Genomic DNA, 126,171 nt, shown 5'->3' with positions numbered 1-126,171 from the left:
CCACACATGTGGCTCTCGGTACCTTTTGGGGAGGCGAGGTAGAGCCGGAAAATATTTTTTATTTTTAACCAAAATTTGGTACCAACCTCTTTAAAACCGGGTTTATCTCACAGGAAACTCAGAAATGGTCAAGCCGGACCTTCCCTTGCAGTAAGTATCTCTGCACCAAGCGGTGCCCATACTGAATTTGTACAATCACAAACCAGTATGCACAGTTCTGAGTGCTGTGCAGCTCCTAAAGGAGAATTATCAACCTCAGAATTAGCAAAGCCTAAGCAAGAATTATGTCGTTAGTAACACCACGATTTGTGGCTAAAATAGGAGCTGGAAGTCGTTCCTCCTCATCCCTGTTTTTTCCACAGCCTAAGGACACCTTGCAGTAACAGCAAGGGTGAAAAGCCAGAGGTCAGCTAAGGGGCTAAGCCTGTCTATCAAAATAAAAACCAATCTTTATTAATATAGAAATATCTACTTTTCTAGCCCTCTTGGTAAACCTAATTTTTAACTCAGACTGAAAGCCACATGCTGGAAATGTCCTTGGAAAGGAGATAACAGCAGCCACCTGTGTGCTCTAGGGGCGCGGGGATGCACATCCGCTGGTCCGCCTCGAGAATGTTGATTTACCTGCTTGAAAGACAAAATCTCGGACAGTGAGAAAGTAGGAAAGCAGAACTTCTTTTGGGGAACTCTAGGTACTTTATTTAAATGCAAATTGTAAAGCTGAGGCTAGTCTCCGGCCTCCTGTCGGGGAGCTGGCTCAGAGAGTAGCTTTTTTGGAGCCTGAGTCCTCAAGCTGACTTTTAAGCAAAAGAGGAATTTTAGTCCTCAAGGTGATACCTTAGAAGATTTAGAATCTGTGTTCATCTAACAAATTAATTTATCTGGCAGCCACTGCGCTCTATCTTCATCTCGTGAAAAAACACAAACTGAGTCCCTACCCCAAATTAGAACTGGATCTGGACCCTTCCATTTGTTAGTCAGGGGGTCCTTCTATTTTACCAATGTATTAAGTGACCAATTGCTCTTTAATAGCTTTTTCTACTAGCTGTAAGGCCAGCAATCTTTCTGAGGTTAGGGATCTAGGGGAAGTGGGGGATGTGCTCTGAATTAACTTGCTAGGTAATTTAGAATATAGGAATCTCTAACATTGGACTGAATATTAGGACCAGTCTAAGATTGAGTTAGAATGGCTGGTCACACTGAAGAAAGGAGAAAAATCATTATGACTCTATTAAATGACTAATTTTACTAAGTCTGAATATACAGTCTCTGTTGTACTATTGCCATAAAGTTAAAAGGCTAGAAGCTAGTCTAAACTGGAAAAATGACAAGTAAGGATGGATCTAAAACATGAACTTAATTTAGTTTTTTAGTCAATTCAATCAGGACATGAGTCAACTTACCTACCAGCTCGTCACACGAATTAATATGTTTCTGAAGCGTTCTGTGGAGAAAACCTGTTTTTCCCTTTTTTAATAAGGTAGCTGATTTAGGATCCATCTATAAGCCAATAAGTAGATCCCTTTAAGATACTATAAAGCATTTATTAAACTCTTTGACATTAAAATATTAGATTTTGAAAATAAAGGTAAGACTTTAATAGTGTGCATGGGAATGCACTAAATAGCATGCACGGGGATACAATTTCTCTCTTTTTTGTCTTTTAAGAAGTAAGTTTTAAAATTTTACAATACCTAAACTTTTGAATTAGTAACTAGTTGACAAAACATTTTAAATACATGGCTGTAAAGGGGCAGTGACTAATTGCACTTTCAATCAATTTTCTTAAGGAGCAGTTGTAACTAGAAGGCTTGCAAAGTTATTAAGAGTCACATGTGCATAATTTATTTATTTATTAACTAGAAATATGCATAAGCAATTGTAAATTTGAGAATTAATAGTATCTGAGGGATGAACAATTTAAGCAATTGTGAGCTCAGAGATATGGCATTGACTATTAATATACAAATTAAGGTTTGATTGTTCAGCATTTTAAAACACCATCTACAGCACACAACTAGATCATCTGTGCTGGAACAGGGGAAACTGTGTCTTAAGACTCCGCCCCACAGAAGCTAGTTGGGCCCACGTGGGCCAACGATCGGCTGGGAGGATGAGAAAAATGACTTTACAATAATGTTTTCTTTTTGGCCAAAGAATTGTTTTGGGCACAACCAATTTTTAATTACCAATTAATAACAATTATAAAAGCTTTATTTTTTGTAGAAACTTTTGTAGTAAACTAAAACCCTAAGTAATAAAAGGATATTGTCTCTGAATCTTTTGGGTGAGAGCAAGGATTTAAGGTAAACTTTAAGAAGCATTAGTTAATAAAATACTTTTTACTTAGGAAACAATATACACTGAAAGATTAAAACTCTTGGCTTCTTGTATAGAAGCAGAAACAATAAAATTTTTTCTTACATAATGTAAAGTTACATTAGCCATACCTAGAGGCAAAATTTTCTAGTGATTACAGTTCACTAGAAGCAAAACTCTTTGAATTTAAGCCTTATTTTAAACATCTGAATAGATCTGCAACACTGTTAAAAAGAATTTCTCTTGAACACAGGGAAAAATCTTTCTCAGGCACTGTTTGCAAAACAGAAGAAAGGCCACAAGCCGCTCTGGGGCTGCCCAGAGCCCTGCATTGACTCAAACGTGAAATACTTTTTAATCTGAGCATCCTGGCCCTCCTGTAATAAGGACCGATTTTAGAGAAACAATATAACTGTCTACGCCTCTAAATTTTGATACTCTTTCTTAAGATGACTTACAGTTAAAACGTTCTTCACAACTTTAGTGTTGTGAAAAAATTGCCTGTACTACAGTTTTCTGTCAGGCAGCAACTATAACCAAACTGTTTGTCTAATCTATTCACAAAGACAAACATAACTAGATAACTCTGTCACAGTTTTGTATGAAGTGAGCTGTATGAGCGCTCTCATAAGATGATTACTCTTGTAATTATCTTAATTACAGTATACAGGTGAATTAAAGATCTTAAATTTGAAATCAAACTGTAAGCTGCAGTCAATGGAACAATAGCAGTTTTAACCATAATTTTTAAGTTTTTTGTGCAAGGTTAGGATAATACCTGTAACCTTGGGAAAGCAAAACCTAAGTTTAAAACAATTTATTATCTTTAAAATCAATATTAGAAGCATTACTATCATATTACGAAGTTTGGATGTCAATTAATACCTATGAATACCTATTAAAGCAAGCTTTAATGCTTTAATAAAGAGACATTGCTTTAAATCTTATTTTAAATTTTACTATTTAGGATACGAACCACATTAATTATTACCTAAACTAGAAATATCTTTAGAGACCCAGCCTCTTGGGCTGCCTTATGCCATGTGTCGGAAGGACTCTAAACTTGAGTTATCAAATTTAACACTAACCATCTGTAGCAATGTAACAATTATTAATCTTAACCAACAACTTATGAGCTGATTGTGAAAACACTCAGAGCACATTACCAATAAAAAAGAACCAAATGAAGCAGTTACATTTAGACCAATCAGAGAATAATAATTTTTGTAGCTACAATCATAAAATAAAAAACACTTTACCATTGTCAAACACATTAATCATGAACCATTTATTAGCTTTTTTACTCTGAAACTTAGAGGCTGTGCACTCGCCCTTATTTCCTAAAACGAACAGTTTTTCCAGCAGGGGCCCTCTCGCCACGTGTCTGATTCTTGGCTGAAACACGTGGCAGCTCTCGGCTTTGCAGATAAAGTTTTTTATACCATCTTTATTATCCAACACAAAACATAGAACATTCATTCATACAGACTGGACACGAACATACATGAATTAAACACGAGAACAGATTGGTGCACCGGACATTAGAAAAGACACAAAAGGTAACAGAGTACTCCTGCTATAAGGCCCAGAGAGAAATTTCTCTCATCTTTTGGGGACACTTTCCTCCCTTATGATGCATTTTTTATTAACTGGGGCAATCCGCCTATTCCTTTTAATAAACCCTTTCTTTTCTCACACCTCATGTAGCTTCGGAGAGCTACGGCCTACCGCCTGATCCATGACTTTAAACCCTTTTTTTTTCTACCTAAGCAGCTTCCTAAAAAGCTGCGGCTAACCTGCCTGTTTCCGTTTTTAGTTCCGATTAACACGCTGCTGACCCAAGCAGAACCAGCGTTGGGTTAGCACTGATTCAAGCTTAATTCGTATCCTACCGCATCCTCAGCAACACTTTACAAAACTGAAATTTTAAGCTAGCACTAGCATGTGTACCTGTCCGTTGCTCAGATGTCCGATACGAAGATCCTTTTCTGTGGAGCTCCAATGCAGCGTTCCTCTTAGCATCTCTCTGCCATTCTTCATGTCCCTGTTCAGGCGCCAAAATGTTGCGGCCGCCAGCAGCTCGCAACGTGAACGGTTCGACTGAGAAGGCCGCTCGAGCTGTAAGAGAGGAATCTAGACGGGGCGGAAGAAAAAACGGAGCTAAGACAATTTCATTCTGATCAAAGCTCAAATTTTATTGTTGCGACACTAGTTATGAAGGAAGGGGGAGGGGACCCGATTCCCACCGAATAATCTCTGGTCCAGTAGAAAGGTGCACGTGTGTGGCTCCTCAGGTTCCAGCAGTGGGCGTGGCAGAACGAATGAGCAGGAAGCTCCACCCCGAGCAAGCAGGTTTCAGGCTAGGGGAGGGGAGACTACAGCTATCCATATTTACTGTGTGATGTGTGATATGACAGCTAGTATTAATGATTAAGATCAGAATAGGAGGACCCGCATTGGCCAGATGGGATCATCTGGCAAACTGCTTCCATTAAAACCACTGCACCTTTTGAGTTTGTTATTCAACAAATTCTGCATTGGGGATTGGTGTGTGTGTGTGTGTGTGTGTGTGTGTGTGTGTGTGTGTGTGTGTGTACGTGTGTTTGTGTATGTGTGTGTGTGTGCATGCACTTGTATACATGCCACAGCACACATAAGGTGTGTGCAGGAGTCAGTTCTTTCTTTCTGCCATAGGGGCTCTGAGGCAAGAGCTCAGGTGGTCAGGGTTGGAGCTTAGTTGGCCTAATGTTTGTGTTTAGATTTTTCTCTGCGCTCTCTCTCTCTCTCTCTCTCTCTCTCTCTCTCTCTCTCTCTCTCTCTCTCTCCCCTTCCAATCCCTAAGGCCCTCTCTCTCTTCTTTCTCCTTTCCTCTCCCCTCAATCCTTTAACTATAAAATAGAAGAAGGTATGTTTACCTATTCATATTACCTCTCTCTCTCTCTCTCTCTCTTCCTCCCTTCTTTCCTCCCTTCCTCCCTCCCTCCCTACCTTTCTTCCTTCCTTCCTTTTCTCATTCCCTTCCTTTATCTGTTTAATATCTCCTTTATTTCCTCATAAAAGTAATTTGGGACTTCCTATGAATTTTAGATGGGTTATTAGTATATTACCTTGAGATCATTTAAATAGTGAAAGCTGTATAATTTTTTTATCTACAAACATGCACTTAAGTAAAATTGGAAAAAACATAGTAGGGCAATGGTGTCTTTTCAGACTATGTTGGTGTTCTCATGTTAAGTGGACTCATTGCCCCTTCTGGACTCGTAAATGGACACCAGAAGGTATAGATCAAATCTGCCCACCAAAATATTATTCGTATTTCTCTCTCTGTCTCTCTTTGTCTGCCTGTCTCTGTCTCCCTGTCTGTCTCTGTCTCTGTCTGTCTCTGTCTCTCTATCTCTGTCTCTGTGTCTCTGTGTAACTGTCTCTATCTCTCTGTCTCTCTCTATCTCTGTCTCTCTCCCTGTATGTGTGTGTTTAGCACATATGATGCACTGTGACAGGTGTTATGGCCGTAACTTTATTTGAAACTGTCCTGGAAGTCATTTGCACTTCACTTTAATTCATTGGCTTCGCTAAATTTTCCATTTCATATGAAATTAGATACTTCGTGTTTCAGTGTCATCTCCTAGCTGAATATTCTGAGATCTTACTGGTGACACAGAATTTTAGAAATCAGCTATATTCTCTTTTAGCCTCAATCTTTTATTAATTATAATGTGCATAAAATGTTAACTTTGCTTAAGATCTCCATGTTTTATTTAGAAGTCTATTTACCTTTTTTTTTGGTTTTTCAAGACAGGGTTTCTCTGTGTAGCCCTGGCTATCCTGGAACTCACTCTGTTGACCAGGCTAGACTCGAACTCAGAGATCCGCTTGCCTCTGCCTCCCAAGTGCTGGGATTAAAGGTGTGCGCCACCACTGCCTGGCCTAGTTACCATTTTTACTACTTCCATTTGGTCTTCTGAGAGTCGAGTATAGATCATCCAGTGACAACTGCATTCTCTCCCTTACACTCAAGGGGGCCAAACAAACATACAAAATTGTCCCACCTGCCTTCCTTCAGGTATAGATTTTTAAAGCAAAAATCAATGTTAGGTGGCAAGATGGGCATATCGGTTTATGTCTGTGATTCCAGCTCACAAGAGATACAGACACGAGGACAGCAAGTTAAAGGCTAGCTGGTGATATGTGGTCAGACTCTATCTTAACGAATAAGATGCTAAGGTGGTGGCATCTGTCCCTCACAGCTAAAAGCAGGAAGTGGCCTCGGATTTGCCGCTTTTATGTGTTAGCCTTAGGTGTGGACACTGCCTTTTAGGATTATTATATTTTTAATAATGAAATCTGTCATCCATACGGGAGAAAATATGGGGATATAGTTCAGCTGATACACTATTTGCTTAGCATGCACAAAGCTCTTGGTTCAGTGCCCTAGCCCTGCAGAACCTGGGCATGGTGGAACACTCCTGCAGGGCAGTGCCAGAAGGTATGAACTGAAGGATCAAATGTTCAAAATCACCTTCAGCTACATAAGAAGATGGAGGCGTGTGTAGGTTGCACAAGACCCTGTCTCTTTCTAATAAAACTCCAAGTAGTAACAACAGTAATGATAATAAACACCTCAGGACAAATGTCTAGTGAACCTTCACTAGGTAAAGAAATGGAACATTGCCAACACCCTAGTGTCCCACCTTTTAGTAGTATCCCCTCCCAGCTTCCATGGCAACACTGCCCTGACTCTTAGGGTTTGGTGTCACTTTTTTCTACTGCCTGTATTTTCATCCGCTGATATATGTGTTTTCATTTGCCAATGGTGACTGTCAACGGAAACGTGAAGTATAAAGTAAGGACTGTGTGATGTTTGCTAATAGAATCTCCCAGAAAGGGCTGGAGAGATGGCTCAGCGGTTAGGAGCACTGGCTGCTCTTCCAAAGGTCCTGAGTTCAATTCCCAGCAACTACATGGCGGCTCACAACCATCTGTAATGGAATCTGATGTCTTCTTCTGGTGTGTCTGAGGATAGCTACAGTGTACTCATATACATAAAATAAATAAATCTTTAAAAAGAAAAAAGAATCTCCCAGAAAAACATAAACTGGGGTAGGGTCCTCAGAGCATGGCTTTAGTTTCTCAGAGGTTTCCAGTGGTGAGTTACCTTCTAGAAAAAGTCATTTTTCCAGAGCAGAGAGAGCAAGACCTGGGAAAAACAGAGTCCACTGCACTCTGGGTGTTCCACATTGCCTATTGGATAGCTGGTGTGGATGGGCTATCATTTGTTACCGAGTTTCTAACCTTACACAGATGCCTCTAGATCCCTGGGGCAGTTTTCCTGTGCAATGAACCAAAATGACTGTTCTTTCCCTCACTTAAGAATTGAGGAGACAAATAGTTTCTAAAACTGTAAACCATTTAGGGTCAATCATAATGTGATCTACACAGGTGATTTTAGGCTGTCCCATGGGTGTTTTAAAGAAAGGAGAGTGGCAGGGCTGCGATTGTAGCTAAGAATGAAGAGTATGTGTCTAGCATACAAGACCTGGAGTTAATCATCTTGTAAACTGAGGATTCTTCATACCTACAATCCCAGAATTAGGGAGTGGAGAAAGGAGCACCAGAAGTGTAAATCTATCCTTGGCAAATTTAAGATTCATAAAACCATGTCTCAAAAGACAAAAAGCAAAAACAAGGAAGAAAAGGAGGATGAGGAAAGTAGAAAGAAAATGAGAACTATCTGGTTTTGATAGCACACATATGTAATGCTACTACTTGGGAAGCACAAGTAGGACTGTTATAAGTTCAAGACCAGCCTGATTTACCTAGAAAATGGGAAAGAGAGAGAAATGAAGGAAGTAGGAAGGACTTACCTTTAGTTTAATATTTGCTCAACATTTTCATAACCTTATCTAACCAAATTTTCATTTTGGCATGCTGTCAAGGAATGTAAACATTATTAATGAGGCATTGCAATTTGATTCCTCCATAGAATTTTAAATTTGATGGTCACTCTTTTCTATCTCAAATTGGAGTCAATATTATGTGAGTCAACCCACCTCCCAAAGTAGTATGACAGAGCAGGGTCAGAAAGAGATCATTGCTGGAATTTCAGGCTGAAAGATTGAATATTTTTTAAGAAATTAAATTAATGTTCCAGGACCAGTCTATTTTCTAATTTTCACAGTGTCATAATAAAAACAAAAACAATAAAAAGTAAATCCTCTGGCAGAAAAAAAAAAAAAAAAAGAATTGAGACCTCCAGAGGCAAGAAAGTGTTTCCTGAGACCCTGTTCAGGCAGAGGTATTCAAAGCTCAAAATCTGGTAGGCATCTGCTGGGTAGCTGGCCACACTGCCAGACCCTTGGGTCACTCTGCCAGTCTAAACTGGTTTTTCCCTTTGTCCCACACATCTGTTGTGCCATGTACTCCTTTGTTATCTGTCTGTTTAATTTCTGGACTGATTTGCTTTGATCAAAATGTCAGATCAGGAGTTTCCTGGAGGTGGTAAGTGGCTGCTTCCCATCTTATAGTTTAGGATCTTGTTTTGCTGTAAATGAGCGTGTAGAGTAAAAACTCTGCATGTCTTAAGATGTTCTTCTTACATTCTCATCCTGGACAAGAGTGTGGGCTGTATGTGGAATTCTAGGTTGAAGATTACTTTTTCTTTCTTTCTTTCTTCCTTCCTTTCTTCCTTTCTTCCTTCCTTCCTTCCTTCCTTCCTTCCTTCCTTCCTTCCTTCCTTCCTCCCTCCCTCCCTCCCTCCCTCCCTCCCTCCCTCTCTCTCTTTCTTTTTTTCTTTCTTTCTTTCTTTCTTTTTCTCCCTCCCTCCCTCCCTCCCTCCCTCCCTCCCTCCCTCCCTCCCTCCCTCCCTCCCTCCCTCCCTCCCTCTTTCTTTCTTTCTTTCTTTCTTTCTTTCTTTCTTTCTTTCTTTCTTTCTTTCTTTCTTTTTGTTGTTGTTTTTCAAGACAGGGTTTCTCTGACAGCCCTGGCTGTCCTGGAACTCACTCTGTAGACCAGGCTGGTCTTGAACTCAGAAATCCACCTGCTTCTGCCTCCTAAGTGCTGGGAGTAAAGGCGTGTACCACCACTGCCCCGAAAAGATTATCTTCTTAGAAGGCATTAGTCTACTGTCTTCTGTCTTTTATCATGGCTACTAGGAAATCCTAAACTCTTTGGATTCTAGAGGCATTACAGGTACCCACTTTTGTTCTCTCCAGAAGCTTGGGAAATCTGTTTTGTTAGATGTCTGTATTTTATTCATTAACTGGGCACGCAGTGGCCATTAGACACATTTTCTTTGGTTCTAGCAAATCTTCTCCAACTATTTTGTGATTTCTCCCTTTCTCTTACTTCTGTCTCACTTCAACGTTTATTACTTGATAGAGGCTAAATTCTCCATGTGAAATTAAATATGTTTTGATGTGTGCTGGTTAGTTTTTGTCAATTAGACACCAATTTGAGTCACTCTGGATGAGGGACCCTAAATTGGAGAGTTGCTTCCATCAGATCAGGGAGCGCAGACCACTGTGGGTAGTGCTATCTGTAGGCAAGTAGGCCTGGGTTGTGTAAGAAAGCAGGCTGACCGAGCTATGAAGAGCAATCTAATATACAGTGTTCTTCCATTGTTTCTGCTTCGAGTTCTTGCCTTGAGTTGCTGCCCTCAGTAATGGATCATGATATAAAAGAGGGGGAATCCTTTTCTTCTCTCAAATGCTTCTGGTCAGTGCTTTCAAAAGCAAATTAGGGCAGCAAGTATCTAAAAGATGTTAAAGTTCTTCACTAAAAATTCTCCTTGTGTGTGTTTTATAGTCTCTTTCTTCCTTCCTTCCTTCCTTCCTTCCTGCCTGCCTGCCTGCCTGCCTGCCTGCCTGCCTGCCTCCCTCCTTCCCTCCCTTTCTTCTTTCCTTCCTTCCTTCCTTTCCTTCTTAACAGGGTATCATGTAACCAATGCTAGCCTAAAACTCATTCGGTAGCTGAAGGTTATCTTGCCTTGATTGTCTTGCCTTTATATCCCCAGTGATAGATTACGATGAACAGCACCATACACGGTTTATGTGGTATTGAGCACTGAATTCAGGCCCAGGTACATGCTAGGCAAGCACTCTACCAGCTAAGTGACAGCCCCAGCCAAGAACCCACTAATTCTTCCTATGCTCACCAAGTTGTGTAGTCATTAGTACAGGTTTAGACTATTTTAATTACATGACTATCTATCTATCTATCTGTTGGGAGCCGCCCCCACATTCGCCGTCACAAGATGGCGCTGACATCCTGTGTTCTAAGTGGTAAACAAATAATCTGCGCATGAGCCAAGGGTATTTTATGACTACTTGTACTCTACCTTTCCCGTGAACGTCAGCTCGGCCATGGGCTGCAGCCAATCAGGGAGTGATGCGTCCTAGGCGAAATATAACTCTCCTAAAGAGGGAAGGGGTTTCGGTTTCATTATTGAAGGGGCTTTCGTTTTTGGGGCTGGGCGCTGGGCGCTTGCCCTCCTGGCTCCCAAAGATGTAAGCAATAAAGTTTTGCCGCAGAAGATTCTGGTCTGTTGCGTCTTTCCTGGCCGGGCGTGAGAACGCGTCTAATAACATCTATCTATCTATCTATCTATCTATCTATCTATCTATCTATCTATCTATCTATCTTTAGATGTTGATATAGTCCCTAACTCAAGCAGGCCTTCAACTGGGAATCCTCCTGCCTCATCCTCCATAGTGCTAGAGTTACAGGTATGTGTTACCTTGCTGATAGTTTTTAAGTCCCTCTACTCCTTTCTACCTTATTTTGGTTGTTATTGCCTTTCTTCAGCTGCCTAGAAGTTCTTCCTGAGTGTCCAAGATTGAGAGTAGAGGAAGAAAGAGCTGCTTCGAAACTGAGCTGCTGGACAGACTTTAAACAGCAATATGGGTTGACTTGAGGCATGCTCTCTTGGGAAATTCCCAAGGCTGAGCATTTGAGCTTCCCTCTTTGACGTGTCTGAAAATCAGCAGATCAGACACCTTCAATGTAATATAACCATTGGGTTAGCATTCTGAAGGCTGCCAAAGCGCTGCTTGCAAATAGAGCAAGAAGTCTGTGTTCTTACCTTTCAATATGTGTAGAGTCTCTATCACTCTCTTTATATATATTATATAAAATATGAATATATATAATGTGTTTGTATACATACATCCACATATATACACATATATATATTTTTACGATAGATCTATATTGCTTCTATATCTTGGAAGGCTGAAAAGAACTTATTTTTCTATACCACTTCCCGTAGAAAATGTACTTCTTGCTTTGTTCCCTTGGAACATCAGTACCACTAGTACAGCATTCTTCACACTGTATCATGGTCCTCACTTTTTGTTTCTTCAGATTTGGGCTCTTTAAAGTCAACCCAGAAGTTTAATGTTCTTGCACCTGCTAAGTCCCAGCCCAAAGTTTGCATTTCAGCAACCCTCATGTTTATTATTCATTCCTGTGGGTGATATATAAGCCTTCAAAGTCCCTTCATTTCTTGGACATAGCTTCTTCTGAGGTAAGAGGTAGTTCTAGCCAGGCAGTTGTGAATTTTGCAATGACTAGAAAAGGTTTTCAAGAACCTTACTGACGGTAGAGTGGACTTCAGTGCTTAAGGGAAAGTAGGACACAGTCCTGCTGGGCTGGAAGAGTATCTCAGAGGTATTGACTTTGCAGAGAACCAGCACAGTGGTCTGTAAGTCATAACTGCTCATCTACATGGATCCATAAAGGTATTGTCTATTTCATTACTACACGGGTACTATAAAACACAGTTATCATGGCCCAGTCATTGATTCTAATCTACCACATGTCATTGCTTGGATGTCTAGTAATGCATTCACTTTACTTATTTTTCACTTGCACAAGCTTGCATCTTCTAGCCCATATTGTGATCTCTACCTTGTATCACATTGCCACCTGGACCTAGTCTGATACTGATGACAACCAGGCTCACATAGACAGTTCTAAACTCAGCCCCCACGCTACAGCTCTAACATCTGTCCTTGGACCAACTGCTAACCAAATTAGTTACTTTCTCCTGTTTGTCCTATTTGTCAATCTTCTCATACATTTATATGTCTTTCCCCTGTAACTCACCTTTCCTGAAGCTGATCACCTCCTCACAAAGCCATCTTTGAGTGACTCTCTCTTTCTGTTTTGTTGTTGTTGTTTGTTTTTTGTTTTTGCTGGTTTAGTCTGCTTTTCCCATCCCCCTTAGTGTGTCTAGTTTCTTCAGACTCTTCTGGTCCATGTCTACCTACCATCTATCTCTAGCCTGGAAGTCAAGGTTTCTGTGACTCAGAGCAATGGCAAATTAATTAATAAATAGGTGAGCTGAGGATGGCTTCCCCTGACATGAGTCCTTTGCTAACTAGTCTTATACTTCTCTTATGCTTGCCTGTATTAATTAGACTAGTAATGAAGGTAATGCACTCAACTTTGGCCTCTATTATGACCACTATTTTTTCTTTAAAAAAAATTAGAAGGGAGGAGATGTTGGGGGTACAAAGGTCCTCTTCACAGATCAGTAGTGAAACCAGAAATATTAACATACAGGGGCATTTTCAGATTGGAAAAGACTAAAATATCTGTGTTTTCCTGTCCAGAAGGCTGGGAGTAGCTTTTGTTAATGACCCAGTGACCTCTTTGCTGTCTGTGGAGGCAGACCTCACCCAAATTCCCCAAAATGATTATCCCACATTCTTCCCTCCCTAACTCCCAGTTAATAGAATCTGTCCTTAGGTAAGATATCACATGTACTTTATAGCATACTGTGCCACCAGCCCCAAAGTCACAGGCATACTGACATGGGCAGAAACCTCGGAACAATAAGCGAAAATAAGCCCTTCCTCCTGAAGTGGTCTCAGGTACACTGGGACAGTAGCAGAGCGCTAACACAGAGGATGTGAGGAAGAGGGAGGTTCTGAAACGAGGGAGCTAACTAAATGCACTGTGGAAACCCAGGGTCAGAGTCAGCGATCCCTTTACATAACACTAGTGCAGAATGAAGCTACATCTTGGAGAGAACTGGAAAATAGTATCTGAAGCTACAGTGAAGGGGGGGGGGGTCTCAGAATTAGCAAGCATTTAGGAACAAAAGCATACAAATTATTGTATAAAATATCAAGGTCAGGAATTAAAATCAAGGCAATGCTTAGGAAGCCAAGAACACAAAGTCTAGTGTTCTAAGTAAAGGGGGAGTTGGGTTTTTTTTTCTTTTTTCTTTTTTTTTAATGGGACTATTTTGCATTATCTAAACATAAAAATAGGAACTGTGTACAAAGAGGTAAAGTTCTCTAAAGAAATGTATTTGGGAGCAGGGAAAGGACTTGGTTCACTGCCCTGGAGGCTGGCAGATCTAAAATCCACAAGATTGACCAGAGTAGCCTGACGGGGAGCAGGCTAAAGCTACCTCCCAAGATTAAATATCCTATCCAGTAAATTTTTGATTTTACTCCTACCCACCCCCCATTTGGTTTTGGGAGACAAGATCTCATCTAGCCCATGTTGGCTTTGAAGTCCCAGTGTGGCTGAGATGATCTGCTCATCCTCTGGACTCTACTTCCCAAGTGAACTCCTACAAGTGTTTACCACCACGATGCCCAGTTTTATGTGGTGTTGAGGAATGAGCCCGGGGCTTTGCAAATTCTGGGCAAGCACTCTACCAAGTAAGATATGTCACAGTCTCTAGGTTTTTCTTTGACCACCAACGAATGATTAAAGAAGAATCCCTGTGCTGATTTGAGTAGGGATGGTTCCTGTAGACTTTTAGGTGAATGTTTGGCCCACAGAGAGTGGTGCTGTTAAGAGGCATGGCCTTGTTGGAGGAAGTATGTCACTGTAGAAGCAGGTTTTGAGGTCTCATATCTCTAATTATGCCCATTATGGCACACAGTCTCTCTTCCTGTTGCCTGCAGATCAAGATGTAGAACTCTTGGTTCATTTAGTTCCAAGTCTACCAGCACATACCGCCATGCTTCCCACCATGATGATAATGGACTGAATCTCTAAATCTGTAAGATAGCCCCTTAAATGTTTTCCTTTGTAAGAGTTCCATAGTCGTATTGTTTTTTCTCAGCAACCCTAAGTAAGATAGAAGTTAGGACTGGGGTACTGCTGTGATAGGCCGGACCATACTTTTGTATGGATTTTGGGATTTAGAATTAGGAAAGCAGTGGGATGCTCTAATGGAGGCTTATTAAACCATACTAGTAGGAACATGGAAGACAGTAGTGCTGAGAGTAATTTGAACTGTGAGTGCCTAGCTCAAGAGGTTTCAGAGAAATTTAGTATATTTCCTAGAAAAACCATAAGCCAGCCCCAATTAAACATTTTCCTTTTTAAGAGTTGCTGTGGTGCCAGACTTGGTGGCACACGCCTTTAATCCCAGCACTCGGGAGGCAGAGGCAGGCAGATTTCTGAGTTCGAGTCAAGCCTTGTCTACAAAGTGAGTTCCAGGATAGCCAGGGCTACACAGAGAAACCCTGTCTTGAAAAACAAAACAAAACAAAACAAAACAAAACAAAAACAAAAACAAAAACAAAAACAAAAACAAAAACAAAAACAAAAACAAAAAAAGAGTTGCTGTGGTCATGGTATCTCTTCAAAGCAAACAAACCCTAAGACAGACCAATTACATCATCATCATCATTTCAACATTTAGACTTATTTGAGTGTGTGTACATATGAATGTAAGCATACACCAAGTGTATGCAGGAGCCCATAGAAACCAGAGGAAGCTGGAGATGGAGTTACAGAGACCATGGTCAGTTGCCTGATTTGTGTGTTGGGAACCAAATCTGGGTCTTCTCAAAGAGTTTCAGCCACTCTTAACCACTTGGCCATCTCTGCAGACTTCACTTACATTTTGAATGCAGTTATTTTTAAAAGCCAACTGGTTATAGTTGTTACCACATCTACAAAATACCATCGCAATAATATCTCAGATTCAATACTTGATCCAATAACTGAATATTATGGCTTCTCCATGATGACAATTAAAAATCAGCCATCGAAGATGCTAGCAGGACCCTCAAGAACGTCATACGTGGCAGAGGTTTTCCGAAGCCAGAAGCCTTGTAAGAGTTCAAGCCACACAGCAAATGCTTATGTATTAAAACTCAGTTGCTCCCCATTTTAAAGGCTCACTTTGATACAGGCTTAGTCTCTCCTAAAATCATTATCATTGATGTTGGGCACTGGGCTATGTATAGACTCTGTATCTCTCACTTCTGAGATAGCACTAGCCAAGAGAGCTTACAAATGCTTTCGAATCTTTTTGAATTTATCTGTAAAGATTGATCACAGAGAGAGGATATTTTCTGCAGGGAGTCTGAAAATAAATCCACCATCTAAGAAAACATCTAACCTGTTCTTAGCTATATGTAAAATCCCCGAACGGATATTAGAAAGCATTACTGACTTAGCAAAATTCTAGAAGATTTTATTTCAACCAACAAGGAACCTGGCTTCCAAAGTTTAGAACAACGATAACAAAAAAGCATTAAAAACAAACCAAGACGTATCCATAGATCTTGTCTTAGGTTTCTATTGCTGTGATAAACACCATGATAAAAAGCAGCTTGGGGAGGAAAGAGTTTGCTGCATCTTACAGCTGTAGTCTATCATGAAGAAGAGTCAGGGCAGGGACTCAAAGTCTTGTCTATAGACAATCTGGTGGAAACATATTCTCAATTAACATTCCTTTTCCCCATATAATTTTTGTGTCAAGTTTGTGTCAAGCTGGGAGAAAACTAAGCAGCACAATTGAGCCCTTGTCAACTTGACCCACAAACACATCACCCTTTAACCATAGGCTTTCCTTTCTTATTTGTCTTCAAGATCATCATTGATAGTAATAACAACACAACATAAAACACAGTCCAACTTTTAAAAATTCCCACACTGTTTTAAAAATTCCAATGGCTTAAAAATTGAAGGTCTCTTTACAAGTCCAAAGTCTCCTGTGTGTGAGTTACCAAAAAAAAATAAATAAATAAAAAGCAAGTTAAATATTTTCTTATTATGAAAGGGGAAAACCAGGGCACAATTACAACTGGGTTCAAGCAAACCCCAAACCCAACATAACAAAGAGCTGAGTGTCTGGTGTCTGGGCCTTACTCACAATTTTCTGAGCTCCGAAGGCCTGCATAGCTCCACTTCTTGGCTCTGCCATTCAGGGAACACAGAGTAAGTACATCTTGTATGCTCAGGCAGGCTCTACTGGGTAACTGCTGCTTTCCTTGGGGCTCACACCCCTGTCCTGGTATCTTCCATATGCTGGAGTCTTTAGAGGCTACACCCATACCAATGACTTCCTGGCTTCTCTTTCAAGACTCTGACTCTGCCACATGATGCCAAACCTCTGCTTTTCTCCAGGATCCTGCCAATCCCAGCATGTTCCCTGGAACTGAGGTTCTACCTTCCCTAGCCGATGTCCTTTTCCAGCATCTCTAAGTGCCCAGCCTCAGCTGATCTCCATAAGCCTCCTCCTTTACAGCTCTGCTGCCATGAAAACCAGGAACATGAGGAGCCTTGCCTACATTATTAACTTCTGCTAGCTTGAGATACAGGCTTGACTCCCTGTGAACTAAAATGTGGGGAGAGTGTAAGTTACTATGAAGGGGGCCTGTGCTCATTGGGTTTTGTCAGCATGATGCAATCTATCTGGGAAGAAGGAATCTCAGGAATTTGGCCTGTGAGACATTTTCTTAATTAATGATTGGTGTGGGGGGCCCGACCCACTGTGGGCAGATGGTCTTGGGTGTATAAGAACAAGTGATAAAGAGGCAGACCAGTAAGCAGTACTCCTTCGGGGCCTTGCTTCAGTTCCTGTCCTGATTTCCCTTAAAGGCTGACTATAAATTATAAGATGAAATTAACCCTTTTCTCCCCAGGTTGTTTTTTATTGTGATGCTTATCACAACAATAGACAGCAAAATAGGGCACCTACATCTAGTTAACCAGTTAAAAGACACAATGGAGTGTTTGATGGCAGATGGCCATCATTTTCATCCTATAATTAATGGGCCACTAAAAGAAAACTCCAGTGCCAGGTGTGAGATACCTCCATGGGAGTTATTGGTCAGGGAGGCTCCAAAGACCTCTCCCCCAAATGCAGGCTTTTGTAATTTTACTTGATTGTCCTCTGGAATTAGATGAGAAGATCCTATTGCCAGAAATACCAGACATCTTGAATACAAAATACAAGTAAATAAATGAGATAGAGATTTCCTTTCTGTTAGATGGCTTTCAAAGTGTCCAATGGTAATATGTAGCCTGCAGGCAGGGAGGGTCTCTGGGAGGCAGAAACTATTGTACCCAGTTCTGAACACTGCAGACTACAGTAACCACTTGTCTGGCAAATGTGCCCATTGGTGCTGTAGTGGCACAATTATTATGGTGATAATTAACTACCCCCTGATTTGACCCTGATTACGACCTATACCATGAGAGGGAATCCATGATTCTAGACTGTAAACCCCGTCAAGAACTCATGACTAAAGAGATCTTAGGATCTAGGGGGAAATAACTAAGGTTCCTTAGTTAGGTTGGTGTAACATCCAAGTTTCTTACAAATATTTGCATTTATACCTGTGAGCAAAAGCTTTTCTCAGCCTTAATCAGAGAAGCCTCTGATTGCAGTGAATGGAGGTAGAGACCCATGGCTGCCCGTTTATAGTGCTGATACAATCTCGTGGTATCAATGCTCAGGGAACATTGCAGAGAAGGCAGACTATCTGAGCCAGAAGCCAGTGAAGAGTTGTGAAGCACCATCTTCTAAGCATCCCATGGCGTGGCAATCGGGAGCTCATACCAGGTTTGCTCATTGGATCTGGACAAGTCAAGGCCAGCCAACAGTCAGTCATGGCTTGTGAAGGAGCTCCCAGGGTTCTGCAGGTTACTGATAAGCTATCAGCAGCTAATGGATTCTGGGATAGAGGGAGGCATAGTAGCTAGCTGTGTATCTGCTGTTGAGCCCAGCAGGCCCTAATGGACAGTTTCAAAGCCATGGTCATACAGACAGCCCTTGTTAAACTCTGGGATATAAAACAAGACAAAACGCCATGAATATGGATAAAAAGAGACTTGTCGCTGGGCATGGTGGTACATGCCTTTAATCCCAGCGCTCGGGAGGCAGAGGCAGGTGGATTTCTGAGTTCGAGGCCAGCCTGGTCTACAAAGTGAGTTCCAGGACAGCCAGGGCTATACAGAGAAACCTGTCTCGAAAAACCAAAAAAAAAAAAAAAAAAAAAAAAAAAAAGAAAGAAAGAAAGAAAGAAAAAGAGACTTGTCAAGATGAAGGGTGACTAACAGGAATGAACTGCAGGTAAGAGAGGGTGTATTGGGGGTGTGGACAATAACCAGAGCACACAATATGAATGTATAAAACTGTCAAGGGACAGAATTTATTAATTTAAAACTATGCAAGTCCTGGGCTTCATGATTTCAATAGAATCTTCCACTTCTGAAAAGAATTCCTTTTGTTTTAGCAGTTAATGATCCTGATTCTACAGATAGGGCTTGCGTAGAAAAAAGTAGGTACATAATGGGCCAAGGAAATGACTGAATAGACTTGGACACCCACAAAGTCATCAAAGAAACTTGGCTTTTGTGATATAGATGTTTTTGCTTGGGAGAGTGACTTGACTAACACAAGACAGATTTGATATGGTTCTAGGAGCTATTTTTTTTAAAGGTAACAGCAAATTCTTTTTTTTTTTTTAAGATTTATTTATTTATTATATGTAAGTACACTGTAGCTGTCTTCAGACATTCCAGAAGAGGGAGTCAGATCTCGTTATGGATGGTTGTGAACCACCATGTGGTTGCTGGGATTTGAACTCCAGACCTTTGGAAGAGCAGTTGGGTACTCTTACCAACTGAGCCATCTCACCAGCCCTCTAGGAGCTATTCTTAACATTTCTGAGTGTTCCTTTAGCAAAGCATATTCTTCTCATATTTATCTTCGCTGTGTTATAGTTGCACAAGTTTACCCAGATCAGTGCTTTCCATGGGGTGTAATGGGGCATTTTAAATAATCTCTATACCAGAGAGGCGTTCTCAGAGTTTGTTTGACAAGGCAGGCAGTGCTTATGGAACTAATATTCCACAATACTGTATTCTAAAACTCACTGGCTTTAATGTCATCACAACTTGAAGAGTTCAGTATGACTTTTGACTCCACTGTTATTTATTTACTTTTTTCCATTGACCTGAATCTTTATCTCATGACAGAGTAAACATAATGTGAAGCCCCAGTCTATATACATTAGACAACAGAAACTTATTATTGCAGTTTTCTGTTATGTTCAGACCAGCCTATGGGGGCAATTTCTACTCAAACCACCACAAGGACCTTTTAGTTGATTGTTTAAAATAGGCTTGGAATGGGAAATTAGAAGACTTGGGCTCCAGGTCTTATTCTGATGTTTAGCAAACAGGCAATACTGAGAAAGTAACCACATCATTTAAACAACCAGGGCTTTAATCTACTCATTTGACAGAGAAGAATAAAACAATTATGAGGGGCACATGTCATTTCTAAATACTTAAACTGAACCTATGAACTTACACATACTAAGCAATCATTTCCTAATTGAGCAAACATCCTTAAAGCTATCCTTAGTTTGACATCAGATAATTCGTGAAAACATTTCTTAAGGCGTGAGAAAGCAGCCATCATAGAGTCATCGAATTATTCCTGCCCTGATGAACTGTATCCCTTCAAACAGGGCTGAGCAACCTCCAGCTGCCAGGAATGAGTACTCTATCAGGTCAAGTTAGAGTGATGGAACTGTCTTGGACCTGAGAACAGGGTCCCTTTGGCTGGAACTAAAGGAAGCCAAGAATTGGACTACATAGATGTTGAAGCCATTAGAGGCCCCAGTGATAGGGGTGGAGACAGAGAAGGGAAGAAAACATCAAAGACTCAAGTTCTGCAGCTGTCAGTTGCTTGATCCAACCTTAGCATCATGAAGCAAGTCTGTGGCACATTCTCATCTGCATTCATAGTAGCCCAGTGGGTAAGGAGACTTAATAAAACTTGGTCCAGTCCAACTCCTTCCTACTTGGAAAGCTACTTAATACTGTAGTAGTGGCTATTTCTGTTTGTCAATTTGACTATATCTGGAATGAACTACAATCTAGAATTAGAAGGCTCACCTGTGATCTTGAGGCTGGGAGATACAAGTTTCTGACCTGGATCTTGTCTGACCCGTCCAGCAGGTCAAGTTATTCGAGGGTCTCAAGGGGACCTTCTCCTAAGAACCAAATGGGGGGTAGAGAGAGGCGAGAACCTTGTGCAATGAACGACACATGGAAGCAGTCTGAGTAACATCAAGGTCTCACTGTATTAGCAAGGCTCAAGGTTTAAATGCACAAGCAAAAGGGGAAGTACTTCTCAGCAGGAAGAATGGGGCAGCGGAAATGCACCTCAGCAGGAGGGATGGGGCAGCAGAAAAAGAGGAAGTACTTCTCAGCAGGAGGGATGGGGCAGCAGAAAAAGAGGAAGTACTTCTCAGCAGGAGGGATGGGGCAGCAGAAAAAGAGGAAGTACTTCTCAGCAGGAGGGATGGGGCAGCAGAAAAAGAGGAAGTACTTCTCAGCAGGAGGGATGGGGCAGCAGAAAAAGAGGAAGTACTTCTCAGCAGGAGGGATGGGGCAGCGGAAATTTTTCTTTTGGCGACTACACGGGGAAGCAAGCAGGAACTTGGAGGTATCAGGGTACATCTTGAGGTCAGGACATCCGGCGCTGATTTAGGGCTGGAACAATCTGTGGTTGTTCTCAGAGCGATGTGTCGGTGGCCTGCTTTTGACCCCCTTTTCTTCTGGGGGGGGGAGGCCCAATTCAGAGATCAGGACAATAGTGTTGTCTTAATAGCTCCCAACACTTGGCATGGAGATCTTGAGGCATAGTGGCTATGAATCCCAGGAGAGTAAGGCAGGGAGAGCTCTGAGTTCAAGATCATCTGGAATAAAGCAAGTCCCAGATCCAGGCTTGGTGGTACACACCTTTAATCTGGTCCACACCCCACACCTTCTGCTGGATTCCAATTTGTGGACATTGGAAGAAGGAAGACTCTTTTCTTTGACTGCTTGCCTTGTGGGACTGAGTAGCTGTTAGAGCCTTGGACTTCCATTCATAGCTGCTGCTGACCATTGTTGGGGAGTTGGACTACAGACAAATTCCCTTCCTATATAGAGACTACCCATAAGTTCTGTGATTCTAGAGAACCCTAACAAAATACCATATAATGCAAAAAACAGTGAAAACATAGTATCTTAGTCTATCAATGTGAAGAGACACTATGACCAAGGCAACTTTTATCAGAGAAAACATGTAAGTGTGGACTTAGGTATATTTTTGAAGGTTAGTCTATTATCATCTTGCCTGGGAGCACAGTACTGGAGAAGACAGTACTGGACAGTACTGGAGAAGTAGCTTTGGAGAGTTTTGCATCCTGATCCATAGGTAGGAATATATCTATCCATCCCTCTATCTATCTATCTATCTATCTATCTATCTATCTATCTATCTATCTATCTATCTACCTACCTATCTATCTATTTATTTCTCCATCTATCTACTGAGACTGAGAGAGAGGGGGGTGGGGGAAGAGGGGGAGGAGACAGTGGACTTTTGAAACTTCAAATCCCACCCTCAAGGGACACACTTTTTCCAACAAGACTACACCTCTTAATCCATCTGATTCCTAGAAATAGCGCCACTCTCTGGTGACTAAGCACTCAAATATATAAGCTTATGGGAGCCCTTCCTATCAAACCACCACACATACTATTTTGTCGTTTGCTTTAAAATAATTCTTAAACTGTAGACATTCTAAAATGTAAGATACACTCCTCTCATAATTAAAAAAATCTTTATAGTAGTTTCAGAATTTCTATTATAATCAAACACATTTTATTTTGTTTTAATTACTTAATGTATATTGTGTGTGTGTGTGTATGTTGGGGGCGGGGTGTGTGTGTGTGTATGAGTGCAGGGGGCCTTGGAGGACAGAGGAGGAAATCGGGTCCCCGGAGCTGGAACTGCTGAGCAGCCTGACAGAGGTGCTGAGATCTGAACTTTCTCTGCAGAAGCAAGCAAGAGCTCATGACTGCTGAGCTGTCTCTCCAGTCCTCCAGTCCTTTAATAAATGTACTAGCTTGCAACTGCAGCATGACATCTATATGGATGTACAAACTCCCTGTACAGGGCTTCTTGTCAGCCTTTGGAAGATTGAGATAGGAGGGCTTGGAAAACCACTCTGACTAACATGGTATATGATACTGCCAAACACACAAACAGAAACAAAACCCAGAAAGCAACCGAGCTGGGGTGGAGCTCAGCTGGTATGAAGCCATGGATTCAGTTCCCAGCAATTTGTAAATTGGGGGACACATGATGTAATCCTGGTGCTTAGGAGATAAGAAGTGACACAAGTTCTTTCCACAGACAAAAACAAAACAAATGAGTAGCTTTTTATAAGTGTGATTAATATTCTATTCTTGCTATCTACATATCCCGATTAGTATGCATTATTACTTCTAAAGCTGTAAAGAACTGCTGTCCACAATGTCCGAGAGAGAAATGGACTTTATTCTGTGGGCAACGCTGTTTGTTAACAAGGCTTTTCCCTCTTCAATTGACCAATCGCTACAGAGCTCTGCTTTTCTCCCGGATTTAAAAGTCAGTCACAGCTGGGGCAGGCAGGACAGTTCCTTTTTCCCTCCCCAGAGGGAAGAAAGAGCCTTATTTTCTGGCTAGACAGGTTTACACAGCTACGGGAACAATGGATTCCAGGCTAGCATTAGCCACAGAGGAGCCCATTAAGAAAGACAGTCTCAAGAAATACAAGATCCTTTGTGTGGTAAGCAAAACTGTTCATTTTAGTCTTACAAGCTTGGTGGCAGATTGAAGTGCCTGCCTTCCCACTTAGGCTTGCTTGTGTCGCTATTAAGTCAGAATGTGAAGTAATTGTGTCCAGCATTAGGTTTGTTTGTGTTGCAATTTAGGTTAGAATGCTAAGTTATTGTGTCCAGCATTTCTGACAGAAATCTGAGACCGTGCTGGACTGATTTTGTTTTCCACGTGTTTATAATTAGAGCGCAAGCAATTTTTGACTGGTACGAATACTGTACGAGCAAGAATTTAGCAACTGAAATCACTTGACACATACGTCTTAAGGATCTGTTGATCTTTATCAACATTTCATTCTGTTTATTTACCATGTGGAGATTACTTCTTTTGCTTCCTTCCTCACTTTGCTCTGTTCCCCCCCCCCATATGAATTAAGTGCTCCTTTAGAGACTAATCCACCCCCCTCCCCTGTTTCCTATCTGAATGTCCCTAACAATACATGAATGTTGTTGAGGGTTTTATCTTTTTCTTTCTTTTTTAAAACGTTCTCTCCCCCTGCTTCCTGGATAATCTTGAAACGCTCGTTTCCAAGACATACTTGCTTTTTGACGGACTTATCTTTATCTTCATTGAATGTTACTCAAGACCTCACTCTACATCCTTCTTACCCAGTGATCTTTTCTTTAGGCAATCTGTGTGTTCCCCTGAGATGTTAAATGATACCTTCCCCCAACCCAAGCCACCATCATCTCCGACTTCTTTTTGGATGTCTCCTGCCTGACTACTCACCCAGCACCTCCAGCCAAAACCAAATGCAGTATTTTTTTTCACATCTGGCTGGCTGCAGCTGCTCTCAGATTCCTCGGGCTAACATATGTCAGCTCTCCTTTCTGTTTCCCAAGAAAGGTCAAGCAGTTTGTAGCTATGACCCGTGAGGACAACAAATCCTCAGTAGCTCCTCAGAGTTTATCTTTCCAGGACTTACACAGCCCTCCTTGCGGCTTTCTTGCCCTTACCTTTGTCTTAGTTTGTCACTCAAGGAATCAAACCCCTTGGGAGCTAAATCTGGGTCCTAAATGTATTTTTAGATTGTTCTTTTCTTTTTCTTCCTGAGGCACCTGTGGGCAGGCACACAGGCTCAGGTTTCTTTCCCCAGGACACTTCCTACTCTTTCTCTAGAGACACTGGGTTTCAATGGGGCCTGGGGCTTGTGGATTAGCATAATTATGCTGGCCCTGGAGCCTTGAGGATGCTCCTGGGCCTTCTGCAGCTGTGCAAATGGACAGGCCCCACCCTGATGATCTGGGTCCTTGTGTTTATAATGTAAACACTGAACTGAAGGAGGGTAGCTCTCTGGCCCAAGGATATAGACATTTACTCTTTCTAGCACATTTTCTTCTTCCTTATTTTGGGGTAGGGATTGGGGGTGGTTCCGAGACAGGGTTTCTCTGTGTAGCCCTGGCTGTCCTGGAATTCTATAGACCAGGTTGACCTCGAACTCAGAAATCCACCTGCTTCTGCCTCCTAAGCGTGTGCTACCACTATCTGGCTTCTTCTCCCTTATAAGGAAGTTCACTTTTTTGTTTGTTTGTTTGTTTGTTTGCTTGTTTTTTGTTTTTTGAGACAGGGTTTCTCTGTCCTGGAACTCACTTTGTAGACCAGGCTGGCCTCAAACTCAGAAATCCGCCTGCCTCTGCCTCCCGAGTGCTGGGATTAAAGGTATGGGCCACCACGCCCGGCGGAAGTTCACTGTTTTAAAATCGTATCTGGAAAAGGACTCTAATTGTTCCATTTCTTTCTTTCTTTTAAGTTTCAGTGAAAACTTTAAAGGTTTCAGTGGGTATCATGGTACAAACCTGTAATTATAATACTTAGGAGGTAGAGGCAGTAGGGTCAGCTACATACTGAGTTTAAGGCTGGCTGGGCTGATCTCAAAAAGCAAACAACAGAACAAAACTGAAAAATAACACACTTACAGATCTCTACACATCCCTCCTATACTTTATTTAGACAAGCTGAAACCAAATGTTGGGCTCTACATGTTTCAGAATGATGTTCTGAATCTAGAACATTTTTCCTAGTTTGTATTCAGCATAAGGTAAGAAGCTTTAAATAAAGTACACATTAAATGAAAGGAAAGGAGGCCTGGAGAGATGGCTCAGGGGTTAAGAGCACTCACTGGCTGCTGAGTTCAATTCCCAGCAACCACGTGGTGGCTCACAACCATCTGTAAATGGGATCCGATGCCCTCTTCTGGTGTGTCTGAAGACAGCTACAGTGGACTCATTTAAATAAAATAAGTAATTCTTTAAAAAAAAAAAAAGGAAGGAAGGAAGGAAGGCAAGCATAAACACAGGGAATAAATACAAAACCATGAAAAATATAAATTTTAACATTACAAAATTTTAAAACATAAGGACAGACAGATACTGTCCTTAGAAAATTTAAACAGAAAAAAAAAACCCACAAAAGAAAAGGTGTAGGTCAGAATATATTAATCTGTAAATCTATAACGCACCAAATTTACTGTAAGGAGTTGACCAACGCTGGCTTTAGTGCTTTCTGATAAGTCTGGTAGGGATATCTGTGGTTCCTGGACTCTGCACCTAGGCTTAACAGCTAATGTTCTTTCTTTCCCAGTGTAGCCTTGACTGCTGTGGAACACACTTTGTAGACCAGGCTGGCCTTGAAATCAGAGATTGGCCTGCCTCTGCCTCCTCAATGCTGGGATCAAAGATGTGGGCCACCTACTATTCTTAAGTAGTTTACACTCACTGCCTTTGACTGAGCAAGTACACATTCGAAGATCTCTCCCTGTTGTTACTTAGATGCAGTTTGAGACTTCATGGGAAAAGAACTGCTTTAATAATGCATTAATGTGTTTTCTTGGACACTGTGTTAACTTTTATGGTAAATGTTAATGCATCTTTTTTTCAGCTGATTTTCAAAATGCAAACCTCTCAAAGTCAATAGTTTGTGCAATTGCTTATTACACAAGCAATTTCATTACAGTATTTATTTGTTCTTTTGCAAGGTTTGTTCTTTGCTTTTAAATTATAACCAAACTTATTTTATTTTCAAAAGTAATTTGAACTCATTACCATTGTTAGCATTATTTTAAATTTTTTAAATTACAGTTATTGGGGAGGGGGCACATATACAGAAGCTTGAAAACAGAACGCTTCGGGTGTGTGTGGGGGGGGTGTGCTTTCTATTTCTATTCTGTGGGACCCAGGGATCAAACTCAGGTCACTGGGCCTGGCAGCAAGCATCCTCACTCACTGAGCCATCTCACTGGACCCTGTATGGCACGTACAGCCCCACTCGCCCATTCTTATCACTTGAACTCACGACTTAGGTAAAAGAGAATCAAGCCACATCACCGTTTAATCTGATTGAAGCTCCAAGTCTCCTATGCTACATAACTTTGTGAGCAGGAGTGATTCCTGTGAACTCAACACTCTCTGGTCAAGAAGCTCCCAGATCATGTGACGTCAAAAGTGTTCATGAACTAAAGAACGAAGGAAAAACCCTTTCGGTTAACGACTTGCACACTGTGCGTTGACATGTGTTAATTATTTTCCTTGTCCTCTGGCTAACTAGCAATGAGGTACTTAAGGCTTTCACAGGTCTACAGGATGCCGGAGTCTATTCATACAAATAGGGACTTTCAAGGGAAAGTCTAGAAAGGAAGAAAAAAAGAAGGGAAAGGTATATATATATATATATATATATATATATATATATATATATGTAAGTCTGGAGTTAAACTCAATGTATTTGAAATATGGGAGTGTTTGAATCTGGACATCTATAGTACAAGATCTACAGAACATTTTCTCATGGGACTAGGAAGTATCTCAGTTATTAGAATAGCATGTGTGAAGTCCTGGATTTGATCTCAAGGCCTGGAGGAGGTAGGGTGGATGAGGGAGTTTAAGATCATCCTCGGTGACACAGTAAGTCTGAGGTTAGCCTAGGCTACATGGGAACTGGTTTCAAAAGCAGGTTTGAAGAAAAACAAATAATTATTTTCCAAATCTCCTTTTTATCGGACATTAAATGAAACCACGTGCTTTTGTTGCTGCTGCGTCTGATACCTCTGGTAATTAGCATGCTGCCTGGACTGTGAATTGGTTGCAGTCTAGAGGAAAGGTACGTATCGGTCATTTTGTTTGGTTTTAAAAACCACAGCGATGACTTCTCCTTTCTGTAATAGGTTCTTCTTGCTTTGTTGGTGATTGTATCGCTTGGATTGGGGCTGGGACTGGGACTCAGGAAACCTGAAGAACAAGGTACATCCCCAGGCATTTTTTGCAAAATACATGCCCCCCCAACCCCTCAAACAGTCTCTTCTTTCTTCTGACTTTAACTCCTTGGAACCTGTCTGTTCTCCCGCCCCCAAGCCCTCCCCTACCTCCCTCACAACTAATGTTACTCATTGTTGCTCGTGGACTTTCCTCTTTTACCCTGACACACAGAAAGGAAAACAAAGTCCAGAGGAGTGGGGGGCGGGGGGGGGGGGGGGGGACGGACACGGGACGGACTAATCACAGACATCCTGCCCCAGTTCCTATAGCAGCTAGACTCGTCTGATGGCTCTGTCCAGCCTCTTGACCCTCAAAGTCTTTGTTGCTATTGTTATCTCCTCTGTGCATTGATAGCATATTAACACTGTCACATCATTCATATCCCACTATAAAGTTAATCAATGCCAAATTCTTAAAAAGTAGATCACACTAAAAGCTTCATTTTTTTTTCTTATAAGAAACAAAGAAAAATAGGTGATATATAATCTTAATTATAAGATCATATTCCCTTTGTTTTATCTTACTGGTATGGATAGCAAATATACCATTTATAAGTAATAATGCAAGCATTTTATATAATTTAAAAATTTAAAATCTTATTTAGTATCATGTATATGTGCAGTGTGTGTGTGTGTCCAGCATACATGTGGAAATCAGAAGGCAAGAACCTGGGGAGTTGGTTTTCTCATTCATTATGAGACTTACTGGCACTCAACTCAGGTTGCCAGGCCCCCATGAGAAACACCTTGACTTTCTGAGCTGACTTACTTCTTCTATAGTTCTCAGTAGACTGTGTTGGTGTTTTAACTCGGCTGAAGTATGAACTCACTTGATGTCCCTCTCAATGCGACTGATACATTTTACTGAGAAAGGATTTAGCAACTCTGTAGCAGGGAGGCTCCCGGGGAGGTTAGCTGACAATTTCCCAGTCACATTTCCATCTGAGAACTGACCCACAGTTCTTCTATACAACATAGGAACACAGAGATTTAAAAAAAAAAAAAAAAAAGTTGACATTAGCTGGAAAATTCCTGTCATCTTGTGGTCACCAGACTGCTGTCTCTGAGGGGCGTGGCCGATCCTGGCTAGAGTGAACATTGGCAAGCTCTTTCAGTGTTATCATAATGTGGTTGATACATACGAATGGATATTAGTTCTTAGCTATTTTATTCTCCAATTTGCATACCTTGACTTTAAAAAGCGTAGACTAATCTCTGGACAAAATCCCCCATTGTCTCAGCATTTTGGTCATTGACTTCCTCATACCTACTGCCCCGGTTCCCAGAGCGCTGCTTCTTTATTCTAAGTCCCTTCTTCGCAGGTGCTCAGCTCTGGTAGTGGCATCTCATGCTCACTTTTCAATCAGGCCCCTTTGGCCTCATTCATTCTTTTCAATATTCTGTGGCATTTAGCACGGTCAGCCCATTTATTATTAATTCTTGTGCCCAGGTCTCTTCTGTTAAGCCTAAATTCTGAACAACTTTAACCATCCTCTGCTCCATGTAATCCTTACTCATTGGCAATGTGTGGGCTTTTAAACTGTTTATGCATTCTTTAAAACTTTCTGTCATGTGTGCATCTTTTTTCCTTCCTTCCTTTCTTTCTTTCTTCCTTCCTTTCTTTCTTTCTTTCTTTCTTTCTTTCTTTCTTTCTTTCTTTCTTTCTTTCTTTCTTTCTTTCTTTCTTCCTTCCTTCCTTCCTTCCTTCCTTCCTTCCTTTCTTTCTTTCTTTCTTGCATGTACTCACTGAAAACTGAGCATCAACTTGTGTTCTGTGTTTTCTAACTAGGATGTAGTGGTGAGGAAGACAGACAAAGGTCCTTTCAAGAATGTATGTTTCTAGGTTGAGGATGTAGTCCTGTTGGTAGAGTTGGTTTAGTGCTTGCCTAGTGCACATGGACAGACCCGGGGTTGGTACTCAGGACCCCATAAACTGGATATGGTGGAGGACACCTGTAGTCCCAGCACTGAGAAGGCAGGGGGGTAAGAAGTTGAAGGCCATCTTCAGCCATATAGTATTGGGGAGGAGCGAGGGGGTCCAAGGAAAAAATAATGAGGGAAACCAAAAAGAAGAAACTGTTATGTGAGGTATGGCAGGTATGTGAGATTGGATGTGGGTGCAAAGCGACTGACATTTGAGTTATGAGCTCATGGAAGCGAAGAAGTGAGGATTCTTTCCAAGGAAGAAACTTAAGGCCACTAGAAACAGCAGATGTACAGGTCTAAAGCAGGAGAATGGATGTCTGCTGTGTTCCACTGAGGAGACAACCGGAAGGTCATGATATCTAGACCTACCTGGGTCACAGTGAGGCAGTCACACGATGGGATCAGCCAGGAAGAAGTGAATCTCTCGGGGCTGGTATATCACAGCTCTTCGTCTTGGATTTGGACTGCAGAGTTTGAGCTGCAGAATGCAGTAATCTGGTTTGTTTCCACATGTAGCATGAGCTAAGGCGGCTGCGTTCCAAACATGGAAGTGTGAGAATAGAAACAGAGAGGACAGTTGGGCGTTTAGCACAATCGCATGCACAATCGCATGCACAATACTTGACTTGAAGCTGGTGGCAATAAGTATTTGGATCCTAGAACCATTTGTATGGGTAGAGCTCATACATAAAGTGAAAATGAGATGCCTCCTCAAGGATGGCCTCGTGGTTTTTTGTTTGTTTGTTTGGTTTGTTTGTTTCTTTGTTTGTTTGATTTTTTGCAAGAACATTTGAAAATACTAAGTTTTCTTTCCTACTTGAGCTGGGTATGCAGTAGAGGTGGGGTTGAACAATACTAGTTCAGATAAGAAGTTTCAGCTGCTCGATTTTAAACCCATCTGTTATAATAATACTTTGAAAATAATCAGAATGCTGTTTCATATATTTTGGGGGTCAAATAGAGTAGGCTGAATTTGAGAGGTCTACCACCACTAGAAACATTAATTTCTTTGATTTTTACAACTGTCTTCATCTGGTTTTCCTACTCTCCTTCCTTTCTTCCTTTTTTTTTTTTTTTTTTTTTGGTACATTTTGAACACTATCCTTGACTCCCAAAGTGTTTATATCTTGTTTGGCCTCCATATTTATTGGTTTCTGTGTATATGAGGCAAGAATACCTACAGAGTCAGTCTCTCCCCTTGCAACTGATCAGTTGTCCTACCATACTGAAACTCACTATTATTCTGTTAACACCATTTGTTTAAGGAATCTTTTATTAATGTAAAGTCTCTATGGCCTCGTCTTTTGTTTTTCCCACCACTATACTTCAATACCCATCGCAATGCTTGAAATAGAAGGAAGCTTGGGCTGTAGCTGGTGGACTGCTTGTCTGGCATGTAGAATGCTTAAGGCCTTGGGGTTTAATCCTTAGCACCCATGACCTGGGTGTGGTGGCACATGCCTCTTATCACAATATTCAGGGAGCTGAGTCAAGAGGACCAGGAATTCAAAGTTACCCTTGGTTGTTAAGAGTTTCGACACCAGTCCAGGCCACATGAGACCCTGTCTTAAACACCTGTCTTCAGACATAGCAGAAGAGGGCATCGGGTCCCATTACAGATGGTTGTGAGCCACCATGTGGTTGCTGGGAATTTAACTCAGGACCTCTGGAAGAACAGTCAGTGCTCTTAAACACTGAGCCATCTCTCCTGCCCGATAATTCATAAATTTAAAATTATGTAGTGATTTCCAAAGAATGGAATTCATGTTGGCAAAACAGAATTCACCCAAACATACTAGCATGCACTTGTTGCCTTTAACTGGAAATTAAAAAGGAGAAAGCAAGTATCATAAGGAAATTGTAGATAGTATTTATCTAGTTCTCATTCAATTCATAGCCAAGATAAATTATATTTAACTTGACACATACTTAGTTCAGGAAGCATCAAGGAAGAGGAACAGGCTTGTCAGGGAGGACCATGCTGAACCTGCCTTCTGGGCATAGCAGGACCCACAGCAGCTGTGGTTGCCTGCCTAAGAAAGACCTGAACAAGATCACACCTGGTAACATGCTAGCATAGGCTGTAAAGGGGATGGGGGTTGGGGAAGTGGGGAGTGACTCCCCTACCTTATTTGAGAAATTATTTACAACTGATGGTTGATGGGGGGTGGGGTGGGGAATGGAGAATCAGTTTTGACCCCTGGTAGAATGACCATGATCCAATGGATAGTGTCAAACACATGTGTATTTGGGCAACATAAATGGACTCACTGGACTATAAAAATATGAAAAGAGAACAGGAAGCTGGGCGTGGGAGGTAGACCTGGAAGTAGTCATGGAGAAGGCATGAGGTTAATATGATCAAAATCCATTCTGTACGTGTGTGAAATTCTCAAGTAAACAATAAAATATTATCTTAAACATAGCTATAACATTCTTCTTTTTAATCATGAATATGCTGGTGATTTAAAAACTAGTATCTGTAGTTTCTCTTTCCTGAAAGTCAGCCTCAGTATCCAGACTCCCTAGTAGGTATCTACTTGCTCAGACATAGAGAAGCACTGAGTTATATTGTTTGAAATCCTTTCTCCATGTTAGGAGTAATTCTTTTTTTGTTTTTTTGTTTTTTTTACAGTAGTTTCTATTTTTAAAAAAATTTTTTAATTAGGTATTTTCTTCATTTACATTTCTAATATGATCCCAAAAGTCCCCCATACACCCCCCCCCACACTCCCCTACCACCCACTACCACTTCTTGGCCCTGGCATTCCCCTGTACTGAGGCATATAAAGTTTGCAATACCAAGGGGCCTCTCTTTCCACTGATGGCTGACTAAGCCATCTTCTGATACATATGCAGCTAGAAACACGAGCTCCGGGGGTACTGGTTAGTTCATATTGTTGTTCCACTATAGGGTTGCAGATCCCTTCAGCTCCTTGGGTGCTTTCTCTGGCTCCATTAGGAGTAATTCTTAATTTATTCCTCCCTTTCTATTTGTCATAAAAATCTTCTCTAAAATGCACTTTACTTTGTTTAAATTGTATTCGTGTTATCTTTATGAACATTGCTGTTATTTTCCTTAGACTCTCAACTTTCTGTTTGTTGGTTTGAGTTAAAATCCTTGACTGGTTTGTGAGTTTCCATCCACTACCTCTGCCACTTATTTTCTGGAGTGGGTTTCTAAAATGCAAATCTTGTGTGTGTGTGTGTGTGTGTGTGTGTGTGTGTGTGTGTGTACTCTAATGACAATGACTTTTCCTTAGCACAGTTGGGCTTCAAGCATCTTAGCAGAGTAGAGAGCACCTGTCCTCACACCTTTTGAAAGCAACCTTTCCAAACTATACATTGTCCTTCTTTGCATTGCTAATTTGCAAAAGCCCCGCCCCTTTCCTGAGACTCAGTGGAGTCACTTTGCTCCTTTGTTCTCATCCGCTAGGGATGAAGCACTGGCCAACTTCTTAGTGTGTCTGTCCTTTGTCCTTCCTTTGACAGGCAGCTGCAGGAAAAAATGCTTTGACTCATCGCACAGAGGACTGGAGGGCTGCCGCTGTGACTCGGGATGCACAGGACGAGGAGACTGCTGCTGGGACTTTGAAGATACCTGTGTGAAATCAAGTAAGGGTTCTGATGGTCTTTCACTAGCATGTTAGTCTGTTCACTAGCATTTTAGTTATGCTGACATCATTCCGATATCACAGCCTTCTGCCGTGGGTTAGTTTCCAGGGCTACCATAACAAAATAACCACATTGTAGGTAGCTTTAAAAACAACAAACAAACAAGCTGAAGTCCTTTCTTTCCTAGAAAGCCAACATCTACGTGTTGGCAGCATTGGCTCAGGGAGAAGAGTTTCAGCCTCTTTTCTAGGGTCTGGTTTGTCACTGGCAAGCTTTGATGTTCTTTGACTGGCAGTATCGCAGCTCTGCCTACGCTGTCACACGATGTACATTTCTTACACATAGCCTTCCTCTAACTTTACTGTCGCATGATCTGTATCTCTTCACATAGCTTTTCTTGACCTTCCCTGTCACATGATCATGGAAATTAGGCTTTCATTATCTCTCAAGACCGCGCAGTTCTGCACATAGCATCTGTTCTGGATATCTACACAAGGTTAATTATTGTCATTTTCCCCTTCTCAGTAAACAGAGGGGCCTACACTGTGCTTGACTGCAAGCATTACCTGGTTTCCATGGGATTCTCCTATATCTTCTGTGACTTCTGTCCCTCCTTTATTGGCTGTCCTTAGACAAGGCTGGGCAAGGTGGCTCTTGATTATATCCATATTGTCAGTGCTCAGGAGACTTTGACATGTGGAGTTCCCACACTTGAAAAGGAATAGGACCAGGATCCAGAACATCTGTAAACTCAAGAGTACAAGTTCAACTTAAGAAGTCTCATTATGGGCTGGAGAGATGGCTCACTGGTTAAGAGCACCAACTACTCTTTCAGAGGTCCTGAGTTTAATTCCCAGCAACCACAGGGTGGATCACAACCATCTGTAGTGAGATCCAATGCCGTCTTCTGGTGAGTTTGAAGACAGTGGCAGTGTACTCACACACATAAAATAAGTAAATAAATCTTAAAAAAAAAGAAAGTCTTACTCTTTACAAACAGTACAAGTTCAACTTAAGAAGCCTCATTATGCTCGGCTACCCATGCAGGGAGAGTGGAATCACAGCTTTTGTTTTGTTTTGTTTTGTTTTGTTTTGTTTTGTTTTGTTTTGTTTTGTTTTGTATGATGTAGTTCCATTCATTAAATCTGATAAATCAAGAGTCTGAGTGTGTTGTAATAACGCAGGGGCAACGGGTGGTATTGTATCATCCACCTAAGTGCTTAGAACTGCATTGAATACCTTTTCAGCTCAAATATGGACGTGCAATTTATTCCGTTGTGGGGAGAACAGACTGGAGACAGCCCTCTGTTCCTGTGCGGATGACTGTCTACAGAGGAAGGACTGCTGTGCTGACTACAAGACTGTGTGCCAAGGTAAGCAGAGACCGTTGGCGCATTTGCCTCTAGGGCTTCACTGGAACTCAAGAGTCTCGTAGAGCTAGCTATCCTGAGCTACAAAGATTTTGAGAGAAAGAGAGAGACAGAGAGAGAGACAGAGAGACAGAGAGACAGACAGAGAGAGACAGACAGAGAGACAGACAGAGAGACAGAGAGAGACAGAGAGAGAGACATAGAGACAGACAGAGAGAGACACAGAGACAGACAGAGAGAGACACAGAGACAGACAGAGACAGAGAGACAGACAGAGAGACAGAGACAGAGAGACAGAAAGGGAGAAAATTTAGCTGTTACTCCATGTACAGGAAAGGATGGAATGTTTCTAGTGTGAGATGAAATGGGGTTTAGAAAGGAAGTCTATTTTATAAAAAGATAAAAGAGCTTTGTACCCCTGTCACCATATAGCCACAAGGGGGTTCCAGTCCAGTGATGATGCCATGTGCACTTGTCGTTTGAGATACTAGCTGGCAGTTCCCAACCCGAAAGCATGTGGGGAAGGTTTTAAAACAGGTATCGAATGATTTGTGTCCTGAGTGTTCGATAGACTGAGAACCCTTAGGGACTTACTGCAGATGCAGTGTCCCAACGCAAGCCTGTGACTCTGGCTACACCAGACGCCTCATAGGGATTTGATATCGTTGGAAGTTTGCGAATGCTTCAGCATACGTGATGACTTATGAAAATTACCCATTACGTGAGCACTGAACTTCCTGTCCCTGTAACTCCACGCTGCACTGAATGGATGTTTTAAACACACTAGAGAAATTAAATTGGATTCTAAGCTTTGGAATAAGAGACAGAAGTTAACATATAAATGTTGCTAGTGCTGGGTTCTCTTAATCTAGAAATGAAAGAAATGAGAACCGCCCTCCTTAGTCTCAAGAAGTTGAATGCTCGGTCTGTAGTTAGATTGCTGTTTGGGGAAGTTCTGGAGGCGTGGCCTTGCTGGAGGAAGAGTGTCCCTGTGGGTGGGGATTTCAGAACTAAAATAAAATCCCTTTATGACTTCTAGTTTGCTCTCTCTGCTCTGTGTGTGCCGCAGCTTTCTGCTCTGGCTGCCACGCCACCTGGGTCTAAGCCTCCCTCCCTGACACAACAAATTCATATCCTCTGGAACTTTAAGTTCAAATAAATTCTTTCTTCTATAAGGTATCTTTGTTGCAATGTTTTATAGCTCTGACACATTGCCAGAAAGAAGAGTGTGGCTAACAGAAAAGTTCCCATGGAGATCTTTTGTGCAAACAAGGGGTTTCAAGTGGTAGAGTGTCCTGGTCCCTTCTGGCCCATGGCTGAGCTCAGCTGTAGGCTGCTCATTGGTCAGCAGTAGCTACTATGACAGGGCAGATTTCAAGAGGCATCTTCTCTTCCCCACGAGAAAGATGCATATGTAACTCTTATGTTTAACATGGGGCATGCCTTAGGCCCTTAATTAAGTCCTTATTTATGACTTTCCTATGAGAGCAAAAACTAGATTGGCTCCCTCCTAGCATATGGTCACTTTATCTTTCATTTGTGTGACTTACATGTCTCAGAAACATTACTCACTATAGTCTAGGAGTAAAGAATGTCTTCTATATTGATTATATATATTTCAAATTTTTATATGAAAAATAATTAAAAATAATCAGAACCAGGCTTCCTGGGAAGTGGCCTGAGATGGTAACAGTTTCCAAATACTTAATAGTATTACTGAGCCATAGTGAGTCATAGATTTTTATTTTTTTCTGAGTATTTAGAAAGCCAAGTATGGTTTGTGGTTGGCTTAGCTTTCTAATTCCACTGACCATAATTTTTCTTGTCCTTGTATACTCCTTTCTTTTGCCCCAATTTTGAACTTCATTATTTTATCTGAAGGCTTGTGCTGGGGTCATGTAAATTTTTATCTGAGTTCATTGCTTGGCCCTCGTACCATGAAAAGCTGTTGCTATAAACAGGGCTGAAGTTTATACATCATTAGTCTGGTAGACTAACCAATCGCCTTTTTATTTCCAAATTAAATGTAATGCTTTCTCACTCTAAAGATACAATCTTTTAGACTGAAAGAAATAGTTTCAGAGAGTAGTTTGGAGGGAGTTTAAATGATTTAGAAGAACTTGCTTGTAGTTTTTATATTTTGACAAATTTAGAAAGCTTGACAAACTGATTTATTTCGATCAAGCAGAGGCAGAGAGAGTCAGTCATCTTGTGTTTTCCTCTTGTTTGCCCACCAGCACTGCATCATTGCTGGCCAGTCCCATCTTTTGCTGACAATGCATACTTTTTATAAACGTAGCGTGACTTGCAGATAAGTGCAGAGTGAGCAAGGCAAAGGTAGACTGACTCAGTAAGATAAGCAACTAGACTGTAACCCTGCTCCAAAGAGAAGAGTGTGTAAAGGATGGAGAAAGCATTGAAACAACACTGCTGACTTTGTAACCTCTGGCTGGGATGAAATTACTCATACTCCCACAGAAAACTCTGCTGTTTAATTGCTATTAGGAAGAATTCAACCCTGTGTATCTCTAGTTGTTGTCTACTAGTGAACTGTTATCTTGAGTTGTGAAAGGAGTAACCTAGATAAATCCTGTTTATCTAGGTACTTGAGTGATGCATAGTCTGGCCTCTTAGATGATTCACAGTGGGACATGGCCATGGAGCCTAGGACCATGAACTGCATTATCTACAAATCAATTCTTTTCTTTTCTTTTTAAAATAGTTTTGTGTGTAGAAGTACTTGCCAGCACAGATGTCTGTGTCTGTTCTCCATGGATCTAGACGAGGGTGACAGATCTGAGACTGGAATTAAAGATAGTTGTTAACCTCTATGTAGGTACTGGGAATTGAAGCCTGGTCCTCTGGAAGACCAACCAGTGAGTGCTCGTAACTGCTGAGCCATCTTTACAACATTGTATTCTTTCTATTATTTTAAAAACAAAAATATACATGTTATTTTCTTGCCATCTTCCTCCCCTCTGTCTCTGTCTCTCCTCCCTCTCAAAAGAGATTATTTCAAAGCTGGCATTAGCATTACAACATGGGAACATTTTCAGTATGTGACTAAAAATCAAATATTTAATAACATTATAACACTACCCATAAATAATTACTTCAAGTCCTGAAATATCCAATCTTTGTCTCATAATAGTTTTTAAAAGATTGAAGCAAATCCAAATAAAGACTTGCTATTGCCACTGGCTCATGTATTTCAAGTCTTGTAAAAAAATTATGTTCTCCCTTTTTGTGCCTCTGACATTTTATATTCTGGAGAAATGGGATCATTTGTTCTAGAGAGTTTTCTAGTCTAAAGTTTGCTGATGGAATCCTTTGTGACTTAAGTAACTTACCATTCCATACATTTCCAGAAATTTAGAAGTTAGATCCAGACCATTGTTGAAACTCTGCTATTGATAGATTGATTGATCTTCATCTTCATACACACCATGTCTGCTTGTATCTTCTGGGGGAGGTGTCATTAGGAGTTGCACAGGGTCACATGTGTCTTCTGTCTTCTTCTTCTTTTTTGAGACAGGGTTTCTCTGTGTACCCCTGGCTGTCCTGGAACTCACTCTGTAGACCAGGCTGTCCTCGAACTCAGAAATCCGCCTGCCTCTGCCTCCCGAGTGCTGGGAGTGAAGGCATGTACCACCACACCTGGCTTGTCATTTCTTCTTTTCAGTTAGCTGGAATGTTTTATTAAGGGAAACATTCATGCAGCAAGTTTTGTTAAGATTTTTCAGTGTTTTCCATTTGATACCAACCATTCCAGTTAGCCATTTCTTTTTTTCATGATTTTCTTCCTTTTTTCTTTAGGTTTTATTAAATCTAGTGTTACTACAGCCATTATGAAAATACCCTTGAGGTGAGGACATGAGAAAAATAAAGTCATTGATGAAGAAATAATCTTTCGCTTAAGGACTCTGCATTGTTTTTCTGGATGGAATGGCTTCCCTTCTTGGCACTTAGCAGTGTAAATCACTGATCTCAAAGTCTTTAGAGCCCACTGCCCTTGTCACTATGTGAGATAGAGCGTGCTGTGTCTTGGAAGGCGTTAGTCATCCATCTTCAGAGCGGCAGTGTTTTAGCAGCTGGAGAAGGCACACCCAGTTAAACCCCTGCTTCTCTCTGTATGTGGCACAGCTGTCTTAGACTGTATGATCTGCTTTGCAGGCGAAAGCCCATGGGTGACAGAAGCCTGTGCCTCATCCCAGGAGCCCCAGTGTCCACCAGGGTAAGCCTAAATGACATGTGACTTCATCTTCCTTTAATAGCAGGCACATGATGCTGTAAGGGGGGAAGCCAAGGAGAATTTCCACACTATCCTCTCAAAATATAATTGTTAACAGAAGTTCAGACTCCTTGTGGATTCACAGTCAACAGGCATTTATTTGCTTTGCTGATGACAAATTATTTCCTGTATTATCTGATTATATTTATTAATAGTGCCAGGAGTTGGCTCTCTCCCTTGCGAAGGGTCTCAAGCTGTGCTGGTCATTGGTTAGCCATTCCTTCCATCTCTGATCCATCTTTATCCTTGCACATCTCATGGACAGGACAAATTTTGGGTCAAGGGTTTCATGGGTAAGTTGGTGTCTCCCCTCCAGTAGAGACTGGAAGTCCTGCCTGGCTATAGGAGGTCACCACTTTAGACTCCATATTTCTAGTTGCTGGAGTCTCAGCTAGAGTCACCCCCATAGGCAGGAGGATCACTGCTTATCCAAGAGACCCCAACTGATTTCCATTCTCTCTCCCAACCCTCTCTGTCCCCATCCCTCTCATCACTTGCTCCTACTCTGTTCCCCTCCCCACTCCCTCTTCCACCCAGATGACTATTTCGTTTTCTGAGTGAGAGTCAAGCATCTTCCCTTGGGACTCCTTGCTACCTAGCTTCTTTGGATCTATGGATTGTAGCATGGTTATCCTATACTTTATAGCTAATATCCACTTGTAAGTGAGTACATACCATGTGTGTCTTTTTGGGTCTGGGTTACCTCACTCTCTCTGGACATATTTGTTGGCATATACCAACATTCCCAGGGCGTTCCCTACGGGCAGCATTGGAATTCAGACTAAATTTACTCCAGCTGGGACTCTTTTCAGTCAATTAACATCCTTATAGTTAACTTCCAGCTGAGTGGAGGGGAAGAAATTCAGGGAAAGAAAGGCTCACAGTGGCAGGACAGGACCTTTGCCGGGGCACAACCACTCACTGTGTCTCTCCTCCTATATGTGTGACTGATCTCATTATGTCTAAAAACATGTCTCTTGTCACCTCCCCATCAAGGTGATCTTCTTTTTCTCCTTTTGCTCACAACTCTCCAGTAACCCAGAACTGACTTGCATGTAATTAAAAGGGTATAAAAGCAGACTAAGAAGAAATAAACCTGCCTCGGCCTCAGAACTGGCTGGGGTCATGCTGCAGTGTTGTCTCACTGGGCCCAGCAGTTAGAGGATGGGGTAGGAATGGCAAATGCTGAAAAGAATATTTGGCTTTATAAAGAATCAACATCTTAAAAGAGCATCATTTCATTAAGAAAAATGTTTACAGAGCCAGGCGCGGTGGTATTCCAGGATAAGGAGTCCCAGGTACTTGGGAGGCTGAGGCAGGAGGATCATTTGAGGCAAGGAGGTGGAAGACAGTTGAAGCAACATAGAGAAATGTCTCTCTCTCTCTCTTTCTTTCTTTCTTTCTTTCTTTCTTTCTTTCTTTCTTTCTTCCTTCCCTCCTTTCTTTCTTTCTTTCTTTCTTTTTTTTTTTGGTTTTTTTTCGAGACAGGGTTTCTCTGTATAGCCTGGCTGTCCTGGAACTCACTTTGTAGACCAGGCTGGCCTCGAACTCAGAAATCCGCCTGCCTCTGCCTCCCAAGTGCTAGGATTAAAGGCGTGCGCCACCACGCCCGGCTTCTTTCTTTCTTTTGAAAAGTGTATCATATTAAATTATAGCTCTTGAGACAGTGATCTTGGAACTAAAAGTTCTGAGTTGATAGCTATTAGACCAGAAAGACCAGGTCCTAAAATAAGAGCCTAGAACTTTTAATGGAAAAATTAGGTAGATGTTTGAAAATCTTCACTGTCTCAGAGAAGGTATGGTATTTTTAATTATTCATATATTTAATTATATGCACATTTAATTTATACAAAAATGACACAGAGATATGGAGGAGACAGAGATAGGATCTGAGTTAAGTTTATAAAATGTTTATTAAGAATATAACCAGGTAGTGGTGGCTCACACCTTTACTCCTAGCACTTTAGAAGCAGAGGCACCAGATTTCTGAGTTCGAGGCCAACCTGCTCTACAGAGTGAGTTCCAGGATAGCCAGGGCTACACAGAGAAACCCTGTCTCGAAAAAACCAAACCAAACCACCTGGTTTCCTGCCCAGAAGGCTGGGAATGGATTGTGTTAATGACCTGGTGACCTTTTTAGCCATCTGTGGAGGCAGACCTCACTGCCTTTTACTATAGAGGTAGACCTCCCCGAAATCCACCACACTCTCCCTCCCTAGCTCCCAGTGAACAGAATCCATCCCTAAGGGGAATGTCACATGTACTTTAGCCTGCTGACCTCTGTGTGACCTTAGTCAGAGACCATTGGATTCTAATCCCTTTAGCTATAGAACCCACCTTCACAGTTATATGTACTTTGTAAAGGAGTTTCTAAGCTTTATTGTGCACCTGGAATGGGAGTGATTGTTGCCTGGAAACCTTTTTCCCAAGCTGTACCTTGTTATAAATATGCTGACAGTGGACCATCTGGCATCAGACTGCCCAAGTCGATCTGAACTGAGCTCTCATTATCAGCTCTTTACTAATAAAGTTTCTGTTTTCCATTTTCAGGTTTGACCTGCCACCAGTTATCTTGTTCTCCATGGACGGTTTTAGAGCTGAGTATTTACAAACATGGAGTACCCTTTTGCCTAATATCAACAAACTGAGTAAGTCGGGTCAACCAACTATGTGAGAGCAATAAGGAGCCTACTGCTCCCATCTCTGACAGCATTGGTGGCTTGTTTTAGCCCCCGGTCCTCTCAAGATCTCCATGACTTAGCCCTGTGATCTATACATTTTCACTAGGGAAAGTTTTTCCTACTTGATCGTTCTCCTTGACTTTTTCTTAAGTGGGGTGCTTATCATTTTGTCTATTTTGAGGGGTTCCATTTTAGAGTGTAACTTCTGAATTATGGGAACCCGTTATGTATACCAACTCAAAGGTGGCATCTGTCAAAACTGGGTTCGGAGTCTCCGCAAGGTTGCTGGGTATATCTGCCATCTTCTAACACTCTACTAGAAGCTCTGATCTTCAGGCTCCATTGCCACCTCTGCTATCGGATTGTGTAGAAACTGACTCCGGCCACTCGGAGCATGAGACCTCAGGCTTGTAGTAAGATAGTCATCTCCAAGTGGATAGGGTCACTGTCTGATCATGGCAAGGCTTGCAGTTATGATAAATATTGTTCTCATCATCACCTTTATTACAGTGTGATGCTTCTGGGTTAGGGCACTGGGACCTTCCTGAAACTCAACACAGTCATAATTATAAAAGCGAATGCCTGAGGTCACAGGATGAGAGCGAACTCGGGGGCTTCTAGCATCTGCTCTTCTGCAATTCCTGTCTTTCATTTCCTTCTCCCCAGACTCTTGTATTTACAAAATTCTCAAATACAATCATGGCTTTATTGGTTTCTTGTTTTGATTTTTCTTCAAGTTATTATTAAGTGGCTCTTTCAGCTTGGGTAAGCTGATCGACTTTTCCAAGACTCGGCTTTTTCGTTGGTAAAATGAAAAGACAAGATCCAATGATTTCTTCAGTTAACCCCATGCCAAGATGATGTGGAAAGGCAGCCTGCTTCTCTGCAGCAGTGGCCCCATGACTCCAGACATTTTCCCTCACTTTGCGTCTTTGGCAAAAGAGAATGAGAAATTTCCAAGTCATTAGCTTGCCCCTCTGCCGAGCACCTTGGGTGTGGAGGGTGAACTGACATCTCTCAGGTTTTATGCCTCATTATTTAAGTGTATTTGGTAACATGGCTATGAAAGCCTGTGTTCTAAAGGGAGGTCAATAGGAGACTGGACTGAATCTGTTTTCTCATCCCATTGAGAACTGGAAATGTCATTTACAAGTATTTCAACCATAGCTTTCTAGTTTCTGCTTACAACACATTTTTAGCCATTTGGATGCCATCTTGATAGCCAGTGCGTTAAAACCTCACTACTTAAGTCTGTCAACACAAATGACCTCCCTGTTAGTTTCCAGGGAACTGGAGTATGATGGTTCGGATCTGAAGTACCCCTGCCCACAGGCTTGTGTTTTAGACACTTGGCTCTCAGCTGACAGTTTTATTGCAGGATGTTTGGGAACTTTTGCAAAAACTTTGGAACCTACTTGGAAAAAGTAAGTGAGCAGGTCCTTGGGGTTTTCTTCCCGGCTTCCTCTTCCCGCTCTCTTCCCACTTCCTGTCTGACAGGAGAAGGAGAATTTCATCTGTTATACACTCTTGTGTGCTCTGCTCAGTCTCACAGAGCTCAGTAGCCAAGGACTGAACCTCGAACCATCTAGAAACAAAAGCCAAGCTAGATTCTGCTTCTCTTGTTGCTTATCTGGGTTCTGGTCACACTGACCAAAAGCTAAGGAATCTATGGATTAAGAGCAGGTATTGTGAAATAGGATCTGCATTATAGTAGCCATCAGGCGAAATAGGCATGACTCTTAAGGAAGTCTAACTACCCGTCTCTAGCGTCCCATCAAGCTGCCAAGGGTGAGCTACAATAGTTGTGGGAACTGAGTATGATCTCAAACCACACAGCAGTGAGACATAGGGATAACTACTCAGTGGATGAGGACATGGCTGCCGCACGCATACTGTAGTAGGCTTATGGTGATGTTTCATCTCAGTGTGGAAGTCTGTCTGTAAATATAGACGCCTAGAGACAAGACTTGGAGCCCTCCCAGTGAGATGGAATGGATCTGGTCTGGGTTGCAAGCCACCTCCCTGGAAAGTTAGGTGAAAATAAGTATCAAGCAGACAGAAAAAACTCAACAAATTTCTTCTTCTGTAGGGTTTTTTTTTTTTTTGAGATATAAGTTGGCAAGGTTGGCAGTTACAAGCAGTAAGCCTCTTCATTTCTCTGTAGCAGGCCTTTTTCTCTCTGCCTTCTACTGTATTTTGATAAGAGCCCTTGGCACTAGGTCTACCCTCAGGTGTATGAGGCAGTATTGTCTGTGAGTGCAGTGCGTATAGTGGGCCTCTGAATGTACCCACTTTACATGACACATTTTGTATAAACTTGTTCACAATCCAATAGCTTTTTCGATCTTGTCTGTGTTCTTAAATAGAAACCAAGTCTCATAATTAACATATATTTGGGTTGTTTTTTTAAATATATTAATCCACTCTTCATCTTTTTATTAGATGTATAAGCTTTACATAATCAGAGATATGGAAAGATCTCTTAGTGTCATTTCCACACCTTGCTTTATGCTTGGCATTAGTTCTTAAAAATTCTTGTGTGCTCAACTTTTAAAACATGCTTTGAGTTTTTCCATTTCATTTTATATAATTTCTGTAGATATTTTCCTTGTATTTACCATGGCACTTATATCCATATTTTCATCTTATGATTATAACAGGCTATTTTACAGTAACAAATTTAACTGTGTAGACCGTGACACTTTCCCCCCAACACAGTCACAATTTCTACCTATGTATTAATATATATCCATCATCATATTTAGTTACACTATTGTTTTGTTTTCTATGTTTTATGTTGGAAGTAAATGTGTTTTGCTACCACTTGCAGAGAGTTAAAATCGTCTGTCTTTGTCTGTATGCTTACCTTTGCTCATGCGTTTCTTGACTTTCTTATGTGATTCGTGTGTGCATCCTTTTCAAGACAAGTCTGGTGCTAATGAACTCAGGTTCCTGTAGAAACCTGTTTCGCCCTTTCTACTTTTCTGTCTCTCCTTTCTCTTTCTCTTTCTCTTTCTCTTTCTCTTTCTCTTTCTCTTTCTCTTTCTCTTTCTCTTTCTCTTTCTCTTTCTCTTTCTCTTTCTCTTCCTCTTCCTCTTCCTCTTCCTCTTCCTCTTCCTCTTCCTCTTCCTCTTTCTCTTTCTCTTCCTCTTTATCTTCTCAGAGAGGAATTTTTCTGGATACACTGTTGTTGTTTGGTAGGTTTTTAATCTTTCTTTTAGCACTTTGAATTCATTATTTTACTCACTTCTGATTTTTAAGATATTTATTTATTTATTTAATGTATGTGAGTACACTGTTGCTGTCTTTAGACACACCAAAAAAGGGCATTAGAGCCGGGCGTGGTGGCGCACGCCTTTAATCCCAGCACTTGGGAGGCAGAGGCAGGTGGATTTCTGAGTTCACGGCCAGCCTGGTCTACAAAGTGAGTCCAGGACAGCCAGAGCAATACAGAGAAACCCTGTCACGAAAAACCAAAAAAAAAAAAAAAAAAAAAAAAAGGCATTAGATTTCATTACATATGGTTGCTGGGAATTGAACTCATGACCTCTGGAAGAGCAGTCAGTGCTCTTAATTGCTGAGCCATCTCTCCAGCCTCTTACTTCTGATTTTTTGGGGGGGGGGATCTACTTACAGTCCTACAGAGGTTCCCCCTTCTGATGCTTTCATTATGTATCTTTTGATAATTTTATTGCATGTATAATAGTATGGTTGGTTTGCTTAGTTTCATGTCTTTGGGGTATCTGTAGATGCTCAGGAATTGGAGGTCTGTCCCCTTTCCCAGATCTGATTCTTTAGCTTTTATTTCTTGGAATCAACCTTTAAGCTCCCTTTCTTTCTCCCCTTCTTCTGGAAATCCCACGATGTGTATATTGGTCCACTTGATGATTGTAATACTCCTCATCTTTATTTTCTCTTTGTCATGATTTCTAAATTTTGTTCTTCTGTATGAATAACTTCCAGTGAAATCCTTGACTTTTCTGACCTATTTTCCTCTTGATCTGAATTGTCTGAATTTGCAGAACTCTGGGGAAGTCTTCAGTGAAGTTATTGCAGCCTTCGGTTCTTTTTTTTTTTTTTTTTTTTTGGTACATTTGAAATACTGTCTATCTATTTTATGGAATGCAGTCTGTGTATCACTAATGAGCCTCTTTGCAATAGCTATTTTTAGCTCTCTATTAGAGAAATCATACTTTACTGCTTAATTAAGGCAAGCTTCTGAAAATTTGTCTTGTTCCTTTCTTTTGAACTTGTTTTCTTGTTGCCTTCATTGTTCCTTTACTAATTATAGACTATATTCAGCTCTATTATTAGACAAGACAGTCACTTCTCTTAGTCACGCTATATTGGTTTGTAATAGAAAGTTACCAATCAGCCTGATTATATACTATATAAGCTAGAGGTCTCTCAATCTCATAGTAGGTTCAACTTTTTTCTTTGTTCTTAGGGGATGTGCAGGTATGAAATATATGTCAGATCTCATCCAAGCAAGCAAGACCAAAGCACAGTTTCATCATCAGTAGACGGTTTTAACTCTTTCTGACCCCAGAGAAGTCAGTTGGAATCGTGAGCTCCACTTGTTCTGATGATGGAGAGGCAGCATGCTAATTCGTATAATAGATACATCTTTTAGCTTACATACTCCGTTGTCAGCTTGATGAGATTTAGAACCATCTGGGAGCTGGGACTTTAGGGATGCTTCTGGGGGATTTGTCTTGATCAAGTGGCAAGACCTATACAGAATGGTAGGACCATTCCCCGAGGTAGAATCCTGAATGGTGTGAAAAGAAAAAACCCAGAGAAGGAAAGGCAGTCATTGTCCTCTGTTTTTTAACTTTGAATTCAATGTGACCAAGTACCTGAAACTCTTGTGGCTTTGAATTTCCTACAACAAAGGACTGTGAGCCAAAATAAATCCCCTTTCCTTTAAGCTGCTTTTGTTAGGTTTATTATTTCCTTCTCATGAAAAGTAACTTAGACAGTGGACAGCTCAGAGGCCATTCTTCTGCAGAAACCCTGAAAAGACGGGGGATTAGATGTAATCCAGGGAAGTCTCTGGACTGGGGTCCACTCCTTACTCACACTGAGCTTAGTCAACATGAGGAACTGGGTGAATGTGCACAGACTAGTTCATCCTTCTTACTTTCTTTGATTCCTGGGGAATTAGAATATGCTGGGTCACCCCAGCTCTTCAAAACCGGCGAGAGAAAAACTTGCCACTTGGAGTTTAGCTGGGAAGTTTGGCCATTAGAAGGATGTTCTAATTCTCTTTCCCCCCTGAGGAAAGCTGGAACCTCGAGGTTCCCAGAGGATCTCGTGGGATACAGAACCATGCTGTTTGAGAGGGGACTGTGGCAGTTACCATGTGGCTGTGCCTGTCTTTTGGAGCCTCTGAGGACGGTTCTGGAGTTCCCACGGAAGGGACTGATGCATGTGTTGCTACTGAATGGCTGCACTTGTGGGACGAAGAGCAACACGGCTTCCTCCTCCTTCAGCTTCCTAGCATCAACCTCTCTTTAATCTATTCTCTGTGTGTAACGAGTTTAGGCACGCAACTTGCAATTAGTGGGAGGATCAACACCGCCCCCCCCCACATACACACTTTCCGGGTTCCACTGAATTCTGGATATAAAACAGGTTAGCCATTTGACGAGTCTTCTCGGAAGGTACAAGCAAGGTTTGTAAACAATCAAAAGGCACGTCTCCAGTCTGTGGCTATTGCTGAACTGTTTGTATGTTGTCACTCTGTGGCAAGGTCTTGTTCATATTTTATTAGGATTGCTTTGAAGCTCATATCTGTCCTTATGGTTGTAGAGGCTGTAAGCCTGCTTATGCATTCTTATCCTGTTTGCATTTTTGGATTATGTTTGTTTAGCATTTTCTTTCCTTTCTTGAGTGTTTGTACATGCACATGAATACGTGTGCTCTTATATGTAGAAGCCAGAAGCTGATACCAGGTACTCTCCTCAATCAATTTATTTGGAGTACATCAGTTCACCAAGACAAGCTGGCAGGTGACCTCTCAAAGATCTGCCCATCTTGGCCTCCCGAGTCTAGGTTTAAAGATGCATACCACCATGCCCTGCTTTTTATGTGGGTGTTAGAGATCCAAACTTGCTTTCTCAACTTCACGAAGCTAACTGAGCCATCTGCCCTAGATTTTTGTTTCTCTGAAAATGTTTTTTTTCTATAAATTATGTTACAAAATTAATATTTTCTAGGCAACGTTTTGTAGTCAAAACAAAACCTTGTCCTGATAGCCTTCCTTTTCCTACAGAAGCAAGCCATCATGTCTGGCTAGAGGCTTTCTGTTGGATCTAGGTTAAATTTAAGTTTCTATTTAGATTCAGAAGAAACACACTGCAGGGAGGCCATGCTTTCTGCAGGCTGTCCTCTAGTGTCCTGGCTAAGTCACAGGACACAAAGCAATAGACGAGTCTGAGGACAGTTTCAGGTGGGTCCTGATTAGGGCATTACATACCTAGGGCGGGGCTGCTCAGTTACACTTCATTAATACCCAGTTTCTTCCGGCATTTGCAAACTTGAGTCCTCCCACCCATTTTCTAAGGAAATAAAAACAGAAACTGACTCTATATTTCCTGTTCATTTTTTTTTCTCCCATGTCATTCTTTAAATGGTGAAAGTAGATTAAATCTCATTTTATTTTATCATAGAACTTCATGGTAATTTGAGTTTATAACGTCCAAAGCAGAAGAAACCTCCACCTCCCCTCTTTGCATCGAGGGCTGTACACAGCGGACTCAAGATGGATTTCCAGCAGAGTCTGATGGGGGACACTTCTGAATCTTATTAAAAACAAACCATGGCTGGGAAGTTGAGCAAACTCAAGGCTGTTTGGGAGAGCGTTGTTTTCAGCTGCAGAGCGTGTGACATTTTGGCCCTTGACCAATTTCACGTTGTGTTTTAACTTAGATGGAATCTATAATGGGAGAGTGGGCTTTGAGAATTCGAGGTCGTGAGACCTGGGTGTGGAAACACTCCTCGCCTTAACGCTGCACAGGAAATGGCAGTGTGCTCCAGCAGGTCTGACCTCCTCTCCTGGGGTTACTGCTCACACCGAAAACAGAAGAACAATGGGAGCACAATTAATGCCACACTTTGTGAAAAACACCTAACAGGAAGCGTCAATAGATGGAAACTGACCCAAAAATAACAAGCTGCAGCGTGAACTTTGAGAATTTTACCAGGTGGCGCTTTTTTTTTTCCGCCGTTTTTGCAGTTGTACACTTCAAATGCTTTTTCAGCCTCGGAGGAGAGTTGACTGGTGACTTCTGTTATGCTCAATATTTTAAATGTAGGAACTGCAGCTGAGAGCCAAATTCTGGGTAGAAATTGTTACTGTAACTATCAGACACATAAAGCGAGGAACCAAGAGAAAGCACTGCCAGTAGTGTGTATTTCAGGGTATTTTTATCTTAAAGGTCAGCAAGTTGGGGCTCCTCAGCCAACTCTGCCTTTAATGCATTTGACTCCATATATGCTAAGAACTGGATTGTTTTTAACGATTTAAAAGAGAAGAAGAAAAATCTTGTGGCATGTAAAAGTTGAATTTTGATGTCTACCGGTAACATTTATTGTATCTCAGTGAGTTTCCTTGTGTATGGATTGGCTCACCTGTGGTGCATTCCCGAAAAGAATAGAATTTGAGTTGCTACAGCAGAAACCACATGGCCTTGCAAAGTTTAACATCGATGCCTCCTGACTCTTCCCAGAAAAAAAAAAAAAAAGCCCATTTGACTCCCAGAAATGGACAAAGTTTCAGGGTCAGAATTCCACCCTCTTTCCATGTCTAACCCCTTTTTTAGTTTCTGGAAAACATGCTGGTATTTAGTTATCCACAATAAACACCTGCCTAATGTCTTACTCTATTGCCTTACAGAAACATGTGGAATCCATTCTAAATATATGAGAGCTATGTATCCCACCAAAACCTTCCCAAATCATTATACCATTGTCACGGTAAGTGCTTGGATCAGTGGAAAATTGACAGGCCACAGGCAGGGAATTGACTGCACTACACAGATAGGGACACATTGAGCAAGAACTGGGCAAGCTTGTGCTACACACTTCATAAGTGCACCACTGAATCCAGGCTAGAAAGGCATGGCTCGGTGTTCTCTATCCATTGACCACACACACCTCACATTAGGCTAACTCACCTTTGTGAGGCCACAGAAATCTGTGAGATGTGAGAAACACCTTTCTCCTGGATCTTTTCACTGCTCTTTCCTTAACTGGAAGTCAGCTGGAAGTGTGGCACTCTGTAAGCACTGATACTTACATGTGGAAAATTCTAGACACAAATATCTATCTATCTATCTATCTATCTATCTATCTATCTATCTATCTATCTATTATCTATCAATCTATTTGCTAGTTTTACTTGATGAAATTTTGTTTCATAAGTGGACTCATTCTAGTGACTTTAAAAAAAAGATAAGACAACCAAAGCAAATAGATTCTCCTCATTAAATGAAAAAACATGGGTAGCAAGCAGGTAATTAAGTATGCAAGAGATGTTAGCTTTTTTGTGTTACACAGTATGTTAGTTATTTTGCTCATTGCTAGAACAACATAGCAGACAGAAAGCCATTTAAGCATGAAGCACTCTGCTCATTCTGGAGTACAGTGTGAAGGGATCCATCCTGACACAGTGGATGGCGCGGCAGCAGGAGCTAGAGGCTGCTTGGTCGTGCTCACGCGTACTCAGGAAGTAGAGAGAAAACAGGAAGTAGGACAGGGGTATAAAATTCCAAGGCCTGGCGAGATGGTCAGCTGGTCAAGGTGCTTGACACGGGCCTGAGAACAGGAGTTCTGTGTTCAGGACTCACATAGTGAAAGGAGAGAAATGACTCTTCAAAGTTGCCCTCTGACCTCCCTGTGTTTCCCTTACGTAGCATGTACATAACCCACAGCACACATGCACATGCACAGGCACAGAAAGTAAATATATAAACACACCTCCTGTCCAGGCCTGTACTGGTGACCTATATCCCCCTTCTTCCATCGAGGCTTTACCTTCTAAAGCAGTGGCTCTAAGGCTGTGGTTTGCAACCCCCTTGGGATCACATATCAAGTATCCTGCATATCAGATACTTAACATTACGATTCGTAACAGTGGCAGAATTACAGTTCTGAAGTAGCAATGAAATAATTTTGAGGTTGGCAGTCACCACAACAGGAGGAACTGTAGTCAAGGGTTACAGCATTAGGATGGTTGAGAACCACTGATCTAAAGGTTCTACCCTCTCCCAGAATAGTACTTTCAACCAGGAACCAAGTGTCAAACCAACTGAACCTCTGGGGGACATTTAACAGTGTAAGCACCAGGAGCCAAGTGTCAAAACAACCGAGCCTCTGGGGGACATTTAACAGTGTAACAGTTAAACATTTAACAGTGAAGTCAGAACGAACCATCTGCTGCTAGCTGCAGCTGAGGCCAAGAGACATGGAGGGTAAGAAGCTGCGTCTTCCTGACACTTTAGTTTCAGATCTGTTCCATTGAAAAGTGTACCGTTCTTCCTAGGTGTGAGTAGAGATCTGTCGCTATTGCAGTCTGCCTATCGTTTACTAAAGCATACTTCATAATCTTATTTTTGTGATTAAAAATTATAGGGTTTGTATCCGGAGTCACACGGCATCATTGACAACAACATGTATGACGTGCACCTCAACAAGAATTTTTCCCTTTCTTCAGTGGAGAAAAGCAATCCCGCCTGGTGGAGCGGGCAGCCGGTATGTACCAGTCTCACTCTCCTGGCCTTCTGGCCTCCTGGCCTCCTGGCCTCTGCTTTCATGAACAATGGCTCGGTGTTCTCAGTCTACTCGAGTTTCTCGCCATTCATGTAGTTTCTAATGGCTGAAGATGTGAAGATTTTACCACTATTTATTTATTATAATGGTTTGATTTTTTTTTTTTAAATTTATGGCTGCTTACTGAGGTGGTTTTGTGTTGACATTTGGTCTTGTATCATCAACTGACCCATATTCAACTTTGCTCAAAAAGATAGCTAATTTCCCCCATACTGTTCTGCAATTCCTTCAAAGGTGAAGAAGTACGCGCACGATTCTATCGATGTGGGAGAAATAATGAACTGTTACTACCTTACTCCATGTTCTATTGTTGAGGAGATTGACCAATCATACATTTTAATTTACTGTAAAAACAAGAACAAATTCTCAGTCAAAATAGTTGTTAGCAGGAGGTTATAGTGTTCATTCTTAAACAATTATCCTGTTGTCTTTCACTCTTTATAGATTTGGCTAACGGCAATGTATCAAGGTTTAAAAGCTGCTTGCTACTACTGGCCGGGATCAGATGTGGCTGTCAATGGCTCCTTCCCTACCATCTACAGGAATTACAGCAAGTAGGCAAAGGGCCTTCCCATAAGGATCTAACTAGGCAGGGATCTGTAGACCGCTTTCCTCATTTATTTGTTTGCCTTAAAGATTGATTTGTGTGTGTGTGTTTGTGTATGTATGTGCATATGTGTGCATGCGTGTGCTTGTGTGTTTGTATCTGTGCAAGTGTGTGTATGTGTGTGTGTGTAGAGGGTCAGTTCTCTTCTATCATACAGGTTCTGGATTCAGCTCAGTGGCAGGCACTGTGTCTGCGGTTGTAGTTTTGTTTTTGTTGCTGTGGTTAAATACCATGACGGAAAGCAACTTACAGGAGAAAGAAAGGTATTTATTTAAGGTTGAACTTCTGGGTTGAAATCTTGTCACTGAGAGATGCCACAGAAGCAGAAGCACGAGACAGCTGATCACATCTAGAGTGAAGAGCTCAGAATGGATGGGTGCCTGTGTGATCACCTGCCTGTTCGTGCTGACCTTGACTTCTCCATACTTAAAGAGTTCAGAAGGCGTGGCCTGGGGACTCTACTCCCCGGCTTGTCAGCCATGCTTTTGACTTTCACAGAAGACGCAGTCTGAGGGTTTTGGGTTTTTTTGTTTTGTTTTTTGTTTGTTTGTTTTGTTTTGTTTTGTTTTTGAGACAGGGTTTCTCTGTGTAGCTTTGGCTATTCTAGGACTTGATCTGTAGACCAGGCTGACCATGAACTCATAGAGATTTGCCTGCCTCTGGCTCCAGAGTATTGAGATTAAATGTGTGTCCACTACTGCCTGGCCTGAAAATCTTTTTTTACAGCTTTAGTCTGCACTTTCATCTATCTGTATTACTAAGGCCCCTGTCTCCCCAACTTTCTGTTTCTTTTCTCCTGTGATCTATTCTCAATCATCAGTCAAAAGGTACCTTTGCCAGTCTAGTTACAGCACTCCATCAAGTATTTCAATGGCTCCTGGCACACATGCTCTGTACATTAGCAGACCCATGGATGAGTGCTGATGCTGCTTTGCCCACCTGCCTAGGGATAGCGCCACCTACAGTGTACTGGCTCCCCTTACATCAATTCATAATCAAGATTATCCCCTATAGATATACTTAGAGACCAACCTCTACCTCAAAGTACACTGTTTGCAAATAGACAACTAGTACATGTGATGTATAATGAGTAAAAGCCGACAGTTACAAGTTATCAACTTGACTTGTTGATAATCAACGGCTTTCATTTTAGTTGTGCAAAGTTAAAGGAGAAACAAGTAAAAAGGAAAGAAAGTGACCTTTTTTTGATGAGACGAGTGTGTGGAAGGTCTTTCTGACAGTGGGCCCCTTTCAGTGGAGCGTGCCACGCCCCTTTCAGTGGAGCGTGCCACGCCCCTTTCAGTGGAGCCTGCCACGCCCCTTTCAGTGGAGCGTGCCACGCCCCTTTCAGTGTTTTGATCCTGTACTACAGAATGGATGCATGAGGCATCGACTCCTCCCCCTAAGGAAGAGTATGTTGGAATTACTTGATTAAATTTTTTAAACTTTTTATTTCAGTTCTGTCCCATATGAAAGGAGGATTACAACACTGTTACAATGGCTGGACCTGCCCAAAGCTGACCGGTGAGTGACAGCTCTGTCTAAGAGTGCTCCATTGTGATGTATATATGGTTAAGACTAGAACCTTCTGTACTAGCACCCGTGAAAAACAAAACAAAACAAAATCCTTGGAATTCCCTTTTTATCCTTCTGTCTGTCTTCCCTTCCTTCCCTGTCTGTCTGTCTGTCTGTCTGTCTGTCTTCCCTCTTACTTCTCCTGCTTCCTGCTCCCAGCCACTTCTGGCAGTTTGAGAGGTTTGGTTACATAGCCCTGCCAGCCTGAAAGTCACTATATAGACCAGGCTGCCTTGAACTTCCTGCAATACTCCTGCCTTGGCCTACTGAGTGCTGAGACTGACGACAGTTATGACAGACATTTCCAGAAATGTCTTGCAAACTGAAACCTTCTCTAAGACTGATTCACTCATTAGCACTTTGTAGAGAGTCAGACAGGTCTAGAGCCAAATTACAATTTATTTTAAGCCGTGTGTAGCCCTCTAAATAGCCACTCCTTATCCAGCTCAGACCTGACATCCAGTGACTAACATGTTAAAAAAAAAAAATCAGAATATATTAGCATAACAAAACCCTAGTTTCCAACCACTGAAGAGCTAAGAATACTATCAGATAGCTTCTAGGGCTGTGAGCAGAGTTGTCCCCATTTTTTTGCTGTAACCCCCTGCCCATCAATGTATTTGAAAGTGTCTGATTTATGACCTCCCCTGTTCTGTGACTGTAAGAGCTCCATCAATCTGCTTTTGTGTTGGAACGTAGAATTCGGGGTAAACTAAATCTGCAGCCATGGCCAGTCACATTTGGCTCCACAGTAAACTCTATCCTCCTGGAGGTGAGAGTGGTGTTTGGAGTTGACACAGGCATGTGTCACTAAACCAGCTATTGTCACTGCTTTTTAGTGGGCATTTCCTAAGATTGATTTCTGAGAACAGGTACAGAGACAGAGTCAGTCCCTCGTTGGAGAGGCAGACAGATATCATGACCATACTGAACTGGGGCAGGAATGACAGAGGCCCTGGTTCTTGTTTCTGAGGATAGATAGATTCCAGGCTGAAAGGAGCCAGAGTCACAGACTAGTCAGAGCGTACTGAGAGCATCAGGTAAACTTCACATCGGCAGCCACATGCTGATAGAGGAACAGAGAGTCAGTCAAAGGCCAGACACTAGCACATAGAAAGGGCTGACCCATTAACAGAGGTCTTAGCTACAAAAACAAGATGTTTCACAACTGAGCCACAGTAGTGCTTTTATCTGGAAAGGTGTTATTTACGTCTCATTAGGAGACTCTAATGCACTCAAGTCAAATGTATCTTCTGGCCTCTAGCCTGGATAAGGAGGGGGAGGGGGCAGGCATGCTCATGATCCCAAATTATTAATGTCTCCCTTTGTTTCAATTTTACCTGTAGACCCAGTTTTTATACCATCTATGTGGAAGAGCCTGATTCTGCAGGGCATTCGAGTGGACCAGTCAGTGCTGGAGTAAGATGGGGTTTTCTTGCTGGTTTTGTTTGTTTGTTTGTTTCTCAACAGATGGAAAATCATTTAGGCCTAACCTACAACATAAGACAGGATTTTAAAACTCTCTACTGAACACACACATTTAAGGAATACATGAAACCAAGTCATTAAAAGTCTAAAATCAATATTTCAGTTTAATAGTTCAATCATAAAATTGTTAAAAGTTCTAGGAAGGATAACTGCCTAATTATCGATACCTTAATTCCTTTGATTGGCAACCCGATGGAGACTTTGATGAGGCACTGTTAATTCTCATGCTGAAACCTCAAGGCTAGATACTGCATGGCCACTCAGCACTGTAACATGGACATTTTACGTGAAGGCACTTGCCAGTTTCTGTGCTGTGTCCTGGGTGCCTACCGTACACACTGCCACTCATGGCGGTCCCAAGCACCTCAGGCACTCAATCAATTTCCTCATTAGCAAGGCCACTCTCATACAACTTTCCCACAGGACCATTGTCCTGGAATACTGTTTTCAACACACAAAGGCATTCTGCTTTTGAGCCCCACCCCCCACCCCCACCCCCATTGGCCATAACGTAAAAGCTCCCAGGAGTGAGATGCCCTGAGGAACCTCATTTAACAATGGCCATCCAAATGTGAGCTTGCTTGCTTGCAGCTCCTTTTGTTGTTATTTACCAGGGAAGTCTATTTTCCTTCTTCTTTTTAAGCCGAAGTTGTTCCTAATGCAAGCAAGGCCCTGGCCAGTTCTCACACACTCCGTGGGCCTCTTCAGCCTCCTGGTACTGTTCTAAACTCACTGTGAAATGTTACACTTATTCTCGTGGCTCTGAGGGTGAGGAACTCATTGACTACAACGCCCACTCAGTGTTTATTCTCTGGTTTACCCGCTGTCTGTTTGTTGCTATGCATGTTTGATGAGATTAGTCATTTTAGGAAGGAACACTGTCTCTGGATTTATCTGCCTCTGAATCTGACTTGTACTGTTAGATCTAGTGGGGAAACCCCCACCCAATTCCCAGATTCGGCGTGCACCCAAAAAAATCACAAAGGACCATCTCTTGATGTAATTACATGAGGACGTTTAATTACGTTTAATTACGGAGCTCCGAACCGACATGCATCCCACACAGGAGATAACGGATGTCGGCCACAAGGCTTGAAAACTAGGGGTTTTCATGGGGTAAGGGGCTTAGGGGTGTGGAATTCAGCATAGTGACACACTATTGGCTTATTTAAACATTAACAGAAAGATTACATGTTAACAAAAGGGCATCAGGACTTTGTTCCTGTGGTCTGGGGGCTTATCTTTGTTCACATAGCAACCAGTTGATGTATGTCAAGGGGCAATAGACAGAGGGGAGGTTCCGGCCAGATGGTGTTGACTCAGATAATATAGCCCTGCTGGTCCTTGCATACCTTTTTATCTTTACAGTCAAGATGTTCTTAGGAATGCCTTAACAGCCCTGCCCTGGCAGGCCTGGGGGCTGTTCTGCTTTGTTCTCAGTCCCAGGCTGGGGCTGTGGGCTCCTAAACAACTCACAAGTTACAATATTTCATCTTCCTTCAGTACTGGGTCCCGTTAACTTTTTCCCCCTTTCTTTTCTATGATCTAGTTTGAAAAGTATCTAGTTTTAAGTTTTAAGAGTAATTATGAGAAATGTGCAGAACTTGAGCGCTCAGAGGCGTGTATGAGGTCTTGTTCCAGTAGATGTCGGTGGGATTGTGGTTTGCCAGGAGAAGGTTGTAGTCAGGGTCCTCTGGAGGAACAGAACGAAGGGGATAGAGATTATGCATACACAAGAAAAATCTATTATTGTACAGGCATTAAAATAGTAATGACTGCCTAATTACACCTATGTTACTGCAAGCACCATGATTGCTCTGTCCTTCAAGGTGGGTGCCTCCACCATTGGAATAGTTCCATCGTGGTGCTCTCTTGCTGGGGAGCCACATCTGCCAGCTACTCAGTTTATAGGATGGGATGCCTCAGTCTCGGGCAGGCACCCGGAGTCCAGAAAGTCAGAAACAACATCAAGGTAAATCAATTCCTTGTAGTGAGGTGGGCAGCCACCAGTCAAGGCAGGCCCTCTCACATCCATCAGGACAATCCCTCAAGTGAAGCTTCCTTTCCAGACAATTCTAATCTGTGCCAAGTTGACATTAAAAATCAACTGTTAGAAATTCTCCCCTGAGTAAAAAGGAAATGGGATTGTCAATGGCCAGTAGACTGGGTATATACTACGGGACAACACAGAAGGGCCACATACATATAGACTACTGGCCCCCTTCCCCAGTAGACAGCACCAGAATAGTAAAGAATGATAATAATAGGTGACCATTGCTGTGAGCTACTTAATCCATGCCAAGTACACTCTTTGAAGTGCTGTGTACATAGTAATTTGAATCCCTGACTAGGGCACTGGGAACCAGAGAGAAGGTTACAAAAAAGCCTAGCGTCTAGTCATGCAGAACTCTTTGGGCATTGGGACATTGTTATAAGGAAAGTGGACTGGCCAGTCCTGTGTGTACTGAGAGATCATTTTTATTAGGCATGCATGAGGAGGGAGAAACATTGGTCTCTGCAGTAGTCTACTAGAGAGGGCAGGCTTGGACCTGGAAGGAGGACAGGATCAAGAGTGGAGGAAGGTGTGTTTTTGAGATTCAGTCAGCTGATCGACGGGGTGTGAGGTGGGTGGGGACGGGAGAAGATGGTGCATCTTTGCCCTCTGCCAAAAGCAAATGGCAACTGAATTCATACGGAAAGCTGAGAGCAGGGAAGGGTCTGGAATTGGAAGCATGGAAGCACAGAAGAGGACACGTGGGAGAGTGAAGAGGGATGACAGAAGAGAGATAGGACAACACCTGCGTAAAAGGCTCACAGCAAACAGGAAAATGGACAGAGAAACGGACAACTATAGTTGGAAGGCTTTGCAGTTTTATTATTATCATTATCATTATTTGCAATCGTATTTTAGTTCAAAGTTCCCAACATTTGTAAATTAAAAGCACAAAGGCTATTTTAGTGTGCTTTGGTCCATGCAGTAAGTTAAACGTTTATTAATTTTTTCTAGATTTTTCTCTCACCAAATCCCATCTTCATTGGCTACACAGAAGAGTTTCTGGTGGGTCTAATATGCTAGGCAGTCCTCGGGATGGAAAAGACGATGCCGTAGTACATAAAACTATCTTGAATGAATAAAGACAGACTTAACATCATCTAATTTTTTTTTTTAAAAAAAAGCTCATTTAAAAAAATGTAATAAAGCCTTTAAGAATAAGATTTAGCTAATAAGCAATGGAACATTACACTTGAGAGAGCTGTGTGAAATGATTTAGAGGCCGCTGGGATTTGACCAGTGAGGAAGCCATGGGAGTCCAAAAACTTTCTTTCCCTTTTTTACCCTTTCTCTCCTTTCTTCCTCTCCTTCTCCACCCTGCTCTCCCCTCCTCCCTCTTCCCTTCCTTCTCCTCCCTCTTCCCCTCCCATTCTCTGATTCTTCCCCTTTTCTCACCCACTCTGCCTGCCGCCTCCTATTCTTCCCTCCTCCTCTCCTTTTTCTTTCTCTTCCTTCTTTCCTCTACTCTTCCTCCTCCTCTCCTCCCTCTCCCTCTTCCTCTCCCTCTCCCTCTCCTCCCTCTCTCCCCTCTCTCCCCTCTCCCTCTTCTTCTCCCTCTTCCTCTCCCTCCCTCTTTTCTTCACACACAGTTATACCATGCAGACTGGCCTTCATACCTCAGTAAGAGTCACACGTTACTCATTATCCGGTAAGGAATCACTATATACATCTTCAGTAGAATACAAAGTCAGGAGGGGACCAAGTCATCCTGGAAAGCACATTAGACACAGACGGGCTTCAGTGCTGACAATGCTCAGAGCCTGGGAGAGCACCACTGTAGAGAATCATAGGGAGGAAGGTTTCATCTGAGGGAATGGTGGGCCTTTGGGAAAGTATTCCTGTGTAGAGCTTCCAGGCAGCAGGATCCTTGGAAGCTCCCAGTGCCCTGTGTCTGTCTGCAGTGCAAAGAGAAGCTGAGCTTTCTCCATCCAAACCATACCATAACTACTCTATCCTTTTCATAGTATCATTCCCAATGCTGCTTGCTTTCTCCTTCCGTGGACTATAAACTCCTAAAAGATGCCAAGGCTGGTTAGCAGTGTGGTGAGTTAGGACATATGGTTCTCACCACGGGATGTCCAGTGGCTGCAAGGTATCAGGTGCTGGGGGAAGAGAAGAGCAGAACTGACTCTTGGTGTGCTTGGGAGGGTAGGATAGAATGGCGATGGGGAATGGGACACTGGTACATACGACAGGGTGGACAGACTCGACTGTAACACTCTGAGACCAAGAGTCAGGTGAGAGTCTTGGACTTAGTGATAGATTAGTCTAAGAAAGGTCATGGGTTGGGTTCCATTCTTTGTCTCTTAGTAAGTAAGTGTGGGGCCCTTGGCTTGCTAAGCCTTTACAAGAGGACATTCCAACTGCACAAGCCACACCCAGGACTGGGTTCTCTGAAGATTTCATATGATAATACACTGATGTCTTTAGTTCTACCTGATTTGTAAAATTCTGCCTCTAAAGAAGAAAACAAAGATAACAAATAGTTGCAGTAACAGTAAGAGAGACAACACATTGCTCTAACCCTTGACTGTGATATTCACCATGTCACTAAGAACACCCTGAAAAACTACAACTTTGAAATTTCAGCAAACTTTAGGTCATTTCAATGTATAATATTGATAAAGTAGAGAAAAATCATGAAACACAGAGACTTATAAACAGTTAAATGGAAATGAACCCCAATTCACTAGTCAGAGACAAGCATTGTTTATATAACTTGATATATCTCTGTTAGCTTCCTGTGCTCTTGTTTTTACCCAGAAAGGGTGAGATGCTTACATACAAAACCATGGCTGTGTAGTATGAATGGTTGACTTTACAATTTGATTTTCTTTGTTAATGTTAACAAGCTATCTGAAAATGTTTTTTCTTTGTTTGGTTTTTTTTTGTTTGTTTTGTTTTGTTTGTTTGTTTGTTTGTTTTTGTTTTTTTGCCTGATTGGGTAATTATTCAGTGAGCTTAAACAACCTGAAATGACAGTTTTAACCCTCAGTTCCTTCTCTCTTAGGTAATTAAAGCCTTGCAGTCAGTTGACAATGCCTTTGGAATGTTGATGGAGGGTCTGAAACAGAGGAATTTACACAACTGTGTCAATATAATCGTTCTGGCTGATCATGGTACGGTGGGTTTTTAAAACTACATTTTAATCATCGATTCTATTTTCCCTCCAAAGATAATGCAAAAGTAGCAGTGCTATTTTAAATATCTGAATGTCTAGATATAGATGCTACTGAAGACACAAAGAATGGATTTTGTGTTAGATAATGGGGGGGGGGTCTAAAGTTTCCACTTTAATTATTTAATAGTCCTGAATATCTGTCCACGTGCTTTTTTTTTTTCCTGTGAAATAGTTAATAGTAGCTCACAAAAATGTGGTCCACTGGGGCTTCAAAGTGCTTCTTCAGGCTGCCTTTCAGCAGTGACTTCTTTGCAGCAGTTGGCTGTGCTTTCTTTCGGGCAACTGCACTTCCCTGCATGTGCGAGCCTTACCAAGCTCCTGTGGACAGGTGTGCGCTTAGCATCGTTCTTGTCTACAGAAGCCCCCTAGCCTCTTGTTTCCCAGCTCGAGGTGAACTCTTGTACTAAATAGTGCAGTAAGGCACACCCCCTTCCTGCAGGCAGGCCGTGCATTCACACACATGAACCTTGCCCCATCGATTCCCACTGCCTTATGTGTGTAAAGTCTTTAAAATGATTTCCTATATCTTTGCCTGCTGTTTCGGATCCTTTAATTTATTGGTATTAAATGAATGATCATCTGTGCTCCCTGCTGAGTCTCACTCCATGAACATGGCTCTTCTCATCCACTACCTCCATTTTCAAGTTCTACCATTTAAAGAATAATAATAATAATAATGAATTAAATTGTATGGATTTTCAGTTTGCCTGTGTCTGAGATGTGTAACATAAAATATCTGACAATACCAAATGTTATCCTTTATCTACATCCAACGAGGTTTTTACTTTATTTTATTTTATTTTATTTTTATTCAGGAATGGACCAGACCTCCTGTGATAGAGTGGAATACATGACAGATTATTTTCCTAAAATAAACTTCTATATGTATCAAGGACCTGCTCCTCGAATCAGGACTCGTAATATACCTCAGGACTTCTTTACATGTAAGTATGAAGGAGAAAGGAGGAAACGTTGAAAAAGTAGCCGATGCTACCACATTCCGAGAGCATGTTGAGACCATAGCCTCCTTTTTGGCTTTTTGGAGAAACCACACAGAAGCTCTTGAGACATCCCGAGTTTCAGAATACATGCTCTGTGCTGCTCTCTCAAACTGCTGGGCAAAAACTATACTGTATTCCAGGCTCTAATTCTAAAGTAATTTCCTGACTTAAATAATTTTTATTCAATTATTCAAGATGACAATTATTGGTAAATAAACGTGTGGGTCAAAGCTGCTATAACTATGCACTTTTTTTTTTGGTGTGATTTATGTGTAATGTGATTTGTCTTTTTGTTTTGAAACAGTTAATTCTGAAGAGATTGTCAGGAACCTCAGTGTAAGTCCATTTTAGAACATTTTACGACATATTTCTATGTTTAAGATCTATTAATGTATTAATATTGTATTTAAAGTACAGTGGCAAATATATTCCTATTGCTTAGAATTTATGAGTTTATTATTGCTAGGAATGACACTAAATTGTTGTAAGTATGGGTGGCCAGAAGTCAGAAAAAAAAACAAACCCTGGAAGATGGAGCAAACTATCAGGATAAAGAAACACAGTGGTCAATGTCACCCGGAACCTATTGTAAATTCAATGAGATGCTAGCACTGAAATCCTTCACGTGTAAGCAACCTCTCCCCCTACTGGTGAACTGGTGAACTGCATGCGTGCTGTGTTCACACAGGGAGGCACACTAAAAAATTTCACCTGGACTCTCAAAAATCCACTTACTGTCTGTGTTCCATCACTTAAAGAGTTGTACGCAGCTGAAGTTCTTTTGGCCAAGACTCCCTGTCCACAGCATCACACTGCAGGCTGCGTTTCAGGCTGAGGGTGGAGCTGCACAGCCTGGGAACGAAGAAAGGACTGCTTTCTCCAAGTGGTCCCTATTCCCTGGGAAAATGTAGTAGTGCAGTCTCAGCCAGAATTGGACTGGAGCCTCCACAGAATGCTAACGATGATGAGAGACACATTTAAACCTTAGATCTGATGGCTTCGCACCAAAGTCTCAAACACAATAAGCCCTTGCTTCCTCTGAAGCAGGCACGCTAATCCCAGGGTTCTCTTGATCTGCCTCAGCTGCACACGGAGGAAACGCGTGAATAAAAAGTGGCAGAAGTGTTCCATAGACACTTCCTCTCCTCTTTCGTCGATGATTTCTCCTCACTCTCCCATTCTGATATTTCTTTTAAAGTTTGTTTCTATGTTAAACCTCAAAGTTCCTCATTTTTCTCTGCACACTACCAACCAGGGAATAGTGACACAAGCATGCTCATAAAGATGGGGTATTAGGGCTTGACGTCTGTGAGAACAAAACTGAGAGGAATTTTCATGTTCTCACATTCTCGCTTATGTTTATTTTCTCCCGTTTTATTTCTCCTGAGTTTATGAAAGTTCCTTTGTAACTATTCCTCATCTCTTCATTTTTATTTTACACGAATAGATACTAGTGTGGTTTTCACTTTTAAAGTTTTAAAATAGCAATTATTGAAATTTTTTGCATAAAATTTTACTTATTTTTGATGAATCCATGAACTCTTCACAAATAGAGGAATATATATATATATATATATATATATATATATACTCAATCTGCTTAAGGTTAGACAACCTTTTTGATTAAATTTTTGGTATAATTAAACTAATTTGTATATGTGTCCATATCTACTAACATATATAAATCTATTTTATATGTCTACTAAAATATATAAATCTCACTTTAAATCTACATACCTCATTTTCCAGTTAAAAAAAGGGAGGAGAAATTTGTGGAGATTTCAGATAAATACCCATGAATACAAACATAAAAGAGACCTCAAACAATCAATATTTAAGTTTTGTCATAATGACTGTAGTAATGATAACTATGATTACTATATTTGGTCATGTGGATAATAGGGTAATACTGCTAGTTAATTAGCTAATCTTAAAGCTACTTATTTTGAAATTTTATTGACTTATTTTTAATTAATGTGCATGTGTTCCTGAATGGGTTGATTGCGCATGCGCTTGCAGGATCCTGAGGAAGCCACAAGAGGGTATGGGATCCCCTGGAATGGAGTTATAGGTGGTTGTGAGCCACCATGCGGGAGCTGGGAACTGAACCCAGGTCCTTGGCAGGCACAGCCAGTGCGCGTCACCGCTGAGCCTTCACTGCTCCTGCCCGAGTCCACTTACTTCTAACACTTGCTTAAGTGCTTGCCTTATGTTGAAATATTAAAAGGCAGTCTGCGTATTTGATGTGCCGTGGGAGAAATGCTTGTATGTTTTTTTTCAGTGTCGAAAACCTGACCAACACTTTAAACCCTACTTGACCCCTGATTTGCCGAAACGACTGCACTACGCCAAAAATGTCAGAATTGACAAAGCTCATCTCATGGTGGATCGGCAATGGCTGGCTTTCAGGTTTGTGTCTCCCCATAGGCTCCCAGCAGACACCTCTGGCTGAGAGCTCCTTAAGCTCTCCCCCACCCCACCCCCGAATCCCCTGTTGTTAGGGGTGAACTTCTCTGACCCTGACATTTCTTTGGCTTCTTCCTGCTAACTCAGCACTTCTTTATTGGTAATATTCGTGTTGGGAAAAAAAAAAACCTAATCTTTTGCCTATCAAGTGCTTTTCCTTTGTTTAGTAAACTTTGTAATTGACTGTGTGTGTGCGGTGTGCAATGCATTTGGACATAGGTTGCCTTTCATCCAGTTGTGTGGTTTTTTTATCCAGGAACTGAATGATCAGAGGCAGGGGAGAACCCCTACATTGTGATAAATAAATTATTTCTACAACAGTAACTGAGGACTTTTTAAAGCGACTTTTGGGGAGCACGAGTGTCAGCTTTTTTTCTGTTACAATGGTAGCTGTCAAGTACCCACCGGTACCTGTCTAAGAACTAGAAATGATAAACAGGGGTATGTAAGCACTCACCTGAGGTGTGTGACGAGGCAGGTAAAATTAGCATAACTGCTGTTAGACCCAAGTACAGGATTCAAGGATACAAAAATGATGGGTCACACAAGTGTCGTCAGGGAACACTTCTGGGAGCATGGCTCTTTACGTGGGTTCAGAAGATTCAGGGAGGGCTCCGAGGAGTGTTGTGCCCAGAAGATCGACCATGGGCAGTGGGGCACAACTATACAAGGCTCCAGGAGTAGAAATCAAGTCCTGCTAGCTAAGTAAGAAGTAGTGGGCTCACTTTCTTTGCTGGGAAATGTCTCTTGCTAAGAGCCCTGTGTAATATAAGATGGGCTTCTTTAGCTCTGCACAGTTGCAAAGCACGTAAGGGTAGAGAAGAGATTCCGGGATGGGAGGAGCAGGCCCCAGTCATCACTCGTGGGTTCTACTGCCTTGAAATCATGACAGAAACTGCTCTCTGAAGAGTGTATTCAGTGTTATGGCAGTCACAGGGAAGTGGTGGAGTTCGGGGATGATGATATTAGTTATGCGACATATATGTATTATATATTATATATATGTGTGTGTGTGTGTGTGTGTGTGTGTGTGCGTGCGTATACTTACATAATAACAATAAATAAATCTTTGGGCCAGAGCAAACAGGGCCCAGAGTGAGCAGTGTTGGAGTTAGCAGAAGTCCTGAGTTCAATTCCCAGCAACTACATGATGGCTCACAACCATCTGTACAGCTAGAGTGTACTCACATACATAAAATAAATACTTTTTAAAAAGATTTATTTATTTATTTATTTTATGTATATGAGTACATTATACTATTGCTCTCTTCAGACACACACTAGAAGAGGGCATCTGATCCCATTACATATGGTTGTGAGCCACCATGTGGTTGCTGGGAATTGAACTCAGGACCTCTGGAAGAGCAGTCAGTGCTCTTAACCTTTGAGCCATCTCTCCAGCCTGATCATGGGTTTTTTATTATTCTTCTAGACTTCTCTGCTATAGATCAGGAATTACTATTTCCCCAGGTACCAAAGCCTTATTACTAAATTACTGAATTCTCAATCATATTGAGCTTGATGGACAAAAGTGAGTTTGAAGATGAAATCTTACAAACTGTCTATTGTATTTCATGTTTTGTTTGTTTTTGTCTATGTGTGTATGGACACATAGGCCATGGCATGTTTGTGGAGGCAGAAGACAGTTTTCAGGAGTTGGTGACTAACCTGAGTTCAGGCTAGGTGGCAAGTGCCTCTATCCGCTGAGCCGTTTCCACCTACCCTGAAGGTGAAACCTTTGAATCGTTCACATTAGTGTTCTTTCTTTGCCATCTTTGAATTCTCCTTGTAAAAGCTAAAGGTCTCGTTCTCTTTGTCCTCCTCTTTGGTTTTCTGTTTATCAATGGTTGTGAATCTGAGCATGTAAATAGATATACATATACATATCAGTATATAATCTAAATCTAAAGCTTGACTTAGAATAACATCTCACGTCTCATGTGCAGACCAGTGTATAGCAATGCTGTCTTTTTGCAGGAGCAAAGGGAGTTCCAATTGTGGTGGAGGAACACATGGCTACAACAATGAGTTCAAGAGCATGGAGGTAAATTACTGCAGCTTTTAAACAGAAACAAGTCAACAGTGAGAGAGGAAAGGACTGTGCGGCAGCAGGCATACATGCTTTGGCATGGAGAGGAGGGCTGTGGGGCACAGAGGAAAAGCAGGACAGTGTAAGGAGCTGCTGGGGAGGCTTCGGGGTAGGTGCCTTTGAGGGTGCTATGCAAGTTTAACTAGTGTGAAAGAACTGGAAATTCCAGGGTGACATTTAAGCAGAGATTTGAAGGTGCAACAATTAATTTTTCCAATCTTGAGGAAGAATGAGTGTCCCATGCAGAAGAAATAGCCAACTCAGAGGCCCTTGTTTGCAGTTCATCCTTTCTTGGGAACAAAAGAGCCTTGGCAAGCTACCCGAAGGTGTTCAACTACGGCTGCTGTGAATTGGAAGGAGAAAGCCAGAGGATAGCTGGGCCCACAAGTCTGAAGTGTATATTAAATGTGAAACAAGAGATGTCGAATGGCAGCTCAGAGCCTATGCTGGAAATGAAAGCTCAAGTCTCAGGCATAGACACAGACAAGGCTCTGTGCTGGGGGTTCAGTACAGACACAGGGAAGGACCAGGTACTCGGTGCAGGGCATCTCTACTTGAGGAAGCCGTGGAGAGAACAGCGACAAGCAAGGAGACATAGAAGTTGGCGATCGATAGTGAGGAAGGACAGGCGGGGTTTGTGGAGCTCTGGAGCCCAGGAAAGGGATGGTGGAGAGGAGCCATGATAGAAAGCTAAGCTCACACTCTTCCTCCAGAGCAAAGCCTTGTGGTTTCTTCAACCTGATTTCCCTGCCTTTTGAAAAATCAATTGTTTTGGTTACACCATTAACCAAAAAGAACTCTGTTGCTTTAGTTGTCTGCAGTCTTAAATGACGAGATCTGTTAAATAATGTCAAGTTAGAATTGATTAATTAAATATGAATCGAACACTCGGGTCCCTTTATCCCGTAAGTAGTGAAGAGGTGCCAGAGAAAATAGGAGTTAGGAACTTAGCCAGTGTTCAATGCTCAAAGCATCAGTATTTCCCCTCATACTCTGTTAAGACAGAGGCAAACACATCTTGGACCCCAGCTGAGGGCGATTGATGCAGGTCACAGGTAGAGGCTGTTTTAAGACACATTTCTTATTCCTAAAAGAAATTCTTAAAGAGGCCTAAGGAACAAATGGGAGGTTGTCCCAGAATGGAAATGTGTGTCTCTTCCTAAACTTTGTGAGCCAGATGTCTTTTCTTTTCTTTTCTTTTCTTTTCTTTTCTTTTCTTTTCTTTTCTTTTCTTTTCTTTTCTTTTCTTTTCTCTTCTTTTTTCTTTCTTTTTTTTTTTTTTGGTATTTTGAAGACAGGGCTTCTCTGTATAGCTCTGGCTGTCCTGGAACTCACTCTAGACCAGGCTGGCCTCAAACTCAGAAATCTGCCTGCCTCTGCCTCCCGAGTGCTGGGATTAAAGGCATGCGCAAACATGCCCGGCTCAGATGTCTTTTAATAATAATATAATTCTTACCACATAGGCAATCTTTTTGGCACATGGACCCAGCTTTATAGAGAAGACTGTTATTGAACCATTTGAAAATATTGAAGTCTATAATCTACTGTGTGGTGAGTATGTTTAAGTCAACTCACAGCAAAGGTGTGGAGTTTGCAGTAGACTTATAAGTTGAAATTGGAGATAAATTGAAGATGGGAAGCAGAGAGATAAGAAAAAAGTTTAATTCAGAGTTCTCCAGTCACACGTGTGATGCCTTTTGTTTTACTAATAATGATAAATCCTTGTATTCTAGGAAACCAAGATATAATAATTTAATGAAACTTAGAAAATTAAAATGACAATTCTAACTTTTTTTTAAAAAAATGAGCACACCTAAGTCCAAGGAGCTAGCTCAGCCAGTAAGTTGCTTACTGCACAAGCGTAGACACCTGAGTTGGGACCATCAGTAGCTGTGCTACAGTCTTCTGTTACAGTTGCTGACGCAACAGAACCAGGCATGTCTCTGGGGCTCACCGGCCAGCCAGTCTAGCCAATTGGTTCAGCCTCATTGAGAGATGATGTCTCAAAAAAAAAAGTTTGAAAGATGTTGAAGAAGAAACCTGATAACATTTTCTGTTCTCCACAAGCGCACACACATACATTTGCACATACACGCACATGTGTACATGCATGTGTGTGCGCACACACAGACACACACAGTCAGCTTAAAAGTGTTTTCACATAATTGAGAAGAGAAGTCTTCTAGAATAAGGGGGATAATAAAGTCTTATTTAGATAGAAACTTGTTATTATACTAAGTGTTAAAAAAAACTTTACAGAACTAGTGTTGTAGGAACCAAGTCTTCTATATACTTGCTTTAGTCTGCCATATCAAGAGATCATTTGCTTAGAGAATCCAGGGAGGAAGCTGCAATTTCACTGTCAGTTAGGTGTGCAGACTATGATTTTCTTCATCTTGCTGCTGGCAAAAAGCCCCTATTTGAAGGATGGTGGGGTCAGATATCTCAGCAGGTGGAGGTGGTGGCAAGTTCAGTCCTGCAACATACATGGCAGAAGGAGAGAAACTGAGAACAGATTCCCACAAATTGTCCTCTGATCCTCACACGCATGATGTGGCACAGGTACCGCTCCTCCATCACAGTACATAAAAGCATACTACATACATACATATACACATATACACATACATATACACATACACATACATACATATACACACACACACATACATACATATACACACACATACATACATACATACATACATACATGTAATAAAACCTTAAAAATAATTTATTGCAGTCTTAACAACTTAAATTCTTGACTCTCATAGCTGGGCCTCTGTCAGGGAGTCTGGCCTTGTTGAGATGGTTAGATTGGATAGGACCTGTCTTAGTTTGGGTTTTACTGCTGTGAACAGACACCATGACCGGTTCAAGTCTTATAAAAGACAACATTTAATTGGAGCTGGCTTACAGGTTCAGTGGTCCAGTCCATTATCATCAAGACAGGAACATGGCAGAGTCCAGGCAGGCATGGTGCAGGCAGAGCTGAGAGTTCTACATCTTCATCTGAAGTCTACTAGCAGAACACTAACCTCCAGGCAGCTAGGATGAGGGTCTTAAAACCTACACCTACAGTGACACACCTACTTCAACAAGGCCACACCCGGGCCAAGCATATACAATCCATCACAGGACCCGCGGAGGTCTTAAGCAATATTATTGCACAGGAGTCTAAGGTTAGTGATACTGGATGCTCTACAGAAAAATCAAGTTGAAGAAGGCAGTAGAGGGCAGCATGTTCATTCAAACTGGCCATGAGAAGACAAAGCAGATTCCAGCTCATATCTCCACCTGTATCTTGGGGACTTTAAGGTACAAAGAGCTTTTAGGAATGAATCGAGGTAGCTCAGAGAGAGACAGTAGTCCAAAGTCTGTGCACTGGGCGAGGTCTTGCTCCATCCAGGAGATGTGCATTTTGTTCTAATGGGGAGCCCTATAGCGAGCAAACTTTGTTTCTCCCATGCTGCCAGTCAGTTGTCTGCAGCTGAGGGTTCCCTTGCTCTACCTAGATGGGAATTCTGGGTAGGCAGGAAGCAGCTGGGCAAGCACTGGTTCCTAGTGAGCTTCTGTTTCTACCACAGTTTGAAGAGCAGCAGCAAAGCCAAAACAGAGGCGAGTGGCGCCCTCTGGTGTTGCAGTCCTCACACGGGCCTTGGGCACTAAGCCTCATGGCCCTTGGCAACAGGGATGTTACAGTCCTCAACCAGGCGTGGTTTGAGACCCTAGCTTGTGAGATGCTACAGCCCCCTGGAACTCACTTGGCGGCCAAGGCCCAATGTTCTCTTCTCTGGCTCCACACAGCCGTCTCTCTTTCTTCAGTATTGTTTGCCCACTCTCTCTCCGCGTGCTCCTTTTCCTGTCTCCACCACCCTTAATCGTCTCTGACCAGGTTGCTTCTTCAGCTTGGTTGGGGGCAGACTATTCAGGGCGGCTGCTTCTGCCAGGACTCAGCTAGAGAGGCCACTCAGGAGGTAGGGTACCACTGCCGCTGCCTTCTTCAGCTCTCTTTCTTGACGGCTCTCCCCTGCCTTGAGGTGCTTGCAGCCTTGTGTGTGTGGGGGGGACTACTCACTTCCATCCTGTCACTTCTGGAATTTTTCACTGTCTCCGCCATTGTCTCTGCAGCCACTTTCTTTGTGTTACGAGCTCAACCGTCAGTTCTGACAATAGATCTACAAGACCATTCATGCAAGCCAAGCCTTTCCATTGGGCCTGAATCTGTAACATCAGGGGAGGTAGTGCAGGAAGATATCTCCCAGCCCATTCTCTGCGTTGCCTGCGGGTTGTTTGGACCAAGCACAGACATACCCTCTTACCTCTTAGAACCAATCACAATTTTTGAGACTTGTGCATCTTACCAATTGTTGACCTAGTTAGTCATGGAGTTCTCCCTGGTAGATAGCAAGGGAAGTGGCGCCTCTCTGACCCAGGTGTGGATGACTGCGGGTTGGGACTACACAAAGTCCATTAGGAAGTATCTTCAAACAGCCTTGGATGCGGCTCTGCCTTCAGGAGCCCAGGGAATCTGCTCCAGTCTTTGGCAGGAAGGGCATCTGCAGAGTGTTTGAGATAAGTGCTGTCAGATTGAGTTCTTATGTTCAAGGCAGAAAGGACGGCAACAGATGGTCCAACACTGCTAACCCGGAGCTGTGTGGCCCCTTCCTCCCTAATTCTTTGTTCATTTCAACGAAAGTGAAGGGTTTATTATCAACACTAATAGTGATTTTTAATAGATTTGAATAGATTTGACAGTAGGCGCCCGCCCAGTGCCTCAGGGAAAGATGGTTTGCCCTTATTTGTCTCACCAAAGCTAGTTTCTCACTAGACCTGAGAAAGAGTCCCTCTCCAGCAAAAAGTGTCAGTTAGGCATAGTTTCATATGACCCTGCTATCATTCAGAGCTTCTAAAAAGATAATGCCTATTAAATATTTAATATAATTTGTTTTTATAGGAAGAATAGAAAATGTTCTGTAAATAAAGAATAAAATTTACTGCTTTAATGTTTTTATTATGCCGTGTGTGTGTGTGTGTGTGTGTGTGTGTGTGTGTGTGTAATGACAGCAGTGACATGGATGCTGAAAATTAAATTAGGGTCTTCTGCAAGAGCAACAAATGCTTCTAACCATCGAGTCATCTCTCAAGCCCAAAGAACACGGTTTTGTAATTACAAGTATTGTGGTTTATGCCTTTTAATCCCAGCACTAGGGAGGTAGAGGCAGGTGGATCTCTGGAGTTCCAGGCCACCCTGGTCTATACAACCAATTCCAAGCCAGCCATGGCTACATAGTGAGGGCCTGTCTGAACAATGCCAACAAACAACAAAGAGGATAGCATCTTAATACTTGACACTCATGGCATGCTTAGGTGGCAAGGTGATCATTTAAGCAATGTAGCTTTTCTCTAGAGAAATAGAAGTTCATGCAGATTCATCATGGAGATGGTTCCAGTGTAGACAGACAAGAGGCTGAGGACTTTGGGAAATGAAACTCAGCTAAGTCACATCTGGAAACAAATCTACAGGCGGCAGAATTGATAGCAGGCATTACAGTGTGGGTGGTTTTGTCATTCATATCCCACAAAGGCATTCATTGATGCCTTCCATTTCCAAGCTATATGGAATTTTTTTTTTTTAACAGATCTTCTGCACATTGAACCAGCACCAAACAACGGTACTCATGGCAGTCTGAATCATCTTCTGAAGACACCGTTTTACAAGCCATCACATGCAGGAGAGTTGTCAACGCCTGCTGACTGTGGTTTTACTACTCCCCTGCCTACAGACCCACTAGACTGCTCATGCCCTGCACTACAGAATGTGAGTGACAATTTCATGTCTTTACAAGAATGTAAAGGCGCCATCTTACTTACTGAGTAATTGCATATGGTTTCTCTGAACTTTATCAGGAAGTGAGAGATTATGGTGTGTACACTATTCGAGTAAGTGTGTGTGTTGAACTTTCTTTAACCATTCAAAATAGTAATCTTGGTGCTCTTCAAGTTCCCTTTTAAACCCCTTTCTTACAGTAAAATCAGACGAGCATCCTCAGCTACTTAGAACAAAGCGGCAGGGATTATAATCAGGTTTTAGGCACACGCAGTGGTGTGTGCTGCATGGCATTTGTTGAGCAGTGGTATAGAGTCAGCAGGAGGCAAGGGAACACTGCAAAAATGGCAGTGTGTGCTGAGCCAGTCCTTTTAACAGATTGAGCCCTGGGCTGAGTCCAGAAGGACGGCTTCAGATCCCAGGAGACTCTTGAAAAGGTTAAGTTTCACTGCTAGGAAGAGACACAAGGGCAAAGACTCAGAAGAGGAACTTACAGTGTAAGAGGTACATGTAGGAATTGCTCCTTACTGCTGTGGGTGAAGACTTTAGAGGACAGAAAGTCCAGTGAAGCGTCTCACGTCCACAGGAAAATCTCCTCCTAGGGTTGTGGTGTTCTTCTCTTTGCATTTAACTTCCGATCGAGAGTTCCTACATTCTGTTCCAGATAGCCTCAGTAGAGCTGCCATAAAAAATCATGAATAACATAAAATGGGTGACTTGTTCCACATTGTGGAGATAGAAGGGGCCCAAGAGAAGTCAGATATACTAGTCAAGGTTTTTCAAGCCTAGTCTATCTGAATACAATCCCAGCATCCCTCTCTGTAAAGCGTGCCTCTTGCTGTTCAAAATGTGGTCTTAGAACCTGCTTATATATCTCTTCTCAGTCAGAAAGATGTGCATAATTAATTTCAGGCCATACCCCAGACTTGCTCAGTCAGAATGTGAATTTTAACAAGTCCTTATGGAAGCTATATTCACAGAAAAGTCTGAGATGCATTGGGATGCAATCATCCCAATTTAATTCCAGCTATGGTCAAGATGCTTGTTCCCATTAACAATATCTCTGCAAACACACACACACACACACACACACACACACACACACACACACACACACAATGGGGCAGAAATCCCTCTGATTTGTTTTGTTTTGTTTTTAACACTGACTTATCAGTTCTCTTCTCTCTCTTTTCTAGACGCCTGGTCTAGAAGAGCAAGCAAACCAAAGGCTAAATCTTAGCGAAGGCGAGGGTGAGTCGGTAGTAATGTGATGGTGAGAGCTAACAATACACAACACCACCCTTGGATTTCCCAGACTGAATTCAAGACTCTTGAATGTAGATTTTATGGGCAATATAAAGGAGGAACAAGCAAGCAAACCCAGAGTTCTAAGAGCAGAGTAGGCTTAGGGTTAGGCTTAGGCTTAGGCTTAGGGTTACAATGCTGGGGTGCATCTGCTAGTCCCTGTCGAAGATATGAACAGACTAAAGTGCTGGGCTTGTACCTGACCTCTGTGGCTGTCCTGTGCCTAACCTGGGCCCAGTCATTTCCTTTCACTGTGCTTCCATCTCTCCATCCGAAGTACTTGGACCCACCTCGCGCAGTTGTAAAGTCTGTAGAGAGAATTTACAAGTGTTTCCCTGCATTATTAGGACCATTATGTATTGAATTCCTAATGCTTCAGTTGAACCTTTTGTAGATAGGGATCCAGGCATTCTTAATATGTATAGAGGATTATTTTTGGACCTCTTGTAGATACCCCACATCTGAGGATGCTGGAGTCCTTTATATAAATAGGTGTTGTATGTGCATGTGGCATCTATGTCTCCCAAAAACTTTAAATTATTTTTAAATTACTTATAATATCCAATATAACATAAATGTTGTAAGAATAGTGATTATAGGACATTGTTTGGGGATGAATGATAAGAAAAAAAGCTTGCATATGCTCAGTTCAAATATATATATAAAATACTTTATTATATATACATATATATGTATATACATGTATATGAATGATATTGTCAAGCTGTTTTGGTTGAGTTATATTAACAACTTGCACATAAATAGAAATAGATGATACAGGTAGGTGGGCTGGTAGGTAGATACATAGATATACAGTTATGTAGACAGATGCTAGAAGCCATCAGCTCCTGCCCAGACAGATAGAGGGGTGACTTTGCAACAGAAGTTGACTTCACAGAGTTCTGGAAACTGAGTCCAACATCAAGGCGCCAGCAGATTCCATGCTGTCTCATTCTTACCTCGCAGAGCAGACATCAATAAAAATCTCTCTGGGGTCTCACCTCTAAGGTTCAAATCCCGTTTATTAGAGTTTTACTTCATGACCTAAATTATCTCGTAAAGGCCATCCCTCCAAGCACCATCACCCTGGGGGACAGAGTTTCAGTATGACTTAGGAAAGGCCAAAGCAGACATACTTTTTAATAAAACTCTAATATTTCTTTAGTTATTTAGCCTGTAAAATATGCACTTTTGCTCTTGAGTCTTTTTTTCTTTTAAACTATATCTTGAGAGCTCTTAATAGTAAAGCTGTGGAGGAGGCAGACTACAGATCTTTGCTTAGCACCTGGGTTGGCCTGGTTACTTATCTGAACTGTACTTTTGTGGTGGGCATAATGAGATAATAACCTATCTCCCAGGGTTGTTGTAAAATGTTACTCCAAATGCCTGATACATGCTCAGACAGTGGAGGTTACCAATTTTACTAATTTCACAAATGTTTTATGTGAATTCAATTTTAGTTGCAGCAACGGTGAAAGCAAATTTGCCATTTGGGAGGCCCAGGGTGATGCAGAAGAACGGAGACCACTGTCTCCTTTACCACAGGGACTACATCAGTGGGTACGGCAAAGCTATGAAGATGCCCATGTGGAGTTCATACACCGTTCTCAAGCCGGTGAGCTTTCAGCCCAGCGAGCAGCGAGCACCGGAAACATTCTGATGCTGGGCACCGCAAGGGTTGAATTCTGTTTTGCTGAAGGCTTCCCAAAGTGAGGGTGGACTTCTGCCACTTTTGAGGAAATGCTACAGATATGATAGAAAGGCCTTTATAGGTGGGAAGAGAGAAGGAAGGCAGTGTGTTGTGCCTGGAGAAGTTGGAAATAACAATTTAGGCCTAAGTGCCAAGGAGGGAGAAAAAGATGGTTCAAACAAGTACGCATTAACATTAATACCGTCCAATTAAGTTCTTTTGCAATTTTGTTAGTGTTGTTCCAAAAAAGCCAGAAGGTCATAAAAATATGGATTTGCGGCTCATATTTGGGATGTAAGTCAAGCAGGAAGCAAAAGGTGAGTGATCCACCCATCCATCTTCCTGGCTGTAAGGCAGGTGGACCTTGAAGGTGAGGGTGACTTACAAGGCTCTTGCCTCTGATTATTTAATGAGCATGTTGGTGTCTGCCGTGAGCTGTGAAAGGCACAGTATGAATATGATCTAACCCTTCCTTGAATGATCTGGTGCTCTAGAATGTGGTGTGAACCTATGTGTCATGTCACAGGTCTCTCTGGCCTGAAGTTGAGGATCTGCGGTGTAAATCTCCTTCCCTGTTCACTATCTGGCAAACCCCCAATTGCCCAATTGGCGCCAGAAGGGTTAGTCCCCATCATGAAGAAAAGACTAGATCCCTGACTCACAATGTACACAAAGCTAACCTGCTGCTTGACATATCCTAAATATGAATGGCAAGTCCATATTTCTCACTTACAGTTTTATGACCTTGGGGGTTTTTGGAACAATGCTAACAAAATTACAAAAGAACTTAATTAGACTACATTAATGCTAATGTGTGTTGAAAGGGCCATCATAGATTACTAGTACATTTGCATTGCACATTGAAACAAATTATAGATATCACAAATAGTGATTAGGATCTAAGATAATCAACCTCTATACATAAACACTAGAATGACAAACGTCTTAGCAGACGAACAGGAAAAACGACTCAAGTAATTCAGTCTCACTAGCAGTTAAGGAACTGTAGATGGAAGCAAAGCCTACCCCTATCCATCCATGAACCCCTTTGGGGAAGGCAGAGTTTTATTTGAGACTGCAAGACAATAATAGCACGGCCTGAATACTGCCAACTAAATGATATGGATCGGGTGAATTAGTCTCAGCATTTTAAGGACAAAGCTATATCACCAACCAGAAGGATAAATAAATAACCAGGAAGCATTAGAAAGGAAAAATCATGACAAACCCTAGCTCTTACTGTCTGAGCTGAGGGCACTGTCTCCTTTAAAGACAGAAAGTAACTGGCTGGACTAGTTTATCCACTCTTCTTGGTTCAGTTGAGGCAATTTGCAGAAAAATAAGCACATTTTTCTAGTCCTAATTAAAGCTTTCTTCACAGTCAGCCATGATTTAATCGCAACCATTGCTGACAGAATGCTCTCTTAATAGGCACACTATTCGGGTGTATGTGTTTTTCTTCAAGAGTCCTTAATCTCTACTTTTGTGTTTGCTTTGAGGGGGTCTGTACGTTCCAGGTCAGGCTCTTCATCCAGTTCCTGACTATGAAAAGTCCGGGTCAGCAGGGCTTGCATGGAGTTAACAGGGATGTTTATATTTTTGATGCTTCCCCTTGCAGCCTAGCATTCCTGAATTCACATGAGCGGGACGATGCCAAGGGCAGAGAGACTGTCCCTGGTTGCAGGCTAGGCTGTCAGTACAGTTTTTTATTATTCTAAAGCTAACTTCCTTGTTAGCGGAAGACCCCATTCCATCTCCAGGCCCAGAGAGGTGCTTGTGCATTTCCCTGTCTGCATGACAGGGTAGGATTCTAGCAATTTTCTGCTTTCTAATTCAGAGATTACTCCATGCGTGTGTTGTGGTTTGAGAAAATTACATAGAAGGATGTTTGGAGATTCACATAAAACACTGGAGATCAGCTCTCTGTCTGAGGAATCAGGCTTTAAATAAGCTCTTTGGCGCACCGGTGCAATTGGTTGGTCTTTAAGTTTTACGGAGCTCTTGTTTCTCTGAGGTTTTGGTGGGTGTTTGTAATTTCTGTTGTCCTCTCAGGAGCCTTCTGGGGAGGAATTGTGACCTGAAGGCATGGCCCTCCTGCAACAAGCGTTAAATCTGGTCAGGTTTGATTTGGGCGCTGCTCCTGGTCCTGCTCAGTAGAAAGAGCTGGGTTACTTGCCTAATTAGATGGAAAATCAAAAATAAAGCAAAAATTGCAGTGGCTATTTAAAGGAGATGCTTCATGATTTAATTTAGCATAAAGTCAAAGAATTAGATAATATTGAACAATACCTATAATTTGATATAAGCACTATGTATGTATGTATATATGTGATGTATATATATAATATATAAAACATAGCATACATATATATATATGTATACATATACATACATACATACATACATACATACATATATCTATATACATACACACACATCTTCTACACCATTAAGAACTTTTAAAATCTGTGTGAGTGTATGTGTGTTATGTGTGTGTGTGTGTATGCACGTTCATATATATGTGTGTGGATGTACACGTGGAGGTCAAAGGATGTCCTTGGGTTTTGGTCATCACCTTCTGCCTTATTTAGACAGTGTCACTGTTGTCCATGGCCTAGTAAGCCACACTAGCGGGGCATCTCAAGCTCTCAGAGCCTCTGCAGGCTCCACCCCAGCTGCAGGAGCCCTGGGATGGCACTGTGCATTGCACTGCAGCACTGGGCTCTGTGTAGCTTCTGGGGATCAGAGCTTAGGGCCTCCAACCTGCTTCCAGTACCCACTGCTGAACCAACTTCCTACCCTGGAGTGGGTATTGTTAAAAAAACCCTCTTGGTTCCTGTAAATTATGACCTAATCATGTCTGAAAGTCTTTAAATAACCAGGGGCAATACATGTTCCAGACATTTTTTTTTTTTTTTTTGTGAACTACTAAAGTCATTTTTCCATAGGAAAAAAATTATGCAGTCAGACGAATACTCAAGGGGTGTGCATTTGTTGACTGCACCATAAGACACAGCTATAGCTTTTGTGTGACCCCACAGTTAAGGGGTATCTGTCACTTTAATGTAGCTGTCTTTACCGGTTGGTCAATTCCCACCCCAGAATGGGAAGAAAGCATCTCTTTGTTATTTCTGCTCATTTCCCCTTTCCTTGAAGAAGTTTGAGAGGCAGGAAGCATGTATTTTCTTAGATTCTCTGACTGCATTTTATTGTTTTAGTCGGCTTCTCTTTGGGTTCAGAAATGCCAGGGGATCTGGAAAGATGGTGCGGGTTGCAGGTGTGCTTGGGGGTGGGACGGGGCTGAGATGGTATGGGACAGGAGGACCTCTCTTCCCAGAGGTCAGGGTTGGAGGACACGACTGAACTCTGCATCCTTCCACACACAGCTGGGCTGTCTCTTGCCTCATCCCACCTTCAGAAAGCAGGCCATATCCTGTTGTTTCCAGTCTTAGTGCGTGTCTCTTGGTTAGTTCAAGTTTGATATATGAAAAACAAACTTGATTTTTTTTTCAGCTAGCAGAAAGTGTATGGCGATGTTTTCTTGTTGCATCTACATTTCTTGCAACAACATAATTTTATTCTTCTTCGTGGCTAAATAAGCTCCATTGTGCGTGCGCATGGATCATGTTCCTTTATCTGTGCCTCTGTGGTGAATCATACTGCATTCAACGTGGTGTTTACCTATGTCAGTGATGCGTAGGCCAGGAGTGCTCCAGGTAAACACCTAGAGAGCAGGTGTGCTCAGACCTGGAGCAGAGTCATGTGTGGTAGGTCTAGCTTTCAGTTGTTTGCCTTCTAAGGAAGCACCATCCTGTTTCTTAACCTCTGAATATGTATTGTATTTTCTTATGCGTTTTCATCACTAATGCTTCTTCATGAGCCTTAGAAGAAAGCAATGATAAAAGCATATATTTAGTCATGACGAGAAATGGACTGAGCTCCTGGGAAATGTGCTTGACTGGAGAATTTCAGTGTCTGCCTTCCCTGGGCTGCCCCATCTCCAACTCTCAGTGTTCTTGATGGTTGGCATTGCTCTTCCACCTGAGAACAATGCAGTGTGCACTGCCTTCTCTGTTGTGAGCTGACCTCGCACATGCCATCCAGACAATGTAGCTAACATCCACTGGAGACACAGTGCAGTGAATAAGAAACAACAAATTAAGCATATTTTTTCTTGTTAAATAAATTATTGCAAGATTTGCAGAATAAGTCCATCAAAGCCTGTGAAATAATGCAAGGAAAGAGCATATGTCTTACTTGTTTGTATCTGTTCATCCGATGTGGTGACCGCACACTACACTATATTCATGTGGAAGCTGGGATCAGCCACCACCACCAATCATGTTTGCAGGATAATTCTGTGGATGGCGTTCAGTATTAGTCTTTAAATGTAATTTAAAAAGAAATTGCAACTTCAAAAATAAAGATGTTTGTGGGCTGAGGATATAATTCGGTTGGCAGAGTGCTTGCCCAGTGGGTGCAAAGCTCTGGGTTCTCTGTCCACTACCATATAAACAAGACTTGGTGGAACACACCTGTAATTCCTTAGAAGGTGGAGGTCTGGGGATGAAGAGTTCAAAGTCATCTTTGGCTGTACAGCAAACTCAATGCCAACCTGGTACACATGAGACCCTGTCTCAAATACATACATACATACACACACACATATATATACATATACATATATATATATACATATATATGTATGTATATGTGTGTGTATACCTATATATGTATATATATATATACAAACACACATACACACGTATACACACACACACACACACACACACACACACACACACACACATATATATATATATATATATATATATATATATATATATACACACACACATATATGTATGTATATATACTATGCTATATGTTGTATTTCTTATATATGCTATATAAAATACATTATGTTATATTACATTTAGGTAACTATAGCTCTTTGAGTTAATTGTAAGCTGATTAGAATTTTTTACCCAGTTTAAAAATAATGTAGCTAATTCTTTTTTTTTTTAAGATCTATTTTTTATATATGTGAGTACACTGTCACTGCCTTCAGACACACGAGAAGAGGGCATCAGATCCCATACAGGTGGTTGTGGGCCACCATATGATTGCTGGGAATTGAACTCAGGTCCTCTGGAAGAGCAGTCAGTGCTCTTAACTGCTTTCTCTCCAGCCATCTCTCCAACCCCAATGTAGCAAATTCTTATCTACATATAATTTGTTTATATTTTGTTTCCCAATTTAAAACAAGATTTATTTTTGTTTTAAGTATATGAGGTTTTTGCCTGCATACACACAAACACACACACACACACACACACACACACACACACACATATATGCAGCATGTGTCTGTTTGGTGCCCAGACAAGAGTGTCAAATTCCCTGAACGTGGAGTTACACAGAGTTGTGAGCTGCCATTTGGGTGCTGGGAACTGAACCCAGGGGCAGCTAGTGGTGTTACTTCTGAGCCATTCCTCTAGCCCCAACATTTCCCACCCACCCACTTCTTATTTGCATGCATAACATATCCCTACAGAAAAGTTCAATTCCCCCCCCCCCCCCAAAGACTTTGTTTTTCCGCAGTAGTTTCTATTATTCCCTGGCTCTCGGTTCAGGTTGTAGTCTGCAAATGTTCTTTCCCAAGGTATATTTGATGTGTCCTCCCAACCCCCTCCTCTCCACCGCCGCCCCCACACCCCCAGCAAACATAGCTGAATACATCCACTCCCGCTGCTGCTGTCGACCTGATTCACTAAGAAAATAGGAAGAGGGTAAATGAAAAACAGTCGAGGAAGTCATAAACCAAATAAGGCAATGGGTGAGCCGCAACTGTGGGTGTAAGTTTTCCCCTTTTCTCTCTTTCAACAGGGAGACACATCATCTCTTCCTCCCACAGTTCCAGACTGTCTGCGGGCTGATGTCAGGGTTGCTCCTTCTGAGAGCCAAAAATGTTCCTTCTATTTAGCAGACAAGAATATCACCCATGGCTTCCTCTATCCTGGTTAGTGAAACTCTTCGGGAGCGGCTAGGAAGCCCTCAGTCCGCGGATGTGGCGTGTGCGTTAAACATATATTTCCCACCCAAATGACCTGCTTCGGTCTCCTAAGAGGCTGCCCAGAGGTGGCACAACGGCTTCCTTAAAGGCTAATAAATTTTTCTGCGGGAACCACAGATTAGCTGTAATCAGGCCCAGCTGTGGAGAGAGTTCAGCAGGTTTAAGTTTAATTTTACAACTGAAGGGTATTTGGAAAGAGACACAAGCATCTAAGAAAACATTATCTCTGGCACACCGCCGAAGCTGAGGTCCTCACAGAGAAGGCAGCTGCTTCGTGCAAAGGACAAAAGCTGGCCTGTCCACTTGGTTGTGTGTCCAACAGCTTTGAACTGTAAATTAACCAGCCAAAATAAATGAATTTCATGCTGTTTTTTTTTTTTTTTTTTAAAGTGAGGATGTCTCCTGGGGTCATATAAAAATCAGCGTGATTTTTTCTAAAACTAAAGTCTCCCCACCCCGCTCTGTTCATCTGGGAATGTAATTTTCACGTATTCGTGGGAATTTCAACATCAGTTTCTGGGAATGGTTTACAACTGGTATGTGACTCTGGCTGGTTTGTTTTGTTTTAAGAGACTCATGATTTAGAGACATACAGTAGAAAGAGACAATGAAAGCAAAGAACGAGTCACTGAAATCCTATTCTTACTAAAACACATTTGTTTTACAGCAATCAAAGGAACTAATGAGAGTCGATATGATGCCTTAATTACAAGTAATTTGGTCCCAATGTATAAAGAATTCAAAAGTAAGTATCTACCTTCCCCTGTCCCACACTGGGCATTAAGGGAGTGGCTCACCTATGCTGAACAAGCACTGTGCCCTAACCCATGTACTTGGCCCTGTATGCTCAGTCTGTTGCTATTCTTTATTTTGCAATAGGGTCTGGATAAGTTGACCAGGCTGACCTTGAACAAACTTTGTAGTCCAGTCAGGCCTTGAACTTGTTATCCTTTCTTCTAATCCCCCAGAATAGCTGGGGTTACAGGCTTGGTGGTGTATATGTATTAATGCTAAATTAAAAAAGCGATTCCTTGGCTGGCCAAACTAAACCTACACTTTAGAATTGCAATTTGTTATTCGCACTGAGTCATTTTATTCTGTTATTTTAAATAGGGGCACAAACACTGTGGGTGTTATTTCTTTGTGACTAACTACAATTTTGACTTGTTGCTAGAATTTGATAATTGTTTTAAGTTTTTTCTTTTTCTTTTTTTTTTTTTTTTTTTTTTGGTTTTTCGAGACAGGGTTTCTCTGTATAGTCCTGGTTGTCCTGGAACTCACTTTGTAGACTAGGTTGGCCTCGAACTCAGAAATCCTCCTGCCTCTGCCTCCCAAGTGCTGGGATTAAAGGCGTGCGCCACCACACCTGGCTTAAGTTTTTTCTTAATCCTTACCTGTTAAGAGCTATTGATAGAGCGAAATTTTATTAACATTCACCATAAGTGAAAAAAATGTAAATGTCTGTTTCCAGAATGATAATTAGTAAGATAGTACCTGTGGTCTGAAGATTATTAATAATCACTGTTGAAGGAATTTGGAGACATATTTGCTCTAATAAAATGATAAAAAGTTCTCATCAACATGGCTGCTTATTTTAGTTGCATAACTATCTTGTAGAATTATCCAATCACCATGGGCAATTACTGGAGTGGAATGTGGTGCTATTTAAATGCACCAACAATAGAAAATATTTGCACATTCAGTAAAATCAGATATTTTCACATATCTCATTTTTTCACTTTTAGAAATGTGGGACTACTTCCATGAGGTTCTTCTTATAAAATATGCTATAGAAAGAAATGGACTGAATGTGGTTAGTGGACCCATCTTTGATTATAATTATGATGGCCATTTTGATGCTCCGGATGAAATCACACAGTAAGTAATTTAATTTTTGATTTAGCAATAGATTATCATAAAGGAAAATCTCAACTTGAACTAGATACTGTGCAATCTCACTATCATATAGTATATGCATAGCATGTTTATATTCAGTTGCTATGATGCCAGTTTTCAATTTAAACTACCTAAATGTTTAGCTGAAAAGATTTATATGGCCAGAACTTAAACTAATGGTTTCCAGGTAAAGTTTAACAAAAAAATTTTATTGGAAAATTTATAAAATGTAAACAAAGACAATATGAGATTTTTCTGGAGGAAATGTAGAGTCTGAGCCATCAATAAATATAGAATCAAACCAACTATTACCAGAAAAAACCAAGTACAGACTAAGCTTACCTTAGTACATATCACAGATACAGTGGACAATCCACAAAATAGTTTCAATAGAGGATGCAAGTAGACTTCAGTAGAAAACCAGCCAAACAAACTGTACACCTTAATACTAAACCCATTACAGCAGGCTGCTACTAAGCACTTTTCCACTTTAGTGTCTTTCAGTACTAGGCTTTTCCAGAGAGGAGTCCCATTGCTTCTTTTATTATCAAATGTCAAAAGGATAAAAACAGAACAGCTGCAGGATCCCAGCCTAGAGTAGGGAAAGCCCCAGTTTCTACTGAGACCTCTTGATAAAGTAAACCTTACACGAGGTGTACAGCCACCTCACACGAGGTGTACAGTCAGCCCCAGGCTTCTCCAGCTCTTTCCTGTCACCGTTCTTTGACTTTGAGGCAAGGTCAAAGGTAGCACAGGCTGGCCTTGAACTTACTATGGTGCCGAGGATATATTTGAAATCCCGTTCCTCTTACTTCTGTATCCCCGGTGCTGGATAGGATGGTGGTGCCACCCATCACACCTGGCTTTTGTTTGATTGTATAGTAGGTTCTACGTCGTGGTCTCATCACCTGCTAATTTTAACTAATATTTTGAGAACTCTTTCTTACATGCTAGGCAGTTTTCTAAGCATTTACGTAGGCTTTGTTAATCTACAAAACAACTTGATGTCTGGTTCCATTATTAGCTCCGAGTCAGAAAAGAGGAAACCAGGGCTAAGAGAGGTTAAGTAGCTTGTTTGATAGGTTTTTCCCCAATTGGCAAAGCCAGAATGGAGATGCAGACAGTCTGAATCCATATGTTGCTGCCTATAGGAGCTCACAGGTTTCCAGTAGTAGGGTCCACAGATACCTTTATCTTCTCTCAAAACTTTTTTTTTTCCAGACAGGGTTTCTCTGTATAGCCCTGGCTGTCCTGGAACACTGCTTCCCAAGTGCTAGGATTAAAGGCGTGCGCCACCACCGCTCGGCGCTCAAAACTTTTAATGTGTGCATTCGTGTTTGTTAGTAGAAAGACAACCAGCACACCATCAGTTGTCTGGGTCTACTCCTAGGTGGACCCCGTGGATACTTCCATATTAAAGTTGGTTAAATGGGGGTCTTAGGGGAGCAGATGATCTACCTGTGCAGCAGAAGTACACAGCCATAAGAGACGGGATCCTTTGTTCTTAGCACTGACTCCATTAGAAGACACCCCACTGAAGTATGAAGCCAAGGGACTTGGGAAACACAGGGCAGAATTCCATGGGCTTTCTTTGTGTCCTAATGGTTTGCTGTAATGTTAGAATGACCGTACTATAGATTGTGACTAGAGCTCATTGACATGGAAGTCATAGATGATAAAGCTATACTTTCCACACAATCTGTACTTTCCTCCTAGTCCTTCACCTTGCCATTTCCTTAATGCCAAGCTATAAAACAAAAAGACATTTGTAATGGGGTCAAATTATGTCAATTATGTTTTCAGATATGTAGCTGGCACTGATGTCCCTATCCCAACACACTACTTTGTGGTGCTGACAAGTTGTAAAGACCAAACCCACACACCCGACAGCTGCCCTGGGTGGCTGGATGTCCTGCCCTTCATCGTCCCTCACCGGCCCACCAACATAGAAAGCTGTTCTGTGAGTATTCCTGGAGAACCTGGGGCCAGAAAACGATTATTCATATCTCATCTGAGCTGTCATAAAAGCTGTTCTATCTAAAACATATAGTTCTGTTCTTTGTGGGTAGAGTTCTATAGATGTATGGTCTATAGAATTAATATTAAACGCGCATCTGCATATGTAAACAAGTATTTATCTATGAATATGTGTGTGTGGTTGATACTCACTAGGGTAATTAAAGTTTGAAAATACAAACCAGCACTATATACCGTATACTGACATGTAGTAACAGTTTAAAAACCGTTGAGATTCATCCTGACTTAATCAAGTTAGTAATATTAGATCTGTACCTAGGAACAAAAAGATAACTACCTAAATGATACTTCTTTTGAAATATTGCGTCTAGGGGCTGGGGAGATAGCTCCATTGATATGCGCTTTCCAGACAAGTGTGATGACCTGAGTTCACCGTGAATGGTGTGTCGTACACACACAATCCCAATATGGGTGGGGGGGAGGTAGGGGGGCTGGGGTGACAGCACAGTGGGTAGGAGTTTATAGTGAAGAGTATTTCTTCTAGGACTTTTGCTTGATTAAACAAAATTTAGTTGTATCAAATGAAGAGCCAAGGAAATAAAAAAAAAATCACAAACCGGACAGTAGTAAAATGTCTCTATGCCAGTGGAAAGATACACCACGGGGAAAATGGTTTTGCGTTTCATTTCTCAGGAAAACAAGACCGAGGACCTTTGGGTTGAAGAGAGGTTCCAAGCACACGCCGCCCGGGTCCGAGATGTGGAGCTCCTCACTGGCCTTGACTTTTATCAGGAGAAAGCACAGCCCGTCTCTCAGATTTTGCAACTAAAGACGTATCTGCCCACGTTTGAAACCATTATTTGAATGAATGGATGTATAAAGCCATTTGACAAAATGGGGACATTTCCTGTCAAAAAAAAAAGTTATAAAATAAAATTTTCTATTTTTCCTTAACCTTTAGAGTCATACTATACATTTTCATTACAATCTGTCTTATTCATTTCTATAGACATTAGAAGACATTTCATTTAATTTTATTTATTCTTCTGCCCTCCTCCCCTTGTATATACACATATGTGTGCTAGTGCCCAAGGAGGCTGGAAGAGGGCGGGCGCAGAGTCCTATAGAGCTGGTGACATTTGTCAGTATTTGGCAGAAACGCATGGTGTTGATTTGTGTGTACTGAGCCACAGTGCTCACAAGGATGAGCTGGTGGCTACAGACTCTGCTCTGTACACCAGCCTTTTCCCTTTGCAATGGATGCCTTCGTGTGTGAAGACTACTGAGAGCCTCCAGTCTATGTGTAGGTTGTTCCCAGCGTGATCACTAAGATACAGCAATGAATGACATGGCAAATGCGCACTTTTATGTTGTGGGACATGTATCTTGCAGGTGAATTCCCTAAAATGGATACTTTCTGTGTCTACAATTTAAAACAAGTATATTGCTACAGATTGAATGATCAGATCTATTTTTCAATTCTGAGTTCGATGAAGCATGGTTTTCAACTCATTCAAAAATGAAAATTTTTATCTTTTAAGTAGTATATATTCATTACAAGACTACAATATATTATATATATTATGTATTAAATAACAAATTGTACATTTATATATGTAAATATTAAACTCCTATGTAATCTAGCTGACCAGTGTTTACAATGATTAAAGCCTATAGACCTGCAACCCTTGACATGAATCTCCTTTGAAACATAGTTTTAAAAATAAGGGATTTGCCGGGCGGTGGTGGTGCATGCCTTTAATCCCTGCACTTGGGAGGCAGAGGCAGACGGATTTCTGAGTTCAAGGCCAGCCTGGTCTACAAAGTGAGTTCCAGGACAGCCAGGGCTACACAGAGAAACCCTGTCTCAGAAAAACCAAAAAAAAAAAAAAAAAACCAAACCAAAACAAAAAAAGGTGGGATTTAGGAAAATGTCCATTCATATTATTAAGGCTTAGAAGCAAATGTTTTTCCCCTCAGATAATTTCTAATTTTTGGGAGATTGTGCACAGACTTTCAAAATGAAGTCTGCTCTACATAATTGATATATGCTCACTTAAAACTTGGAAAAAGAAAAGCAACTCATTCTATCAAAACATGGGACTTCCTAAAGCAAAGTGCAGCAACTGCTATGTAATATTTCAGTAAATGACTTGTGCTTTGCAGTCCAGTCCTTAAGACCTGTGTGGTTAGTGCCTTGTGTGTGATAAGAAAGAATGATTTGAGCATCCCTAAGAATCATACCTTGGCCTTTACAAGTTGGCATTTTACTTTTATATAATAAAATTCAATAACCTCAGTCAATGGGATTTTCCCTTTGTCATCTGTTGACAGTAAAATATGTAATTAAGCAAATTTCAGAAGGCTTAAAGTTTTATTTTGTACAGACATTTTTCTCCACGTCTGCTCGTTCGTGTGCCATTTGATGCCTGGTGCCTGTGATGGGCAGAGAGTGACCAAGCCCTCTCAGCCAGTTGACAGGTTCACCAGTGCAGGAGTGAGGATTGAAAAGAAAAAAGACAATTAGACAACACTGTAGCCTGACCCAGCCAGTTCTGAGGATGAGGCAGGTTTATTTTTTTCCCAATCTACTTTTATCCCATTTTAATTACATGCAAGTTACAAGGTCAGTTCTAGGTTGAGGAACAAGCAAGGCAATAAACAAAGTCCTGACCACTCCCGTGATCGCTCTTTCTCAGGGCTTATCAGGATGTCCGAGATAGCTGAGCCTACTTCCCTGTCCTAGCCCAAAGCCAGTTTCATGCCTGAAGCCTACGTCTTGGTTCCACCCTAAAGTTCGATTCCTGCCTGAGCTTACTTCCTTGTCTTGGGCCCAATGTCCGATTCCTGCTTGAAGTCCATTTCCTTGTCCTTGGCCAATGTCAGATTCCTGCCAAGTGGCCGCAAAAGCTCTCCACAAGAAGGCATCAATGAGGTCACCTGGAATTGGAGTTAACAATGGTTGTGAGCCTCCGTGCAGGTGCTGGACATTGAACCTGGATCCCCTGGAAGAGCTGCTAGTGCTCTTAACTCTGAGCCATCTCTCCAGCACCCTTGAGAGGCTTTTTATATAGGTGACACTTAACATAGCCAAAATGCCTGCAATGGAATGAGTGGACCATGTGCTACTGGTAGTTTGGGTTATATGTAGTTTCATAAGCAGGCATATATAAAAGGGATATTTCTATGAGCTGCTGTTTTACTGAGTCAAAATTACAATGAAGCACACACCTTCAATCTCAGCACTTTGGGAGGCGGGTGGATCTCTGAATTTGAGGCTAGTCTGGTCTACAGAACTAATTCGAGGACAGCCAAGTTCACACAAAGACACCCTGTCTGAATTTTTTTTTTTTTAAAAAGGAATTACAATGAATTATTGTAGAGAGGGGACTTTTCTAACTCTTGGGAACAGTGTTGGAAGGAAGAGAAACTCTAAAAGTTGGCTTATTTTCTAAACTTAGTTCGAGTTTTGAAAAATGTATTTTCTTGTTGAAATTGTATTCTTAAAAAACAACAACAACAAAAAAAAAAAAACCAAAAAAACAAAAATGAAAACCCAAAAATGTCCAGGAAGAGTTTTCAGTGTCATAAGTTGAGAAAAAGAGAGTCTGTTGGTCCACAAAGACTTAGAATCCAGGAGAGAGCACCTTCCCTGCTGTGTAGACAGATGCGGAAGGTGGGTAAAGATGTGTGCCTCTTCACATGAAGAAGTTTGTCGTTAGCCACCAGTGCTATTGGAATCTGATATAAGAATATCCACTAGTGTGTGACCACGTAGTGTGATCAGATGGGGTTTCCGGAGGCCGTGTTTATGCTTATAAACTTGGCAGATCTTAATGTCTATGCTCCATCTGGATTGGGGCCTTGAGTTTATTTCAAATTAAATTTTGTTTGCTAAAAACATCCTCTTGCTCTGGGGAAATCTCTTTCCTCTCTCCTCTTCCACCCACACCCCCACATCACCGTGGCTGTCGTCTGTTTACTTTTGGAGGGCTGGGTATGGGAATGGAAATGGATTATAAACTGAAACAGTTGTCAAAAACACAAACAAGGCTCTTGGAGGAAATGACTTCCTCTTCATACTGTGTCCTTGGTGGACCACAATCACTCCCTCAATCAGGGGGCTGGGATTTGGATAAACAACCAGACAGCAGCAAACCTCAGCCTTTCAATGACAGAGAATCAGGGCAATTTAGACTCATCCCAAACCCACAGGATGAATGAAGCTGTAATAACAAGTAGTAAAGTGTACCGCTGGATTTGAAGCTAAAGGGAGCAGCTCCATCCTGTCTTTTCATGGTTCTTAATGTGCAGAAGAAAGCTCATAGAAGGTTTTTAGAAGTCTAGGAAGGCCACTTAGTACATTGCTGAACTGTCAATCCCAGCAGTCTCTAGGAGTGATGAAGGGCTATAGGAGAATTACGTGATTTTTCTTAAAGTTAAGAAAATTTGCCTATAGACCATCGCAGTGACTCCTGTTTTGTCTCTTTAAAATAGTGCCTGACCTATTTGCTGCAGATAAGACTCATCTAGCACAGCATCCTCACTTGAGTGGCGTAAGACAGCAGTAGACCAGTTGTCCTCGACCTTCCTAACGCTGCAACCCTTTAATACAGTTCCTCATATTGTGGTGACACCCCCCCCCCCACCATAAAGTTATTTTCATCGCTACTTAATAACTTGTAATTTTGCTACTATTATAATGTAAATATCTTAGCAAGTCAAAGGGTTGCTTGACTCCCCAGGTTGAGAACTGCTGGTCTAGGCTCTGAGTTCATCCCTAAGTTGCAGACAGTGGGGTGGGGTTAAACTCTGTCTCCCTGGTGACATGTGTGATGCAGACTTCTTACCTTGTACAGCTGAGTTTTCTTTTTTCCACAAAAGGCAACGACTTAGTACCTACTTCTCAGAGAGCCAGTTACTAGATACAGACCAGGTACCACAGATATTGTATATTCCCTTGGTGGCGTATGAAGCTCTCAAAAGGCACTAGGGAGGTCCCTTCAGCTTGGGTTGGGCACAGTGTCAGCCTATGTGTTGACGCGGTGCCTGATGGTTGTGGCCTCTGATTTGGAAGTTCGACTCCCTTACTTCCTGCAGGATGAGTCAGTCCATCCTTACCGCTGTGGTTGCCCCGAGCTTTTCCCTTGGCCAACCTTGATGACAATCCCTAGTCACTGGTATATCCTTAAATCCTAAGGATAATTTTATCCTCCACATTCAGAGATAGAAAATATCATGGCATAATTAATCCCATTACTTGAACATATTATAAACAAAACCACAGATTTACACTGGATTGGGCACCGTGGTTCAGACAGACTGGCCACAACAGTCATTTCAGAGAAATCTTTCACCTGACCTGGATCACAGCTCAGAAAACATGGTTGTTCTGCAAGGGTTTCACCAGCTCTTCCCTCAGGTTCTGCCTTCAGGCTGACAGAGTTTAAAGGGAACTTTCATAAATCAAGAGCACCAATGTAGACTCAAGTCTTCAGTTGATGACTGTGATGAGAGGATTCCCTCCAAAGGCCCTGCCGTCCATCCGTCTGTCTGTCTGCCTCACTGCCTTCCTGTCTGGGGCCATTTGCCTCATCCTGTCCTCCAGGCTATGTCTAGCCCAGCCATGGGCTCACTCAATCTATTGCTTCTTTTAGTGTTTATTGAACCACTTGTATTCTGGGCACTAGGGGGTTAAATGACCAGTGTGGGGAGGGAGAGGGGATCTGGAAACTAAAGTAGGAAGACATAGCACTTATGGACATGAAATATACTAGAAATGGGACAAATAAAATTTTAGTATTATTTCATTAGTGTAATGGGAAATCTTCTGGGAAGATTTGTTTTTGGTTTTTAAATGTCTTCTGGAATTTTCAGAGTGTATTATGAAAACTATTGTAGATTGACAAGAAGTTTAAAAAAAAAAAAAAACAGCTGAAAGGGCCCAGGTTGTTCTTTGGACAGCTTCCCCAGTGTTCACATCTGGTGTGCCGGTCATACAGTGTCAAGCTGTGGAAAGGACACTGTACTGCTGACCACTCGGTGGCCTTGTGCGGATGCCTTGTTGTTAAACACACTCACAAAGCTTTAGTGTCTAGCATCTACACAACACTGAGAGATAGTACAGTTGCCCTAAGTGAGGCTCAGAAAGCAGAGGACCATACCTCAGTGTGCAGCCTCCTGCACTAAGTGTGTGGATGTCCCCAGAGCAGCTTATTTCCATTGTCCTGAAAGCTTTCTCCTTGGGGGCTCTTAACTGTTCCCATATAAGGTTTGCTACATTATTTTTAATTCTTTGTGGCCTTTGGAAATGCATATTTCTCCAGTTCTTATCTCTATACCCCAGATCAGAATGGATGCCAGCTACCTAAAAATCACAGATAAGTCTGTAATGAGAGATGCTTCCACTTGCGGGAAGAACAGAAGGGATTATTCGGCGAACATGGTAGGATAGTTGTTTTTTTTAATCAAGAATGTCCAGAGCAGTCAAGCAGCCAACTGGTTTTGAGAAGCAATGGCTAATAAGAAGTTAAGTATTGAAATATAAAGTGTGTCTCTATTTTAAACCAGGAGCAACAGAGATAACCTGTAAGCATTTATCTTACAGAAATAGCGTGGAAGAGGATGGAAGAATAAAGCCACGCTGTGTTTCTGGGGCCAGTTAGGGGAGGCAGCACAGAGCACCCGAAGGCTGGAAGCAGTTGTCGGAGCTGGTAGCAGTGGCGAGGCCTGGAAGGAAGTTTCCATATAGCTTCAGTAACCAAGCAGAGTAAGGGTGACTCAAGCCCTGTCTGCAGTTCGGATGGATTGGATGGAAACTTTGCAGGCTGGGCTCTCCTCCCTGGCCACCCTGATTTTACAAGCCACATGCTTGGAAACAGTAACTGAGCAATTACTAACCCGTTGCCGAGCGAGGGCGTAAATGGCCGGAAAAAAGCTCGAATTTGGATTTGTGACAGCCGTCAAGGTAAATCTTTTTACCCTTTTGTTCTGTATAGCTTTAGATGCTGCTTGGGCCTAGAATGGTTGCAGATTAGAGGAAGTAATTTATTCAGCAGCATAGGATTTGTGTATATATAGCAGGATAGGATTTTTATTTTATCTTATTTTTTTGGGTTTCTTAAAAAATGTATTGTTTTGAAAGGTTCCATGTGTTCTAAGAAACACTATCGCAACATACTTTTAAAAGCACTGACTGTATTGGATTGTGCATCTTTTAATTTTTGTGGACTATTCTGATGTACATAGCCACAGGGAAATAGTTACACAGTCAGGAAAATTAGTGTGTACATAGTCCCCCATGACAGGAGTGTGGCCTCTCTCCCTTTACAAAACTCCTGAGTTTTATTTATTTATTTATTTATTTATTTATTTATTTATTTATTTTCTTTACAAAAGTCCTGAGTTTTGAGAGGCTGTGCAGGACAAGATTTCCACAGAGGCAGCTTGAGTCAGGAAGCCCTTCTTGTCACCTAGAGCTCCCCAAGTTGTCAGCTCCAAAGTTCAGGGCACAGGGAGGCTAAGATCAGAGCTGAAAGGGTCCTTGTCCCTCTTCTAATTGGTGTTTGTCCACGTGTGTTTATGGGCATACCAGTGTCTGTATGCTTTTTTTTTTTTAAAGATTTATTTATTTATTATATGTAAGTACACTGTAGCTGTCTTCAGACACACCAGAAGAGGGCGTCAGATCTCGTTACAGATGGTTGTGAGCCACCATGTGGTTGCTGGGATTTGAACTCCGGACTTTTGGAAGAGCAGTCGGGTACTCTTACCCACTGAGCCATCTCACCAGCCCGAGTCTGTATGTTTACTCACTTGGTGAAGGTAATTTTCTCTTAACTTCAGGATTTCACTGTCATTACCACTACACACAGACACAGACACACACACAGAGGCACACACACACACAGGCAAACACACACCATGTACACATATACCACACACACACACCATGTACATATCACGCACACACACACAAACACCACATACAATATATACTACATATACTCATACAGACACACAGACACACAGACATACACAAACACATACGTACTCACATATGAGTTTTTTAGCACCTATTTTAAAATTTATTTTGTTGCCTTCCCTATTTGTCTTTAATGTATACTTTAGAGATAGACTTGATTGACAAAAAAAAATAGTCGTTAATTACTTATTTTTGTTAGGGTTTTGATGAGAGTTATTTGTGAAAGACACTGTGGGCCATCTGCTTGGCTTCCTTTCTTGTAGCTGAAGAATTCCAGCTAAAGACTGCATTTGAATTCTGCAACAGCAGAACTGGTTTTCCTTTTTGATGGGCAGAAGAGGGACAGGAGTGTGGGGGTGAGCAGGAAGCTTCACTTTTCCTAGCTTCTCCTGGTGACCTGTGATGTAACTTATCTGCTTCACCCGCATCCCTCCACCCTCCCACCCCTGATCTCTTTAGGAGTTCTTAGTGTGACTCACAGAAGGCATAGGATGTTGGAGTTGTTTTAGAGATGGAGACAAATGCTGAGTTTGCCTTTAGGGTGGACTCATGGGCTCTACCAGGGAAGTCCAGGCACATCTGGGCCCCTCAGATGTTAAACCAGCATTCCAATTTGCATTACTTAAGTTTATGTGGCTCTTTGCCATTCAAACCTCACTCTTTCTCACATATGCTCTACTTTATCCATGTCACTAAAAGAAATTCAAATGCATGTTTAATTTCTTATGAGGAAAGGATACACATTACAAAGGATGGTGGTGGTGGTGAATAACTAATGGAGAAAAATCAGAATTAAAAAAACATGAATTTAGAAACCTTGACTGAATTTAAAATGCCATCTTAAAATCTATAACTAACATTGTTATTATTATTATTATTACTATTATTACTGTTATTATTAACCAGAAGCAGGCAAAAGAGACAGGCACTTGTAACATCACAGCAGGTCACTGCCAAGGGCAGCACACACATCTTTCTGGCACTTCTTTGTCTCTGTATGAACACCTAATGTAAATGCTGCAGCTTTAATGAGCTACATGCTTCTTCGCCATTTTAAAATCTATGAACTTAATTTAAATCTTAACTGACATCCAGCATATTCAGGAAGTGTGATGATTCATGAAGCTTTTGCCAAGTAAAATTATTAATGGCAACAATCTATGAAGCGTGAGTCACCTCCTAAGCCAGTCTCTCCTCTCTTATACTCTACCCCTGCATCCCTTTCCCCTGGGGTTCCTTACCCATGATTCAGTCCTCCTGGAGAGTCAAGCTGATACCCTAGAAGGTAGGAAGCAAGGAGGGGAATGTGAAAGGAAGAACAAAGATGAAAAGGAATTCCTGCTGTTTTATTAATTTTTGAACATCCCAGTACATTGTCTTCCGTTTCTGCTCTGTGATGGGAGGAGGCTCACTCTGCAACACAAGCCTCCGGAAACCATCAGATCAGTGGGAGCTGCCTCTTTGTAAGCAGCTAACGATTTTCATGTGCCTAGAGGCATACCTTCTAAGAAGCACTCTTTAAAACCACGTGGCCACAATTGAAGGACTGCCTTATAAAATGTATTATAGCCTTTCCTGCTTCTTTAAATTGGCTGTTCTAAATATACCCAAGCATTTTGCCAAAGCCCCTGTTCATTAACATGAGTTGATTCTGCCTTTGTTTAGTCTCTGTCTTCTACTTTGTTGTTGTTTTTTCTTCTCTCCTGTGTATACTTTTTTTTTCTTCTGTAATTCACTCTTGCAGTGATGCTCTCTTCTTGTCTTTGGGGCTTTTGGGGGGGGTCTCTCCTCTCCTTGCTTTTGTCTGATGGCTTCTATCCTTGCCTCTTGCTTTTCATTTCCACAGCAAAATTGTGCTAGAGGCTGAATGTCATCTCCATCTAATTTCCTACATTAAAGTCTTAATTACCAGAACACTCGTCTGTGACTCTATGTAGAAACAGAGTCTCTATAGTGAGAACTCGTGACCATGAGCTCATTATGGTGGTCCCAAGTCAGTACAACTACTATCTAATAGACACAATTTTGGGCATAGATAATGATAGATGATTCAGTACATTTCTGTCTTATAGAAATTGGACACAAATGGCTATAGGGTGGGCAGTGAAGGATGACAAAGCAATAGACGACCATGTATAAGCCAACAGGACAGAGTTCAAAGAGATAGTTTTACAGCCCTCAGGAGGCAGCGACCCTGCCAACAACTCACCTCACAGTGCCCCCTAGACACGTGAGATAATCACGTAGGCGACTCAGTCTATAGTGATTTAATACTGTATCCCTAGACAATACATATAGACTGTCTTAGAACTCATGTGGCACCTTAATGCCACGATAGTCCACTCTAGGCTGATTTTTTTTTTTTTATTGAGACTACTGCTCTGAGTAGTTCTGATGTACTTCATAATATGAATATTAGTGACCCAAGTCATAGTTTAGTGCCTTCTTAGGTGGTAGAATTCACTCAAGAGTTTTTTTATTCAGTCAATGTATATTTAGTTCCTTTCTATCTGCCAGTCATGGTGTAACACAATGAAGAGTTGACAGTCCTCATGGACTTCACAATATCGATAGTGGAGGCAGCCATATAGGAAACTAGGAGCTGCAAAGTATAACAAGTACACGGGATAGCAGGAAGGGGCAAAGGAAGACATGAGCACTCTACTGAAGTTTACTGATCGTTCTTGAGCCCACAGAGGGAAGAGAGAGGGAGAACTGAACTATACTCCTCCGACTTATGCATTAAGGCCCTAACCCTCAGTTGATGGTATTTATAGACAGGCACTTCAAAGGTAATCAGAATTAGATAAAGTTATGAGAGTGGGGCCTTTGGTATGGCATTCGATGACTTTATACAAATTGATAAACTCCTGACATTGAGAACACAGAGATGATGTGGTCATTGGCAAGCCATGAAGAGAAGCTTCATCAGAAATTGGCCATGCTGGCACCATGAAATAGGACGTTAAACCTCCAGAATTTGGTGCTGATAAATTCCCGCTGCCTCAGCTACCCAGCTTGTGCTATTTTGTGGCATCAGCCAAACTAGGAAAGACCAGAAGCTAAGGCTCAGGGAATCCATGCCTATGGGTTGGACTCTCATCCCTTTGTGTATTCAATTACTTCAGCCTGTAGTCAGTTCTTTTCCTTCCTGCTAATATTTATAAACCAAGTAATCATGATCAGAAACTGTCAAATATGCTAAGGCAGGACTTGCTCTCATATGATTTACACTTTAGCGGAAAGTTAGACAGCAAACTTGTATGCAAATGAACAAGATGAATGGGTGCATGTTGATTGTGAGAGTGCCAAGAACAGAAACAGGAACAAAGTGAGGACTCTAGAGTCTACAGAAAGAACACACAGAGTAGGTCTATCAGAGGAAGACAGTCAGTTAATCCCAGAAAATGAAGAGTTAGGCGGCCAGTCACACATGGATCTGGGAGTGTTCAGACGAGATGGGACTTGCAAGGTCCAAGGCACAGTGAGCTCTAAGCACTCTGGTAACAAAGGCAGTTATGTCCTTAAGGTCCATCAAATGGTAGGACACTGCAAAGGTGATACTAACCAAGTCCAGAGGGCTTTGTATGCTATCTCAAAGATGTAAATTTGACCTTGTGGCCTATGAGGAAACTTCTAACATACTGAGGAGAGTGGTGTGATAAATTCTCTTTGTTCATCTTGACGATAATATCAAAGATGCATTTCTAGGCCAGGTATTGTAGCACCACATTTTTCATCCCAGCATTTGGAAGGCAGAAGTAGGGAGAGCTTGTGAATTAGGTCAAGGCTAGCTTGGTCCACACAGTGAGTTTGAGGACAGCCAGAGCTACATAGTGAGACTCTGCTTAAGAGGGAGGGGGGGGGGAGAAGAAGAAGAAGAAGAAGAAGAAGAAGAAGAAGGAGGAGGAGGAGGAGGAGGAGGAGGAGGAGGAGGAGGAGGAGGAGGAGGAGGAGGAGGAGGAGAAGGAGGAAGAGGAGCAGGAGGAGGAGGAAAGGGAAGGGAAGGGAAGGGAAAGGGAAAGGGAAAGCGAAAGGGAGGGGAGGGGAGGGGAGGGGAGGGGAGGGGAGGGGAGGGGAGGGGAGAGGAGGGGAGGGGAGGGGAGAGGAGAGGAGAGGAGAGGAGAGGAGAGGAGAGGAGAGGAGAGGAGAGGAGAGGAGAGGAGAGGAGAGGAGAGAAGAGAAGAGAAGAGAAGAGAAGAGAAGAGAAGAGAAGAGAAGAGAAGAGAAGAGAAGAGAGCCAGAAATAAATTATGGGTTGGTCATGCAGTATCTGGGAAATGCTAACAAGTTGTTAGTTATTTATTTGAAACTCATATGTAGCTAATACTGCATTTATTTGTTACAGTTGGCACAATGTCAGATACAAGAGGCTTCTGTGATGGCTCAGGCCAGGATGATGAAAACTTAGAAAGGAATGAAGAGAGAGTTTAAAGAGAAGAGAAATGATTTCAGCAGCTGTATGGACACAATGTCACAGGAACATGCAGGGACATCCTACACAAGTGTGGTCATATGATCTTACATGTCTCATAAAAATAAATACCGCAAGTGATGTTGAAAGTTTTAACAATGGTGCTATTGAAAAAGATGTTTAAGAGTATGGAAGATTAAATAGTATTAATTAGTGGCACATGCCTTTAATCCCAGCACTTGGGAGGCAGAGGCAGAGGCAGGCAGATTTCTGAGTTCAAGGCCAGCCTGGTCTACAGAGTGAGTTTCAGGACAGCCAGGACTACACAGAGAAACCCTGTCTTGAAGAAAAAAATAGTATTAATTAAAATGTTTGTAATTAATAAACGATGTAAGTCATGTGTGATATAAACATTTCTGGCGAGGGAAATAGAAGGGGCCAAAGGGTGGTTATGAAAGTTTCTGTTATATTTATAGTAGTTTATCACCTCGATGACGAGGTAAGTGCTAAGATTTATTGAAGCTGGGTTAGTATATGAGGCTTTGGGGTACGCATTAAGACTGCACTGTTTCAGCAAAACACCCCAGAGTGGGAAACAGATGCAGAAACAAGCTCCTCACAGCTCGGGGGGCTGGAAACCTACCATCAATGCGATGACATTTGATGTCTGTAAGGGCTACACTCTAATAGACAGCCTTCTTCTCTAACCCTCACAGGTTGGAAGGAGGTACAGGTGGCCTCAGCTTATCTTAAAAAAAGGATGGATCGCCTGTTTGTGAGACCTCCACCTCCTGACCTAACTACATGTTAAAGGGCTCCATCTTTGAATTCCACCTTGGAGATTAGGATTGAAACATCTGAATTTTGGAGGACTCAACATTCACATCATTAAAAATACAATGGCACAGATTGAAGAATATAAAGTTTAAAGAATACAAGAGGGAGTGGTGATAGCTTGTCATCTGGAGTCCAGAGGAATGTAGGATTGCAGATGATAATTGTGTACGTAGGTGTACAGGTGTGTGTGTGGGGCCAGGGTATGTGTGTGCATGCACACACATGTGTATGTTTTTAGGATTAGAGAAAGAGCCTCAGGCTGTTTTCATAGCAGATTAGAAGCCGCCTGCACAGGCTCACTTGTGTGAGTGGGCATTTCAATAAACAGCACAACAATAGATTTGATTTCTCTATCAACTGCAGAGAGACAGGAAGACAAGTTATGGTGAAATTCGAGAACAAATTCTATGGCTCATGGAATAAGAATATGTCTAAAGTTAAGAAATAATGCAAGGGAAATTGTGGGAAAATTTTATCATATGTTTGAATTTCAAATACATGTAATTTTATATGTGAGTTGATTATCTATCAAATCTGTCTAATCAATGTCCCTACATACCTATGTCTTTCAACACATCTGCTTATCTTCCGCAGATTTCTGCATGATTTCCATGCCAGCTGGAAACTCACAAGGGCAAGTGAATAGGGATGGAGTTGGAAGAGAGGAGATGTCAGGCAAGCAATTGCACTCAGGTTCCAGATCCTATTTATTGTGCCCCAGAATCGTCAAACTGGTTGTTTTTGCAGACTGAAAGGCATGACATATGTCCAAGTGTCAAAGAACTTAAACTTCCCAGTTCTAAGTATTGAAGGAACAGATGCATCTCTGCAGGAAGTGGGATGGCTGAAGTTGATGAAGGCCGAGTGAGACCAGAGTAAACTGGAAAGTCAACTGGGGGTACATTGCTATCTAAAGCCATCTTAGTTATTTTGGGTATGAAGTGGCTTTTTGTGGGCAATGTTGTTTTCTTCATGTTTTCTGTGGCTCTCCCAGTGGGATTGTGTGCTTCCTGCTCACTGGAGAATGGAGCATTCAGTATCCTTGGATGCAGACATGGTTGAGAATAATTTTAGTGTGATCGGGGACATCTAGTGGGCAGAGCAGCTATGTGGTTAGACATAGGGACTCTAACTCTAACGAAGTACTTAGCCTATTCTGGAAAAAAAATTAGAATAAAAACATCATCTTCCTTATTATAGGATTACTATGAGATCAGAAAAGATTGAGATTTATAAAACAACCAAACAGGGGCTGGTATTTAAGTGATGAATTGTATTAGATTGATAGATAAGTCTGCACCTCAGACCTGTTGGCTTTTATACCTAGTGCTGGCCTTGTCCGTGCTTTCTTCCTATGTTCCACACTGTAGCAATGTTGTTCAGATCAGTGTGAGCTGGCCGCTGCTCTGAGATATTAACTATCCCCATCACAGTCTCACCTCACAACTTTGAGATGAGGACACCAGAGGGATAATTGTTTACGTCTTCTGGTGTGAATTATTAAGAGTCCCAGTGTCATTATATTTAGAGTCAGGTTATGTTGAGACACAGAAACCCTGGCTTGCCGGCTCTGATGGGACTACATGCAGACTCTTCAGTCTACTCTGATCCTTTAGATGGTCTTTGTGCCACTTTCAACATTGCTAATGAAACTGTTAGTGAATACCATCTTTTTTCCTGAAAGATATTTCCAAAGCCTTAAATTAGTGTTTATTTTGAGTTTTGGCAATTTACCTCAGAGAGGCAACTGGCTTAAGACTGCATTAATGACAGTTGTTGAGATGTGGCTGGGTGTAACAAGGAACCTGATGATATAGGATGGTACCCAGGTTTTGCAGTTTGTAGGGCTGCAGCCAAACAAAATGAGTAGCTTTTTGTGTGGAAAGTCCTTCATGATGTGTTGATGCTAAGTAAAGGCCATGTGTAGAATTTGATTCAATTTCCCCCCAAGACCTGTTTTAATAGTAGATAAAGACTTAAAGGTATTGAACAACTTCTGAGAGAATTAAGCTTACTCAGGAATAAGCCACATAATGGGTTATACAGAACCAACTGATTATCTAATTGCAAGATGTTAGCTCTGGAAACATATGCGTATAAGCGACAGTAAACAGATTTAGCAGGCTATATTTATATATCTATATGTATCTCTCTCATTGTTTCTGTGTCTACTCTCTCTCTATATATATGTATATACAAAGAAAAAGCTGCTATGAATTTGAAAGGGAGTGGGAAGGGGCTTGAGTATGTTTGGTGGAAGAAGAAAGGTGTAATATAGTGTGTGTGTGTATACTTAAAAATAATAAATATAACAAACTCAAAAATAATAAAAGGTTTAGAGATATATAAAATTACTAATGGCAAGTGTCTCTGATGTCAAATTTCCTATCTTTAATGTTATGTAATTTTTGTGCCTTCTGTAATTATTTTGAATAGATACATAAGAACAAGAGGGGAGAAAATGCTTTGAAGAGGAATGTTGTTAGTTGGTCTAGTTTTGATTGTCGAATTATTTGAGGGGAAGAGTTTCCACTTAGCTGGAGAGCCTCCAATTGCGGCATTGTCCTCAACTCTCCGGTGAGGGGAGATGTCTGCGGCTTGTGTGAAGGTGAGGGGTGAAAACACATGCTCACCGCAGAACAATGGACACTCACACCCTCCCCCCCACCCCATCCTTCTCAGTGGGAAAGAGGATATCTGTTTCACAAGGTCAAAAGTACTTGACTATCTGAGGCCTCCAGGGGGAAAGAAGAGGAGAACCACACTTATCTTAATCCAGCAATCAACTGTGAGCTCCAAACCACAACAGCTCCTTTGTGCTAAACCAATTATCTTGGTGGAAAGGCTACCTTTGAGTAAGGCACAACAGATGAGTCTCATTGATCCCCAGAAGAGCTTGGAGCTTTTGGCTAAGGACTCCTCGGGTGCTGCCAATACCCCTCCTCAGGCTGGTCTCAGGTTTTTCTGGCAGATTTCCAAAGCTCCGAGAGAAAGGAAGGATGCTGTCTTCCTTTAGCACGTTGATACCGCCGGAGTTCTTGAAGACTGAGGTGCCAGCTGTGGCAGTTGATGAATCATCTAGAAGGCTTGATGTCACATCTTTGGCTTATTATGACTCCCAACATGGATTTCCCTTCATTTCTGGCGGCTAGACATCCCAGGCTCCAGCCACGCAAGTCCCACCTGGGATTTTCTCTTTCTTTAAAATCCCACAGATTGAGTTTAGGCTGTGGGGCCGGCTTAGGGAGAGGAACCACAGGAGAGAGGAGCATGTGGGCGTGTGAGTTGACATTTCCAAGCATTCTATAACTCTGATAAAAAACAGTGGTTATGCAAAGCTGGTGCAGATTTAGAGTCAAATTATCTTGAGCTTTACACTTTTTTATTAACAACTTTACACACATATGCAAAATGTAGTTGACCATACCCCATTTTCTTCCCCTTCCCTTCTACCACCGACCCCATTCCTCTTTTTAGAATCTCAGCGTCTTTTGGTTGTCTGCACAGGTATAGGTGGGATTATTTACTTGAGCAAGGGCAATTTACCAGCGACCACATCAAGCAGGGCCATTGACTCCCACTTTTCCATCAATCATTTAACTTCCAGTGGCTCCTCAGAGACGGTGGGGCCTTGTAAGCTCCTCCACCATCCATCCTGAAATGTTGTTGGGCCTAGTTTTGTGAAGATCCTGCATGGATAGCCACCGATGCTGAGTCCATGCATAAAACAGAGGTCATGTCCAGAGGACAGTGTTTCACGGTATCCCTTCTCATTCTCCAGCGCTTATGTTCTTTCTGCACCCTCGTCCATGATAATCTATCTTAGAATACTTTTAGACCCTTACATGGATATTATAGTGCACCACCTATGCATGATCTAACATCCTTGTAACTATTAGTGAAATACTAACGTAATGTGAAAACAGAGTCCTTAGCGTCTCCCAACCCAAAGGCTGACAATGTCACTGAGGCCTACAAAGCCATCTGAGACCCACAGTAGAGACTTCCTGGTTTGGCTGTAATCCACCCACCTGACTGTCTTATTTATTTTTCTTTTGCCATGACAAAACACCATGACTGACACAACTTATAAATGAAAGCTTTAATTAAGCTTACTGTTTCAGAAGGTTAGAGTCCATGATGGCAAAGCCAAGTTATGGTGGCAGGAACAGTTGAGCGCTCACATCTTGATCTGCAAACTGGAGGAAGAGAATATACTGGAAATGTGGGAATGGTGTGGGCTTTCAAAACCTCAAAGCTCACACTCCCAGTGGCACACCTTGTACAAGTTCACACTATCTAATCCTTTCCAAACAGTTGCACAAACTGGGGACCAAGCATTTGAATTTATAAGCCTACGTAATAACTGGAATTAACCTGTAAGCCCCACTTGCCCCACTCGCCCAAGGACCAGGAAATCCCGGAATCCTGGGAGTTGTAGTTCTTGAAAAATACAAAGCCTCATGGGAAAGTATGGTGACCTATGGGTTTGTTCTTAAAATGCCTGCAAAAATGTGCCTCAGCCAGCCATCCAGCTGGAAGTTCCAGGGAGTGATTGTGATGAAAGTCCGTCTTGGTCAGTATTTAATAAAGCTTGCTTCAAGTGTGGCTCAAAATGGTGCAACTGGCTTTTCTATGGCAAATCTCAGGATTGACACTTGTAGGGGCTATTCTTATTCAAACCACTGCATTGATATTTCACCGATGTATTTTTAAAATGCCTTAATTTTTGGCTTTTGTTAGTATTAAAGTTCCATAAAACTATTACTATGTTGGAACATGGCATTTTGGATAATCCGAGTCTTCCGTTCTGTGCATAGTCATTTTATTTGGCTCCAAATTAATGATCTTATTCCCTTTGAAGTGAAAGCTGTGTTTTTGCATGGATGGGGTAACAGTGCCAGGCACCTGGCTTGCATCATCACTGACTAATCATCGTCTGAGCGAAACTCCTGGTCTCATTCTCGGCCCTGGTAGAAGCAAGGAGAAAAAATGGTACCCACTTCTAGGGGTTTCTGTGAGCACTGAATTTGCTTGTGAACTTAAGGTGCTTAGCATAATACTTACTTATTCATCTGAAGTCAACATCAGCAATGAACAACTTTGGAGCAGTGAGGGGCTGACTGGATTCAGGTTAGGAACCTTACAGAAGGATGAGTGTGGATGGTCTATGGCCAGAATCCACCATGTTGGTGTTAGTTTCAAGATGCCCAAACATCCAGGAGTTTAACCTGGACTATAGGAGGATTTCTGGCAGTTATATAAAATCCAGCCTTCCTTGGGAACTTGTGAAATCGGTTCCCACCTGCCAAAACCTGACCCTGAGTCATTTCCTTTACCCCTGGCCGGAAGGGACATGCGGTAGGTTCCTAAATCTGTGTGTCAGAACTCACACTAGCTTCCAGTTCCTTCAGTGCCTACTCACAAGGATGGTTGATACATTTCAGAGTCCCTACTCCAAGCCCCTGCGCCTCCTCCCTCATACCTGTTTGCTCTCTTTATGGGGCAAACATCTCTTCCCTCCCCCTTGTCCCTGCTATTTTTCCTTCTCTCACAGACAGCCCTGGAAGGATCCACTCTGCTTCCCTTTCTCTCTGCTCTGTACCCTTCCAGATGCCTCCGGATATTTTCTCCTTTGCCCATGATGTGAACCTTCCCCTTAACCATCCCATGGCCTGGGCATGGCAGTAGTTTCTTTACTCTGCTTCTGTGCGTCCTTCTACTGCCAAAACTCACACAGCGTTGGATAATGTGACTCCCTTCCTCCACCTCTGTCTAAACAAGGCATCTCGGAAGTCACTTCTTTAGTAAACACGACACCTTCCCATTCCATATCCCCAAGACTCAGTGTTCTAACAACACTGCCATTTAACAAAACTGAGGGTTCAGATGTCTATTTTCTTAAATGTGTACCCAGGAGCTCTCTTTAGCCACAGCCTCGCAGACATGCAGAATCCTCTGGGAAAGTTACTAGAGGAGTTGCTAGTTTTCTTGTAAAGTGAACAGCAGAAAGATCAGGATATTTGGTTTATTTGATGATAATAGGAAAAAGTGAACTATTAGAAACTAAAAATAAAGCTAAGCCGCCCAATTCATTCAAACTGATCGCTGCAGCCAACAGCAGCCGTTGGAAGGCAGTTTCCAGTGCAGTGGCTTTCAAAGAATCTTTTCATATATCTCCCGAGGTCTTTTTGAAAGGGTTCCTTTCTTCTCAAGCACTCCTTCTGAGGGGGCGCCTATAAACCAAAACTAATTTGAAGGTAAGCATGCTTATTAAAGGCACAGAAGCCCAAATTCAAAAATGTTTATTGAACTGGAGTAATCGAACTGACCTTCTTATCCAGGAAATGGTTACCCATTTCCAAAGTGTTACAGGCATAGGAAAGTGCTGGAATCCCACTTACAAAGCAGGAAACAACTGCCACAGGGTATGAGAGGTTTGTGCTGTGTCATTCTATATTTTGATGAGACTGGGTCACCACAGGTCTGTGACATTTATAGGCTCTGCCTTCTGTGTTCTTTCTTTTTCCTTTCGTCCTCCCTCTTTGTCCCCCCTTTACAGCGTTAATCCTGAGATTCACCAGAGAGATGCCAATTCCATCATTTTGGGCCAAATGTAAAGCAAGCGTTATTAAATAGTAAATACTGACCATGAGGTTGACTTTGGTCAGGATCATTCCCTGGGATTTCCCAGCTGAGATGGCCGTGAGCCACTTGTTGAAGGGATTTAACAAGGACAAAGCTATAGGCAACATACTTTCCCATGAGGCTTTGTTATTTTTCCAAGAACTACAATTCCCAGCGTTCCAGTTCCTAGGCAGGTGGGGCTTTCACGTTAATTTGGGGCTTTATAGCTGTTCCTTCCTTCTCCTTCCCTTCCCTTCTTCCCATTCTTCCCTTCTTGCTAGCTTGAGCCCAGGGCAGGTGCTGTACCACTGAGCAATACTACCAACTTTGATATCCTTTCAGTTTACGAAGTCACCCCTGATCACAGGAAGTGGGTTAGCACCTCCGCCCTTTAGGTAAATAAGTTTCCTCTGCAGTTTCTTTCTTTCTCTGTTCTGAGACGGGGACTCTCGAGTATCTTATCATAGACTGGCTCAAACTTTCGATGTAGCTAGCAAAGGTTAACTTTGAACTCCTGATCTTCCTGCCTCCCCCTCTCCAGTGCCAGAACGAAAGGTGTACGCCACCACGCCCTGTTTTATGCTGCACTAGGAATCTAACCCAAAACTTTGTGAATGCTAGGCAGGTGCTCTACCCACAGAGCCTCAGCTACAGTCCAGACCCAGGAATCTTAACTGCTTCACACTTCCACCTTGAGAACCGACAGAGAGAGAAACAGTTGTGTCCAGTTCGGGGAGGTGGGTCTGGATACACAAGAGAGGCAGCTTTCAAGGGCACAGATGCTTTAAAGAGCGGTTGTTCGGATCTTCACACAGCACACGAGGATAAAATGGATAACGCATCTGAGGCGTTCCTTCCTGAATCAGATGTCAGTAAACATCCAGCCGTTAACTCCACCCTGAAGCACCCATTTATGTTATGTTATGTTATGTTATGTTATGTTATGTTATGTTATGTTATGTTATTTAGTCCTGGAAACATAAAGTTCCTGAATCTCTTTTTCTCACAGGCAAACACCGGAGCTTTTCTTTTCAGCTGCGGTTCCTGGTTCAGACTCTCAGTACTTGGCATCTTCACTGTCCACTCCACTTGACAACATCACTTTTATTTCAATCAACCTTCGAGCTGACCTCAGTCCTCCCGTGAGAACTGCTGAGGTGGCCTGTGAGCCCTCTCTGAACACAGCTTCTCACACACAGACCTGAGTAACCTTCACCTGGAACTCGCTGTACTTTCGATCTACACAAAGATCATGACGTCACCTCCCAGTTTCACCAGGCACGAGCCAGGTGAAATAGAGATGAAACCAGCTTATTTTTAATGGCTCATAAGTCTGTGTTAAATGTTTTTTCTTCTCTCTCTCTCTCTCTCTCTCTCTCTCTCTCTCTCTCTCTCTCTCTCTCTCCCTCCCTCCCTCCCTCCCTCCCTCCCTCCCTCCCTCCCTCTCTCTCTCTCTCTCTCTCTCTCTCTCTCTCTCTCTCTCTCTCTCTCTCTTTCTTTCTTTTTTCCAGCCTGATGGTAGCATTGCCTTTATTTAGTGGCTGACAGAAAAATTCGTGGAGTTATTTGTTGATAGGTAGGAAAAGATATGTTTAAAAAAATAATAATTTTCCTACTAGAGGAAAGTGAATTGACTTCTTTCCCCATTTGTTTTAATATATCTGAAATTTTATTTTGGGCAATTCTATACATGTATCAAATGCACTTGATATATATTATCCCCATTCCCTTCTTTTAATCCCCATTTAACACTTCTGGCCCCCTTTCATCTTCCTAACACACCCTCTAGTTTATATCTGTGTGTGTGTAGGTTTCATTACTTTTCCTCCGAATGGGTGTGGGGTTATGTACTAGAGTGTGAACACATTGCCAGTGGCTACAACATTAAAGAACTGCTTCCCTCTCCCAGCATCTATTGACTACAGATAGCTCTTAAAGGGGCTTGCTGCGCCTCTAATGGGTCCAGTCTTGTGCCGTTCTTATGCAGGTAACCACAGCTGCTGTAGGCTTATTAGTGCAGTGGTTATACCATGACTAGAAGACCTCTTTCAAGCACCCCTCCTTACCCTCTGGTGCTTACGTTCTTTGTACCCCATCTTCTATGACCTTTCAGAAGGGGTCAATGTAGATGCCCTGTTTATGGCTGAGATTTCTTTTGTTTATTTATTTATTCACTATTAGATATTTTCTTTATTTACATTTCAAATGTTATCCCCTTTCTTAGTTTTCCCTCCAAAAATCCCCTATCCCCTCCCCTGTCCTCTGCTTGCCAACCTACTTACTCCTATTCCTGGCATTCCCCTATACTGGGGCATAGAGCCTTCACAGGACCAAAGGCCTCTCCTCCCATTGATGATCGACTAGGCCATCCTCTGCTACATATGCAGCTAGAGCCACAAGTCCCACCATGTGTTTTCTTTGATTGGTGGGTTGGTCCAAAGGAGCTCTGGAGATACTGGATAGTACATATTGATATTTCTCCTATGGGGCTGCAAGCCACTTTAGCTCCTTGGGTACTTTCTCTAGCTCCTTCATTGGGAACCCTGTGCTCCATCCAATGGATAACTGTGAGCAGCCACTTCTAAATTTGCCAGGCACTGGCAGAGTCTCTCAGGAGACAGCTATATCAGGTTCCTGTCAGCAAGCTCTTGTTGGCATCCGCCATAGTGTCTGGGTCTTGGTTTATGGGATGGATCCCCAGGTGGGGAAATCTCTGGATGGTCTTTCCTTCAGTCTTTGCTCTGAACTTTGTCTCTGTAACTTCCTCCATGGGTATTTTGTTCCCCCTTCTAAGAAGGACTCTGAACTTCTGGGCTAATATCCACTTATCAATAAGTGCATATCACATGTGTTCTTTTGTGACTGTGTTACCTCACTTAGGATGATATCTTCCAGATCCATCCATTTGCCTAAGAATTTCATGAAGTCATTGTTTTTAATTGCTGAGTAGTAGTACCCCATTGTGTAAATGTACCATATTTTCTGTATCCATTCCTTTGTTGAGGGACATCTGGGTTCTTTCCAGCTTCTGGTTATTATAAGTAAGGCTTCTATGAACATAGTGGAGCATGTGTCCTTATTACATGTTGGAGCATCTTCTGGGTATATGCCCAGGAGTGAAACTGCTGGATCTTTCAGTAGAACTATGTCCACTTTTCTGAGGAACCACCAAACTGATTTCCAGAGTGGTTGTACCAGCTTCCAATCCCACCAGAAATGGAGGAGTATTCCTCTTTCTCCACATCCTTGCCAGCATCTGCTGTCACCTGAGTTTTTGATCTTAGCCATTCTGACTGGTGTGAGGTGGAATCTCAGGGTTGTTTTGATTTGCATTTCCCTGATGACTAAGGATGTTGAACATTTTTTTTAGGTGCTTCTCAGCCATTCTGTATTCCTCAGTTGAAATTTCTTTGTTTAGATCTGTACCCCATTTTTTAATAGGGCTGTTTGGTCTTCTGGAGTCCACCTTCTTGAGTTCTTTGTATATATTAGCTATTAGTCCCCTATCTGATTTAGGATTGGCAAAGATCTTTTCCCAATCTGTTGGTGGCCCTTTTGTCTTGTTGACAGTGTCTTTTGCCTTACAGAAGCTTTGCAGTTTTATGAGGTCCCATTTATCGATTCTTGATCTTACAGCACAAGCCATTGCTGTTCTGTTCAGGAATTTTCCCCCTGTGCCCATATCTTCAAGGCTTTTCCCCACTTTCTCCTCTATAAGTTTCAGTGTCTCTGATTTTATGTGGAGTTCCTTGATCCACTTAGACTTGAGCTTTGTACAAGGAGATAAGAATGGATTAATTCGCATTCTTCTACATGCTAACCGCCAGTTGAGCCAGCACCATTTGTAGAAGATGCTGTCTGGCTGAAAATAGTCACTTCTCAGCACTTTGGCTCATTATGTTACTGTATTGATTCTGTTCATTGCAAAAAGATGCTTTTCTGACCAAGGTTGAAAGCAGCACTCTTCTACACATATGAGCATAAATATTTAGATAGCAACAGACTATTTAGAAGGAACATAAATATTTAGAAGTGGTGGTTTGAATATGCTTGGCCCAGGGAGGGGCATTCCTAGGAGGTGTGACCTTGTTGGAGTAGGTGTGGCCTCATTGAAAGAAGTGTGTATCTGTGGGGGTGGACTTTGAGAAGCCTCCCTCCTAGCTGCTTTCAAGCCAGTCTTGTTTTTCTCTTCAGAACAAGATGTAAAACTTTCAGTAACTCCTGCACTATGCCTGCCTGGATGCTGCCATGCTTTCTACCTTGATGATAATGGACTGAACCTCTGAACCTCTAAGCCAGCCCCAATTAAATGTTGCCCTTTATAAGAGTTGCCTTGGTCATGGTGTCTGTTCACAGCCATGAAAACCCTAACTAAGACAGTGCCCTAAGTGTTTTTTTTTTTTTAATAAGTACATACTTTACTAGTTCCTTGAACTTCTGTTATACACTCTGATCAGCTTAACACATGACTTAAAGCTGAGTTCTCTTGATCTGCAATTTGGGATATTGTTAGCACAGCTTTAGCAGTTCTGTTGTCCTTGTCTATTCCTGAACTAGACCATTTTAGTTCACAGATAATAAGTAACTAGGGCTAGAGAGATGGCTCAGCAGGTCAGAGAACTTGGTGGGTCCCAGAACTCATGTTGGCTCACAACTGTCTATGTCAACAGTTCTCAGGGTCATGGTGTCTGTTCACAGCAGTAAACCCTAAGATGGAAGTTGGTACCAGGGACTAGGGTATTGCTTTTGTTTGGAAGAATGTGTGTTGGTTTGGGGACTTTGGATTTGGAAAGCAGTGGAATGTTTTAAGTGGGGTTTAGTGGGCTATCCTAGTAAGAATATGGAAGACTTTGTTACTGAGAGTGATTTGAATTGTGAGGACCTGGTCCAAGAGGTTTGAGTGGAGAATTTCAATATGTGGCTTAGAGACTGTTTTTGTGATATTTTGGTGAAGAATGTGGCTATTTTTTTGCCCTTATCTGAAGAGTCTACCTGAGGCGAAGGTAAAGAGATTTATGCTAATTGATGGACAAAAGAAATCTCAAAAAAGCCCAGCAGAGATTTTGTTCTCTGGTTAAATCTCATGAAGAGTATTTTGAAAAAGCATAGCAAGTGTAGAAAGGAAAAATATAAAATATATGGTTCCAGTATTAAAGGAGCACCAGGGAATAAAATGGAGCTGAATCCTGTGTTCTAGGAGATAGCCAATTAAGGGAGTGGGATTTCAGGGCAAGATCCTACCCAGCCAAGTTTAGATCCAAGTGTAGTGACAGGCATCCAGATCTCTTGAGTTCAAGGTCAATCTACAGAGCAAAATCCAGGACAGCCAAGTGTAGGCAGTGAAGGAACTGGAAAGCAGAAAGCTAGTAATAATGTAATAGAACAAGGGGCCACTTCCCAGCTCTTGCAAGCAGCAGAACTCGGCAGTTTCAGCCATGTGGCTCTGGCTTTAGAGTCTAGAATAGAAGGGATTACTGGGACTGTTGATGCTGGTTAGCTGGAGCTAAGAAATTAGTGGTGATTTCTTTTAAGAAGAGACCAGCATCACTGAGGTGAAATCTGAGAGCACAAAGCTGTGTTCTAGAGACAGCCAAGGTAGTACCCTGTGTTGCAGTTATACTTGGCAATGTGTAAGAATCACCCAGGTGGTACTTGTTTTGAAGGCATGAAGGGGTCATGAAGAACAGCTGAGGCTTGGCACTGTGAGAGGCCATGGAAGGCCATTGGTGAAGGTGCAGCCTCAGTTGTAGTAAATGGCCCAGGACTGAAGGGGTCATGCAAAGGATTTGAGGCTTGGCACTATGAAAAGAGCCTATGAGAGGCTATTGGTGAAGCCTAATTGCAGCAGAAGACCTCAGTGAATTCGAGATGCCAGTACCATGGGATGATCACCAAGAACAGCAGCAGCAGTGGAGTGGAATCAACCTGAGCTTAGAATGCTACAGAGGGCAGAGCTGAAGAAGTGATGCCAGCTCTTTGAAGGAGCCCAGAAGATCATGTGTGGCTCCCAGACATTGGAACAAGAAGATCCCAAGATTTTTGAGATGCCAGAGCCATAGGATATCTGCTGAGGAATGCTGCTAACAGGGAGTGGGACCAGCCCAGGAAAAGAAGTGTGTTGCAATCAACAAAGATGAAAAAAGAGTTGGAGTTCTGAAAACTGCTTTGACATCAGACATGGAGATGCAGAATTTGGAGTTTGCCCAGCTGGTTTCCTGTCTTGTTTTGGGGTTACAGTTAAGTGACTTACTGTTGTTCTTGGATGGATCTCAGAAGACTTTGAACTTTGGACTTTTAACATTGTTGATACTTCTATAGACTATGAGGTCTTTGGAAATTGGACTAAATGTACTTTTTAAATTATGCTATGGGTAGATATGGCCCCATAAACTCATGTGTTTGAACAAACCTATGGAAAGTATATGTATATGTGATGGCTTGTATATGCTTGGTTCAGGGAGTGGCACTATTTGGAGGTGTGGCCCTGTTGGAGTAGGTGTGTCATTGTGGGAGTGGGCTTTAATACCCTAGTCCTAGCTGCCTGGAAGTCAGTATTCTGCTAGCAGATTTCAGAAGATGTAGAACTCTCAGCTCCTGCTGCACCATGCCTGCCTGGATGCTGTCATGTTCCCATCTTGATGATAACAGACTGAACCTCTGAATCTGTAAGCCAGCCCCAATTAAATGTTGTTTTTATAAGAGTTGCCTTGGTTATGGTGTCTGTCCATAGCAGAAAAACCCTAACTTAAGACAATGGGCTTCTCTAACTGGGGTTGGAGAGGTATATAAAAACTAAAGAAGGAGGGTAAAATAATAGCTTTCATTTTTTTCTTTAATTAGAATAAAATGACCTTATGAATATGTACACATTTTCATTATGTGTTCTTTTGTTCATGGGCATCTATGGAGGTTCCATTTAATTTCCATTGCAAAAGGACTCTATTTATGGGAGAAATGCAAATTAAAATTACTTTTATAAACTACCCAATCAGAATGACTATCATAAAGAGTTCTGATAGCAAATGTTGATAAGGATTCACAAAAGAGAAGACTTCATAATTGCTCAGTATAATGAAGACTAGTGACGCCATTGTGAGTCAGGGTAAAAGGTTTTTTTTGTTTGTTTGTTTGTTTGTTTGTTTTTTGACCTATTGTATCTGGTTTTATGTGGAGGTCCCTGATTCATTTGGACTTGAGCTTTGTACAAGGAGATAAGAATGGATCAATTTGTATTCTTGTACATGCTAACCACATGTTGAGCCAGCACCATTTGTTGAAAATGCTGTCTTTTTTTCCACTGGATGGTTTTAGATGCTTTGTCAAAGATCAAGTGAACATAGGTGTGTGGATTCATTTCTGGGTCTTCAATTCTATTCCATTGATCTACCTGTCTATCACTGTACCAGTACCATGCAGTTTTTATCACAATTGCTCTGTAGTACAGCTTGAGGTCAGGGATGGTGATTCCCCAGGAGGTTCTTTTATTTTTGAGAATAGTTTCCCTATCCAAGGTTTTTGTTATTCCAGATGAATTTGAGAATTGCTCTTTCTAACTCTGTGTAGAATTGGGTTGACATTTTGATGGCAATTACACTGAATCTGTAGATTGCTTTTGGCAAGATCACCATTTTTACTATATTAATCCTGCCAATCCATGAGCATGGGAGATCTTTCCATCTTCTGAGATCTTCTTCGATTTCTTTCTTCAGAGACTTGAAGTTCTTATCATACAGATCTTTCAGTTGCTTAGTTAGAGTCACACCAAGGTATTTTATATTATTTGTGACCATTGTGAAGGGTGTTGTTTCCCTAATTTCTTTCTCACCCTGTTTATTCTTTGTGTAGAGAAAGGCCACTGATTTGTTTCAGTTAATTTTATATCCAGCTACTTCACTGAAGTGGTTTATCAGGTTTAGGTGTTCTCTGGTGGAATTTTTTTGGGTCACTTATATATACTATCATATCATTTACAAATAGTGATATTTTGACTTCTTTTCCAATTTGTATCCCTTTGATCTCCTTTTGTTATCTAATTGCTCTGGCTAGGACTTCAAATATTATATTGAATAGGTTGGGAGAGAGCGGGCATCCTTGTCTAGTCCCTGATTCTACTGGGATCGCTTCCAGTTTTTCTCCATTTAATTTGATGTTGGCTACTAGTTTGCTGTATATTGCTTTTACTATGTATAGGTATGAGCCTTGAATTCCTGATCTTTCCAAGACTTTTATCACGAAGGGGTGTTGAATTTTGCCAAATGCTTTCTCAGCATCTAATGAGATGATCATATGGTTTTTTTCTTTGAGTTTGTTTATATAGTGGGTTATATTGATGAATTTCCATATATTGAGCCATTCTTGCATCCCTGTGATGAATCCTACTTGATCATGATGGATGATCATTTTGATGCATTCTTGGATTCAGTTTGTGAGAATTTTATTGAGTATTTTTGCATTGATATTCATAAGGGAAATTGGTCTGAAGTTCTCTTTCTTTGTTGGGCCTTTGTGTGGTTTAGATATCAGAGTAATTGTAGCTTCATATATCGAATTGGTTAGAGTACCTTCTGTTTCTATTCTGTGGAATAGTTTGAGGAGTATTGGTATTAGGCCTTTGTTGAAGGTCTGATAGAACTCTGCACTAAACCCATCTGGTCCTGAGCTTTTTTTATTTTTGTTCAGAGACTATTAATGATTGTTTCTATTTCTTTAGGGGATATAGGACTATTTAGATCATTTATCTGATCCTGATTTAACTGAAACTAATAGAAAAGAAAGTGGGGAAGAGCCCTGAGCACATAGGCACAGGGGAAAATTTCCTGAAAGGAACACCAATAGCTTATGCTCTAAGATCAAGAATTGACAAATGGGGCCTCATAAAATTGCAACACTTCTGTTACGCAAAGGGCACTATGAATAGGACAAAATGGCAACCAACAGATTGGGAAAAGATCTTTACCGAACCTACATCCAATAGAGGACTAATATCCAATATATACAAACAACTCAAGAATTTAGACTCTGGAGAACTAAATAACCCTATTAAAAATGGGGTACAGAGCTAAACAAAGAAATTTCAACTGTGGAATACAGAATGGCTGAGAAGCACCTAAAGAAGTGTTCAACATCCTTAGTCATCAGGGAAATGCAAATCAAAACAACCCTAAGATTCCACCTCACACCAGTCAGAATGGCTAAGATAAAAAACTCACATGGCAGCAGGTGCCGGTGAGGATGTGGAGGAAGAGAAACACTCCTCCATTGCTGATGAGATTGCAAGCTAGTACAATCACTCTGGAAATCAGTTTGGCAGTTCCTCAGAAAAGTGAACATAGTACTACCTGAGGACCCACCAATCCCACTTCTGGGCATAGACCCAGAAGATGCTCCAACATGTAATAAAGACACATGCTCCACTATGTTCATAGTGGCCTTATTTATAATATCCAGAAGCTGGGAAGGACCCAGATGTCCCTCAACAGAGGAATGATACAGAAAATGTGGTGCATTTACACAATGGAGTACTACTACTCAGCTATTAAAAACAATGCATTTATGAAATTCTTGAGTGAGGTAACCCAGTCACAAAAGAACACACATGATATGCACTCACTGATAAGTGGATATTAGCCCAGAAGCGCAGAATACCCAAGCTAACAATTCCCAAACAACATGAAACTCAAGAAGAAGGAAGACCAAAGTGTGAATATTTTGATCTATCTTAGAAGAGGGAACAACATACCCATGAAGGAGTTACAGAGACAAAGTATGGAACAAAGACTGAAGGAATGACCATCCAGAGATTGCCCCACCTGGTGACCCATCCCATATATAGTCACCAAACCCACTATTGTGGATGCCAACAAGTGTTTGTTAACAGGAGCCCAATATAGCTGTCTCCTGAGAGGCTCTGCCAGTGCGTGACAGTTACAGAAGTGGATGTTCACAGCCATCCATTGGACGGAGCACAGGGTCCCGAATGAAGGAGCTAGAGAAAGAACTCAAGCAGCAGAAGGGGTTTACAGCCCCATAGGAGGAACAACAATGTGAACTAACCAGTACCCCCAGAGCTCCCTGGGACTAAACCACCAACCAAAGAGTGCACATGGTGGAACCCATGTCTCCAGCTGCATATGTAGCAGAGGATGGCCTAGTTGGTCATCACTGGGAGGAGAGGCCCTTGGTCCTATGAAGGTTCTATGCCCCAGTGTAGGGGAATGCCAGGACCAGGAAGCAGGAGTGGGTGGGTTGGTAAGCAGGGGAGGGAATAGGAAGTTTTCAGAGGGGAAACCAGGAAAGGGGATAACACTTGAAATGTAAATAAAGAAAATATCTAATAAAATGATATATTGTATGTGTTAGTCAGTTATACCATTTCTGGACATGTACCAAATGGATTCCATATCCTAACACAAAGGATTGCTTTTTATGAATTCTCTCATTTGCTTATGGTTAACTTCTAGGAGTTGGCCACTTTAAGCATCATCTTCAAGCTTACTCTCTCCTTTGCTAACGTGTACATGTGTTAGCAGTTCCTGGGACATAAGAGTTTTTCAGTTCCAAGTAATTTCATCATGTTTATGAAATATTTTAAATATAATTTGAATTTGTTTTTTGACTAATATAATTTCCATAGTTTAAAATAAATGTAAAATGAATGTGAAGTAATAAATCATTAGGCAAAATGAAAAGTGAGAAATGTTTGTTAAATTATGTATAATATAACCACATTTATTAAGAGTGTAGCCCAGTATCAAAAGGAAAATTCCAACAATAAAGTTATCACAACTAAAAAAATTCATGAAATATTAAAATCATTTTAAAGAAAAAGTTAAAAGAATGTGTATACATCACACACACAAACATATATATATATATATATACAAATACAAATTACATAAAAAGTGACCTTACTATAGAATGAATTTCTGAAATAGCAATGTATATCCATGGAAAACATCCATTCAATTTATAAAAATCACAAGTAAACAATATGGAACGTTTTAGAATGCCACAAAGTCATAAGTGAGATTTAGTTTTCTATGAATGTGGTGAATTTAAGTGGAATTCAGTAAACAAACGAGCGAGGAAAATTTAGGAGAAAGCCTGTGGATGATCTTGTGGCAAAAATTCCAGGAGTTTGCATTCTAAGACGCTCAAGTCCGTTATCGCAAAGGGTGCAGTATCTGCAAACAACTGTGAGCATCCCCGGGTGCAAACCGTCTCTGTGTTACCCGTATTTCCTAATGAAGTGAACATTATGGCTCAGGGACTAATGCAAAGGCAAGTGCCCCCACTTCCTCGGCACCCCTTTCTGGGCAATTTGAACACACAGGTGGTTGAATCTGTAGATAGAGAAGCTGCAGATGTTGTGGTTCATAAGGACAGCCCTTCCCAACCGGGCCCCAAGGCTATCGAAGTGTGTGTCTTGGAGTTGATCAGTGTCTCCCACCAGGAGGGCTTCTAGAGTCTCACCACCACTTGTCTACTGTGATTGAGGAGAGAACCTTCTCATCCTGAGTACAGGAGAAAGCCGAATCACGGAGCAGCCTCACCACACGCTGCAGCTGTGCAATTGGGAGCGTCTCAGTCCATTTAGCTTATTTCCATGATCCCCGCCCCGCCCCCCCCCCCCCCCCCCCCCGGGCACAAAACTCTGAGCTTCTTGGTTGGTACTGGACTCAGTAATGGAAAAACTGAAATAATGCGTCTGTGTCTAATTTTACAAGGCTCTCAAGCCAATTGCAGTCTATAAACCACACACAAACCAAGGTTTCCTACAGCTTTGCAGCCATTGCCGAGGAGAACGTACCCCTCACCCAACAGAGAAGCCCACGAGGCTCTAACGATAGTTCTGATGCTATCTCTCTGCTTGCTGCAGCTTAGTGCTTTGCTGTGTTCATCTAGTGTTTTCCAAGCCTCCTTCTGAAAATACGTGTGCCTTTAACTTATGCAGAGACACACTCAGTGCTTTGGAGACCCGGGAACATTTCCTGAACATCCAGACGTCACTGTTTTCATCTGTAAAGTGTCATAGTAAGACCTAGAGGCTGTTTAAATAAGTTAGTACACATGAAAAGTTTTTTTAAAAGATTTATTTATTATTATATATAAGTACACTGTAGTTGTCTTCAGACATACCGGAAGAGGGTGTCAGATCTCATTAGAGATGGTTGTGAGGTACCATGCGGTTGCTGGGATTTGAACTCAGGACCTTTGGAAGAGCATTTAGTGCTCTTAACCACTGAGCTATTTCTCCAGCCCCCGCATGAAGAGTTAATGCATGCTTCACACAACATTTAGGACAGAAGAAAGTCTTCTTCATAAGAGCCCTTACAGTGGACAAAATTCATGAAATGTTTGTTATTCTAGAGACAGTAAGGTGGACTTATACTCCAGAGCATGTAAGTCATTACTGTCTGTCTTCTAAATTCTCTGTGTGACTCAAAATATTCTAAGGCTCCTTCCTACAGGCACATGCAGCCTACAGCTGAGAATAGCTTGGATGTGGCCCAGTACAAGATCATAAATGTACTTAAAACCTTGAGTTTTCTTTGGACTGTGTGGTTCTCCAGCATGGACTTTATAGATGACAAGTCAAAAGATTGGACAGACTTGGACACTGTAATGTTATCTGGATATAGTGAAATATGACATTAAAATCCCTGTGGCATCAAAGGGGGTTGAGAGATAACAAGCCTTTTTATTTTATTTTATTTTTTCAAGGAGACAAGATCTGGTAATGTTTTCCCCACCTGGCCCCCTGACTTGGGCTCAAGTGGTCTTTCTTCCTCAACCCTCCAAGGTGGAACAACATGGAGCAAAGCAGCAGTCTTAACTACCAAATGCCACTGTTGTCTGGGAAGCACATGTTTATTCAGTGCAGTGCTGACATAATGGCAGTGAACATCAGGGATACCCTGTCGCAGACTCACTGCAGTTGGAATGAGAATTCACCACTTGCATCTCTCTTCTGCCCCGGGTCTGTTATCTCTTATTGATTCTCTTAATGACTTGATAGAAAGTGTTTATCTCTAGTTGTAAATTCTCCCTTGCCCCTTTTCTGACCTCAGATTAAATGGCTGAAAAACCATCAGCAAACACGTCTCCACAAGCTTATATCTCCATAGCAACAGAGAGCAAATAAGAAAATACTTGTAAAAAACGTGACATCACTCCTACTGAGGGAACCAAGAAATAAGTTGCCTTAAATGGGAAGAGGGTCCAGTTAGGGGACATGATCTGGATGTGCACAGTGAATCCTCTGGCTGTTCTCTAAATAAAGAACGGGAAGTCCTACTGACTTCTTAGAGGAGAGTCTTGAAGAAGTATTTGGAGTATTCAAGTTTTAGGAGGAAGGAGAAAGTCAGGTTGTTACTCATGCCAGTCAGACTGTCTTCCAAGGCCAGCCTCTTTATCTCTTTCATCTTATCTACCTGCTGTCTGTCATTACAACCCACATTCCTGGCTGAGGATCATGCTGCACTGATCATCTGGGCAGGTCTCAGAAAAGACCAGGCTGTCTATAGCCTTAGAGCTATACACCTGATGGGTACTGCTTCCTGTAAGTCTTCCCTCGATGAGTCTCCATCACCTCCTTCAAGCCTTTGATATCACCTTCTCAGTCTCTTCTGACGAACACAACTAAAACTGCAACCATCCCCAGGAACACCCTTGGATCCCTCCGACTTTAATCCATAGAACCTATAATACTTACTAATAATACTTTGTATCTTACCCACATCTCCTCTTCCCCCAAAGGGCAAGGACTTGATTCTATTTAGTCACTGCAACACTCAAAATGTCAGCCAACGTTAGGCTCTATTACTTATCTGTCTGATCTATGGTTGGAAATAAGTGTAATAACCTTGCTGGTGATAGAAGCCACAATGTAGGAGGATTGGAAGACCAAGACTATCCGATGAGAGATTAAACCCATTTCCAATCTGCTAGTTCTGAACTGGGAAGAGATTCATTCTGAATTGAGGGTGGGTTACATACTAGAGAGATCGCCGTATCACCATGTCACCAGTGTGAACTAAGAGCTCGGTGTTCTGAAACAATCGCAAAGCTGATGGCCTGGGAGCACATGCAGTTAGGGTGCAGAACTACAGGCTGTTAGAATAAAGGCAACACAGCCTTTGGATGGTAGAGGACAGAGAGAACACAGAACACAGCAGAAACCAGGGCACCTGACCACTAAAGGAACTTGGAGACACCATTTCATAGAAATCTCTGTGTTCTAAAAGCAGTTCTGGATCCTTTTGGGATACCTTTCTCCTGATCATCCACTGTGCTTCCTTGAGGCTCCTTCCATCACTTGCTTTGCTGGACCACATTAGGTATGGCTTTCATTTTTCTTGTTTGCTACTGTTATTTTCAAAGGAGCATGCTCTCAATGCAAGTTCAACACAAAGTAAAACCAAATGTGCCAAATGACTTTATCATCCATGGCAGCCCTTTTTGTCAGCTAAAAACCTAATGCTCTTTCCCCCCTTCATGCATCAGATCTCAAGTTGTCATAAATCTTCTATTAAATGAAAATACTAGAAAGGATATTTCATATCCCAATGAAAGAGTTTTGCATTTTACAGGTAAAGTGTCAAAGCCAATCAGTGGCTTTTGTAATACAGCAATTGTAACCCTAGCATCTATGGGGTGCTAATGGGATACTGAAGCCAACTTTGGCTTTTAGATCTAGGCCAGCATACGACATAGATGAGATGAAGCCGGCCTTGGCTAGGGAAGTTACACCTGTCTTTTTTGAGATTGGAGGTCTCTGTGCAGTAGAAACACAGTTTCTAATCTGTTTTAGTCAGGGTTTTACTGTTGTGAACAGACACCATGACCAAGGCAAGTCTTAGAAAAAACAACATTTAATTGGGGCTGGTTTACAGCTTCAGAGGTTCCGTCCATTATCATCAAGGTGGGAGCATGGCAGCATCTAGGCTGTCATGGTGCAGGCAGAACTGAGAGTTCTATGTCTTCATCCAAAGGCTGCTAGTGGAAAAAGACCTCCAGGCACCTAGGGTGAGAGCATTAAGCCCACACCCACAGTGACACACCTACTCCAACCAGGTCACACCTATTCCAACAAGACCACACCTCCAAATGGTACCACTCCCTGGTCCAAGAATGTACAAACCATCACAGCTAGGGAAGTTACACCTGTCCTTTTTGAGATTGGAGGTCTCTGTGCAGTAGAAACCCAGTTTCTAATCACAGAATGTAAAGACCACAGGGTCACTTCTAATCATGGAGGAATTTCAGGGTTCAATAATTCGGGTGGCAGACAATAAAGATGTCCATCTTGATTCCCCTTCAGTGAATGATCAGACTATAGAATATAGAGACTATAGAGAACATATAGAATATATAAAATAGTATTACAGATATGGAATACATGGGCCAAGCTTTCCTAGTTTTCCTAGCAGACATGACTTCAACTTTCCTATGGTTTTCTGAGACATTAGTACATTCTTATTCACAGGGCTTGCTTCCAGGATGTGGAGAGCAACGGGTGGTTAGAGGGTGATTAATCCTGCACAGAAGTTTCTGAGCACAGTCATGAAATTTGGTTTTGATGGATTTCTGTACAGTTACTTAGCAAAAGGCTTGCATGCTGACCAATGTGCACCTTGCCCCTTCCCTCTCTTCTCTTCCTTGCCTCCCTTTCATGAGAGATGGCAGCATTCTGGGTCCTGGAGTTTCCTCTGCTCTGCGGTTGCATAGGCTGGCTTCCTGTGTGACCCAGAGGTTCTGGAGCCACTGAGCAGCAGAGAGGGGAGAAGGAAGGGCATTGCCAACACAGACCTGGGCTCTGGGACGAAAACCAAGCCATTCTCACAAGGAACCAAAAGGAGGGAAAATGTAAAGAGTATTCCAGTGTTCCAAAAGTCACCGATAAATAACACATAAACATTTTTACTTAGTTTCTCAAAGGTAGAACTGTATTATATCAGTTCTTTTTTTTTTTTTTTTTTTTTTTTTTTTTTTTACAAACATAGAGGTCCTCATACATTCTTTCAGTATTCTAATGTACACAGTACTCTACATGAAACCGTCAATTTAAACACACATGATCTCAGGGTGGGCCATTTTTAGTAGTCTGATGTACACAGTACTCTACATGAGATAGTCAGTTTAAATACACAGGAGCTCAGTGTGGGTCCTGTGGGCCCTGGCTGCCCCTGGGATCCTGGCTGTGGGAAGAGATGAGGACAGTTTGCCAGTTTGCTGCTTTCCATCCAAGTCACCTTTATTAACTCTTGGCATCTGGGTTCTATTATGACCGTGTTGGATGCCAGCCAAGAAGAGGGACTTGGCTGTCTCACCAATGATTGGATTAAGGAGAGCCACCAACTGGAATAATTCAATTTGATGCACATATTTCCTTCCTCCCATTCCTATTTGCAGGCTGTTTGTTAAATCAAGAAGATGACCAGTCTGAAACATTGTAGCTATATTGTCCAGTCTGAAACATTGTAGCTATATTGTCCAGTCTGAAACATTGTAGCTATATTGTCCAGTCTGAAACATTGTAGCTATATTGTCCAGTCTGAAACATTGTAGCTATGTCGTCCCTAACAATGTAGAAGATTTAGATGGAGAAGATGCTATGTAAGCAAACCATGCTTATGCTTAATGCTTTTTTATGGTAAGCTTCTTTGAAAACTATTTATGTAGCCTCTGTCCAACTGTGTATGTGTGCATGCATGTATGTGTGTGCATGTGTCGAGTATACACACATATAGTGGAGGCCAGAGGAGGATGTCAGATAGCCTGCCCTGCAATCTCTTACAGAGGTCTCTCACTGAACTTGGAGCTAGGCTATCAGCCAGCACATGAGGGCTGGGGATTTGAACTCATGTCACCATGTTCTTGCAGCAAGTGCTCTTGCCCAGGGAGCCATCTCTCCAAACTTAGTTTTAGCTCCTGATATAAGCAGGAGAATCATTTCAAAGCACCATTTTATTAGCAAAATGGTAACTTACATGGGCTTCTTTCACAGTAATATTAATAGCAGCAAATATCTCTATTATTATGCATAGCATACAAGTCACATGATAAAATAGTATTTGGAAAGAGGCAGAGGGTAGCTAAAGAGAGGCAAGGAACATGAGAATTTTTATTAGGGAAGGACATTTGAATGTTGCTTTTTATCTGAAAATTCTACATGTTGTAGACATGGTTGTATTATGTCTTTAATACCAGGCTGAAGGCTAAGAGGGAAGGCTTAAGAATTTGAGAGCAGGCTGAGCTACTAGCAAGCGTATGTCTCAAAAAACAAAGAGAAAACCAGACCAAGACACCAACATGCCAAGATGAAAAAGGCAAGGCAACACACAAACACAACACACAAACAGTGCTCCAGGCCACCTGGAAATAACAGACCCAAAGGAAGTGAGAATGAGCCAGGCTGGGGACACAGCCAGACAGGCAAGCAGCAAGGACGCTTTCTATTCTTTCTTTAGGAGTGAAGATAATTATAGTGTGTGTGCATGTCGGGGTGGAGGGTAGGGGTGGGGATAGGGGCAGCTCTTCGTTGCAGCATGGATCTCAGAAGAAAACACTTTAAAAATATCCAAAATTTACAATAAAATAAAGCATCATTTTCTTGCTCAGCATTCTGTATAATTATAAATTTACTTTGAATCCTCAGAAATGTCCAATTTACACTACCATCACCTCAGGGTAGACTTGCACTTTGGAGCAGTTTAGAAAAACTAGTTTGCCGCCTTTGTAGTTAGGATGTGTAGAGTGTATAACCAGGGCATGGCAGCACAGGCCCATAATCCCTGTGCTTCGAGGGTGGGGACAGAGGATCCGCAGCTGAAAGTCATGCTCACAGACAGTTTTAAAACTCTTCATAGCATGAACGTAGAAAAAGACTACTGATTTAAATGATATAATGCTTACATAATCCATTTGTCAACATGTATTTAGTTTGAAACAGGACAAAAATTTGAAGAATTCAAGAGGAAATCATTGTCACACCAGAGTGCCCAATGCCATCTTCACAAATACTTTAACTTGATTGCTCAGTAGTAATTACAGCAGGAACTCCATGGCTAAGCAAAATGGGTTCTTAAATTTACAAAGCTGGGCAAGGGTAAAGTCGAGTCCTTGCCGTGAAATCATCCGAGGATTCAGATGTGAAACCTGCACATGGGGAGGCTCTGGTTTCAGTGAGGGATCTGTCTCAAGAAACAAGGTGATGGTCCCTGAGGAATGACTTCTGAAGCTGACCTTTTACCTCCAGATGTACCCCACCCCCAACCCCACACAATTTACAAAGTACTTTCATATACTCAGATCTTTTTCTTTTTCTTTTTCTATTTTTCTGTACTGTTGGGGGTTTAACAGAATCTAATGTAACTGGTGTTCCTTATATGCACTAAGTAAATGCTTTACTGAGCTACATGCCCTGAATCTGAATTATTTTCCATTTTAAAATGTGGAAATCAAGCTGGGCATGGTGGCGCATGCCTTTAATCCCAGCACTCGGGAGGCAGAGGCAGGTGGATTTCTGAGTTCGAGGACAGCCTGGTCTACAGAGTGAGTTCCAGGACAGCCAGGGCTACACAGAGAAACCCTGTCTCGAAAAACCAAAAAAAAAAAAAAAAAAAGTGCAAATCAAGTGAAGAATGAAGTCAAATGTCCTGGTTCTGGGCTTGCAGCTGCTTTAGAGTATGGAGGACTTAACCCTATCCTGACTGCAGCTCTCTTCAGATCTGTGTAACTTTCTTTTCTGACAACATTATCAAGGAAACCATTAAAACAACAGTGTGTCAATTGGAACTCAGGGATACTGGGTACAGCCTAATATCACTTCATCCTTTTCTGAACCTACCTCTCCTCTGCTCCCACTCCTGAGGTAAAATTCCCTAATGAAACACATATAACCAGGCCAGTGAGAGAGCTTAATATAGGGACATTTGTTGACCTGACCTGAATCCAGTCCCAGGAAAGGGTGAAAGGAAAGAACTGAATGTCACATGCTGTCCTGTGCCTTCCAGGCATGTGCCCTCATTTCATACATGTACACTCTCACACACACACATGCACACATATAAACACAGGGAGACACATACACAGAGACACACACTTATACATAGAGAAACACATATATATAAACACAGAGAGAGAGACACACACACATACACATAGAGAAACACACACCCACAAACACACATACACACACACTCCCATGAACACTCATACACGCACATAATATGTTTAAAGATCTACAATGAAGTGAGTGCAATTGTCCAGTGAGTAGCATGTAGGAGTAGCAGCCAAAGAGTTCACTCCACCAAGACCTCTGAAGGTGGTTAATGGAGCATGGTGTTCCTGGAGCTAGGTAAACAGCAAAAGCAATCTATATCTGAACTACAAAGGAAACTAAGCATGAATAACCCCAAGGATGAATGCAGACACCCAGACATGTCACATCGGATATAGTTGCCAGATCCAAGTTAATTTTAGAAACATAACCCACGGACTTAAGGTTAGGCTTGGCCTTTCTTTTAAAATGTTTCTTTGACAATTGCATATGTGTCTACAATTTATTTTGATTATATCAAGCCTGCACTCCCACCTGACTCCTTCTAGACCACCCTACCGTATTTCCCTCTGTGTTCCAGTCAGGGCTGTCTGTATATGTATGGATGTAAAAATCATCTACTGGATCAGCTTACCAGGGGCCATTTCTCTGAAGACAATTGACCCTACCTGCCCTAGAAACCTTCAATTGCTGAAGCGCTCTCCCATCCATGTTGCAGTTTTGACTGCTTTAGTCTAAAGTGCCTCCCCCATCCACTCTGCAATTTTGATTAGTTTAGTCTTGTGCAGGCAGCCATGTCTACCATGAGTTCCTAAGTTCAATGGCCTGTTGTATCTACACAACACTGTTTAGGAATTTTCCCCAATCTCTGTTTCTTAAAATTTTTTTCCCTCTTCCACAGTGGTTTTTGAGTGCAGAGGATGTGTGACGATTGATAGATCTCTTTTATGAGTGGGGAGGATGTGTGATGATTGACAGATACTGTTTAAGGTTGGCACACAACAGTTACTTGTACTGTGCATTGTGATCAGCTGTAAGTTTCTGTATTCATCGCCATATACTACAAAAAGAAGCTTCTCTGATGAGGACTGAAAGCCGCAGCAATTGGTAGGGTGTACAGATTAATATTCAGAAAGCTGTTTGATACTGTGTGCATTTAACAAAGAAATTGCAGTAGATTTTCGAGCAGATAGTCTAGGGCCTATGACTTCCTACTCATAGTTCTCTGTTAGGCTTATAATATTGGGCATGAGTTTTATTCTGTGGGTGCCTTAAGTTAAATCAGAAAGTGGTTGGTTACTCTCCTTAACATTTATGTCACTGTTGCATCAAGGGATTATTTTGCCAAGTTGGACATAATTGTAGAGTTCACAATTGGATAAGACTATTGATGTTTGTCTTAGTTAGGGTTTTTCTGCTGTGAACAGATACCATGACCAAGACAACTCTTTTTTTTTTGTTGTTTTGTTTTTTTTTTTTGTTTTTTGAGACAGGGTTTCTCTGTGTAGCCCTGGCTGTCCTGGAACTCACTCTGTAGACCAGGCTGGCCTTGAACTCAGAAATCCGCTTGCCTCTGCCTCCCAAGTGCTGGGATTAAAGGCGTGTGCCACCATGCCTGGCTCAAGACAACTTTTTAGTTGGGGCTAGATTACAAGTTCAGAGGTTCAGTCCATTATTATCAAGGTGAGAGCATGGCAGCATCCAGGCAGGCATGGTGCAGGAAGAGCTGAGAGTTCGATATCTTCATCTAAAGGCCACTAGGAGAAGACTATTTTCAGGCAGCTAGGAGGAGGGTCTTAAAGCCTACCCCCACAGTGACACACTTCCTCCACTAAGACCACAGCTACTCCAACAAAGCCACACCTCCTAATAGTGCCACTCCCTGGACCACGCATATTCAAACTACTACAAAGACTTTCTCCCTTAGCAACCTGTAGCAATAGCAAATTTTAGCACAAGTAGGAGAGAAGCTGCATTATCTACACCAGACAACATTCTCTCCTGTGACATAGCCATGTCCACTTTTTAAAATATGGTTACTGGGTAAACACGGGTCCTGCTGCTTGCACGGCAAACACCTTACCAACTAAACTATGTCACAGACTGGGTCTCTCTAAGCTGATAAGACATCAGTGTCCCATCATAGCAGGTACATACGTTAATGGTTTAATACAGTTGTCTTCTAATGAATCCACAGCCACGTACTCTGGGGAAACAAAAATACCCAGGCATTTCAAGAACAGTCAGATCTACATCTTACTTGACACTGCTATCCCAGGCTCCATCTCTCATCCAGTCACATCAAGGCCTTGCCAATGATCAGAGCTCATGATAATAAATAAGGTGCCAATGAATTAACAGAGTAAAATGTTTTCTCGTGTTTTAAGGTTTAATAAGAAAGAACAGATGTGGCTGTCCCATAATGCTTATGTGAGCTCAACTTATGCAGAGAAAAAGCATCACACAGTTGTAGGGCCAAGTGTCAACCTATGAAGCTACATATCTACATTGTTATTATGCACCCCAAACAATGGAATCTCCCAGGAAAAAAGGGGCAGAAATTAGGGACTATCCTAAGAGAGCCACAAGATATCTGGGTAGTGGTCTCTTGATGGCCTTGACTACATAGTCCAATGTAAACTAGATAAATCCTAGTACAAAGTATTCTCAACTGCAGTTTCTGCTTCAGGTGGATAGGTAGCTAGTGGTGGCTTCTTTGGGTGTCTTAAAGGAAGCTGAGAGAGATTAACTGAGAGGACAAGAGTATTCAAATATAGGACACTGAAGAGTTCACTTGC

General features: G+C 41.8%; 1 protein-coding gene across 1 annotated transcript; it reads left to right on the top strand.

Annotated features, from left to right (window-relative positions):
• Nucleotides 1-23,018: 23,018 nt before the first annotated feature.
• On the top strand, nt 23,019-85,400 carry Enpp3 (ectonucleotide pyrophosphatase/phosphodiesterase 3). Its single transcript, NM_134005.2, has 25 exons — nt 23,019-23,198; nt 27,408-27,483; nt 32,916-33,038; nt 34,286-34,411; nt 38,582-38,642; nt 41,250-41,347; nt 49,281-49,360; nt 51,017-51,136; nt 51,659-51,768; nt 53,280-53,345; nt 54,743-54,815; nt 59,948-60,056; nt 60,934-61,062; nt 61,424-61,455; nt 63,401-63,528; nt 65,563-65,629; nt 67,138-67,225; nt 71,317-71,495; nt 72,701-72,755; nt 74,270-74,424; nt 80,389-80,521; nt 81,243-81,320; nt 82,321-82,453; nt 84,275-84,431; nt 85,142-85,400. Exons 1-25 carry the CDS (start codon nt 23,121-23,123, stop codon nt 85,310-85,312), a joined length of 2,625 nt encoding a protein of 874 aa, NP_598766.2. The 5' UTR covers nt 23,019-23,120; the 3' UTR covers nt 85,313-85,400.
• The last annotated feature ends 40,771 nt before the right edge of the window (nt 85,401-126,171 follow it).

The sequence above is a fragment of the Mus musculus genome, chromosome 10 (assembly GCF_000001635.26).
Source record: "Mus musculus strain C57BL/6J chromosome 10, GRCm38.p6 C57BL/6J".
Lineage (NCBI taxonomy): Eukaryota > Metazoa > Chordata > Mammalia > Rodentia > Muridae > Mus > Mus musculus.
Note: the sequence above shows the minus strand (reverse complement) of the source record. Positions and strands in the feature narration are given on the sequence as shown.

Bases quoted from the DNA above. Each gene is read 5' to 3' on its own strand.
- Enpp3 (NM_134005.2), top strand. From the start codon at position 23,121: ATGGATTCCAGGCTAGCATTAGCCACAGAGGAGCCCATTAAGAAAGAC. The intron at 38,643-41,249 runs GTAAGCCTAAAT...TTCCATTTTCAG, and splicing joins GAGCCCCAGTGTCCACCAGG to GTTTGACCTGCCACCAGTTA. The intron at 60,057-60,933 runs GTACGGTGGGTT...ATTTTTATTCAG, and splicing joins AATCGTTCTGGCTGATCATG to GAATGGACCAGACCTCCTGT.